General features: G+C 43.3%; 1 protein-coding gene and 1 long non-coding RNA gene across 3 annotated transcripts; one reads left to right on the top strand and one right to left on the bottom strand.

Moving 5' to 3' along the window:
• The first annotated feature begins 42,877 nt into the window (after positions 1-42,877).
• Positions 42,878-116,886, top strand: CACUL1 (CDK2 associated cullin domain 1). Of its 2 annotated transcripts, XR_008292308.1 has the most exons (10): positions 42,878-43,626; positions 69,192-69,318; positions 70,235-70,337; positions 92,557-92,652; positions 94,887-94,989; positions 100,701-100,790; positions 105,075-105,213; positions 111,483-111,526; positions 111,958-115,331; positions 116,073-116,886. XR_008292308.1 is itself a non-coding variant. In XM_015065877.3 (9 exons), the coding sequence occupies exons 1-9, from the start codon at positions 43,260-43,262 to the stop codon at positions 111,996-111,998; spliced, it is 1,110 nt and encodes a 369-aa protein (XP_014921363.2). In that variant the 5' UTR covers positions 42,878-43,259; the 3' UTR covers positions 111,999-116,886. The 2 variants fall into 2 exon arrangements, 1 of the variants encoding a protein (XP_014921363.2); XM_015065877.3 differs by having other exon boundaries at positions 111,958-116,886.
• Positions 113,636-129,845, bottom strand: LOC113600315 (uncharacterized). Its single transcript, XR_003421323.2, has 2 exons — positions 129,495-129,845; positions 113,636-126,967 (listed from the first exon to the last, which is right to left on the bottom strand). It is a non-coding gene; the product is annotated as an uncharacterized LOC113600315 (long non-coding RNA).
• Between the last annotated feature and the right edge of the window lie 14,334 nt (positions 129,846-144,179).

The following is a 144,179-nucleotide window of genomic DNA, read 5'->3' as shown; positions in this document are numbered from 1 at the left end:
ATGCATATTGGTGCTGGGCATGGTGGAGACAAGCCACCTTGCTGGCCTCGGCATTTTGGATGAGAAAACAGCCCCAGAGAAGTGAGAGAGGCTTGCCCTGTGTCTCCCTGCTGTTGGTGAACACCGATGCAGATGTTGGCTGATGCTGGGCTCCTTGTAGCTTTCAGTGGCACCTGTACATATCATCAGTGAGGCAAGCAAGGTGCCAGGCCGCGAACTTGGAGGACCCCTTACTCTTAAGCACCTGCATTTGTGCCCTCACTACCTTCTTGTTGCACTCTGGCCCAGGCCCCGCATCACAGCTTGCTAACCTCTGTTTCCAGGTATTCCCTGCCAGACCCTGCACTACTCATTTTTCATGTATTATTGCATTCAGTTCCCACCATCCTAGTGATATGGGTGTTATCGGTACTTTCATTTTTACTGACGAGGACAGTGGGGCTTAGAGAGAGAGTAACTTGACCAAAGTCATGAGGCTGGAAAGGCAGAGTTCGGTTGGAATCCCGGCTCCAGGCCCCATGCTCTGTTAGTAGAACCCCAGATTTCCCAGGGAGAGAAATGCTTGGATCCAGACATTATCGTCCCATGGGTTGCTTGCTCAGCCTGCAATGGCAGGGGTGGGGGTGGGGGTTCCCTGGAGAGGGGCTGGGGAAGGGAGAGAAAGCCAGGTGCCACATGGCTTGGGAACATGGCCTCGCATGTGTGAGTGGTGGTGGGGAGGGTGTGTGGCCACAGGAAGGAAGCAAGGAATCTCACTCTGTCCCCTCAGGTCAGCAGACCCTGCTGATGAAAACATGGCTGCTTTTACCTTTGCCTCTTGCAGCCTCCCAATCTTAAACACATAATTTCTTTGCATTTGTCTCTTTCTCTGAGTCTCTGGAGATGGAGCCTTTTTCTGGGGACGGAGGATAGGGTGGGCATGCTCAGGGGGGCTGGGGTTTGGGGCTCAGGCTGTGGCTAACTCCAAGCCTTGGAAGCTGATAGGAGGGCAGCTTCCTGGAGCATCGCCACAACCCCAGTGCAAGGAACATTTACTCTTTGGGGGAAGGAAAGCTGGGGACAGGGGGTAGGCTCTCTGCAAGGGCAGCAGGGATCTCTCGGGCCATGAACAGTGCTCTGAGGGAGCCAGCCCAGCCCCCTGCCCACAGTGAGCTGAGAACCAGAACAGCAGCTGATCTGAAAGACTGTGATCTATAATTTATACCCAGCTCCTTCCAGAAAGGACTGGCGGCTGTCTGCCAGGGGATTTGTAACTGTGGGTTTTGCTTTGATGAAGCTAAGGGGGTTTCAGGCGGTCCCTCAGGTTAGGTGGTACTGAATCTGCTGTGAAGCAGATTCCCATGTATTCACTTCTCTATCTTCACAGCACTGCTACAGAGTCAGAATAATTATCTCCATGTGACATATGGGGAAACTGAGACACACAGGGTGACATGACTTGCCCAAGGTCCCATACCTGGAGAAGGCAGGATTTTAATCCAAGTCTGCTTGATTTGGGCAGCATCCAAGATTATTCCCTAGGAGGCAGATGTTGATGTCATTTAAAATCTCTGGCTGAAATCTCTTTGGTGCCTACGGGCATTTTAGGCATGACCCAGCTCTGCATGTTACCCAGATGGTTCTAGCCACCCACTGAACTGTGGCCTATATTTCCCTGGGAACATTTCCACCCAAAACATGGGTCTTGGCTGGTCTGGAATAGAATGTCTTTTGTTATGTAGAGTAAAGAGTGAAGGGGGTGAGATTTGACATCTATGTACTTTGTACATGCAGACCTGGCCATAAGGAGATCTACTACCCACCTCTCCAATCAAAGAACTGAATTGTAGATGATGCGGTCCTTAAGAACATGACTCTGAAGTCAGATTGCCTGGTTCCAATGTTGGCTCTGCCACTGGGTGATGTATTTGTCAGCTTGGGCGGCCATGACAAAATACCATAGACTGGGTCGCTTAAACAAGAGATGTTTAAATATAAACATTTCTCAAGAGAAAAATGTATTTTCTCACAGTTCTGGAGGCTGGAAGTTCAAGATCAAGTGTTAGTTGGATTGATTTCTTCTGAGGCTCCTCTTTTTGGCTTGCAGATGGCCTCCTTCTTGCCATGTCTTCACATGGCCTCTCCTATGTGCACATCCCTCTGGTCCCTTCCTCTTCTTATAAGAACACCATTCCTATGGGATTGGGGCTCTACCTTTATAACTTCATTTCATGTGAGCTATTCCTTTAAAGACCTTATCTCTCAGTACAGTCACACTGGGGGTTAGGACTTCAACATATGTATTTTGGAGGAACAAAGTTCAACAGGTTTTTTGTTTTATTTTTTATTTTTTGAGAGAAAGAGAGAGTGAGAACAGTGGAGGAGGGGCAGAGAGAGAGAGAATCCCAAGCAGGCTGCACACTCCTCACTCCACACCCAGTGAGGAGTCTGATGAGGGGCTGTATCCCACAAACCATGAGATCATGATCTGAGCCAAAAATCAAGAGTCAGATGCTCAACCAACTGAGCCACCCAGATGCCCCTGGAGGAACACAGTTTAGGGCATCATATATGAATATAGTCAGGAGCCTCCCTAAGCCTCAGTTACATGAGGTTAATAAAAGTAACTATTCCATAGAGTTGTCGAGGGAGTTGAGGGAACACATGAGGACAACACGTGTCATATAGCAAGTGCTTCATGTACCCACTGCCACCACCATCACCTCCAGCATCACCACTGCCTTATCTGTGTCACTCTAAAGGGAGTTACGAGGAACCCAGGGGGCTGCTGGTTTCAGACCTGTAGGTCCTGCTTGTCGTTTTTGGCTCAAAATTGCAGCCACACAGAATCAGAGCTGCAAGGATCTTGACATATGATACCAGATGCCGATTCTACAAATGAAGAGACTGAGGCTAAGCTAGTGGCTCATCTAGGGTCAGAATACTGGTGCCCTGACCCCTGTTCTGCTGTTCCTATGGCTTTTTGAACCATTTCAGTGACCACAAGGGGCCAGAAAGATACGTTCCTTGCTGGAGCCACCATGAGGTATCTGAACTATTATTTTTTTCCCCTTCATGTTTTTTTTTTATGTTTATTTACTTAGAGAGAGAGAGTGCACACGTGCATGAGTTGGGGAGAGGCAGAGAGAGAAGGAGGGAGAGAGAGCACACAGGAGGGGCAGAGAGAGGGAGGGAGAGAGAGAGAGAGAGACAGAGAGAGAGAGAGACAGAGAGAGAGAGAGAGAGAGAGAGAGAGAGAGAGAATCTCAAGCAGGCTCCACACTATCAGCACAGAGCCCAACATGGGGCTCAATCTCATCAACCACAAGACCATGACCTGAGCTGAAATCAAGAGTCAGATGCTTAACCAACTGAACGACCCAGGTGCTCCTTCCCTTAATGTTTTAATGCCTGTTTTCCTCATGTCTGGACAGAGTGCCTGTTAAAAGTGAATGAATTAAAACCATTAATTACCAGCTCCCAACACATGGGTCCTCAGCCCAGCCCCTCTTCACAGACCCAGTGTCCCAGCTCCTGATGTGATGACATCAAACCCTTCCAAGGGCAGCCTAACATTTCCTTGCCTTATCCCATCCAGGCATCTGTGTCTCCCCAGGAATTTGGATGGAAGTATTAATAATCCACCAGGCTTCAGTCAGAAGGGCATGATGACTCACTTGTTTTGACAGTATAATATCTCTAGTTAAAAATAATGCAGATGCTAAAATCCAGAAGTCCCAACAAGGCCTGGCAGCTTGGTTGACTTCTGACCAAATGTCCACTCCTGCCATCTTCCTTCCAGCAGGACCCAACTGTGCTCAGGTCTGAGGTACCGTGTACTCAGTGGGAGTCAGCCTGGAGCCCAGCTCTCTCCTGTTTTGTGTTAGGGCTGGGCATGTGACCCAGTTCTGGCCAATGGGATTGGAGGGAAGTCTCCTGGGACTTTTTTAGATGGGAATCCCCTGCCTCCTAGTTTCAGGTCTTGGGATTCAGTTGTTTGGGAAGTGATGGCCGCAGCACCTCTCCTACAACCAGGAGGGTAAGGTCACAATAGGCGCTCAGAGGATGGGCCTGGAACCCAGGCAACACAGAGCTTTGAATCTGCCCCGGAACTGCCCACCTCCATCTTCTTAACTGAGGTGAAAACCTGTGTTGTTGTTGTTGTTTTATTTTTGAGAGAGAGAAAGCTCAATTAGAGGAGGGGCAGAGAGAGAGGGGACACAGAATCAGAAGTGGGCCCTGTGCTGACAGCGGAGAGCCCGATACAGGGCTCGAACTCACAAATCGTGAGATCGCGACATGAGCCGAAGTCGGATGCTTAACTAACTGAGTCACCCAGGTGCGCCAAACCTGTGTTTAATTAAGCCAGGGTTACTTGGGTGTTACTTACAGCCAAAGCCATCACAATGAAAGCCAAGTTGGTGGTGAAGCCCTTGGCCAGGTGCAGCTAAGGGAAGGTGTCTGTTTCTACTCAGGGACGGAAGAGATTGTAAGGACCCTGGATACACTTCTCAGTCCTGATGTCTCACCTTGTGACAGGTGGTCAGATAGTCCTCCCACACCACCCTCTTTCCTGTCCCCTTCATCCTATTCCCCTCCTCCGCCTTCATGCAACAGATCAGTGGGCACTGCCCTTCGAGGTGAGGGGGGGTCGTTCTACTCATTAGCTTCACACCAGCTGCCTCTTCCTTCCCACGGCCGTTTCTCCACCACCATCTCCTCAGCTCATTCTGGTTCTGGACTTCAATTTTACATGGAGGTCCAATGAGCAGCTACTGAAGTCTACACATGCTCCAGGCCATACATGCCCTCCACTGGATCCCTCCACTGACTGTCTGATATGGGCACTCAGGCTGAGCCTGGTGCTCACCATATTTTGCAGATGGGGAGGTGGAGCTAAGTGAGGCCAGGTGATGCCCCTAAGATGCTGCAGCCAGGTGTTACACCTCTTTCTGCTACTTTTTGCCTGTAAGATGGGGTGGGATTGGTAATATAGTGGAGTAGGTGAGGGTCCTAGCATGAGGGTGAGTGGATTCAGATGTGGCTGGGCAGGGGCATGGGCGCTTTCCAGAAGTGCGTTGGCCTGATGGCCTAAGGAATTTGCTGGGATGAGAAGTCACCTAAGGGAGAGATTTGGCAAGATCAGCTCCACCCAGGACTGGCAGTGGCACAGGGGAAGTGGTTGTTGGGACTGCACTGAGCCTGAGTGTAGTCTGGGGCCTTGGCGACCTATAGGGGACAGCATTGCAAGTAAGGGCTGTGAGATGTCAGGATGGCCACACTGCAGCTCGGGGGCCTGCAGGACCTGAGTGGGGAGAGAGGTGTCAGCATGGCCCAATGGCCTGCCAGTGCTGGAGAGAAACTAACACACATATGGGCAGGTCCAGTCCCCAGGTAGGACAGGTGTGTATGGGGGCTGTGTGACCCCAGACATTTGAGGGCTTTGCCTTGGAGGAAAGCTATAGACAGCCTCTCCTGCTGAGTTCCTTGCCCAGGGTACTATAGTCCAGGAGTTGGCATATCTGGCCCACCACCTGTTTTTGTGTGGCCTATGAAATAAGAACGGTTTTTACATTAAGTGGTTAAATTTTAAATATTTATGTAAGTACATATATAGTGAACTGTATAAATTTATATAAATACAATATACTCAATTTTGCTTCTTGGCCTACAAAGCCTAAACTATTTACTGTCTTGGACTTAGTAAAGTTTCCTGGCCTGTGGTGTGGTCTTTTTTTTCCAGAGTCCAGACTTGGGGGCACTTGGCTGCTGGTGGAGAGACTTGGCCTTGCCTGTATCTCAGCCCTGGGGATGCTGGCCTTCCTTGGTTTTAGGCACAGTGCACCAATATGCCCCCCTTCATTTTCCCTGAGGCCCCCCAAGTATAGAAGGGTAGGTCTGGGAGAGGGTGCCAAGCTCCAAGAATGAGCCCATGGCTCCACCTTCCCACCAAAGTCTTCCCAGGGCCGTCGGTGCTTCTGACAGCCACTCGTGCTGGGGGCAGGTGTGTTCCTGCCAACTGAGCAGCATCTTGCTGATAAAACCCAGTGATCTGCGTTTAACAACAACAAGGCCCTGCCATGTGTCTTTCCCCCGGGGCTGCCCATCTGTCGGCCCTGGGAGATACTCTTCGTGCAGCTGGAAGCTTCCCCACCATTGAATCAGGAGAGAGCTGAGGCCCCCAGAGCCAAGCCCAGCATACAGGCCAGCAAATCTCTGTGCTTAGTCTACGCCAGCTCCTGGCCACCTTCCAGGCTCTCCATGACATTGCCAGATGGTGGTTAACGAAGGGTGAAAAGCTCCTGGGGAAGGCCTGGGCACAGAGCAGTGTGGGAAGTCCAGCCAAACAGAAGGCACCCTGACCCTGGCCATGGGGAGGGCTCCAGGTGTGGCCTGCCTTGGGCCAACCAGCTTTTATTCCTGACCCCTTGCCAACTGCCTTTCCTTTTCTTTCCTTGTCACCGTCTCCAGGGACCTGCCAGTTGGATGCTTATACGTTGCGAAGGACAAGCAAAGGCAAGGTGTTAGTGGGTGCATGCGGTCTTACAGGCTCAGGCCAGCGTGTTCTGGGAGGGCAACTGCTCTGTGGCCTGCCTACCTGCAGATGTCCTAGCGGACTGAGCCCTTCCTTTTCCCTGGAGTGAAGGATTGGGCATCACACATCTGGGATCTCTGTGGTTCATCATGCATCCCGCCGAGCTACAGGCTGGTCTATTCAGGTGAAATAGTTTGACCTAACTATCAGAGCTGTGACTGATGTTCACTTCATCCCCTAATGTTCTCAAGCATCATTCTAGAGAGGCCAGTTCACTAGTTCTGTCCCCACCTGGGCCTCTGTCTTCTTCTCCCTTCTGGAACCCCCAGAGAGCCAAGTGGGTGAGGACAGATGGGAGAACAGGGCTGGGTCAGGACAGGTCCAGTTCCACATAATGGAGGGAATATTGTTATAAAATAATCCAAGCCAACTCCAGGATGCCTGTCTCCCTAGCGGGAGCATGTGGCATACTTCCTTCCCCTGGGTGTGAGGAGGGAATGTGGGACGGAGGAAGGAGGACACCGCAGGACATGGTGTGCTGTTGTGACAATGTGCCATGGTGCATCTGCCAGGAGGTTCTGGGCTATTTGTCGGTGGGAGCTGGAGAAAGCTGCGGTGCTGTGCACGATAAAGCAGGGGGTCTTTTTGAGGTTGCAGGGGAGCAGGTAATGAAGAAGACGCCCAAGCAGCCTGGTAGGCGCTGGCTGGTAAAATGGCTGAGGTTCTTGAGAGTAGGCATAGCCAAGATTTAATTTTAAGCTTGTTTTGCGGATCCATGTGCCCTTCCTCTTTCCAAATCACCAGTGCAAACTGCTGCCTTCTCAAGGCCCGGGGTGGGTCTGTGTCCCGTGGTTGGACAGGGTCATGTGAACACAAAGAACCAGCCAGGGAACACAGAGCAAAACCCAGGAGTTCAGAGGAGGCAAGGGAGGAGAACTGGAGGGGCCAAGGGCATGTAGCGCTTTGGGGAGGGGTGTGAGGGGAGGTCTGAGGCAATGTGGTCTGGATCGTAGGGTACAGAGAGACCCCAGGGGACACCTATCCACTCTAGAAAAGTGCATTGAGCCATGAGCCCAAGGTGGGTGGACGACAGCTCTGCTTGGCTGCACGTTGGCCCGTTTTCCTGGCAGGTTACCAGCCAGTCCCGGTGTCTACATCTCCCTGGCTTTTAAAGCAAAGATGGGAGTCTGCAGCCCAGGTGTCGGTCAGGGGGGCAGAGCTTTAAAAGGGCACCAGTCATCCCTTTGAGCAAGGGAAAGAGCTGGGCATTGGAATGTTTCTCTTATTCCGTTTATTTTGTCTCAGCGATGGGGAGTGAATGGAATTAAAAACCTAAAGAAGCTTAGAGCTTTAAGACAGTGGGGATAGGAATCTGGCTGTGTCAGCTCCAGCCCCAACCTGACCCAGGATCTCTGGGTCCTTGACCCAGAGGTGGAAATGGTTTTGGAGAAGGGCTTCCCCAGGCCTTCCCCTAGCCCTGCTTAGCCATGCTCAGGTGGAGGTGTGGTGGCAGGGAGGGACGCTGGCCCCAGAGGTTCTTACCTGCTGTGGGTTTGGTGTTTTCTGGCTGGTGAAGGTCTTGCTTGGCTAAAGAAGAGCTAGAGAAGGTGGAGCATGAAGCCCAGATGCGCCCTATTAGTTCTGGCTGGAGAGGGAGCCAGCCTGTTGGGGAGCCCAGAAGGCAGCAGTTTGTTGCCAGGCTCCCATCCGGGCCACTGGGGAGGCGGGCATTGGCACGAACCATGCCAAGTGAGGCATGGAGCAGGTTGCATTTTACAAAGAGGGCTGCACCAACAGGCACCCCACCCCACACTCTTCTTACAGTGTGACATTGACCTCCATCATGCAGGGAAGCAGGTGTTCCCTGAAACTGGGAAGATACTGGTGACTGCCTCCACCAATGAAGTGTGGTAAGTGACTTACAAGGCCAGGTCATAAAGGGTAACCTAGCTTCTGCTGGGACATGCACTTGTGGGGCCCTGAGCCCCCAGCTAAGAGGTTTTAGTTACACCAAAGACCCCACGCTGGAGAGAGCATGTGGCGAGACCATATAGAGATAGAGAGCAGCTCAAGAAGCCCACGCTGCCACAGTAACCCCGTGGAGCATCAGACCTGAGAGGGAGTGAGCCTTCAGGTGACCCCAGCCCCATCATTCATGTCTTCCCCACTGGATGCTGAATGGAGCACATGAACCCCCTGCTGAGCCCTGGTAACACTCCAGCTTCGTGGGCAAAAGAAACACGTTGCTGTTTTAAGCCACAGAGTTTTAGGCTGGTTGTTACGCAGCCACAACTGACTGATACAGGGGTGGAAGGAGGATATTACCACATATTAAGCGGCCATTTTGCCCAATATTTCACAGGCATGACTCATCTAATTCCTACAACAGAAAGGTAAACACCTCTACTGGCCCTTCTTTAGAGATGCAGACACTGGGAATCATAGAGATAACAGACGCTGGGAGTCATAGGCACTAAGTAGCTCCACCAGGAACACATGCCTGTGGGTGACAGGGTCAGGACTGGAACCCAGAGCTGACCTGGAGCCAATGCTGTTTCCCATGGTGACACCTCTCTGTTCTGGAATTCTTGCCCCAGCTCTGTTGTGAGCTGACTGACCAGCCTGGGACAAGCCCTGGCTCTCGTCTATGCCACAGCAGACTCCCCATCTTATACCTGTGGCCTTGCCCGACCTCTGCCTTTGGACACCTGAGGCTGGACCCTATGGACCTACAAACTTAGGCCTTTTGAGGCCAGTGGAGCTGGACACGTAGACACAATGAGGGCTGGCTCCCCAGCAACAGTGGCAACAAGAGAAAAGTGTGCTCTGGAGCACAGAGCTTTTTGTAAAGGAGCTGAGAAATATTCTCTTTCTTTAAAAAAAATTTTTTAACACATTCATTTTTGAGAGACAGAGAACACGAGTGGGGGAGGAGCAGAGAGAGAGAGAGAGGAAGACACAGAATCTGAAGTAGGCTCCAGGCTCTGAGCTGTCAGCACAGAGCCCAATGCAGGGCTTGAACCCATGAACCGCAAAATCATGACCTGAACCGAAGTCGTATACTGAGCCACCCAGGCGCCCCAGAAATATTCTCTTTCTATGCTTAGCATTTACCCTGTGCAGAGCACTGCTCCAAGGCTTTTTACGAGTAGTAACTTTTTAATCATCAGAGCAGTTCTATGAGGTGGGCACCTGGTTGTACAGATAAGGAAACTGAGACACAGGGAGGTTACTGAATTTGCCCAGAGTTACATGGCTCATGAAGGCTGGAACTGGTATTTGAACCTATCAGTTTGGCACAAGCATCCCATGTGGAGGGACATTAAAACAATTCTCTTCTCAGACTGGTCCAAGCAGATTCTACATTGCGTTTTCTTTCTTCTTCACATCCATATTCCTTGATCTGAATCTCTTGGAGAGAGAAAACAGGAAGACACAGGCTGGCACTATGAAGGGGAAATGGGGAGCTCTGGGCTTCTCTCTGCCCCCCAGAATGCATTCAGTCAAGTAGCCTGCTCCTGCACAATGTGGAGACAGAGGTCTGAAATGTCCCTGAAGAGATACTCCCATCTGAGCAGGCTCAGAGTCTCCGCAGTGCCTGTTGCCATGGCAAACAGCCATATAGAGAGCCAGGCAGATCATTCCAGAACCCCCACCCCACCGGTTACCCTCTGACCCAGCAAAGTGAATGGTCTGTGCTTTGAAGATGCTGCATCTCTAACAGGAATCTGAGCTCAACGTTTGGCCTCACCTTGGAGGCCATGTTCCTGCTTTGGACCCGGAAGTAGCTTTCCTCCCACCCCACTGTTCTGGGGGGAATAAAGATAGTGCAGTGTTTGGATGCTCACAACCCCTCAGCCTTAGAAAAGCACAGTTACTCTCCACACTGATGAGACTGAATCCTTGCATTTAAGCTGTCACCGAATGCTGATCTTGAGCTAGGCCTTGCATGTCCCCATATCAAACACTCAGGAGCGATTCACTAGTCAGTGACTGAGGTTGGGTTATTGTTTTGTTGGGTTAAGTAGAATATCTCCCCTTTTTGGGCTCCTGGGTGGATAGAATGAGGTACAGTATATCAAGCACTTAGCACAGCGCCTGGCCCCAGAGAGAGGCAAAATGCATGCTTATTCCTGTTCCTTTTTCTGTCCTGTCCCCCTGCTACCCAGTACATCATCTTCTGTCCTCTCTTTCCCTGGAAAGTACACCAGAAAGATGAAAGAAAGCCTAGAGGACTTCCTGGAGGTGATATTCCAATACCCAAAACAGGATGTATATATGTTCTAATAAAATAATGGCCCCTATTTTTACAGTATCTACTGTGTGCCATGCACCATCTATATGCTGTCTCACTTGATTCTTATTGCAATCGTTTGAGGTTTCATTATCCCTACTTTTCAGATGAGGAAACTCAGATGAGATGCAGAGAAATTAAGTAACTTACCCAAGACCACACAGGTTATTTGAACCTGGGAAGTCTGGTACCAGAGTGTGGGTATTTAACCCCCATGCAGTCCTTTTTTGTGTCATATTTGTGTTTGTATTTGCATCGGGACTCTTTCCAGCTGCCCTTCATACCCCTCTTCCTGCTCTGGCTCCTCTGAGCAGCTAGACATACCTCCCTGAGGGATGGGGAACCTCTTGCCTCTGTCCCCTTTTGGATTCTCTATGCCTTCAGTAAGGCAATGACCACTTGTTCAACCACTGGACTGCACCTTCCAGTCCACTGAATGACTATGGAAAGAGAAGGGAAACAAAGGAGACAAGCTCAAGTGTGAGACTGACTGGGGCCATAGCCATACTGGTTGGCAGGCTCATGAAAAAGGAAAAGGTCCCAGGAATGGGGCTAGAGTGGTCCTGGCAAGGCCAACTCAATGGTCACCATCCAGGGTCTAATGGCAAGCTCTGGGAAGTCTGGGAAGCAAGCTCCAGCTTTGAGAGACAGGGCTGGAAAATTCTGGCAGTGTTGGGTCTCCAACCTGAGCTCCCTCCAGACAGGGGAATCAGAGCTGGGCTCCCGGTCTGTGGGGCAACAAAGTGCTGGGCAGGGAAACTGAGGCAGGAACCTTATCCTCCATGTTGGGCCAGTCCAGGGGTCCACATGCAAGGTGTTGACTCCCAGTATGACCTGGCCATGCAACCTTAGGCCTGTGGGTAGTAGGACTCCATTCAAGCCCCACGGGATGGCATTACTAAGGCTGTTGAGACATTTGCTGCCTGTTAGGATGGTCCCAGACCTGAGTAGTGCTGGGTCTGCAAGTGGGCATGAGCATTCCAGCTCAAGGAGGTGGGAGGGAAAATCAGGTAAGTAGAGGTGAAGGTCGCACCTCTTAGCACCCCACCTCTCCTACCATAGGGTCCTGCATGCAGAGAGCTCAGAGTCCTCAGACCCTCAGAGTTTGCTCTCCAAGGGCCTTAGGATTGGTGTCACCTAGGGATTAGGAGGGAAGGACATGACAATCTGATTGTAGAATTTTATACTAAAGTGTTAATGACTACTTGTTTTTTTTAAGCGTCTGAGGACCTCACAGAGGCTTCTTCTTAGTGTGATGTGGGGGTGGTGGTGTCGACTAAGCTGGGGGGATGCCATATATGCCAGTAACCTGATTAAAGCCTACCTGTCTCCCCACACAGCCCCCTTCTCTGTTCTTTACAGATGTCCCAGGTCCTTGACTCTCCCCTTCTCACTCCCGTTTTGACCCCCCCCCCCCCGTGTTCTCATTCTTTCCTTTCCATCACTTAACCACAGTGAGAACCAGTCCCCCATCTTGTCTTTGGCACCCTGCCTGGGAAGCGACTTCTGGCATTTGCCCTCTGCCCCAAGGACCACTAGAGATGTCTCATCTCTGGTCCATGGTACCAATCAGCTGCATCCAACATGTCCAGCCTCCCCTGCTGGGCCTCTGTGGAGTAGAGGGACAGAGCAGGAAGTGATAAAGACCGTGGCGTCCTTTGGGAGTCAGGAAGACTCCCCTTTCTCCCAGCTGAGCCCTCCTTCTGAGGGAAAGGCAGAGGCCCTTCTTGGTAGTACAGAGTGAGCCCCACGGGTAGGCCACTCTGCTCCCTGAAGCCAGGAACCCGCATCATTTCCTTGGTGCTTGTCCTGGAGTCCTGGCAAATTCACACACTGTGCCCTGGCTTTCCCAAACAGAGAGGTCAGCCACAAAAAAAAAAAAAAAAAAGCCATGGGTGAGAGATCGGGGAGGCCATTCCTCTGGCTCCCACATATGGGTTTATTATTCCCAAACTGCAGCACTGGGGTCAGCCGTGCTGGCCTCTGCCTGCAGCTGTGGCCGCCTATCTCCACTCCAGCAGCCTCCTTCCACCTAATGACTGCTGGCCACCTGCACAGGGAGATAGATGGCTGCTGTCACCCCAGCAGGTGTGCAATGCAGAGACACAGACGGTGGGCCACAAGGGCAAAGGTGGCCGTTGCAGATGGGTTGGGAGCTGGTTTGGGGCTTCGGGAAGGACGGAGGCTCCAGATTGCAGCCTTTTGTGAAAGGCAGTCGCCATTCCGGCCTCCTTCCCTTTTTCCTCTTCCCCTCTGTCCTGGAAGCCTGCCACCTTTCCCTGTCAGGACCATCGGACTGGTGATGCCTGGGCACCATGGGCTGTCCCTGCCTCCAGGGATGAGAGGGGAGGCTTCCCGGTGTCATGTGACCCAAGTGCTGGCTCTGGACTTCTGTCTTTATCCTGATGTCATCATTATGGCCTCCACACTGGCTGTTACCAGGAGAGGAGGAGGAAGAGGAAGAGAAAGAAGGGGGGGGAGGAGGAGGAGGAAAAAGAAGAGGAGGAGGAGGAAAATGGGGGTGGGGTGGGAGTGGGAGGGGAAGGAGGAGGAAGAGGAAGAGGAGGAGGGGTCATTGATTCCCATGGGGCACTGTGGTGGGAGAAACTCCCTCTCACTGAGCTGTGGAACTTGAGTGACTTACCCGTTCAGCTTGTCTGGGACCAAGTGGGTTCCGGGGGGTGGGACTTTGAGTTTTAAAACTACGAAGTTCCTGGCAAGCTGAGATGAGTCAGGTACCCTGCGTGGAAAGCCATGGGTGGATGGGGCTGGAGGCAGTGCCCTGCTACCCTGGAAAGAAAGTGCCTGCTTTCCCTTCCCCCCCCCCCCCCCGACCCTCTCCAAGAATGCAGCTTTTTGGTCACCTGGCCATGTGAACTATGGCTTCCTGGAGGATGAGGTCTTGCTTTCATCTGCCTCCATACCTGGTGTGTCTCTGGCGAACTCCATTTTCCAAGAACTGGTGCACTGGGAACCTTGGCTGTGCCCTGAGAATGAGATTGGCCCGTTTCACTGGCACCTTCCCATCCCTGGGTGGTGGCCCAGAGCATGTCTCTGAGAGCCTAAGGTTCAAACCAGAGAAGCAGATGCATTGTCAAAGCCAAGGGTAAGGGTGGGAAGTGAGGGAGTCAAGAACTTCTGAGAACATGAGACAAAGCCAGGGTCAGGGCTGTGTTTGAGACTCCTGTTGATGACTGGTTTGTAAAAGTCACCGTCACATCCCCAAAACATCAGAGTGTCTATGGCAGAGGTGCCAGTACGAAGGGAAGGGAGGAGCTGGGTGAGTGACACCTCTGACCCTGACTTTGCAGAGGATGCAGCAGGGTGGCTGGGCTGGGCTCTGGGAGGTGGTCGGCTCAGGTGGCCTGACGTGGCCTTTGTCCCTAAGAATCAGCTTCCTGCACACCTGAAGCTGGAATGAAGATTTCCACCTCCCTGGCCTGGAACCCTTCTGCACTTGCCCTCTGCTGGCTGTTCTGGATGACTCAGCCCCTCTGCCCACCCCTGAATTAGCCTGCCTGGTCATTCCATCACAGGTAACATGGAGAAGAAAGCCCGAGACCTCAGGCGGAGATATTACCAGGCACACAAATGAGCTTCAACTTTAGTCATTTAAAAAACAAAAAAAACAAAAAAACAAAAACCAAAAGAGCGGATTTCCGGTTTGCCTCTGCAAAGAGGAAGTTTTCTTTAACTTCTCAAATCTTTCAGGCCCCGGTGCTGACTGTTCTTCCTCTTAGGCACCTGCAGCCTCAGCCCCGGCTGGAAGTGTCCCTTTATGCAGTCCGCACCAACCATGTTCAACTTCTTAATAGCTGATTCCAGCCAACCTTCTCCTCTCCCCATTTCCAACCCCAAGAATGTTGCAGAGATTAATTAGAAAGAAGCTATCTGCAAGAAGGCAACCGCATGACAAGTCTCTTGAGAATGGGGCCCCTGTCTAATTCAGCTACTCATTCTATAAATACATATTGAATGTGCCGGGCACTCTTCCAGGGAAGAGAGTAGAGCGGTTATGGGCACAAGGCTCTGGAGCAAGACTGCCTGGGTTCTTCCCTCGGCTCCACCAGTTACAAGTCGTATGACCTTGGACAAGTTAATTAACCTCCCCAAGTCCTAGGCGTAATAATATTACCTACCTCATCAGGTTTTAAGGATTAAAAGATATATACACATTTCTGAGAACAAGGGATGAAAACATATCTCTGCACAAAACTTGTACACAAATGTTCCTAACAGGCAAAAAGTAGAAACAACCTAAATGTCCATCAACCAATGAATGGATAGAATCTGGTACATCCGTACAGTAGATTATTCAATAAAAAGCAATGAAGTACTGACCCCTGCTCCAATGAGACTGAGCCTTGAGAACATTATGCTGAGGGACAGAAGCCAGTATTATATGGAAGCACCACATATTATATGATTCCATTTATATGAAATGTTCAGAAAAGGGAAGCCTATAGAGGCTGAGAGGAGATAAGCAGTTGCCTGGGCAGGAGGAGGAGGGGAGAATACAGAGTGATTGTTAGTGGGTACAGGGTTTTATTTTGGGGGTAATGGAAATGTTCTAAAACTGACCATGGTGATGGTTGCACAACTCTGTGAATATGCCAACAGCCACCGAATTGCATTTAAATGGGCGAATTGTATGGTATGTGAGTCACATCTCCATGAAGCTGTTTTTCAAATGTCTTTGAACAATGGCTGGCACATATTAAGCACTATGTATTAGCTAGTGTTATCTGGGGCTAGGAAAATAGGAATGAAAAAGATGAGCAGATTCTCTGCTCCATCCAGCTTGTGCTCCTAGAACTCACTTCTCTAGCTCATGCATTGTCAAACGCAGGGCTGGCACACAACCGACGTTTGCTATCATTAGCCTGTGTGTGCCCTGTAAAGTGTGGCCATCTTGCTTTCCGTGAAGGTGTGACTGCTTTTTTTTTTTTTTTAAGTTTGTTTCTTTATTTTGAGAGACAGAGAGAGAGAGCATCAGTGGGGTAGGGGCAGAGAGAGAGTGGGAGGGAGAATTCCAAGCAGGCTCCACGCTGACATAGCACAGAGCCTGTCATGGGGCTCAAACTCAGGAACCACAATCATCACCGCAACTGAAATCAAGAGTCAGATGCTTAACTGACTGAGCCACCCAGGCGCCCCGAGGGTGTGACTTTTGATGTCTGGCTAGCGCTATCTGCCCATCCCTTCTTGTCCCTTAACAAAGCTCACCCTCTCATGGACCACAGGACGGACCCACCGGTTCTGCTTCTGAATTTTCTCAACTCCTGACCTGGCTTTGTCCTCTTCTGTAAAGCAAGCGGGAACTCAGTGTTTCCTACAGCCTTTGCTATTCAACGTGCGGTTCCAGGACCAGCGGCCTCTGCAACACTATGAACTTGTAAGAAATGCACAAAATCCCGGGCACTGCCCCGGAACTACTGAACCAGAACCTGTGTTTTGACAGGATCCCCAAGTGATTCATTTATAAATTGAAAGGTTGAGAAGAAACCCTTAAGCCCCTTCCTGGCTGTAAAGCTTTAGGATTCTGTGGGAAGGCATCTAGTAACAACAGCCAGGATACATGGAGCCCTTACTCTGTGCCAGGGCCTCACACAAGTCCATCTCATTATCCACACAAGCTCAAAACTGGGGTAATCGTGATGCTATCTTCCAGGAGAGCGAGCTGAGGCTGCCTCAGAAAAGCTGGGCCTCTCCGCTCAGGTCACCTAGCTAATTGGGGACAGAGCTGGATCCCAAATCGGGTGGGCCTGACTTCAACCATGCCGCGTTGCCTCAGGGGTCCAGGCGATGCTTCAGAGAGGAGTTGACATTAGAATTTTACATTGCCAGATGATGAGGAGTTTGCCAGGCAGTGAGTGGGAGACAGACATTCCAGGGGAAAAAAAGAGTGAGGGCGGTGGTCCAGGGCTGGGAGAAAGTTTGGCAAGTCTAGAGAGTGGCCTGAAGTGTGGTTTTGATAAAATCAGTGATAATTTGGCAAGAGCTGGTTTCTGCTGCGCACAGCATGGGAGGAGGGGGAGATAGTCAGGTTACCTAAATTATCAGCAAGTTTAGATAAAAATCTAATGACATTTTAATGTGTTTTCTGAAGGTGCTATTTACTGAGGTGAAATGTATTATACTGAGCAAGCATATGTTATTCATTGTGCTAGAGAAAGATCATTCCTGTGGATTGAATTTGCCTTTTATAATTTACCTGGCATTACTTTAAAAAGGGTCAGCTTTGCCATAGCCATGTAAAGTATCTTGGGAGTTACGGACAGTTGGGAGTTATGGGAGTTACGAGTCTCTCCTCGGACAGAAGGACCATTACCAAAGAAATGTTATACTTGCTAGAATTCTTCCCGCGTTTGTCGATCCACACATGGTTCTGAAGTTGTCCTCAAGGGGTCTCCACATCACTGGGCAAAGCATCACAGAGTCATAGCAGTGAGGCCACAAGTCATGTCCTAAGATTGTAGCCATGGTGAAAACCCTCAAAATCAAATCTCAGGAGCATTCATTGGAATGGACATTTTTAAGCTCATCTTTAAAGTTCTTGTTAGAGTCTATGCCCCAGTGACAAATCATTTGGTAAAAACAAAAGAAAGAAAAGATAACACATTCTTCTCTTTAACTTGGATTTTCCTCTACTGAGGAAGTATCTAAATCAGTTAGGAAGTACTGAACTGCAAGGAACAGAAACCGCAAGGAAACATGGTCTAAATAGCAGAGATGTAGCAGGCGGCTCTGAGTTGGACAGCTCCAAGGGCTTGCTAAGAGACGGCTTCGCAATGATATCCTGGCCTTAGGCTCTTCCCTATACGTCTGTCTCAGAATATTGGTTTGTCCTCTTGTTGGCTTCCCTCACGATTCCAAGATGGTAACAGCAGTTCCAAAAATCTAGTAACATAAAAAAGGGAAGCATCACCTTATGGGTTTCTTTTAAAAAGGATTGAAGCCTTTCTAGAAAGCCCCTCACCAGACTTCTCACATTTCATTGGCCATAACTGTGTTATATGCTCTTTGCTATATCAATCACCAGCAAACTACAGTTGGCTGAGATCAGTGGATATTTGTCCCCTGGGGGTGCAGAGGAGCACTTGTCTGGGCTGGGCAAGGGTGAAGTCCTGAGAAAGAAAGAAAGAAAGAAAGAAAGAAAGAAAGAAAGCAAGCAAGCAAGCAAGCAAGCAAGCAAGCTCCACCAGTAGGAAAGAATACCAGAAGGCATGGTTTGGGGTAGGTAATCATTAGGATTTTCTATTAATTTCTTATTCATGGCAATGGAAAACTCTTGAAATTCTGAAATCAGGGGGTGTGATAGTCAATTATTGGTACAAAAGTGCTGTTTAACAACCACCACAGAATTCTGGATGCCTCAAAAAATAATCAACTGGGCTGCTGTCTCATCTGGACTGTGCTTGGCTGGGGTAGCTTCTCTGTATCTGACCCTCACCCTCCTCCTGTGGCCAGCAGACTAGGCATGTTCTTCTCATGGAGGTGGCAGGGGTATGAGAGCCCAAGCCCCAGTGAGTAAGCCTGTTCAAGCCTCTACTTACCTCCTGTCTGCTAATGCCCTATTGATCAAAGCAGGTCACAGGGCCAAGCTGGACCTCAAGGGGCTTGACCCATTTAGTGGGAGGTACTGCAGAATCAGACAGCTGAGGGCCTGGATACAGGAAGGGGACAAATGCAATCTGTTATAGGGGGGACAAAATAGTAAGTCAAAATAAAAACAAAATATTAAGTCAAAAAGAAAACAAAGCGTGACTTTAACAGTATTTTTGCTTTTAAACTGCACTTTAAAAATTCAAAGACCTTTTTTTTTTTCAGAACATAAAGGAATTTGGAGATGTTCAGGTGAATAGAAACATTAAAACATTGGGACCCTGGGTGGCTCAGTCGGTTAAGCATCCGACTCTTGATTTCAGCTCAGGTCATGATCTCACAGTTTGTGAGTTCCAGCCCTGCCTCTGGCTCTGCACTGACAGCCTGGAGCCTGCTTAGGATTCCCTCTCTCTCCCTGTCTCTCTGCCCCTCCCCTGCTTGCGCGCTCTCTCTCTCTCAAAATGAGTGAACTTTTAAAAAACATTAATAAGCTGTGTGTGTGTGTGTGTGTGTGTGTGTGTGTGTGTGTGTGTGTAGATTGCAAAGAGTTTCAAAAAGCAGATTTTTCTAGCTCTGAACACCACCGTATCTGTGGTTGTATTAACACCATATATCAGAGTATTCGTTTCCACCGGTAACTACTCTCATTGCCCCATCCTTCTCTTAAAAAGCAATACCTATGGTCTATACTGAGGAAATAAGTGAAGACCATATAAGTGAGAAAAAACAAAGCTTTTACTGAGAGCAGAAGCTCAAAAGCAGGCAGGGGAGTGGGGAAGCTTTATAGTGAGGGAAAAGGAGGATTTCAAGATTGTCCTGATGGGAGATTGTTGAGGAGGCTGGAGGTGGGTAACTGGAAATGGGACATTTTGTGTCATTGGTCCTGAGTTGGAAGCAGGGGCAAAAAATAGTGAAGCTGGCTGGCAGTGACAGTCCTAGCCTTTCTGATGGGACTGCTGCACAGGCAGTTGCTGCAGAGGTTCAGGTCAGAGTTCTATCAGCCACGGTCTGGCCATTGTCTATGTGTGTATTAGTTTTCTAGGACTGATGAGACAGAAAGCCCCAGGGGCTCCTCAGCATGGTGGAAAGAGCCCTTCACTCTGGACTCCAAACTTTTCTGTCCCCCTCCAGACATCAGTGCCACCAGCACCCCCAGGGACACACACAGCTCTCACCTCACCAACCTGGCCACAGGGGTACCTCCACGGTCCCAGAATAGAGTGTGTGCCTCATGCCATGCCTGCTTTACATCTGTCCATCCAGGTCAGGCTCAAGAGCCCCACCCCTGCACCTCCCCATAGCTTTTCCCCTCTTTTCCCCCAGACAGAATGAATTGTTCCTGCCTTTGGGTCACCCAAACGATTTGAGTGAATATTTATTAAGATGAGGATTGATCACCTTGTGTGAAAAGGCATTTGTTACCAGTTTGTCTCCTCCCCTATGCTGTGAATACGCTGAAGGAAAGCTTTCAGCTTTCTCTGTGCCTAGTAAAGGGCTTTGCAGAGAGAAGGCTTACAACAAAGTCTTTTTGGGAAGACAACTGTCTTTTTGGGGGAGAGAAAAGGGCATAGTTAGAGTTGACAGATAAAATGCAAGACAGTTAAATTTGAATTTCAGAGAAACAATAATTTTTTAAATATAAGTATGTTCCAAATATTGCCTTATAAGCAGATCCAGAAATAACGTATGAGACATACTTATACTAAAAAAAAAAAAAAAAAACAAACCCTACTCATTGTCTATCAGAAACACAAATTCAATTGTGCCTACTGCATTCTTGTTTGCTAAATATAGCAACCCAGACCACAGGGTAACGCCTAGTGAAACTGCAAAATGGTTTGACTCTGAGGCCAAGAGGAAATCTTCCCAGTCCACTCTTCCCTTCTCTGTGAGGCCAGAACTCTGCCCCTGGAGTTGACAAGGCTTTGCTGCTATTGTACCCACTGATAAAACCCCAAATGGCTGGTTCCTTCCCCAAAGATCAGAAACCAGGCTGCTCATTTCCGGGAAAATGCTTCGAAGATGCCTAGAGGAGAAGCAATGCGTGGAAATGGTAGTGGAAAGACAGGAGGAAGGAGCCTTAATGGTCCTTAATGGACAAGAAGTTAATTTTTTGAGCCATAGTCATTTCCTTCGTGTTGGAAAACAGGAGTTAATTGTGAATACAGATGAGGAAGTGCTTCTTTGCATGGGGAAGTCTTCTGTGATGAAGCATGGTATCCAGAGGAGCTCTGCGTGGTCACGAGAGAGGAAAAGACAGATGCTGGTCCTTGCTGTGCCCCGACTCTCCTTCTGGGCCCCACTTCATCCATAGAAATTGCGGGGAGGATGTGCGCAGCAGGTTGAGTGGTGACCCACAAAACCTGCCAGTGTGATCCTACTTGGCAAGGGGGTCTTTGCAGATGTAACTAAGGACTTTGAGATGAGAAGATCATCCTGAATTATCTGGGTAGGCCTCCAAATCCAGTGACAGATGTCCTGATAAAGAACACACAGAGGAGAAGAGAGACATACAGAGGAAAAGGCAAAGGCAGAGCCAGGTGACACGAACCCAGGAATGCTGACACCACCAGAAGGTAGGCAGAGTCACAGAGGATTCGCCCCGAGGCCTCCAGGGGCAGTGTGACCTTGATTTTGGACTCCTAGCCTCCAGAATTGTGAGAGACTAAGTGTGTGTTGTTTTAAGTCCTCAAGTTTGTGGTATTTGTTAAGATAGCTGCAGGAGTAGAGTCCTTAAAGCCCAGTGCCAGGCTGGGAGCGGGAGTTAAGGATGTCCCCCCAGGGGGCCACACACTGCCGCTAATATGAAGCCTCTCTTGGTTTCTTATGAGAAAATGGCCTACAATCCCACAGAGTTCCAATTTTATGTAAGACCAAGCCCTATTTACCAGATACTTTATACTAGCTACTCAGTTGTCATAAGCATTGAGTATAAGGCAATGTTTTAAATCGGGAGTAGTATGTGGAAAATCTCACTTGCACATTTTTAACATCAAATTTAATTAATGTGTATATGGGGAATCCAAAGAAACATGAGATTCTCCTCCTGTTTGTTTTTGACAAAGAACGTCGGTGGTCTCTAAGTAGGGGAGCTCAACACCATCCACTGAGTTGTAGGAAAAATAGTAGAACTTTAGGTCCAAAAAATAAGAAAGCAGTTTCCCAGTTTTCATATGTTGAAACCCTAACCCCGATGTGACTATATTTGGAGGTAAGGCCTTTAAAGAGGTGATTAAGGTTAAATGAGGTCATGACATGGGGTCATAATCTAACAGAATTGGTGGCCTTACAAGAAGAGAGAGAGGGGTGCCGGGTAGCTCAGTTGGGTGAGCATCCAGGTCATGATTTCCCGGTTCATGAGTTCGAGCCCCACCTCGGGATCACTGCTGTCATCAGCCTGTCAGCACAGAGCCCCCTTCAGATCCTATATCCCCCTCTTTGCCCCTCCTTCACTTGTACTCTCCACCCACCCCCCCAAAAAAAAGATAAAAAAAGAAAAAAAAGAAGATCAAGAGAGGGATCTCTCGTAAGCCCATATTGAGAAGGCGACCATGTGTAAGCCAGAAAGAGAGCTCTCACCAGAACCTGATCATGCTGGCACCCTGATGGCAGACTGCTGGCCTCTAGAACTTTAAGAAATAAATTTCTGTTGTTTAGGCCCCCAGTGCATGGTATTCTTACGGCAGTCTGAGGTGACTGATACAGGGATATGCTATCAAAAACATTTGGGGACCCCTGAAGTACATAATATCGTTCTTATATATTCCTTCTCTAATTCTTACCAAATTCTTTTCCTGGAAAGTGCAAATGGCTCAGAGAGGTTGACTGTGGCAGCAGCGATGGCTCCAATTTGTCCTTGCTTTCCTATGGGTGGTCTCCTCCTATACAGATTTTGGCCTTGGCTTTGTGACTTGCTTTGGCCAATACAACAATAGATATTATATCATAAGCAGAGGCTTGGAAATTGCTTGTGAGTTGTAGGTTGCTCCCTCTCTTACTGTGTGACCTTCTAGCACTTAGTGAACAAAGCTACCATAGTCTCGAGTGGCTGAGAGACCATGAGGAGAGTGACTACAGACATCCCCTCTGAGGCCTGGGGCCTGTGCGTGGGACCACCCTGGACCACCAAGCTCTAACCAGCTGGCCCTGAGTAGAACTTCCCAGACAACCCACAGAGTCATGAAAAAGTTGAAAGGTTTGTCATTGGAAGTCTCTAAGTTTTGGGGTGGTTTGTTACATGGCAGAAGCCAAGTGATACATGGGGTAGGCAGATTATAGGGTCTTTCACCCAGTTTAGATGAGTTGCAGCCCAAAATATGGATGGTCACCATATGAGATGATTTTCTTTTTCTTTTTTTAAATCTGTATTTATTTTTGAGAGAGAGACAGCATGTGAGCAGGGGAGGAGCAGAGAGAGAGAGAGAGAGACAGAATGCAAAGCAGGCTCCAGGCTCTGAGCTGTCAGCACAGATGTGGGGCTCGAACTCACGAACTGTGAGATCATGACCTGAGCTGAAGTGGGACGCTCAACCCACTGAACCACCCAGGCGCCCTGAGATGATTTTCAAAAGTCTTTCCAGCTTTGTTATTTGTCTTTGCACATATTAGCACATATCAGATGCTCAAAAACAGTTGTTGAGGGAAGAAGATGGGTCATAGCAAACACACATCAAACATTCCCTACATATGCTTACATGGATTATTTTGCTTAATCCTTCCCCCCAAATATGCAGTAGGTACTACGATTACCATGCCCATTTGAAGATGGAGAAACCAAGGCTTAGGGAGGTTAAGTAACTTGCCCAAGACCAGACAACTGAAGGCAGCCGAATTGGGATCTGATCTCCCGTATCTCTGCCTTCACAGTACCCACATAGGTCCTAAGCGACACCACAAATTCTAAACTGCCCATCCTTCTGTACTGGATGAATTCCGACGGAAGCTGGAAACAGAATTATGTTGTATTTGGTACAGACATCCTGCTTCTGCAGCCGTACAGTGGTGGATGGGGTCTGATCGTCTTAGTTCTCATGATGGTGCTTCTGTGGGCCTGGTGGCCTGTGCCTGATTGAGAAGAGGTCACCCATGGAGGTTGTTAGGAGTAAGTGACATACAGCACAGGAGCTAGCAGCTTCTGGTGCCACTACCTGGGAGGAGAGCCAGGGTGCCCTTGCAGCTCGGGCTCACTGAGAACTAAGTGATGCCAACTGCCTTCCCTGGGACCCAGGTGGTGCCCATTATGCAGAGATAGAGCCAACTCCGTGGAAGGTCAGTGCCAGGCAGAAAGAACAGCTTTCTCTACTGGAGGTCTGTGTGAGGCCTTCGGTCTGTCCATCCTCCTGCCTTCATTCTCGGACAGAAAACCACAGATTGAGTCACTCTGGTCAGAGCTGTGTACAAGCTGCTGGTGGGGGTGCTTGGGCTTTGTTAGAGGCAGTTTTCCCTTTGAGGGGAGAGGGTCTGGCAGCTTCTGGGCAAGGGCTATAAGAGTATAAGAGTGGTGAGAGTTTTACAAGAGGTTGTTCTTTTAGTCCTTAGAGGGGGTGCTTTCCTGGTTCCCTGTGCCTCTCCACCCCGTTATTCTCCATTATGGTAAACTGTTTACTGTGATTATTTTGTTTGCTTATTCACTTGCTTAAAAAATTTTTTTAATGTTTTATTTATTTTTGAGAGAGAGAGAGCGAGCAGGCCAGGAGCAGAGAGAGAGAGGGAGACACAGAATCTGAAGCAGGCTCCAAGCTCTGCGTTGTCAGCACAGAACCCTACGCAAGGCTTGAACTCATGAACTGTGAGATCATGAGCTGAGCCAAAGTTGGACGCTTAACCGACTGAGCCACCCAGGAGCCCCTTCACTTGCATTTTTCTCCTCTCTTCCCCATTGGACATGTATCTCCATGAAGGTAGAGACCTTGTCATTTTCTTTATGGCATCCCCAGCATAATGTCATGTACATTTAGTTGCACAATAAAAATGTGTTTAGTGAACTCCGCAAGGCAGACATTATTAATCTTACGTAATAAAACAGAAAACTAAAGGTCAGAATTGTTGGGTAACTTGCTTAAGATGACACAAGTAGTGAATCATGGGAACCAAATTCTAACCTGGGTTCTACTGACTTTGAAGCCTGTGAAGTTTCTCTAAAACACGAGGCAGGTACCACAGGTGGTAAGAGACGATAGTGCACAAATGCATTTAAATAATATTGAATCATGATGCAAAAGTCATTTCCTTTCCACTTATCCTTCAGTCCTGATTATCTCAAAAAAATTATTTTTTCTAAAAAAAAAAAGTAGGACTCAAGCTTAGAGCAAGACTGTCAGCATGAAGTTTGGCTGTGAGAGGCGGAAGGTTTGAAAAGATTGGATGAACGAGGTAAGGTATGTTTCTCTTTCATGTAAATGAAGCATAGGCAAATAGCCCAGAGTCGGAAAGGCAGTTCTGTGATAGTCAGGAACCCAGACGTCTTCCACTCTGTTGTTCTGGCGCCTTGGTCATGTAGAGTATACTTTATAACCCAAGATAGTTGCTGCAGCCCCAGCCATTGTGTCCACCTTCTAGCCATCGGGAGAAAGGGAAGATCCTGCCACTTTCATTAAGGGCCACTTCCCAGAAGTCATGTGTAACAGTTCACTTTATATTCCTTGGCCCACCGGAGAATTTTATTTCCACTGCTGTGTTAGGAGCCTGGCTTTCACAAGGTTCGTGGGCTCATTGCATTTGGCAGAGCCTGCAAGACTGGAAGCTTTGATCAGAAAATCAAGAAGTGCTCGAATGTGGGACGGGCTGTAAAGTAGGACTTGCCTTATGGCTCTGGGCCCAAGGCTGATGAGGACAGGGAGTCAGTCTGCATGGGGCTGTGCGAGGGAGGGCTGTGCGAGGCAATTTCCTTTCCTCCCCAGGGTGCGGGGTGGAGGGAGGGAGGGGATGCTCCTTTGTGTTGCTCCCCTCATTGTCCTACTGAACCCAATGAAGGGGAAGGGTTGCAAAAGAATCCCTTGTAGGGACTAGGGTGCCCGCAGGAGGGGGAGCCTGGCACTCCATCCTGATCAGATAGCTCTCAGGCCCTGGATATGCTGGTCTCCAGATGGGCCTCACTGAGCAGGGGAGGAGAGGGCTGGAAAGAGATGGAAGGGTGAAGGCGGACCCTACTGATGTATGCTCTGAACACCCACGTGTGTGAGTTTCTCAGGAGTCCAGGGGACATGGTGGGAGGTGGCTGCCACCGGGCAAAAGAACCCAAGCAGCAAGAGGCTGTGGGTATCAATGCCAGAGGGGGCAGCTTGAGGTGTGTGGTAGAGTGGAACCAGATTGCTCACTCGGGGAACTGGCGAGCAGAAGACACCTTGGAATCAGGAGAACTCCTGCCTGCACCCACACGTGCTAGTGTCTACAAGCCACCCCCAGGGAGGATCAGCCAGGCGAGTGGAGAGGACTGCAATGTGCCAGCCACACCAGGAGACCTCTGTCCTCTCCCCTGAGTTGCTGAGTCCCAGCCCCCAACCCCAGACAAGCTGGAGAAGGGAAGGATTTTCTCAAAGGCAAAGCAAGCCTCCCCTTCACTCCTGAGTATGAGGAGGAGGGAAAAGCAGACTGCCTTGTCCTCACTCTAGTCCCTAGACCCCGAGCCCAGTTGTGATGGGGAAGAGGTGACCTTGGAATCAGACAGGAAATTAGCATGCTAAACCAGACTGGGCTGTTTTAATAAGCTCTGCAATATGCCCAAGATCCTGGGGAAGGGTACTCCACAGAGGCTGATTGATTCTTTTACTCACTGTACGTACTTACCACCCATTGACATTGTGCTAGCCACTGTCAGATGCATAGGTCCCTGCACTTGTCCAGTGGCGAGGGAGACAGATGATGGAAAATAAACTCACGCTCCCGGGGTGGGCTACAGAGGACTGGGAAGGAGATGGAGGGAGGTAGTTACCTTTCTGAGGAGGCGATCTTGAGCAAGGGCTCAAATGAGCAAGGGAGGGGCTTGTGGGACTGTGGGGGCTAAGATCAGAGTTTTCTCCCGATTTCCTACTGGAGGAGGCCTAGCCAGCCTGCTGGGGTCGCCCCGTGCGCCATGCATGTCAAAGCTGGTGATGATTAGGATCTCAGATTCCCAAATCCAACCCTGGGATTTTGATCCGGTTGTATGGGAGATGGGCCAGAACCTTTCCAAAGGTTTATCTGATTCTGATCATCTCAAGGTCTGAGAACCAGACAGCTCAATGATCCCATTTGCTACTCACCATGCACCTGCTGACTTGAAAAGGGAGCTGGAACCATTAAGAATTGAGAGCTTTCACTATGTATCAGGAATGCTGCTAAGCACTTTGCATTATCTTTAATATGTATATATGTATAATATTTGCGAGACCACTGAAGTAGGTACTATTATTCTACCCATTTTGTAGATGAGGAAACCGAGGCTCAGAGATGTTAAGTCACTTGCTTGAGATCACAAGATGGCATGTGGGAGTGCGAGGTTCTGACCCTGGCATGAAACTATGGCTGTGCCTTCACCCTTCAGAGATGAGGTAAACACTCACCATGACAGCAACCAGCCACACAAGGCAGAAATTTCAAGTGACACATAGGAGTGGACCAAGCACAGCTTAAGATTTCGGAGGTGACAAAGAAGGCAGTGAGGTCTTGGGGCACCTGGGTGACTCAGTTGTTTAAGCTGCCGACTTTGGCTCAGGTCATGATCTCACGGTATGTGAGTTCGAGCCCCACGTCGGGCTCTGGGCTGACAGCTCAGAGCCTGGAGCCTGCTTCCGTTTCTGTGTCTCACTCTCTCTCTGCCTCTCCCCTGTTCGAGCTCTCTTTCTGTCTCTCTGTCTCTCTCTCTCAAAAAAAAATGAATAAACACTAAAAAAATTTAAAGAAGGCACTGAGGTCTGGATATTGAGGAATAAGGGCTTGGGCAGTCTCCAGTGGGGGGCTAAGGCTTGGGAAGGAGGAACAAGCAGAAAGCGGTGCCTGCAATGCAGAGCGTGGACAGTCACCCAGAGAGAAGCAGAGATCAGAGAACACATGGGCCCTGGATGGGAAAGTGGAGACAGTACTGGCCTCGGTTCCTTATGGCAACTTGGACCTTCATCCTAGAGCAGAGGGTGATAAATGGAGCCTGGGGGCTAGAGTTTGCCTGGAAACAAATCTCAAGCAGTGGAAAACTAGAGGTTTCATGGTCAGCATATCTAAAAATAGTAACTCAGTGCAAAACTGAAATAGAAAAAGTTGTCTACCTGCGTCTCTGTGACTTTCCCACTGACTGGCACTCAGGAACCTGTGTCCCTCTGCCCTCCTCCCTTGCCGTGCCTCCCATTGTTTGCATGATGCTTGGATGTACTTTTTCTGTCTCCAGAATCCAGGAGATCTCAGTAGCCTCATGATAAATGCTTCTGTTGCTTCAGATAGTTGAGTGGTTTTTGATCCCTGCAATCAACATATCCCTGTCTAGAACAGAAATGATGAACCTGATGTCTGGTACAGGCCAGTTGAGATACGGGTGTGGGATCATGCAGGGCGACCTCTGCTAGGAAGCTGGAAATTAAGAGATGGAATCTGAGCATATTGAAGATAATGCCAGCTGCTGTGACAGATAAACCCTGAGACCTTAGTGGCTTAGCACAGTAGTTTATTGCTTGTTGACACCATGGTGTGTGCATGTTCCTGATCAGACAACCTTTATCCGGGAACCTGGATCCCTCCATGTTGTGGCTCCTCCCTCCCATAATACTTCCCCTGTGCTCACCCATGACTGTGCTGAGCCTGAGGGGAAGCACCCCTGCCCAGATGTGACAAAGATCCCTTCTACTCACTTGCCACTGAAGAGAATGAGTAGTCACTCACATGATCTCACCAAAATGCAAGGGGGCTGATGCTCTAGCAAACAGTATGGCAGTTCCTCAAAAAGTTAAACGTAGAGGGGTGCCTGGGTGGCTCAGTTGGTTAAGCTTCTGACTCTTGGTTTCAGCTAAGGTCATGATCTACTGGTTCATTAGTTTGAGCCCTGTGTCGGGCTCTGCATTGACAGTACAGAGCCTGCTTGAGATTCTCTCTCTCTCTCTCTCTCTCTCTCTCTCTCTCTCCTCTCTCTCTTCCCCTCATGCATTCTCTCTCTCTCAAAAAATAAAAATAAAAAAATAATTAAATTGAAAAGTTAAACATAGAATTACCAAATGACCCAACAATTCTACCCCTAGGTATGTACCCAAAAGAACTGAAAACAGATGTTGAGATAAATACGTGTGCATGAGTGTTCTCAGCATTATTATTCACAAAAGCCAAAAAATGGAAACAGCCCAAATGTCCATCAGCAGATGAATGGATAAGCAAATTGTACGGATATCCACACAGTAGAATATTCAGTCACAAAAAGGAATGAAGTGTTGTTACGTGCTGCAACATGGGTGAACCCAGAAAACTTACGCTAGGTGAAAGAAGGCAAATGCAAAAGGTCACATAATGAACAATTTCTTTTTTTATAAGACATATCCAGAATAGGTAAATCTATGTTTGTTTTGTTTTGTTCTTTTTTTTTTTTTTTTTTTTTTTTGCGAGAGAGTTGTGGGGAGGGGCAGAGGGAGAGAGACAGAAAGAGACTGAGAATCTTAAGCAGGCTCTACACTCAGCATGGAGCCCGACAGGGCACTGGAACCCACCATCCTGGGATCAGGACCTGAACCAAAATTAAGAGTCGGATGCCCAACTGACTGAGCCACCCAGGCACCCCAGAATAGGTAAATCTATAGAGATAGAAAGCAAATTGGTGGTTACCAGAGGTTGAGGAGAGGGAAGAATGGGTAGTTATTGCTTAATAAGTATGGGATTTTCTTTGGGGATGATTAAATGTTTTGGAACTTGATATAGGGGTTGGCTGCACAACATTGTGAATGTATGAAGTGATGCTGAATGGTACATTCCAAAATGTTAATTTTATGTTATGTGAATTTCACGTCAGTAAAAAAAAATGCAAGGGGGCTGGGAAGTGTCATCCCTGGTAGGGCAGCGGCTGCTTCCTAGGGATAACTCCACACTCCTGAAGGGGGTCATGTGTCCTTGGTGACCAGCTAAGCATCTGTGTGCATCTTTCTTCATCCTTCCTCCAGAGCACACTTATCTCCTCCCCAAGGGGAGATAATCCAAAGACCTCCCAGGACACTGTATCCAGCTTAAAGCTGAGGATGTCCTGTCCTCTGTTGATTTCAGACGTGGCTTCCCTTGCTCTGGTGACATACAAACTAGAAGGACAAGTTATCTGAATCCCTCACCTTCACGCCCAACACCCAGAGGTAGAGCAGAAACAGCACGACTACAATACAAACTTGTGTTCTGAAAGGGGAAGACAGGCAGACAGAGCAGCCGCTGGCCCCTGACAATTGTGAGCTCTGGCTGGGCAGGCACCGAGGAGGTGGGACCATGGGTGGAGAATTTCCCTTGTTAGACCCCATTCTAATTTCTGGGAGGAGCTCCCTGGCCCATTGTTCTTTATGGCCCTGACTCCATCCTCTGGGAGATTTTGCCTTGATCATTATCTCCTGGGCCACATCTAAAATGAATGTTGGAGAGTTTGCTCTACTTAGCGACTGTGCAGCTTGCACAAGCTGACTTCCTGCCTGTGCAATCTCAGGGCCCCAAGGGTTGTTTAATGCTTGAACAGTCAAAATATTTGCTAGTTTGGGTTTGTCATTTCTTTGGCAATAAAACACCTAAAAATGGGAGGCTTCTTACTAGACACAAAAAAGTGCATTGTGTATGATTTTAGTTATATGATATTCAAGAACAAGCAAAATGAACCCATGATGCCCCTTGTTTTTGATCGGAATCCATGTACAAGAAGACTCAGAGAGGCTAATTGGCTTGCCTAAAGTCACACAGCCACTTCGAGCAGAGGCAGCGCTAGAACACAGGTCTCCAAATTTACAGCCCAGAAAGCTTGGCTTGGCTCTCACAGGGAGTGAACAGACACAACAGTTTCCAAATGTGGATTTTTCTTTTGGTACTTTTAATTAGCATATATGAAATACACTGCCAATCTAATTTAATTATAATTAGGTAACCAGAAGGCTGATTATGTTGTAAATTTAGATTAAAGAGCTGTTGTTTTCAATTAGGTTTGATTGTAAAGTGCTTTGACACTCTTCTTGGCCTCACGGAAAGTTCATTATATAACTTCCCAGTTTCTCACTTGGATTTTGCCCACAGGTCTGGGGTGGTAGTAACTGAACTAAAGTTCCCAGGACACCCCCAGTCTGGTGCAGATTTGGACCTGGTACCTACCCATTGGTGGCAAGGGCTGCCAGATGCTACTGGGCTGTTGGATCAGGGTACTTTCAGCTGCCTGTAATAAAGAATCCAACTGGAAAAGCCCAAACCTCAAGGGGATTTAAAGTCACACACAATAAGACACGCAGGTATGCAGGCCTGGGGTTTGTTAATTTGCTTTCAAAACATCCTTAAGGACTCAACTCCTTAAGGATTTCATCTCCCTGCTCTACCAACTTAAACATGTTGGCTTCTGTTCTCAACCTTGTTGCTAGATGCTTATGGGATGGTTGCTGCAGCCCCAAGCTTTCTTATGCCCCCAGAGGGGGACATTCCTTCCTTGTGTCCCTTGAGCCTCCAGCAGACTTCTCATGGCTCCTTGGTCAGGACTGCAGCACAGACCCATTCCTAAGTCACCATCCCTCACGAGTCACCATGATTGACTTGAGCAAATCAAGTAGAGTCTTTCTAGGAGCCCATGATGGCCTGATACCCACCAGCAAATTAGGAGAGGCCGTGGGGAAGGGCAGTGGCTGTTGGCTAGGCTACCAAAGGTCCTTGCCTGAGGCCAGTGTGGCCACACCCTGCAGAAATGGCTAAGTTCAGCTCCGGTTCTTGACTCTCCAGCAGATACCTGCTCTCTCTATTCCTCGGGGCTAAGCTTTGGCATTGTTTGTAGATGGTGTTGGCCATATAAGGCATGGCTAAGCAAGAACAAGGATGAAAAAGAGAAGACATTTTAGAAGATCACGCAAGCCAACTAGAAGATGAGACAGAAGTGCACATAGCTGTGGGAGTGGCTAAACCACCCCAGTTGTCTCTGGGGAATATCGGGAGCTGTGCCTTGGAAAGAGGGTATCAGAGAGAATGGGTTTGACCCTCAGCACCTCAGGTAATGTTCCCAGCAGTCCTCTGAAGTATTATCTGACCCAGACTCAACTGTTCTCCCACACCAGGCTGCCTGGAGAAGTGACCATCCTCTTGCTGGCAGATCACCTGAGGCTCTGAATTCCCTCTGCTGCCATGCATGGCCCACCTATGGACAGTGGAGTGTGGTGGACATGTAGGTAGGTCCTGAGGTCAGACTCCTCATGCTCACACTCCAGCTCCTTTCACCTCCAACCCTGGGAGTTTCTTCAAGCTCTCTTAGCCTCAGCTTCTTCATCTGTAAAAACTCTACTTTATGGGGTTCTTGTGAGGATTGAATGAGATAATCCATAGAAAATTCTTAGCACAGAGTCTAGCAGATAGTCAACAGGCAATGGATATTTGCTATTTTTCTCACTACCATCTGTAATTCATGGTATTCTGGGCCAAGTGGAAGAGCTGGCTAATGCTCTGGCCATCACGACCCCCAAAATCCTTTTCAGCATTGGTTTGAAGGGTAGCTCTGAGCACAGAGCAGAAAAAGCAGCCCATGCTGGAAGCAAAAAGCCCCTGGTATGGACCTGGCACATAGTAGGTACACAATAACTATTAGTCACCCTCCCTGCCTTAAAATTATACAATCAGCTCAATGGCCTTCCTATTCTCTCCTGTCAAGCCTTTGAAGTGATGCTTAAACTGTCACCTTGGAGACAATGTGCTCCAGGAGACAGGTTTCCATTTTGAATCTCTGATGACTACACAGGCCGCCTCCATTTTTTAAAAAAACATCTTCAAAATGTTGGGGCAACTGAATGCCTGAAAGTTGAACAATGGATCCCCATAGTAATGACATTGCACTCTCAGAAAGCTAAATATATTATAAAGTCCTTGATCATAATTGTCCTTTTTGACAGTCCTTAACAGTGTTTTGTTACCTTTTGAGATGAATTTTGTTCTTTTATTTTGCAATTAAACACATGAGTAACTGGCTGAAGTCCAGTGAATGGCCGAAAGAGATTAGAGTCTCTGCAGCACTTGTAATGGTTTCCATCTGTGTCCAAACAGGATTAACTTTACAGCTTTTTAAAAATCACTGGTATCAGTTCATCCAGTTTTCCATTCTCCCATTTTTATGAAACAATAAGGCAAAAACATGCAATTTTCAAAAACATATACTGTTGACCACATAATAAAAGGGAGCCTCCAAAACTGACCTGTTGGCTGGCAGGATGCATCACTGTTTCAAAGCTGGAAATGTTTGGGTTTAGAGGATGAAGGGCAATTTGGGGTGTGAAGTATGAAAGTGCTGATTAACGTGTGAAAAAAAATGGAGTTGAGACCCATTTATATCTGCCCCTTCTTAAATATGACAAGATAGATACTAACTCCTACCAGATGACCAATGTGGCCTCTAAAAGGTCCTGGCTTCTGCCCATGGCTAAGCCACTGAGAATGCTGGCCTCATGATCATGAAGTATCTTGGTCCAACCACCTGGAATGCCAGTGAGCATTGCCCAGATTGACTGGCCATGAAGAACCAGGTGTTTCGTGCTCACTGCTGCCAACCACAGACATGCCCATGGCACCTGCTGGTGCTGGCTGATGGCGAAGGGCCAGTCCTCAATTTCAACCACAGGAGGGGCCTCACTTGCAGGCCACAGCTGAACTGTGTTGGGCCCAGGTGTTGCCTTCCCCTAAGACTCCATTGGGATTGGACGCACTGGATCTTTCAAAGCTGTGTCATCACTCAACATGCAAACAATGACTTTTAATAAACTTCTGAATTCTCATCTCCAGAGTTCTCTGTAACTTTCTCCCCTGACACAGTCCTTCACCCCACTCCTCTTACACAACCCTTTCACTGCTGCATGATCAGCACATTCTTTCATGTATTTTTCCTTCAAATTTTTCCTCCAAGTCTTTGCTTTAACCCAAACTTAGCTGTTGTCTGAGCACAGCATCTTTGTGGCCTGTCTAGGAGACACATGTTTCTCATACCCTGAGGTATTTCTCTGATAGGGAGGTGGTGTTGGCATCCTCCTTGTTCCTTCCCTCCCCCTTGTAAGCTCCAATGAGGCATACACCATTGGAGTTTCCCACCCCATCCTCACAGAGCAACCATCTCCTGGTTATTAGCACCCCTCACTTTTGTTTCTGGATGACCTTTATCTCTACATCAATTCCTGCCATCATTCCCTTGAGGGAAACTTCAACATGCATGTGGGTGGTCCTTCCAGTCCTCTGAACTCTTCCATCCCTGGCTCTCCCATCAGGCCCAATTCTAATATTTGCAGCAGGAGCACAAATGGAGGCTCATCTGTATGTCCCAGTATTTAAATGTTACACATCCAGCTAACCAACTGTTAAATAACACATATCCTATTTCCTTTCCTTGATACAAAAAAAGGTACATGTAAAGTTATGGTAAAATATCAAGGATGATTGAATTGAACTACTTTTGTATATGTCTGCGCACTCTTTCCACGAGCCTATTATTTGGGTAAGTAATGAAATAAAGTCATACATAATTCATAAATTATATTTATTCCCTAAAAGTTAATTTTCTTGCCTTCATTTAAGTAAATTACTAATTATGTTGTTATAATCAAGACTTTCACATAATTTGTGTTCTATTGAGAGTAATGACTAATTAGACAACCTTCTGGGGACATTGTGGTTGTTAGGGTGTTTTTCATCGATTTCAAAGTGGAGAAACTATGTTTGGCTGAGGTTGAAGCAGCTGGGACTTGTCAATTAAATTCTTAAAGTAATACTTGGATTGGAAGGGAACCATGAGTTTCATATATCACATTCATATCATGATAGATCATGAGTTTAACATACAACATTTTGATGGGGTTAGGTTGTATATTATCAATTATATATCACATTATCACAGAAAATGGCATAAAATATATTAATTTCATTACATAAATTGCTAATCATCAATATCACAAATTTTTATTGTCTCTCGAAAGAAATATCAAGATCGATACAGTATTTTAAAGTGTTTTCCTTCCAAATTCTTCAATGTTGACAACAACAACATGTTATTAATTTGTTAAAATTTTTCTCCAGATTACATTTTAAGATGTAATGGCCCAAAATAGTCTCTATAGAAATTAGTTTGGGGAAATGTTGTATGAATTTCCTTCATAGTCATACAAAGTTTTTGTTTCCTTTAAAAATAAAAAAAAAATGTTTTAAAAAATGAAGTAGACAAACTTAACTCTGGTTTTCTTTTGTCAGCCACAGTTCATACCAAATAGCTGTGGGATAGTGCAAGTACCCTTTCTTCTAAAGACTACACTCAGATCTGAGAATCTTCTATTGTCTCACTTAACTCTTCAAGTGCATCTCATCTATCTTGTCTAAATTATATCAAATTGCTTTAACACAGCAAGTAACTCCAAGACCGTGAATTAGAACATGAAAATGGACAGCTCGCACAAGTGGGAAATGTTACTTTGTTATGCAAGAATCTATTGCAAGTGGAAAGGATTTCAGAAGTTAATTAATTTGTCTTCCCTTTCAGTTAAGTGTTTCTGTCATTCAAATGTTCTCTGCATTTTGATATATCTCTGTCTCATGTGTAGGTGGTGGACACCACCCAAAAGCCTTCATGGCATCCAGGAGAGGTCACTTGTTTTGAGGACAGGGGGTACAGAGAATGTTTGCCAACTCAAACATTCTACCTTTGGGTTATGACCTATCCTGCTGGTTTCTTAATTAAAGACAGACATCCTTGTAATAGCTCTTCGACTTCATGGAGACTTCTCATTCATAAACAACTTTACCTTCTCTCTAGCCATCTGCCCCATCTGTCTTTATTTTCTTACCCAGCTTGGAGTCCGTAGCTGATTCGTCATTTCCATTGCTCACCCAACTCTCCTTCCATTGCATGCATCTGATAAAACCCCAGCTATGGATGACCATGATCGTCTATCTAGGTCTGTGTCAGAGTGGCTGAGTTATCCTTAAAACCTTTCCTTCTCTCACTTTCCCGATTTAATGCATCGAGTCCTGTCCAGCCTAACTCCAAAATCAATCTGCAGTCCACCACCTGTTTCTACGCCCACTGCCATCCCCCTAGTCCAAGCTATCATCATCTCTTGCCCTAAGTATTGGTCTCTTTTTTTTTTTTTTTTTACTCTTTCCTTTCCTAAAGGCCACTCACCTCAGGGCAGTTAGACATCCTTATAAAAACGTAAAGCATACCACAGTACTTCCTCACTCCTTTTCCATTCAAGCAGATACACAATCCTCAACAGGACTTATAAGGACTTGTATAACCGGGATATTTCCTACCTTTCCTCCAGGGATATTCCATATCCCTTTTCCTCTCCTTCACTCTACATGAGTCTCATTACTTTCTTTGGATTCCTAGATTATGTCAAACACCTTTTCCCCTGCTGAATCTTCTGCCCAGAGTGTTCTCTCCCTAAATTGCTGATGGATGAACTTCTACCTTTCTCTCAATTTAGCAGAAATATGCTTTTTCAGAAAAATCCTCCTTGGTCACCCAAAGTAAAATACTTTTCTGTTGTGCCCTCTCACGGCATCTAGTATTTTCCTTCATGATGCCTTGTCATGCTTTGGCTTATGTGGTTAATTGTTTAATACTTGGCAGTGCAGTGGAATGGAAATACGAGAGGCAGAAACTCTTTTTGCCTGTTTACTCTCCGAGCCCCAGCATGTGCCTGGATACAGATACACTTGTGAGTGACTGAGTGAAAGGGATCGGCCTGCAATAAGGTGCTGATAGGAAGAACTTTTTTTCTACAGTCTCCTTCAGCCTAAAGTCATTTCCTTCAGCTTCTAAATTCACCACAGGGAGAATCTGCATCATTATCTGCTTCCCTGCTAGGATGGAATTTAGCATTCAGATGTTAAGATGTAAAAGGAAGGAACAAAATCCAACATGGAAAGAAATTTCGAATAAAGAATACTCCCCCGAGTGGCTACACATCTTCACGTCAGCAGCAATCTCTGTGCAACGAATAAGGCTTGAGTTATTTATATGTCTCTAATCCTCTTGCCTTCTAATCAAGATCATTCCAGTAGCTTTGCATTTAGACTTCCAATTGCATTATACTTTTACAAGTCACTTCTCTGTCAAATGCTGTATTGATCCATTATAATCTCCTAGGATAAAAAAAAGTATTCATTCGGAGTGACTGGGTGGCTCAGTCAGTTAAGCATCAGGTCATGATCTCAAGGCTCGGGAGTTCGAGCCCAGTGTTGGGCTCTGTGCTGACAGCTCAGAGCCTGGAACCTGTTTCAGATTCTGTGTTCCTCTCTCGCTCTGCCCTTCCCCCACTCATGCTCTGTCTCTCGCTTTCAAGAATAAACATTAAAAAAAAATTAAAACAAGACACAAAAAACAAAGTATTCATTCTTCTTTATCCTAATATAGTTTATCTCTATCAAAGTAATGTTTTTAAGTTTTCCATGCTAATGCCTTCATGAAATAGTAAGTTTGAAATAAAACAGCAATTAAATCATTTATATGTTGTATGTTGTCTACAACATCTTCTCTGATTCAATTAGTTCTTACTTGACTGTTAGAAGATGCATGTACAGTCTGTGGATTTTTTCACATAACTTTTCTTGTCTTCTTTCCTTTTCTTGTTCACCTCTGAGCAATGTCATCCTTTACTAACAATGCAAGAACTAAGATAAAAAGATGTAAAAATGGCAATAATAAACTTTGCTTTCTCTTAGGGAAGAATGTATCTCACCATATAGATCATGTTTTAAGAGCTGATGAAAGGGAAAAGAACTGTTGATATGAATAAGCTTTCAGGTAGACTTCAGCTAGTCATGCATTTATGCATTCAAAAATATTGAACAATCACAACGAACTATTCCATGGGAAAGGTGACATGAAGTACTTAAAGACTGCGCCCACCCCCTCCAAGTTTTAACTATGTATTTTTTAGTTCTTTTTAAAAATTTTTAAAGGTTTATTTAGTCGAAAGAAAAAGGGAGAAAGAGAGAGAGAGAGAGAGCAGGGGAGGGGCAGAGAGTGAGAGGGAGACACAGAATCCGAAGCAGGCTCCAGGCTCTGAGCTGTCAGCACAGAGCCTGATGCAGGGCTCGAACTCATGGACTACAAGATCATGACCTGAGCTGCAGTCAGATGCTTAACCTACTGAGCCACCCAGGTGCCCCAAGTTTTAACTATTTTAGACAATTAGCCATATATTTATCTAATCCGTATATACGCAATTTTGCATAAATATATTGATTAGGTAGGTGCTAATGAAGGGGAGGGAGTGGAGAGTTTGTGATGAAGTTATGTAACGGATAGGCTCGAGATTAGGTACTTGTGCCTTTAAGGGGCACTGTTGCATAGCCAGCACTTATTTAAACCTCCCAACTCGACCCCAGGTTTTGTTCTTGTATCTATTCCTCACTTTTCAGCCGATGTACTGAAGGAGAAGCTGATACCACTCTGGGCTCCAGGGGTGGGCCTTATTTGCCAGGAATAAATCCATACCCTTTCCAGTAAATGGCTCTGGAATATGTGTAAATGTCATGTGAATCAGTTCAGGAACGAGCCAATGAGGCACTGAGAGGATGTTTGCCGAGGGCTTCTGGGGAAGGACCTGCTTGCTTATAATAGACAGCTATCAGAAGTTACGGCCACCTTCTTCTTGCCATTGGTGTCCATGTATACGAGGCCTGGGGCTGTGACAGCCATTATGCCAGCAGCCTGAGGATGAAGCTTGTGAAAGAGGAGATCAGGACAAGGAGCACGACAGAGAACAGAGCTGGAGCCGGTGCTGAACCACACCTCACTTTGCCCTGCTTAGACTTTGTCAGTTTGTTAGCCAATGAATAGCCTTCGTTTTTATGCAATTTTTACTGAGATTTGTGTTTCTGGGAGCCAAAATGAACATTTAGTGTATAGAATTCCAATTTATACTTTCTTCATGTTGTTTTGTTTTTTTTTTTAAAACTTGCAGGTTCGGAATTTTTTTCTGATTATAAAAATAATACACGCTCATTGTAGAGAATAGAAAACATTGAAGGTTAAAAGAAGATTAAATCCATCCATAAGCCTGTTATCCCTAGATAACTGCTATTAGTATTTTGAATTAGTCTTCTCTTTATGTGTACAAACTTATGATGCAGGCTGGCGGGTCCAAGGACCCAGAGCAGGTCCCACAAGACCAGCCAAGAGTGTCCCTGGCTTTGCACTGGATGGAATCAGATGCAAGCTGAGTGGAAGTAAGAGCAGAGTTTGTTGAGGACATAGAGAGACAGCAGATACAGACACGGCATCTAGGAGACCCAGAAAGGAAAAGGAACATGAACCTCATCTTTGCTCAGGGGTCTGGAGTTTTTACTGAGGGTGGTGGTCTGGTGTACATGTCCCATCAGGCATCCAAGAACCTGTTTGAACAAGGACGAGTGCTCAGGTGTCCTCTAGTGACTTATGCCCTGGAGCCAGGGGCTTCGTGTCAAGGTGTTTGGAGTCAGTGGTCTTGGAGAATGTTCATGATGGCCCCGCTCAATCACTCTTCAGATATTATCTATTGTGTTGGAAGGATCCAAAGAAATCATCAACTCCTTGACCTTCACATGGAGAACATACATCAAAGCATGTGTAAGGCAGGGGTGCAGGTTCTAGCAAGAATAGAAACAGGAAAAGGAGCAAAGGAAAAAAATACATATATATACGTTTATCCTGATTTAATGAAACTCATAGCATAGTGGGAAATAGAAACAAACAAGCCAACCTAAAGATCAAACAAATAGATTGATACCTGGAACTATGGAAGGTTGTAGTAATTATTAACCTGGGTTATAACTCTCCAGTGTCAGGTCAGTGGTTGCTAGTAATGCTATTCCCTATCTCCATATCCTAGAACAAATCATCTAAGATTTTAAGTTAATAACTATTAAAATATAGGCTTTTAAGTGTAATATAATGATGTCTCAGAATATCCATAAAAAAAACCCAGTTGTCAACATGTCCATTTGGTTTCTCTTTGGTAGATGGTGTTTCTTTTTCTTTTTCTTTTTTAACATTCACTTATTTTTCAAGAGAGAAAAAGAGAGCGTGTAGGAGCTAACACGGGAATGGGGGGGAGGGGCAGAGAGAGAATCCCAAGCAGGCTCTGTGCTGTCAGTGCAGAGCCTGATGTATGGCTCAATCTCACGAACTTGTGAGATCATGACTGGAGCTGAAACCAAGAGTTGGATGCTTAACCAACTGAGTCAGCCAGGAGCCCCAGGTGGTGTTTCTTCTTCTTTTTTAATTAAAAAAAAATTTTAATGATTATTTTGAGAGGAAGATAGAGAGGGAGAGAGGGAGAGAGAGAACGAGTCAGGGAGGAGCAGAGAGGGAGAGAGAGAACCCCAAGCCAAAATCAAGAGTCAGACACTTAACCAACTGAGCCACCCGGCCCCTGTTTCTTCTTATTTATATGGCAAGTTGCACCCTGTCAGTGATTGCTTTGGCCCAATCACCATTATAGTTTTCCATAATGGTGTATTTAATTGCAGCTAAAATGAATGTCTTATATCGGCCATTTTGGCAGTACGCACATGAAGAGTTCAGTGGCCACCAGTATGCTGGTAGGGCCTTGATAGAATGGAAGTTACATTGCTAAGGGAGTACCAATACCTTAAGTTCTAAATGTTTTCCAATTTCCGTTATGGTTTTCTCACCTGTGAGTTGATTGGAACAGTAGAAGCCTGAGGGTTTACCAGCTGTCTGGTTATTGATTTCTAATTTAACTACATACTGGTTGAGAAGTTGTTGCTGTGATACCGATCCTTAGACATTGTAGAGAGACTTGCTTTATGACCTAGTACGTTCAATTTTTGTCAACTTTCTACATATTCTTGTTTATATTTTGTAGTTGTTGAGTGCATTGTTCTACATGTATTCATTAAATCAAGCTTGCTAATTGTGTTATTCAGATCTTCTGATTCCTTAAAGATTTTTTTTTGTCCCCTTGATCTATGCATTAGTTTCCAGTGGTGCAGTAACAAATTATCACAGTGTGGTAAACAACAGAAATGTATTCTCTTACAGTTCTGAAAGCTAGAAGTCTAAAATCAAGGCACTGGCAGGGCAGAATTCTCTGGAAGCTTTAGAGAATCCATTGTTTGCCTCCTCCAGATTTGGGTGGCTGTTGACATGTAAGTGGGAATGTGGCTCCATTACTCCAGTCTCTGCTTGTGTGGTCACATTACCTCCTGTCTGTTTTCTCTTCTCACATCTCCCTCTGTCCTTCTCTTAGGACGACACTGGTCATTGGTGTCATGGCCTACCTGACCAATCCAGAAAGATCTCATCTCAAGAACTTTAATTACATCTGTAAAGACCCTGTTTCCAAATAAAGTAAGGTTTCAGGGATTAGGACATGGATGTATCTTTTTTGGGGGCTACTATTCAACCCATTAAAATCTATTAGAGAGAGATGGAAAAATCAGCTACTATGATGATAGAATTCTCTTTCTTCTTGTACTTTTGTCAACTTTAGCTTCACATATTTTGTATATTGGAGATATATTTATGAGATATACATATTAGAGATATATTTATGATTTGTATCTTCCTTGTATATTGAATATTTTATTATGTGGAGACCTCTCTTTATCTCCAGTCACACATACCCACCCACCTAGAAAGTCTATTGATGAAAAACTACCAGTTGCTATTTGTCTGAAAAAGATGATTTGTTTTCCCTTTTCCATCGTCTTTTTTGCTAGGCATAGAATTCTAAGGTTACATTTTTTCCCCACCCTTAGGGTTTCACTCAATTATCTTTTACTTAAAAAAATATTTCCAGGGTGCTTCGGTGGCTCAGTTGGTTAAGCCTCTGACTCTTGATTTTGGTTCAGGTCATGATCTAACAGTTAGATCAAGCTTCCCCCAACCTCCACCCTCCACCACCCATCTCTGGTTCTGCTTTGACAGTATGGAGCCTGCTTGGGATTCTCTCTCTGCCCCTTGCCCGTACATGTGTCCTCTCTCTCAAAACAAATAAACTAAAAAAGAAGTATTCCCCAAACTTCCCAGGGCCAGATAATTAGCATAGTTCTAGGCCCAGGCAATTAAAAACATGCACTGCTTCAAAAACTATATGCCATTAATTCATATGTGAGAACACTGTCTGATTAAATCATTAAGTGATTGGTAAACAGTTCCATTAAGTATAGTACAGAATATATGGAAAAACATACGTAGAGGAGCCGAAATAAACGTGGACATTGAAGAACATCCGAGACAATGATTTCTCACTGGCTGAAGGGATTCTTTACACTAACTTCGTATCTGTGGAAATAAAGATTATCTGCTAGTTTAGTGTAGTAACGGTGTTTTCTCGACTTTATCACAAGTGGCTAGAATGTGCTCCACAATAAACAATTATAACATATATTCTCATATAATATACTGCTATTGCTATAATTGGAGAACGCAGAGGAATTAAAGAAATTATAATAGAGCTACATAACCTCTCCCCCTTGCCCCTCTGAACTCTCCCATATAATCTCAAATTTGTAGACAGATTTGTTAAACACTACAAAAAGCTTTGCATTTAATAATTTAAAATTCCTGGGGTGCCTGGGTGGCTCAGTTGGTTAAACGTGGGACATTGACTCAGGTCATGATCTCATGGCTCGGGAGTTCGAGCCCTGCGACCGGCTCTGTGCTGACAGCTCAGAGCCTGGATCCTGCCTCACATTCTGTGTCTTCTGCTCTCTCTGCCCCTCCCCACTCCTGCTCGCTGTCTCTCAAAATTAAATAAACATTAAAAAAAATAAAAATTTAAAATTCCTGGCCTCAGTGCATGGAGAAGTTAAGACACTTAAAAAGAAGAATCCATGAAGAGCTCACTCGCATTCTTTTTTAAGCCACCTTGCTACGTTTCGGTTTTTATTCTTGGTTTTGAAGGTTTCCGCAGTGTGGGCTGAGGCCCACGAGCAGACTCATCAAGGGCCACCCAGGATAGTCCCACCCATTTGCAACTTGCGAACCAGGGCCTCTCGTGGCTCCCTAGCTCTGTCGTCAACCAAAGGCCGGGGCTATGAAGCTCTGCGCGGTGCGGCGGCCCATTTAATCCGGAGGGCGTACGAAAAACACCACTGAAGCGGGGGCCCGGACCATAGCGAACGCCGAACGGTTTTGGGCGCATCTTCAAGGGCCAGCCAGATTCCGGTCGTCCCGGTAACCAGACAAAGAACGCGCTTGCGCAAACTCCTTGTCACGTGGGGCTGGGTCGGGGGCGGGACCGACGGCTGCTCCTTCGGACCCGCGGCCCCTCCCCTCTCAGCGCCGAGGCCAGCCGAGGCGGGGCAAACCTCTGCCCTTTTGCGTGGGGGTGACTCACAGCTCCTGCCCCTTTTCACTTTGGTCTCTCTTGGCTCGTTCCTCGCACCACGTGCCCTCCTGGCCGCGCCCCCAGCTGCCCTTTCCAACTGCCTGTTGGAAGTTGCTGTAAAATGTCGTGAGGGGCGCTGCCGCTTTACGGCTGCCTCTCCCAGGCTAGAGCCCGGGAGCGCCCACCGCCGTCAGCCCTGTCTCGAAGAGTCTGCTCGGCTGAGACGGAGAGACCCGGCGCGCCGCTCCCCTCCCTACCGCGCCCGTGCCGGCCGCCGGCGATGTGAGCTCGAGGTGGCTGCGGTGCCCCCTGGCCCGGGGTTGAGACGGGCGGCAGGTGCCTGTGAGGCGGGAGGGTGCTGGGGGCCTGCAGGATGGAGGAAAGCATGGAAGAGGAGGAGTGGGGCAGCTACGTGGCGATGATGGACGACCAGAACCACAACAACTGGGAGGCCGCGGTGGACGGCTTCCGGCAGCCCCCGCCACCGCCGCCACCCCCCTCGTCGATCCCAGCCCCTGCGCGAGAGCCGCCAGGGGGGCAGCTGCTGGCGGTGCCCGCGGCCTCGGTGGACAGGAAAGGCCCCAAGGAGGGGCTCTCGATGGGGCCACCGCCACCGCCGGAGGCCAATGGGGTGATCATGATGTTGAAGAGCTGCGACACGGCCGCCGCCGTGGCCAAGGCGGCCCCCGCCCCCACTCCCAGCTCCACCATCAACATCAACACCTCCACCTCCAAGTTCTGTGAGTCCAGCCTCTTCCCTGCAGCCTTGGCTTTTCTCCTCCCCACCCGGACACCGAATCCACCCTTCTCGGCCAGCCCCGCTTCCTTTGTTTCAGGCCTGGGTCTCTCCTCCCCTCCCCGCCTCCCTCCCCCCTCGTTCGGTGTCTGCGGCCAGCGCCTTAGCGGCCCTGGCTTCTTGTGTTACCTGGCCTAGAGAAGCAGCCTGGTGCGCCCACAGCCCCAAGTTCTCCTGCAAATGCGATCCTCATCAGGGCAGGCTATCTCTCAACATTAAGAAGCCCTTTTCTTCTCCGTTGCCCCTGAAAAGTTTCGCCCTCAAACGTGAGGGGAAAATTAGGCCGTCTGAGTTTCGTTAAAGGATTCTTCTTTTTTTTTTTTTTTTCTTTTTTGTAGTCAGAGAGAAATCTGGCAAGTTGTGTTCTTGTGCTTTTAGCTCGTCTGCGTTCGACAAGTCAGGAATTAGAAAGCTGACCAATAGTTACACCTCGTTCTTTCCCTTCACTAGCGTGCACTTTCTACGTCCTGATAGAGAACTGTAGTTGTTTTTTAGAATGACACCAATGCGGTGGGAGCGACATCCGTTTTGAAGCTAATAATGTATGAAATTACTTGTCAAAGCGTACACTCATAAGAATAAGCCACTTAGCATGTGTACAAGATAACGTTGAACTTTATGTTAGTGGTCCGCGTTAATGCTCAATTGCAGGCGGAAAGATTTAAGACCAAAATCTGTTTTGTAATCTGAAACTGACCCTAAATCGACCCTAAACGTAATTTCTATAGCTAGGAAAAAAGAGTGCTTTTGCTTTGAGTGGGGTGGTTTTTTTTTTTTTTTTTTTGGAGGTGGTGGTAGTGGTGAAAAGTGACCATGGCAGCCAGATTTTTCCCTCCTATTAATAACTGCAAGTTTTAAATGACATCTGGTAAAGCAACTGGAGATTTCATTTCTAGTTACTAATTTTATCAAGCAGTACCAGTAATTGTCCAGTTAGCTGTGTAGAGAAAATATCTGCCTTGATTCAAATATATATTTAACAACCTTATGCTTTTATTTTTTTGGTGGGAACAGCCCATAATCTAATTTATTTGCCCTCAAGATACAGCTTTGGTCAAAGACATTCATATGTAGGTATGGTTGGTAAGATTTGGATATGATTTTTTTTTTTTTTTTTTGTATCATGTGTATGTGAGAATAATGTATAGTTTGTGTATTGAAGTCTAGTAGTGAAACCAGGCTTTGGACAGTGTGGCCTAGTGACTTATCTAAATGCTGCAGGATCTTGTTTTAGTGCTTAAACAGTTCATTTGAGAGTTCAGAAAACATCCAGTCAAGAGCAGAAACCAATGAAATTAGGAACAAAAGAAACACTTGCTAAACCAAAAGATCGTTCTTTGAAGATCGATAAGCTAGATAGACCTCTGGTAAGACTGATCAAGTAAAATACATGAAAATATAATTAAGTGAAAAAAATGGGAAGTAACTACAAGCATGAGATTTCAGAAAAGAATTTTATGAATTCCTGTAGGTTAATATGATGAAAAGTATCAATTATTAGAAAAATACATATTGAAAGTTGGTATCAGAAGAAATGGATAGCTTGAACTAATAAATATTTAACAAAGTGGAAGGGTAAAGACCTCCCCTTTCAAAAACTGGACTGAGATAAATGAGTTGCATTGGACTCTTAAATAACAATTCCTTTTTACAAGTTCTAGAAACGAAATAAAAAGATGCCTAGTTTGTTTTATAAGGTTAGTGAAATCTTGATTTTAAAACTAGATAAGGACAATATGAGAAAATTATAGACCTGTTTCAGTTATTAGCATAGATGTGAAAATCCTACACATCAAATCAAACAATGTGTTAAAAGAATCCTGATCTATGGAGTTTAAGAATGTAAATATGACTCAACATCTATTTACTGTTAATATAATTTATCTCATTAAATAGACTAAAGGAGGAAAATCATGATTATCTTGATACCATAAAAGCATTTGATAAGATCTAATAGCTATGTGATAAAAAACTCTTCCCACGATTGGGATATGAGATAACTAGGTCGAGGTCATTACCAAAAACCTACAGCAAATAATAATACTTAGTAGAGAAATTTTAGATTCATTCACTTTAAGATAAGTAACAAGTTAAGGATGCCCTTTATCACTATTATTGTTTAACATTCTAAGAAAAGTCCTGGCTAACACTACAAAGGGAAAAAATAAGTGTAAGGATAGGAAGGGAAGCAATAAAACCCATTATTTGCAGATGACATCACTTACCTAGAAGAACCATTAGAATTAAGAGAAACTATTAGAACTCGTAAGAGTTTAGCAAGGTTCCTGGAATCGAACCATAGGGCACCTGAGTAGCTCAGTCGGTTCAGTGTCCAACTTCAGCTCAGGTCATGATCTCACAGCTCGTGAGTTCAAGCCCTGCATCAGGCTGTGTGCTGACAGCTCAGAGCCTGGTGCCTGCTTCAGATTCTGTGTCTTCCCCTCTCTCTCTACCCCTCCCCCGCTCACACTCTGCTTCTGTCTCAAAAATAAACAAACATTACAAAAAATAGGATCAAACCATAAAAATTAATAACACTCACTAGCAATAAACAGCTGGTATAGGGAATCAGAAGTAAATATCATATACAATAAAAGCAACAAAACTGTAAAGTCTGTAGAAAACTTTAAAACTTGAATAAGGAACCAGAAGAGAATCTAAATAAATCTTTCCATGCTCTTGAGATATGTTTGTTTATTATTATGAGGGTCAGTTTTCTCCATTTTAATCTATAAATTCGATTAAACTGCCATCAGAATTCCAGTTGGTTTGTCTAACAAACTCAGTAACCTAGATCTAAAACTCATATGGCAGATAGAATAAAGTTTACGAATAGCTAAAGCAGTCTTAAAGATTTGTTTTTGGTGGGGTTTGCCTTATTGGAAATTAAGATACTATTTCAAGGCTGTAGTAATAAAAACTGTAGTGTAAGTGCACAAACGGAAAAATAGACTTGGGAACAAATTAGATAGTGGAGACTTACCCATATGTGTTCAGGAGCTTAAGAGAAATCACTGGAGAAAGGAGTCCTATTAGGAAGAGTGGCTCAGTATATGGAGAAAAAAACAAACCCTATAGCACAGGCAGAATGGGTTATGGATAAATTAAAAAGACCTAGATGTGAGAGGAGAAATTATAAAATTAATGGAAGACATTGTTGAAGTTCTTTTCTTAGGGACCAGGGACTCCTAATGCTTCAAAAATATGAAGGTGAAAAAGGAGTGATTTTGATTATATAAAAATTAAAGATTTTCATTCAGTGAAAGATGAAAGCTTGAGAGAAGGTATTTGTAGTGCCCAGTATTGATAAGGGATTGATATATAGACTAGACAAGGAACTACACATCCCTAAGAAGAGGGCAGCAACCTTTGTAGAAAAATAGGCAAAGGATATTAATAGATAGCTTATGGAATAGCAAATCTTAACATGGATAGAAAGAGATGTTTGGAATTAAGTAATCAAGAGACATTCAAATTGAAAGAGTAATAGTATCTTTTCCCACCTCTTAAGTTGGCAAAAAGTAGAAAGTGAGATGGCACTAAGTGTGGGTATGGATACAGGATTTGCTGGTTGCACTGACAGTGTAGTGGACCAGTGCGGTGTTGAGATGCCCAGAGTCTCTGTGGACCAGATAATGGAAGATAGCTGGAGTGTTGATGAAGCCCTGAGCTGTGACAGTGAAGGTGTGTTTCTGGACTGTAAGATGAAAACAGCTTCTGGCGGTGTGTATTTGGAATAGATAAAAAGCAAGCATTTGTTAGCTTGATAGATGCATACTAGGTGCCAGGGATTGTGTTGATCTGCCCCAGTAGAGACCATATCTGGAACAGCAACTACAACTGGAGTCACCACTTGATGATTTACTATAATCCACAGTCATTCTCCAAGATTCAGGTTCTCTGCACTGACCCAATAGGTTAGTGAAATAGAATGTCGTAACAGTTACCATCCCTGTGTCTTCTACGTCTTTGAAGTTGGTTCTGTCCTCTCGTTTCCACAGACGTGTGCTCTTGCTTTGGGTTTATTTTGTTAGAAAGGGGTACATCTAGGGGATTTTATTTGGCCCTTCTTATGCTCATAACCCTTACTACATAGTGTAGGGAGCCTTTAACTGTGTGTTCAAGAACTGGGGAAAATACAGGGTGGGTCTGTGGATTCACTGGGCCCACTGAGATGGATGGAAGCCAGAACACTCTTTCTCAATGTGACATCACAGCTCCTGATCTGACTGGTTTACCATAGTGACGTTCTGGTCCCTTAGGGTTAATATGGGCTTAGAGCCGGCGTTAAATAACCCCCTCAAAAGCCTGAGTGATTCTGTTTCCCACATGCACTGTGTCCTTGATGAAAAACTTCATGTTCTATTTGGAAAAGGCTAGGAGAATGACTTTATGTGCTTGATGGAATTTTGTAGGGTCCTTCCTCAGTGGAACCCATTATCTCCTTTTTTCCAGGCGCTCTGTGTCTTTGAACAAGTTCAGCCTGCGTATTAGGTGATATGCCATAACTCTTCCATTGTGGCCACTTAAGTCAAGCCTCAGTTTGATATATCTAGAGTTTTTTTGTTTTCATTTTCCTTTTTTCTTCTCGTCAAGTAATACATTAGTATACTCCACATCTGTTTTTCTTATGGACACTATGGTTAGCCACCACCAGAGATCCAAGCCATTCTGATAACGGGTCTGGCCCTCCTGCCTGTTATAATAACCAGGCCTACTTTATATCTGACGGTTAAGTGCTTCTACTTGTCCTTTATCACCTTGGAAATCCCACTATCCCATTGAAATCAGGGAGCTCCTTTTAGTGGCAGTATTACCCATCATTAGCCCAGAACTAAAAAGGACAGCCACCACAGCAGTTTTCAAGGAAATCCGTGTATCCTTCACCAGTGTATTTCTTAATTCCTTGATGAAGGGTCTTGGAGGACATTTAAGAGAGAGAGAGGTAGAGAGAGTTGAATATGATAAAAACACTCAAACAGTCTTGTCTTCATAAGTCTAGATTCATTCTTCTGCATACTAAGGAAATTTCTGGTGTTCCAAACTCACCTTCCCTCCCTCGTCCTCTTCATTCTCCTATTCTTCCTCTTTCTCCTCTTTGTCTATTTCCTTCTTTCTCATACACCTTTTCTCCTTCCTTCTCCATTTATATTCAGTAAATTGTACCCAGTTGAGGCATAACGTTTTATCTAGGATTTGAGCCAGCTAGAAGCTAGCCTATTGCTACGAATGCTGGCAGAAGTCAGGAAACTCCTGGATCAGAGAAAGAAATGTTATTCAAGGCACCACAAATAGGGTGAGAATCAGCATATTTGCATAGGTTCCCCTTACCCCCCAAGCCTCCAGAGACAAGCACAGTATGGCCAAGATGGATGCTCCCTCATTGGGCTTGTGTTGCAGCTGAAGAATATTGAACTTGGGGAATCTACTGCTTTTATAGAAAGCAGTAAGCAAGCTTCTTTGTTCAGGGGAAGATAATACCTCACCTTTCAAGGTTACCAGCTGTAGAGTGGCTCAGGTTCAAGAGCAGTTGGTCTGGGTCTTGCAGTCTTAGCACACTCAGCAAGACATGTAGGAGTGCAAGAAGCCCAAGGAAGACTACCTCTCCAGAGGTAACCATGACTGCAGTTGAGAACATTTTCATCATTTAAATACTTTTTATGCCTCTTTGCTTTCAGTTCCCCACACCCTAGCCCCACTGCTTTCTGTTACTAGGTTTTCATGTAAATGGTATCATATAATCTGTATTATTTCATGCTTGGTTTCTTTCCTTCACCCCGTATTTGAGATTCATTCATATTCTTGCATGTTACTGAGTTTAGGGCTGAGTTCTATTTTGGCTGGGATACTACAAATTGTGTATCTGTTCATCTGTTGGTGATCATTTGGGTTGTCTCCAATTTGGGTTATTATGAATAAAGCTGTTATGAACCATCATGTGGATTTTGTGTAAATATAGGTTTGCTTTCTTCCTTTTTTTTTTTTTTTATGCTTATTTGTTTATTTTGAGAGAGTGTGCATGTGCACAGGTAGGGCAGCAGCAGAGAGAAAGGGAGAGAGAGAATCCCAAGCAGGCTCCACACACCAGTGCAGAGCCCAATACGGAGCTTGAACCCACAAACTGTGAGATCATGACCTGAGCCAAAATTAAGAGTTGGACACCCAACTGACTGAGCCACCCAGGAGCCCCTAGACATAGGTTTTCATAAATATATCTGTAAATGGAATTGCTTGGTCATACATTAGTTATATGTTTAACTTTATGAGAAACTGCCAACCTGTTTTTTCAGAATGGCTGTATCATTGTGCATTCCCATTAGGAATGTTATTGCATTTGCTGCACATACTTATTTATACTAAGTATGCTTCACATTCTTGGAATTGTAAGGTTTTTTTTTTGGTTTTGTATTTTGTTTTAATTTTAGCCTTTTTAGAGGGAGAGTAGTAATATCTCATTGTGGTTTTGTTTTGCATTTCTCTTTTACACACGCCATTGGCTTTTCATGTGCTTATTGCCCTTTAATGTACTTTTGTTTGTGAGAATCTTTGTGTTTCTTGGGTTGTCTTAAGAATTCAGCATTAATTTTAGATACATATTTTATGAGATAATATGTATTATGAGTGCTATCTCTCTGGTTTGTCTTTTTATTCTTGACCATGTCCTGCAAAGAACAGATGTATTAAGTTTTGATGAAGTATAACATCAGTTTTTTTCCTACAGCTTGTACTGTTTTTTTTTTTTTTTTTTAATCTTAAGAAACATTTGCTTACCTCATAATCAGGGAGATTTTTTTTCCTATATTTTATTTTAGAAATTTTGTAGTTTTAGCTTTTATGTTTAGATCTGTGATCTAAGTTATGAGTTGATACCAGTGTGTAGTAAGAGATAAGGATTGAAGTTCTTTTTTTTGAATGGATATCCAGTTGTTTCAGCACCATTTATTTAAAAGATTATCCTGTTTTTACTGACTTACTTTGGCGACTTGTTGAAAAATAGCTGACCATGTATTTGTGGGTCTAAATTCCATTAATCTGTTGTTGGGTGTATCATATCTAGGATTGTTAAATCTTGCTGAATTGGTTGGTTGATCATTATGGAACTCTGTCTTTATCTTACTCTGAAGGATGCTTTTCTTGTTAGCTGTTCAGTTTTTTTTTTTTTTTCTTCAGAATTACTGTTAACACAATGTATCTTTTCCTATTATTTTATTGTAATCTGTATGTATTTAAAGTGCATTTCTTGTATACAGCATGTGGTTTTGTTTTGCTTTTTAAAATCTAGTCTAACAACCTCTGCCTTTTAATTGGAACATTTAGACCATTTACACTTAATGTAATTAATGACATGGTAGGGTTTAAATCTACCATCTTCCAATTTATTTTCTCTTTGTCTCCTCTGTTCTTTTGTTTTTCTTAAATTTCCTCTTTACCTGTCTTTTCATTAATTATTTTTTATGATTCATTGTTTGTCTCCAGTTTGGCTTATTAGCATGCCTTTTTTTTTTTTTTTTATATTTTAGTAAATTTAGTATTTACGGTATGAAAACTAAACTTATCACAGTGTACCTTCAAGTATTAGACCACTTCACATATAGTATAATAATCATATCAGTATACTTCGTTTCTTCTTCCTGCCCTTTATGCTGTGTTGCCACTGCTATAATCTTCTACATATAACGTGTCAAATATAGAGTTGCTAACTCAGCTTAAAACAAACATTTATCTTGAAAAAAAATTGAGGTGAAATTTATGTAACATAATACTCACCATTTTAAAGTGAACCATTCAGTGGCATCTAGTGCATTCACAGTGTAGTGCAACTTTCTCTTTATCTGGTTCCAGAACATTTTCATCACCCTAAAATAACGTGTCTTACCTGTTAAGCAGTTACTCCCCATTCCTCCCTCCCATCAGCCTCTGGCATCCATCAACCTGCTTTCTGTCTCTATGGGTACACCTATTCTGGATATTTCATATGAATGGAATCATAATATATGAAACTTGTCTTAAATAATCAAAAATTGGAAAGTATTTTATATTTACTTAGTTATTGTTTCTATTACTCTTTATTCCTTTGCTTGGACCCAAGTTTTCACCACTTTTCTTCTGCCTTGAGAATTTCCATTAACATTTCTTATCGTGCAGTCCTTTTGGCCTTGAATTTATTCAGCTTTCGTTTGTCTGCACAAGTAGTTTACCTTTATTTTCTTTTTAAAATTTTCTTTTTTCTTTTTTAATTTTATTTTTTTCAATTTACATCCAAATTAGCGTATAGTACCACAGTGATTTCAGGAGTAGATTCCTTAATGCCCGTTACCCATTTAGCCCATCCCGCCTCCTACCACCCCTGCAGTAAGCCTCTGTTTGTTCTCCATATTTAAGAGTCCCTCATGTTTTGTCCCCCTCCCTGTTTTTATGTTATTTTTGCTTCCCTTCCCTTATGTTCATCTGTTCTGTGTCTTAAAGACCTCATATGAGTGAAGTCATAGGTTTGTCTTTCTCTGACTAATTTCGCTTAGCATAATACCCTCTAGTTCCATCCATGTAGTTGCAAATGGCAAGGTTTCATTCTTTTTGATTGCCAAGTAATACTCCATATATACTCCAGATGTATATAAAGAAGTATATACATCTTCTTTATCCATTCATCCATCGATGGACATTTGGGCCCTTTCCATACTTTGGCTATTGTTGATAGTGCTGCTATAAACATGGGGGTACACGTGTCCCTTCGAAACAGCATACCTGTATCCCTTGGATAAATACCTAGTAGTGCAATTGCTGGGTCGTAGGGTAGTTCTGTTTTTAATTTTTTGAGGAACCTCCATACTGTTTTCCAGAGTGGCTGCACCAGCTTGCGTTCCCACCAGTAGTGCAAAAGGGTTCCTTTTTCTCTGCATCCTTGCCAACACCTGTTTTTTCCTGAATTGTTAATTTTAGCCATTCTGACGGGTGTGAGGTGGTATCTCATTGTGGTTTTGATTTGTATTTCCCTGATGGTGAGTGATGTTGAGCATTTTTTCATGTGTCAGTTGGCCATCTGGATGTCTTCTTTGGAGAAGTGTCTATTCATGTCTTTTGCCCATTTCTTCACTGGATTATTTGTTTTTTGGGTGTTGAGTTGATAAGTTCTTTATAGATTTTAGATACTAACCCTTTATCTGATATGTTGTTTGCAAATATCTTCTCCCATTCTGTCGGTTTCCTTTTAGCTTTGCTGATTGTTTCCTTCATTGTGCAGAAGCTTTTTATTTTGATGAGTTCCCAATAGTTCATTTTTGCTTTTGTTTCCCTTGGCTCCAGAGGTGTGTTAAGTAAGAAGTTGCTGCGGCCAAGATCAAAAAGGTTTTTGCCTGCTTTCTCCTCAAGGATTTTGATGGCTTCCTGTCTTACATTTAGGTCTTTCATTCATTTTGAGTTTATTTTTGTGTATGGTGTAAGAAAGTAGGTCCAGGTTCATTCTTCTGCATGTTGCTGTCCAGTTTTCCCAGTACCACTTGCTGAAGAAACTGTCTTTATTCCATTGCATATTCTTTCCTGCTTTGTCAAAGATTAGTTGGCCATATGTTTGTGGGGGTCCATTTCTGCATTCTCTTTTCTGTTCCATTGATTTGAGTGTCTGTTTTTGTGCCAACTTTACCTTTATTTTCTAAGGATATTTTTGTTGGATATAGAATTCTAGATGGGCAATTTGTGTTTTGTTGTGTTTTTCTTTGTCAACACTTTAAAGATGTTTTTCCTTGTCTTCTGGCCTGCCTTGTTTCTTATTTAATAAATGTCTGTATAGTCTTATCTTTGTTACTCTCTCTAACGTGTCTTTTTTTTTCTGGTTGCTCTTAGGATTTTCATTTATGCCTTAAGTTTTCAGCAGTTTAGTTGTTACATTCCTTGGGGTAGGGTTTTCTTTATGTTTATTCTTTTTATTCATTGAGATTCTTGGATTTGTAGGGTTTTAGAATTTGTCAAATTTGGGGTGCCTGGATGGCTCAGTTAGTTAAGCGTTCGACTTTGGCTCAGGTCATGATCTTATAGTTCGTGGATTTGAGCCCCACACCCTGCTTTGGGCTCTGTGCTGACAGCTCAGAGCCTGGAGCCTGCATCGGATTCTGTGTCTCCCTCTCTCTCTGCCCCTCATCTGCTCATGCTCTTTCTCTGTCTCTCAAAAGTAAATAAACATTAAAAAAAAAAAGAAAGAATTTGTCAAATTTGGAACATTATCGTTCATTTTATATGTATATGTGAATATATATACGTATTTAGATTTACCATTCCCCGTCAGTTACACATATTGTTAGACCACTTGTTATTGTGCCCTGAATCACCGAGATTCTGATCATTATCTTTTTTCATTTTTTTTTTCCCCTCCCTGTGCCTCAGTTCAGATAGTTTCCATTGCTACGTCTTCCTTGGTATCTGATCTGCTGTTAATCCTGCTTTTATTCAGCAGGAGATCGAGCTGTTTATAATGTAGGCCATCATTGAGTCCAGGTTTGAGCCAGTTAACGGAGCAAACTGTAATAACCATATCTAGTTGCTTGAGGTAGTGCAATAAATAATCTTTAGTGAGTATATTCCTTTTGATAACTTAAGTGTTATCTGAAGTTATGTTCCCTTCTACTCAGTACCCATAGAATCTGATCCCATGTGTATTCTCTAGGTTTTTGTTAACATAAAGTATTTTCTTTTTTTTAATTTTTAAATATTTAAAATTTTTTTTAATGTTTATTTTATTTTTGAGAGAGAGCATGAGTGGGGGAGGAGCAGAGAGAAAGGGAAACAGAATCTGAAGTAGGTTCCAGGCTCTGAGCTGTCAACACAGAGCCCGACTTGTGGCTTGAACCCACAAACCGTGAGGTCATGACCTGAGCTGAAGTTGGAGACTTAACCGACTGAGCCACCCAGGTGCCCCAATGTTTGTTTTTGAGAGAGAGACAGAGTGTGAGCGGGCAAGGGGTACAGAGAGAGGGAGACACAGAATCTGAAGCAGGCTCCAGACTTCGAGGTGTCAGCACAGAGCCCAACGTAGGGCTCGAACTTACGAACCACGAGATCATGACCTGAGCTGAAGTTGGATGCTTAACTGACTGAGCCACCCAGGCACCCCTCCAACATAAGATATTAATGTCTTTGGACATCTTAGAGTCTTCCAAGAGTCTGTAGTGTTTTTTGGAATGTAAGCTGACTCCCATTGGTTTATATTTAGTACTTGTTCCCCTGGAGAATCTGATTTAGTTGGAGGTTTAGGGACAGCTTGTAGGTAAGGCATGTGGAGATCTGCATTCCCTTGTAGGTTTCAGGTAATGTCATGACAGAGTCTTTAGTTAGGTAAAGACTAGCCTCATATTGTGGAGGACGGGTACTTCTTAGGCAGGGAAGGCTCAGTGACTTTTGTGAGGTCAGAGTTCCCAGATTGATCAGAGTCCACCAGACTGGTTCCATTTCAAGTCTCACAGTTTCACAGTCAGTACCCTTTCACTTAAGAGATTTATCTAAGCTTTAAATTATTTTTGTATGGTTACTGTGTGTAACTTGCAGGATCATTCTATTTCTGATTTTTTAGCTATGTCAACCCTGTGCCTGTAAGAATTAAGAGATTCTTTTATGACAGTCACGGATGCTCTTTGGTCTTTGTTCATTGAGCTAATAATTTTCTTAAAGTTTTCACCTGTTACCAGAATCAGTTTACTCCACAGTCTGTGTTTCTCATTTCCATCATAACTGCCAGAACAGTCTGCCATGTCGTTTCCTCAAGAACTTTATTCTGGGTATCCATAGGTGATAATTTAACTCTTTACTGATGCCTGACAGGTCCTGTTGTATTATGTTATCTGATGTTGGCACGGTCATCCTTGTCTAAATCCACCTAGATCGCAGGGGTGTCTGGGTGGCTCAGTTGGTTGAGTGTCTGACTCGGTTTTATCTCAGGTCATGATCTCGTGGCCCATGAGTTCGAGCCCCATGTCAGACTCTGTGTTGCCCGCGCAGAGCCTGCTTGGGATTCTCTTTGTCTCCTTCTGTCTCTGCCGCTCCCCAGCTCACGTACTCTTTCTCCCTCCCTCCCTCCCTCCCTCCCTCTCTCTCTCTCTCAAAAGAAATAAACTTAAAAACAAAAAAAATCCAACTAGATGGGAAAACCAGAGCCAGCTTCCTGGCTTATGAGAGTGTGTCCTTAACTACTCCAATACCAAATACTTTATCATTTATAGTTCAGTGCAAGCAATCACTAGGTATCCAAAGCAAGAAGAGATTTAATACTGGAATTAGGTCCTTGAAAAATTGTTGAAGAGGTTGGAGGTATAGAAGCCAGTGAGGCTGCTCCACTCGAGCTGAGGGCAGGCTCCTGCTGGTGCTGCGACACCACTATGCTTACGTCATCACACCTGCCTCCCTCATCCCTGAAGCTGGTCACCAGACCCTGGAACTTGGAGTTGGGATGCCACAAATTCTAACGTCTCTTGACTTGCCAGAATCACCGGCAGCAATAATACATCCTTTGTCTCACTTTGGCCTTCCAGATTTCACTCAGATGTGTCTCATTGGTGGAATCCGATTTGGGAAGTGTAATTATTTAGTTCAGCTTTACATTCTACATTGGTTAGCTTTCTGTGATAATAACTCCCCACATCTCAGGAGCTTATGGAACAGCGCAGGTTTATTCTTGCTCATGTTACATTTGTGGCTGGCAGTTGGCTGTGGCTTTTCACATGTCCTCTCATTTGCAAGAGCAGCTCTTTTCTGGGTCCTGTCACTCTTGGCAGAGGCAAACAGGAAAGTGGACAGAAGCACTAAATGGCTTTTAAAGCTTTTGCTCAGATGTAGCACGTCACATCTGCTCATATTGCAAATATATTAAATAGAGTGGAATGAATGGTTCCCTGTTGCAAAGTATTGGGGATGGAGGCAGGTGGGACTGGGGTTTGAGGGTAAAAGGCAGTGAGGGGATAAAGACGGATAAAGACAGGGACAGTGGGGGGGATCTTGCCTTGACTGACAATACTGTGCAGTGGTCTCAGGAAAGTGATTAACCTAGTGCACCAAATGTTTCTCTTCAGGTAAACAAAAGTTTCACGGTATTTTAAATTGAACTCCGTGAAATCACTCTGTTTTTTTTTTTTAAATTAATGATTAAAAATGTGTTAAAATGGACTTTTGAATTGGATGAAAAGTGTTAACTGATTTTAGTAAATCCTACCCTTTGCATCTGCCAGTTTCCAGATTGGTTGATCCTTTGGCAAGCGTATCAGTTAATACATTCAGGTCTTTTTTTTTTTTTTTTTAATTTTTTTTTCAATGTTTATTTATTTTTGGGACAGAGAGAGACAGAGTATGAACGGGGGAGGGGCAGAGAGAGAGGGAGACACAGAATCGGAAACAGGCTCCAGGCTCTGAGCCATCAGCCCAGAGCCCGACGCGGGGCTCGAACTCCCGGACCGCGAGATCGTGACCTGGCTGAAGTCGGACGCTCAACCGACTGCGCCACCCAGGCGCCCCCATTCAGGTCTTAAAATATGCTCGGTTTATAGCATCTGTGGTCGTTACTGGGTATTTTCTTACCTTTCAGTTTAGTGGAGTTGTGCCGCAGTAAGTGGCACTATGATATTGATTGATTGGCCGGATTTTAGGATCTCATTGGGAGTCTTGTCTTGCCATTTTTGACATGTATTGCATAAAGTGACACTGATGAAACCTTAAGGGAAAGTCATTGTAATGTTTATATAAGGCCCAGTCCCAAATCCCTAAAGGAAATGAATGCTGCTTACTTCCTCTTTATTATTTTTTTAATGTTTATTTATTTTGAGAGAGAGAGGGAGGGAGGAGGGAGGGAGAGAGGGAGAACAAACACAAAAACAGGGGAGGGACAGAGAATCCCAAGCAGGCTCCACACTGTAAGCACAGAGCCCAATGTGGGGCTCGATCTCATGAACTGTGAGATCATGACCTGAGCTGAAACCAAGAGTTGGGACGCTTAACAGATTGAGCTGCCCAGGTGCCGTGCTTACTTCCTCTTTAAACTGTAACTCTGTAAGCTGTAGACTGTATGTAATCACATGGTAAACTGTTAAATACCATATAAAAATTATTATTGATAGCCTTTTGTAACATGTCTTGGCAGGAGAAACTGGCTTTCCGTTTTTCTTTCTACTTTTGTAGTCATTAGTCTATTAACCTCTATGGGTAGAGTTATATATAGGTCCATACTTTGTAGTTGCAGTTGTTCTGACCAGACATCTGAATGGCATTTTATTCATCAAATATTTATTTAGGGTCTTCTGTATGCCAGGGTAATACTTTAGTCTCTGTTGATGAGATAGAGGTTAGTGTGGAAGATGATGACAGATAATTATGATACGTTATGAGTAAATGCTATAGTAAAGTTATATAAGTGCATGGTAGCATAGAGGAAAAAGAGAATCTTTATGAAAACCAATAAAAGTTTGTCAGGTGGGTTGAGGAGGCAAGATTGGGCTCAAAGAGACTTCCTTTGCAGAGGGAGCAGCCTGTGCTTAAGACCCAGAGTTGAAATTGTTGGAACACAGGGTTTGAGGAGGGAGTGGTACGAATTAAACCTAAATGGATAGAAAGGTGTGCAGATGTGAGGGGCTTGCCATGTTAAAGATAGGATTTTCTCCTGTAGGAATAGGAGCCACAGAGGGTATTAAGGGAGTCAACTTGGCAAAATTTGTCTTAGCATGTTAATTTAGATTAGAAAGGAGAGAATGGAGGCCTTGAGACTAGCTAGGGGGTTGTAATTTGTTGTAGTCTAGACAAGAAATGATGATGTGAATGAATAAAGCATTGGAAGAGATCATTTTTCAGATTTTAGAAATATTTGGGGACTAGAGTCTATAAAATTTGGTGGTGAAGGAGGGAGGATATAGATGTGGGAAGAGTATAGGTAGGTAGAGGTGTGTGTGTGTGTGTTTCTGTGTGTGTGTGTCTTTTTTAAGGTCTATGGAATAGTCACGTAGAAAGGTCTAGTGCACAGTTGGTAAAATCTGAGCTTTCTCATTCCGTGTGCCTTAGAATATTGGAAGTCCTGAAATACTGAAACAAAAATTTCTTTCCAGTACATTGTTTTTCTGAGCATTTGAGATTCACCAAACTCATTGGCCTTAATACAAAACAACACAAAACTTTGTTTTTATTAAGATACAGGTTTATCATTTAAAAACTTAAACTATATGAAAACCTATGTAATGAAAATCAGTGGTTCCCTCCTCTTCCACTTTCCATTCCTAACCCTCCAACTCAGAGTCAACTTTTTGTTCATTTAGCTGTTTCTTCTAGTATTTATCTACATACTTCAGTTGTTATTGTTTAATTTTTCACTTTTATATGATCTGTTGGCTTCCTGTTATTAATATGAGGTTTTAGTTCTCTTATACTTCTACCTACCTTACCCCCTCAATTCTTTTAATACCACAATTTTTGGATCAATTAATAAGCCATCTTTACATTATGATTATGGCCAGGAATGCATTCGGATTACATTTTCCTACACATAGATCTTCGTTATTAGTTGCTTTGTTTACACTTACATAATGTGTCAAACTTATTTTTAAAACTCTTCAGTGGCTTCATCAGATTCACCATGTATCTGTCACTGGTATTTTAAAAATGTTCCATTAATCAGTATTTTCTTGTCTGCTTGTGAAACTGTTAATCTTGTTTCTATTTATTCTTTAGGGCCACTGCCCAGTTGCTACTCAGGGGCTTCCCAGATAGTGTTTTCCGCTGTGTGTGTGTGTGTGTGTGTGTGTGTGTGTGTGTGTGTATGTGTAGAACTTATCTTCTAGTAGCTTCCTGAGAAAATGTGTATATATAATAAAGTTTTGTCTTTCCATGTCTAAAACTTCTGCTTTCACACTTGATTGATGTTTTGACTGGGTATAGAATTATTAACTGAAAATAACTTTTCCTTGGAATTTATAGCGTTGCTTCATTGACTTTAAGCTTTCAGTATTACACTGGAGACTTCGGGTGCCATTTTAATCCTTGTTCTTTTGAACTAACCAAACTCCACACCCGAAAAACAAATAATTCAGTGAAGAAATAGGCAGAAGACATGAATAGACACTTTTCTAAAGAAGACATCCAGATGGCCAACAGGCACATGAAAAGATGCTCAATGTCACTCCTCATCAGGGAAATACAAATCAAAACCACGCTGAGATCCCACTCACTCTGGTCAGAGTGGCTAAAATGAACAAATCAGGAGACTATAGATGCTAGAGAGGATGTGGAGAAATGGGAACCCTCTTGCACTACTGGTGGGAATGCAAACTGGTGCAGCCGCTCTGGAAAACAGTGTGGAGGTTCCTCAAAAAATTAATAGATCTACTCTATGACCCAGCAATAGCACTGCTAGGAATTTACCCAAGGGATACAGGAGTGCTGATGCAGAGGGGCACTCGTACCCCATGTTTATAGCAGCACTTTCGACAATAGCCAAATTATGGAAAGAGCCAAAATGTCCATCAACTGACGAATGGATAAAGAAGATGTGGTTTATATATACAATGGAATACTCCTTGGCAATGCAAAAGAATGAAATCTGGCCATTTGTAGCAATGTGGATGGAACTGGAGAGTGTTATGCTAAGTGAAATAAGTCAGGCAGAGAAAGACAGATACCAGATGTTTTCACTCATATGTGGATCCTGAGAAACTCAACAGAAGACCAGGGGGGAGGAGAAGGGGGGTAAAAAGTTACAGAGAGGGAAGGAGGCAAACCATAAGAGACTCTTAAATGCTGAGAATAAACTGAGGGTTGATGGGGGGTGGGGGGGGGAAATGGGTGATGGGCATTGAGGAGGGCACCTGTTGGGATGAGCACTGGGTGTTGTACGGAAACCAGTTTGACAGTAAATTTCATTAAAACAAAATAATAATAATTGTTCTTTTGTATGTGACCTTTTTTCCCCTTGAGAAAATTTCTGGGATGTTTTCTTATTTTAATGTGTCAATATTTTTTTCCCTTTATGTTTTTTCTATTCTTTTTTTTTTCTGGAATTATTGGTAGTTATATGTTAAATTTCCTGTTTTTGTCTTCTGTTAACTACTTTTGCCATATTTAATCTCTTCCTCAATGTTTTGGGAGAATTTCTTGATATTTTCTTCTGTTGGTTTTTTTTTTTTTTTTTTAATTTTTTTTTCAACGTTTATTTATTTTTGGGACAGAGAGAGACAGATCATGAACGGGGGAGGGGCAGAGAGAGAGGGAGACACAGAATCGGAAACAGGCTCCAGGCTCTGAGCCATCAGCCCAGAGCCCGACGCGGGGCTCGAACTCCCGGACCGCGAGATCGTGACCTGGCTGAAGTTGGACGCTTAACCGACTGCGCCACCCAGGCGCCCCAAGTTGTTTTTTTTTTAACAGTTGCTGTATTTTTACATTAAGATCATTTGGATTGCTTCTTTTTCATGGCAGTCTTTAGTTTTTATTTTACATCTCCAAGGATAGTAATTATATGGGTTTTTTAAAGTTTTTAAAAAGTTCTCATATCTTTCTTTTTATCTTTTCAATTTTTGTTTTGATTTCTCATGTCAACTTTCTGCAGATATTGGTGATCTGTAGTAGTCTGTTCATACTTAAAACTGAAAAAGGCTAATTGTGGTAGTTGTGTGTTTACAAGGGACCTTACCAAGTATAAGTGTTGGCCTTCATTTTAGGCTATTTAGATGCAGAGCTGCTATTTTGTTGGAGGACTGCCACATATTAGTATGTGAATATCTTTTCTCTGGCACTGTTGAGTTTCTCTAGAGGGAGGATCTTCATTCTGGGAGAATGGTGGGGGAGGGGTAAGTGGAACAGGAAGTAAAGTACATTTTTCCTGGTCCATGGCATTCCCTAACTTACGAAAAGGAGCAGGATTAGATGTTTGAGCATTTCTTATGTTGACTTTTTAATCTTTTTATTTATTTTTTATTTTAGAGCGAGCAAGTGGGGGTGAGGGGTAGAGGGAGAAAGTGAGAAAGAGAGAGCGAGATGGAGAATCTCAAGCAGGCTCCACAGTCAGTACAGAGCCTGATGCGGGGCTCAATCCCATGACCTTGGGATTATAACCTGAGCTGAAATCAAGAGTTGGATGCTCAACCAACTGAGCCATCCAGATGCCCCTCTTCTGTTGACTTTTGGCTTTTACTTAAATCAGCCCTGTGCTTTGTGCACACGTTTGTGCAGGTACCCCTTACCTCCTTAATGTATCTATGTCTCAGAGTCCCAGGCTTTTATCTTTCAGTTTTTGCACAGAATAACCCTTCTGTAGACATGCAACCAATCTTCCTTCCTTCCCACTGCCCATTCTCTGCTTCTAACCCATACTCCTTGTATCTTGTCTTCGAGCCCTGAACTTCTCAGGGTCCTGCAGGGCAAAATTAGCTCACTTTTTGATGCTTGCACCTCAGCACACACTGCCTTATGCTACTACTTCAAAGTTAAACTTACCTGGTCTTAATGTCACGGAGAGATTGGCTTAAGTCTTTGAGGAAATCAGCAGACTTCTAAAACTATGGCAGACTTGCACTTGGCATGGTTTACACCTGTGTATTCAGTTGAACAGATACTTTCTATATGAATATTAAGAGATTTGGGATTAGTTGGAATTAGAGCTATAATGATAGCCCTTGACCTTTTCACATATACTGTTATAACATGTTCGTTTTAGGATGTGTGTCACAGTCTCAAGTGTGATGTTGTAATTGTACAATAATGTGTAGTAATTCTTCTAGAGGTATGTAGATTTCATTGTTGCTGTTTGGCTGCTGTAGCTGGTTTTCTGATCAAGTAGTGATGAAGGATATTTCATTACATTTTGTCAAATTGAGAAATGTGTGGATTTTTAAGCAGTAAAACAATAATGAAGTGTTTTTCCTATACAAGTTTTACAGTGTTTTTAGGAAAGAAACATGTTATTTTAACCAAGGCAAAGCAGGTTATGTATTTAGTTTCATATAGTTAGTATGTAAAAAGTCTTTTGTGAATTCTGTTTGGGGAGGATAGGATAGGATGGGGTGGGAAGCACAGAACCTTTAAACAATATTAATAAGGACTTACAGAAATAAAAATAAGATAGTAGTGTTAATTTAATTGTTTATGTGAATGTAACTTCATTTTTACATGGAATGATTTCTTAATGATCACAGGAGATATTTTATATTGTCCATAGTATTTAATTGAATGAAACCACAAACTCTAAGTCTTAGAAACTTCCTAAACAAATACCTGAAGCATGGAACTTTTAAAAGGTTTTTGCCTGCTTTTTTTTTTAATGCTTATTTATTTATTTTTGAGAGAGAGAGAGAGAGAGAGAGAGAGAGAGAGAGAACACGCATGTGAGGGGCAGAGAGAGAGGGAGACAGAGAATCCGAAGCAGATTCCATGTTGTCAGGGCAAAGCCTGATGCAGGACTTGAACCCATGAACTGTGAGATCATGACCTGAGCCACAGTTGGACACTCACCCTACTGAGCCACCCAGGTACCCCAGGTTTTTGCCTACTTAAGAAACAGTTGCTTCATTAGGACTTAACATTAACAGTTGCTTCATTAGGACTTAACATTAGCTGCCCTCCTCTATTGGCAAATCAGAATATACCTAACTTGTAGGGGTTTTTTTCTCCTAAGGGAAAGGATATTTAAAGTATTTGGTAACCCCTGTTACTATTTTTTTTTTTAAACCAGCTAGTTCTCTTATGAACAGCTAAGTATTAACGATCTCTTGTGTCAGTATCAAGTTATTTTCCTTTTGAGAGAAATAATTGGAAATTTCTTTTTTTTAGTTAACACCCCATTTATTTATTAGAATACATTACTTTGTTCTGCTTCAGAGTCTCCTGTTTTATTCTATTCCTTTTCTTCATTCCCACGGACTTTCCCCCAATCCCCAGGCTTTGTTCTTGGCCTTCAGCTTCTCTCTGTCCATTACTTGAAAGTGTTCAGTCATCCCGTTGTGCTGGAGAGAGTAGAGCATTCTACTGTTCTAATGTTTTGGACAACACAGGTTTACTGGATTGTTACTGATGATGGATGGGCAGGCAGACTATGGCAATAAGAAGTCATACTTTTTTTCCCAAGATCACATACACTAGCCAGAGTTAAATAGAAAACCCAGAGCTTTTTGCCCTAGTCCATTCTGTCACCTTATCTAGTTGTCATTAATTATAGTTAAGAAGTCATTGCATTTGAGACATAATTTGGCCTATTAAATTTGGCTTAATCATTTAATTTGTAATTGCCTTTGTTGTATTTTTTTTTTTTAAGTTTGTTTATTTTTGAGGGTGAGACAGAGACAGAGCATTGGGCGGGGGCGGGGGGGGGGGCAGGGAGGGGATTGGGGCAGAGGCAGAGAGAAAGGGAGACACAGAATCCGAAACAGGCTGCAGGCTCTGAGCTGTCAGCACAGAGCCCGTCACGGGGCTTGAACTCACGAACTGTGAGATGGTGACCTGAGCCGAAGTCTGATGCTTAACCCACTGAGTCCTCCGGGTGCCCTGCCCTGCCTTTGCTGTATTCTTCAGGAGTCAATTCTGAATGAAAGCAGTGTTCTTGGTGGGAAGAAAAGAGACATAGAGGAATATATAAAGTTAAGGAATTTTTGATATGAAAACAGCTCCTAGCTGTTGTTTCACCATTCTTCTTTGATACATTTACACCTTTATTTGACTCTACAAGTTGTTCAGAATACACCTGTGACCCTGGCTGTCCTGAGCTGCTGGAGTAGCATTAGGCTGTGGGTCTCATTCAGACTTGAGCAGGTGTAAGAATCACCTGGGGTGCTTGGTAAACAGATCCCTGTATTGTGAATCATTCCCCGCTCCTCTCCAAGTTTCTGATTCAGTAGTTTTGGGCTAGGGCCTGGCAGTTGGCATTTACAACAAGTTTAGATGATACTGACACTGTTCTGAGTATCACGCTTGGAGAACCACTAATATAAGGTAATGAAAGGTCTTGCAGTAGACCAAGTATAAATTAATAATGCCTGATATAATTTCTGAATATATCTTCCCCTTCCTTACAAACAAATAACAAAGAAATTCAAAAGGAATAGTAGAACTTAACCTGGTTTGCTTTAGTCTGTGTGAAATAAAATATGCTTTAAAGTTTAATTCCAGAACAACCACTAAGTGGTATGCCATCAACTGTTTTTATAGTAAGCATTTATTTTGGTTTTCGGTAAATTAATTCACGTGTTAGTACTTGTCATGTGCTAGGCACTCTTTGGCGGGAGTTGGGGCTGTAGTAGTAAATTCCTCCTCCAGGGGGCGAGTGTCTAGTTTGAGGGAGATGGACAGTATGTAATATGTCAAGTTTTGATGAATTACTTGGATAAATAAGTATGAGAATTGAACATATGTATTCCTGCCTGGTGTGAATTATATATCTCTAATAGTTTCTTATTTATTAATAACCTGCTAATATTCCCAAACCTTAGATTTCAACTATTCCATGTGTTTTAGACTTTATTTCACTTTATTTTAGTAAAGATCAACTAAGCAACTTTCTCAGTAGGACTTAGACTGCATGAACTTGCTATCTAATAAATACGTGTTTCTAGGTTTAAGTCTTGTGGCATGATGTTTTGAGGCTAACACTAGGGATTTTACATTTTTTGAACTGTACTGTCTCTAGAGAGCACTGCATTCTTCAGTTCATTGAAATGCTCATTGTTCTGATTTTTATACTAGGCCTGCTTTACTCATTTATATTACCTGGGCCTTGTTGGGTTTTGAGTTTTAATACCTTTAAACTGCTTAAAAAGTAGTGCATTATTTTCAAGCTGGAAAACACAACCTAGATAAAATTTAGAAATTTAATGGTAATTTTTGTTCAGTGTCCATGCTTTATATTTCTTTCGGTCAGTCTGAACTTCTTTGTGGACAAAGTTGAGAGTGATTGACTACGTTTCTCTAACAAGAGGATCTAGTTTTAAAATTCAAGGCTACATACTGCACACATACAAACACATGCTTTGTATGTATGTGTATATATTTTTTTAAATCAGGGATTAGGTTGAGATTAGCAAGGAAATAATAGATACCTTGAAGTTTCTTGGATTGTCATTTTAAGTGTTGATTGCAGATTGGCATGAAAAACCTTCCTAATCTTTGGCTAAGAGTTTACACCAACATGTGCTCATTCTTCATTCTACCTCTGGTTCTCTTGATGCTTGTCTGTATTCTGTTCTTTTGCTACCATGGTGAAGATCAGCTGGTTTCCTAGAAGAAAGTGATGTTAGCTAGTGTCTTAATCCATTCAGCTGTGACAACAATATCAGAGACTGCATGGCTTATAAATCACAGAAACTTATTTCTCACGGTTCTGAAGGCTGGGAAGTCCAAGATGAAGGCACTGGTGAATTCAGTCTGGCAAGGGCCTGCTTCCTGGTTCCTGTAGACTGTCTTCTTGCTGGCGACTTCTGTTGCATAAGGAGTGAGGAATGTCTCTGGGGTGCTAATTCCATTTGTGAGGGCCTCACTCCCATGACCTAATTACCTCCCAGAGGCCCTTCCCAGTACCATCACATTGGAGGTTAGGATTTCACCATATGAATTTTGGGGGAAGAAACACAGATAGTCTGTAATAGCCAGCATTTAATAAAGGTCAGCCAAATTGGCTACTTATTTATTTATTTTCCAAGCAAAATATATGTAGAAATAGACGTATATTATATTTATAGATGGAAATGTAAAGTGGAAATAGATACGGCTTTTTTTGATGTGGAAATAGGCTTTAAGATTTTCTTCTGTGATCATGCCTTTTTCATTTTGGTTTTAAAGTCTCTTTTCAAAGATACTTAAAAGCAGAACATAAAAAAAAAAAAAAAAATGCCACATGAAAGATACCTGAGAGGCATCAGCAATTACTGCTTCTGTAGTGGGACTCCATTCTGTACTTACAGCCACAGGATTTTACATTTTAGATTCTTTTTTCTCCTTTGTATCCTTGACTTGGTGATTTGCTGAAGTGTAAAGCCTGTGGTTGAGAAGTAGGAGTGCTTTCCAGTTGCGAGCAGAGGTGGAGATCATCGAACTCAGCAGTTGGGGTGCCATGGGATGATTATGTTAATTCTTGGCTTCTGTACTTGAAGTTTTCTTTCTGAGCATGTCACTTACCTTCGTTAAGCCTCACCTTTTGGTGTAGAGTGGGTATGTGATCTGGTTTAGGTGATATAGGAGATTCAGTAAACTAGAACCACATAGAAGAGAAAATCGCTTTCGATTCATCTCTGACAGTGGCCTTTGTGTTTGTGGACAGAGTAAACGGGTGGGGCACCAAAAATTTCTGCTGTATTCTCAGATATGCTGAGCTTCTCTTACATCCATTCTCATCTCAGTACACAGCAACCCCATCCTTTGGTGCTCAGGCCAGAAACTTTGGAGTCATTCTGAACCCTTCTGTCATATCTCACATCTAGACTGTCAGCAAACCTGGTTGGCTCAATCTGTAAAATATGTACAAAGTCCGACCTCTCTCACCCTCACTGCTACCACCTGGTTCAACCTCCATCATCTCACGGCCTCCTCACTTTGCTTACTCCCAACATAGCAGCTGGATGACCCATAGAAAACCCAAGTCAGAACACATCACTTCTCCATCCAAAACTCTCCAGATGTCCCCATCTTACTTAGAGTAAAAGCCAGTCTTTAAAATGTCCTCTAAGGCCCTCTGTGATCTGGCTTCGTCCATCCTTTTGTGTGTGTCTGTGTGTCTGTGTGTGCGTGCATATACAGTTCCTTTTGGTTTTAGCCTTTGATGTAGCCAAAACTTTTCTTTCTTCATTCCCTTCAGTGCAGGAATTCATTGGTCAAGATTTTCATTCCATCTTTACTACCCCATCCTGCTTGATTTTTGGTTTGTTTTTTTACATTTTCACACGGTAAATTTACTTATTGTATACATTTCTGTTGGTTTTGACAACTGCCTGGAGTGGCGTATCCACCCAGACGATTCTACACAAAACAGTTTGTTCTCCCATGTTACCCTTTGTAGACAGTCCTCCCCACCCTCCGGCCCCTGGCAACCACTAGTCTGTTTTGCTTTTTATAGTTTGACTTCACTGGCATCTTATATAAATGAGAATCTTATAATAGCCATTTTGGTCTGAGTCTCGACTGGCAAAATGCATTTAAGATTATTCCATGTCGTATGAATGTGTTCTTTAGAATAAATATAAGCAAGAGGGGTGCCTGAGTGGCTCAGTCAGTTGTGCATCTGACTCTTGATTTCAGCTCAGGTCATGATCTCAAGGTCGTGGGATTGAGCCCTACATTGGGCTCCACTCTGAGCATGGGGCCTGCTTGGGATTCTCTCTCTGCCTCTCTGCTCCTCCCCTGCTCACACATGTGCATGCACGCTTGCTCGCTCTCTCGCTCTCTCTCTCTCTAAAGATAAATAAATGAACATTTTTTAAAAAGAATAAATTTAAGCAAGAAAAAGTGAATTCATTTAAAGAAAATACTGAGCAACAATGACAGGTGGTACATACATATGAGAGACCTCTTGAAGCTGAATTTGGAAATCAGTAGGTAAAGGCTTTCTTTATCTGGTACTTCTGACAGTAATTAGCCATGTACTCTTAGGGAAGTCAACTCTTTGCTTCCCACTTGCTGGTAAAATGAGTAGTAAAATACTTGATGTAGTAGTTGTTACCTTCTGCCTCTTGAGATGGCGGTGGTTCTATAAGACTCAGGGTATTTTAGGTTCTTTGGATAGCTCCTTTTTCCAGCGGGCGGGGGCAGAGTAGCTCTTTTTAACGTTGGCGTTTCATTGGTGTGAATCCCCTGTCACCCTGGATTTCAAAGTTGTTAGGACCAGCTGTTGTAAAAACTTTATGAAACCTTTAGTGAAGGAAGGAGAGCCAGACAGTAGGAATGAGGTCAGCCTCAATGTAAGTCTCCAGTTCGTTGATGTTTTTCTGTTGGGCTTATCAAGTGTAAGTTGGTAGAGTCTGAGTCCGCGCCTTAGTAATGTCCAGGAAGTGCTGGTGGTGCAAAAATGCCTGCGAGTTTCTAGCAACCTCTTTTGTCAGTGTAGCATTTGGACTTATAATATGGGGATAGTCCTATGTTACGTGAATTTTCTCGGGGGTGTCGCTGAAGATTGATTGTTGAGGCTCATAATTTTCCAGAACTTTGTTGTGGTTCATGGATAGGCTGCCTTGTCACATCACTGGCAACATGTATTTGAGGGTGACGTGTGTTTGAAAATGCTCCACTGATAACAGATACGAAAACTGGAAAATGAAACCAAAGATACTTGCTTGTTTTGTTTTTATTTTTGAAGATGGATTCATGGTCATTCCTTTTTAAATCGTAATTAATGGCTTCTTTAAAATCCCTGGCAAAGTTGCTGTTTCCTTGTTTTTGAAATGGGATAATAATTGAGTTGTATTTAGGTGATTGAATGTCAAAGAAATTAGAATAAGTGAAAGGAATTTGCGAGCACAAAATTGCTTTGATTTGTGTTTACATGTGGTATGTAGTAATATTTATTTTACTTTCTACTTTTAGTAATGAATGTTATAACTATTGAAGATTATAAGAGCACTTACTGGCCAAAATTGGATGGTGCCATAGATCAGCTTTTAACCCAGAGTCCTGGTGACTATATCCCCATATCCTATGAACAGATATACAGGTAAGTCAAGATTTCATTTGCCTGGGTTTGAGAGGGTATGTTGAGATTCATGACACCTTGAATTACGGCAGTAGGTATGCATATAATACATGTATGGTGAGGTTCTATAGGTGATTTGTATATTCCACACTTGGTGGTTGGAGGTTTGATTTTATACTTTCTGCTTCAGAATGGCTTTTGAATCAAGGTAGAGTTAACCTCAACTCGATTAGACTTCCTCCCACCTCAGCCTGCTACCCCCACTATACATAATGAAGAAACTTTGGAGGTCAGTGAAAAAGACACGAATGACCAGTATCTGGTGCAAAAATAATGTATTTTTTGTTTCACAGGGAGACCCTTGCTCGATCTGTTGATGTTTATTGACACACAATTCTGTCTTTGGTTATTTTGTTCCCCGGGTCCTGGTAAATGGAAACAGCAAATTAGTGAGGACCTGGGGTAGGACATGAGATCAGCCCTGTCACAGAGGAGGAAGCGACAGTTGTGTTGTTCGACACAAGTGATGCACAAAGAGATTACATTGCAAACCTTTTGTGAGTTAGAAACTTGGTGCTAATTATCACTCTCTCTCCCTTATTTTGATACTCATTGAAATGAGAGAGTGAGTTGAGAAGCTAGTTTGTAAGTAGTTATAGTCAGATTCTCAGATTATCACCTGATACTAGATTATTTACTACTGGCAAAATGTGTAATGCATTACTCTGAAGGATTTGCAGCTGGTGGTAGTATCTCTTTCATCTGAGCACTGATTGGGGCAAGGTAAACTTCTATTTAAAAGTTGTGATTGGTCAGTTTTTTAGGTCTGAATCGATTATTTGACCAGTGTCCGTATATCCAAAGTATGCATTCATCTTAGGTTGAATGAAGTTCTTTGTTGTTAACTTGGTTTTTCTGTTTTGGTTTTCCCCCACAGTTGTGTGTATAAATGTGTCTGCCAGCAGCATTCAGAACAGATGTACAGTGATCTGATTAAAAAGATAACTAATCACCTAGAGAGAGTCTCGAAGGAGCTGCAGGTAAAGAACTGATCATACTGATCTTTGCTTCCTTGGGATTTTTGGACTGGTTGAAAGTAGTCTCTATGATATATATTTGGAGGCTTGTTAATTTGATTAAGGTATAAATTTATTAATATTTCCTAGATGAGTATTGACCAAATTACCTAACCTTTAGAGTAATTTGTTAGAAAATTAGATATAAATTGTGGAACTTGTTAGATTGAATATACTTCAGACTTTAACAGATTCCATTTATTATGTCAGTGTTGCTTTTATTTAAAACTTGATTGTTTCTGCTAACCTTAGTATTTGATGACTTTTATAATATAAATGTAGGTATATTTTAATTTTTTAACTGTAACTTTTTTGATATTATCTTTGAGGATTGGTGATGGCCTGCTAGTTTCTAATATTTGCTAATATAAACAAGTGAAGTCACATTTTGTTGATAAACCCTCTGTGGATGAACATCATCCCAGCTGTAAAATTTGGGTAGGGCAGGTTGCAGAAAGTATTCTGTTGAAGGAAGCACTTGGCCTCTGATCCCTGTCCCTCCCTGCCTTAGTAAAGTTTCCAGTGCTTGAAGGTCAGGGACTATCTTTATGCCAGGGCCAGATCATATTTTAGGTCTGGTGCAGAAGTGACATGTATAGAAAAGTCACTCAGCAATAGATGTCCAGGATCCATACCACACTTAGGAAGTGCTCCAGCAATTCTGGAATATCCACAGTTTCTAGCATGCTTTGGCCTTGGATATTGTTCCTCACTTGCCTTCTGGTCTGAGGTATCTTGGTCTTGTTTACTGCAAACAGTTGCCCTAAGTAGCTTTTATTTATTTATTTTTTGATTGCAGCCAGAGCTATGTTTATCATGGCCAAATACATAGTTTTCCTGTTGTTAGAGTGTAAATTGTTCTCTTAATCTTTTTGCCACCAAATATGAAATATTTACTCATTTAACAAACAAATTTATATATTAAAAAAAATTTTTTTTAAGTTTTATTTATTTTGAGAGAGAGCAGGCCGGGGAGGGGCAGAGAGAGAGAGGGAGAGAGAGACTCCCAAGCAGGCTCCACACCATCATCATGGAGCCCAACATGGGGCTCGAACTCAAACTGAGATCATGACCTGAACTGAAACCCAGAGTAGGACACTTAACCGACTGAGCCACCCAGGTGCCCCTAACAAAAAAGTTTGGTACCTAAGCATTATAAGTTGTGGATGAAACCCAGGATCTGTGCATGATAGCTTTGAGTTACTTGCTTACAAATTCTTGATTCTACGCTTGCCCTTACTTCTCACATCCAGTTTACTACCAGATCTTGTTTGCTTCCTATTTCTCTCTTGGCTCCTGTCCACTTCTCTTCACTAGCCACTACCAACCCAGGCACTGAAACACTCATCTAAGCTGGTTACTCTGTCTTCACATCTCTAGTCTTCACATCTCTTGCTTTTTTCTTCATTTCAGAGTGACTGTTTCTAAAGCATAAAGTTCAAACTTTTTCATATGACTTAGGAAACCTTTCATTATTTGATTTTGCTTATTTCTGTAGCCTGATATGTTATGTCTCTGCTCCTGTGTATTGAACTTACTTCAGTTCCTTGAACAGTTCATGTACTCTTCTTGGCTTTTGCCGTGTTAACTCGATGGCCTGGAAAATTCTTCCTTTTTCTCTGCCCTCTTATTTTTTTGGCTGGCGTGATCTTACTTTGGCTGCAGCTTGGACATCATTTGATTTGGGAAACAGTCTCTGATACTTTGTTCCCCCAAGTCTGGGCCCCTCACCTGTGCCTTTGCAACACCTAGTATATTATTGTAGTTCATTCTGCGTATTATAACTTCTTGTTTAGCTGTGCCTTTCCCTCCACCTTCCCCCAATATTATTTTCTGGGAAGGCAGAGGAACATGTCTGCTTTCTTTGTTATTGTGTCTTTAGCACGTAGCCCAGTATCTGATATATCCTAGATGTTTTTATTGTGTTGTCAGTACCTAGTCTAGTATCTGATACATACTAGGCATTACATGCCTATCGAATGCAATGTATATCAAATGTTTACTAATAAATAATTTACTGCTTGTTGAATAACCTTTTTCTAGTAGAAATCTGAATGTAATCATGTTTTTTAACATCAAGCATTAGGTGGTTTTGGGGTTCAGGAGTACCAGAGCTTTTATTAGAACAGCAAAGAACTCAGTATCCTCAAAAAGGATGATTTTATTAACACTGTTTTGCTGTTATTGAAATAATACTAATTAATCTTCTAAAAGAAAAAAAAGCAAACCATTTCAGTTCAATTATCAGGGCAAGATATGCTACTTGTCCTATTTATATCTATGAAATGTGGGTTGAAAATGTTATTATGTGTATTACACTTGGGCCCTGACTTCACATGTAGATCATTAATTTGACCAATAGAACTCTGATTTGCTAAATTCATTTGTTAAATTGGAGCTTCTGCTTGAGTAGATTTTTCTTGTATTCAATCTTATTAAGCACTGTAAGACGTTTTTTCATTCTTACAGTTACAGTGTTATATTTTTAAAGTTAGAGGGCACAATAGTATTGTATTATCAAGCTCAATCAAATTGGTAGTTTTGGAAGGTCACTTGGTTACATCTTTGCCGTGTGTTTGCTTGACCAATTATCAATAATATGAAGGTAACCTGTTACTTGCCTAGGCTGTGCTGCCTGGGGTACCAGTCGGTACTCTGGAGTCACTAAGGTTTAGAGACTAAGTTTCTGAGGTTTTGGAGAATGGTCCCTGTCAGTGTGCCTAGAGCTCCCTCATTCTTTATCATGAATGTCTGATTGTCCATTAACCTTACTTTATTGATGGACCGTCATTTATTTAACTGATTTTTGATTGATGAATGTTTGATTGCTTCCAGTCTTTGGGTGTTACTAACAGTGCTGCAGTGTTTACTACGTCCGTCCGTATTGCAGTTCACCAAAGTCGTACCAACGTACCGTCTAACCAGTTACGTATAGATCGGAGTGCCTGTTTTCCCCCACCCTTCCTTACTAATCCAGCATATTAGAAGACTAAATTTTCACTTTAGGTAATGAGGTAATTTTTATTAAAAACGAAAACATAAGAGCAGTATCTTTTTTGATGTTAGTATTTTGGAAACCACATTGATAAATGTAAAGGTAATATATAAAACCAAGGGAATGTAGTTGATTTTTAGAATCAGTACATGTTCTACTTAAGAGTTCAGCAATATGGCCTATAAAAATATTTTACTTCAGAATGATAGCTTTTGTAAGATTCTAAAGTCTAACCATTATTAAATAGCCCGGTGAAGTGGGTAAAAACATGGGGACCTGCGTTTTGGTCTCAACTCTGCCACTCAGTAGTTGTGTGCCTCTTGACTAAACATGCTGGTATCTTGTAAATTTTCTCAACATTGAAATGAAGTGGCTTTACTGAAATATCTGGTTGCATTAAGCAAAGTAATAAGGTATTTTGTCTACTGCTTCCTGCTTGGCAAATGCTTCTTCGTTGTTTTCCCAGGCTCAAGCTTGTTAGTGTCCACCTGTGTGGAATGTTCTGGACTCCTTGCGCTCCCCTCAAAGCAAAACAGACCATTGGAATTTTTCCTTCTGGATACTTACAACACCTTGGCAATGACAACCCTGTTAGAGCAGTTGTTGTGTTATATTGTTTCTGCGTCCATGTTTGGCCATCTCGCAGGTCCTCCTATGAGGGCACAGACTCTGTTGTGTTTGTCTTTTTATCCGTCATGTCTGGCACACTCCCAACACAGCAACTAAATTTGACCTATCCTATGGAAAGAGTAGCCTAATTAGGTACATACTATCACTAATCTCTAGATGTTTAGGCATGTTATAAATGTATTCAGTGTTCAGTTGATTCTGTTTATTGATTTATTCATTGTTACAAATACGTGGCATAAGTTTTCATGTGGAACAGAACAAGACTATATGCCAGGCTCCATGAGCCAGAAAAGTTTAATTTGGGTGGAACGTTTTGTTTGCAACTCTGATTTTAGAAATGAAATACTGTTAAAATTTGCTAAAACAAAAGTGGGATGAGTTGCATTTGGCACATAATCAGAAATGTAGTGCTGGTGTTGATAAATCCATGAGTTAGACCTTCAGGGCATGGGCCTTTATCTTTCAAGGACATCTTAAAATAGCTGCAGGTTTGTATGGTTTATGTGTCAGAGTGACTTATTTATCTCCATCATAAGTCATATCCTGTTGGGGAGACTGAAGGGTATATGAAATAATCTTCCATATTGCGCAGTTATTGACTTAAAAACTAGAGACTACTGTTTTCAGAGATTCCAAAAGATTTTAATTAGTTAAACCTAAATGTTTCTATGTTAACTGTGTACTCTAACGTGTTGACTCTTAAAAAAAAAATCGGGGCACCTGGGTGGCTCAGTTGGTTGAGCATCGACTCTTGATTTTGGCTCAAGTCATGATCCCAGGGTCATCGGATTGAGCTCTGTGTCTGGCTGCACGCGGAGTGTGGAACCTGCTTAAGATTCTCTCCTCCTTGGACCCTCTCCCCTGCTCACACTCACTCTTAAAAAAAGGAAATCCTTGTTCTTTTATTTTGGAAACAATGACTTTTCTACCACTTAAGTAACTTTAAAAGGCTTTTTTGTTATTTAGTTTATTAAGTTTCAAAAATCACTTAAATAGCTAACCCTACTCAGTATTCTGCTTACATTATACTACACAGCATGTATATCTATACTTTTTTACCTACTACTAGATTGTTTGAGCTGTGATAGTGTTTTGCGTTAGGTTTTTTTTTTTTCTTCCAAGTTTTTATTTATATTCCAGTTAGTTAATATATAGTGTAATACTAGTTTCATGAGTAGAATTTAGTGATTCATCACTTACATGTAACACTCAGTGATCATCACAACAAATGACCTCCTTAATACCCATCATCCATTTAGCCCATCCCCCTGCCCACTCCCTCTGCCTCAGGTTTTTTTAAAGCCATTCTGCTCCCTTGCATTTAACTCCTCTCTTCTTTAAATAAATTCTCTATTAATATATTTTCCTTTTTCTGTATCTCCAAAGCCTCAAATGTGAATTTCTAATTCTGATTTTTTAATATACCAGTGAATGGAAATAGGTAACAGGTTTATTAGTTTAGTGAACGATATTCTGGTTAGTTGTGGAAAATTCTGTTGAAACTCTTAGCAGTCCCCATACTTTTGGTGAGGGCTCAGACCAGGTTCTCCAAATGTCTGTTGACCATTTCAACTGGGATTTCTTCTTGTGGATACCTCATATTCGTGTCTAAATCTAAATTCCTCTTCACCCAAATAATTTTCACTCTCAGACTTGAGCTTTCATGTTCATCTTTGACTCCTTTTTTCTCCTTCACCCCTTGTTTCCAGGTGATTGTCAAGGTTGATAGAACACTATCATTTCCCTTGCTTCTGTCATCTTTCAGTCTAATTGCTGTTGTTCTTCTCCATGTCAGTATTGGCTCATGTCTGCAGCATTCTCCCAATTGGTTTTTCTATACTCTTTGGTTAAGTAATCTTCTGAAAACACTAATATGATGGGCACACTTTCTGTTCAGAAACCTTAGACTCCCTATTGCCTTTCTCAGTCACAGTCAATTTTTTGGTTAGTATAAAAAACTGAGCTGGTTGATTGGTTATGGGGGTTCCTAGTGGGAAACCTGATGTAGCCAGTGCCTTCCATCCAAGTATATAAGGTAGTCTGTTAGGTATAACAGCAGATAAATGATTGATAAGGCTAGATAATTTGGACCAACGCTTTACTGATTACAATGTAAAAAACGGACAAGGTTGCTAATAAAAAGTGTAAGGAATTATAGGATCACAATCGGAGAGAAGGAAACCCAGAGAGGGGAGTCTAGCACCTGAGCCATTTCTCCACTAGGGGCCCCTGTTTATTCTGGAAAAGAAAGCTAATTGGCCGAGGATTTAATAGAGTTTTGATGGGCTTGTGGGGGTAGGGTGATAAAAATTGGGAGATTAGAGTCCATCAAACGTGAAGGATCACATCCCAACAGTAGCAAAAATAGTAAGTTACCGACTGTTGTAACTGGAGCCTGATTCCTGACTGCATTAAGGTGGTGTGGATTTGCTAGTGCCTCTAGTTGCTTACCAGAAGCAAAAGTAAATTGTCTCTGAGAAAGATAACATTATCTGAGGCATCAGATGGTTCTCTGATTTTTCATAAACAGTATCTGGCACTCCATGAGAAATAATTAGTCATATTAGGAGGTGAGCATAAAAGTAAAAGAAATGGTAAAATCCATTTCTGGACAAGAATTGAGAGAATCCATCATCAGTAGTCTCTCACCTTAAAGAAGTAATGAAGAGTGTTGTTCAGATAGAAAGAATATGTTCCTAGATGAAAACTTGGAGAATCAGGTAGAAATGAAGAACAACAGAAGATAAATATGTGAGTGTAGAATAATAATAATGATAATGTCTTATAGAGTGTAAAAATCTACATAATCAAAACACATGACAATTACATATAAGGTGGAAGGGAGTACCTGGGTGTAAAATGTTCTAAGGCCCTTGCATTGTGTAGAAAGAGGTAAAATACTAAGTTAGACTGATAACAAGGATGCAGTCTGTAATTTTAGGGTAACCACTAAAAGAATGGTAAAAGAAAGTATAATTAACAGGTAATAGAGGAAGAGAATGGAATAACTTAAAAATAATCAAGGAAATCAAGAAAGGATTAAAAAAAAAGGACAGAGAACAGATGGAACACATAGAAAACAAATAGTAAGGTAATAAATTTAAACTTCAGCATATCAAGCAAGGGCCACCTGGAGGCTCGGTCGGTTAAGCATCCGATTCTTGGTTTTGGCTCAGGTTATGACCTCACCGTTTGGGAGTTTGAGCCCGATGTTGGGCCCTGTGCTGCCAGGGTGGAGCCTGCTTTGGATTTTCTCTCTCCCTCTCTCTGCCCCTGCCCTATTTGTGCTCCCCCTCAAAATAAATGAACTTAAAAAAATTTTTTTTAATTAAAAAAATCATTTAAAAATAAACTTCTGTGTATCAATTATTATGTGAAATGTTAAGACTACCATATTTAAAAAAGTAAGCAGATTATCAAACTGAATGCAATTCTGCAACCTTATGAAATGCTGCTAATATGAGGCAGCATATTTAGCATAATTTTAGACAGAAGGATTGAAAATAAATGATGGAAAAAGGTATACCATACAAACATAAGCCTGAAAGAAAGATGATATAGCTACATTGATATCATAAAAAGTAGACTCAGAGCAAGAGGTATTATTGTATATAAAGAGAACTTGTTTTAGGTTTATTTATTTTTGAGAGAGAGAGTGCACGCGTGCAAGTTGGGGAGGGATAGAAAGAGGGAGAGAGAATCCCAAGGAGGCTCTGTGCTACCAGCATAGAGCCCGATGCAGGGCTTGAACCCACGAACCGTGCAATCATGACCTGAGCTGAAATAAAGAGTCGGACACTTAACTGACTGAGCCATCCAGTTGCCCTTAAAGAGAACTTTTTATAATAAAAAGTTCCAGTTCCAGGAAGGTATGTAATATTTCTAAAATGTGTATGCACCCAATAACATAACCCCTAAAAGGATAAACAGACAAATCCATAATCAGAGTGAGAAGTTAACACATCAGTGATGTTAGCAGCATTTATCTCAAGAAATTAGAAAAAGAATACAGATGAAACCCAGAGAAAGAATTAAGTCACAATCTTTGCTAGTAGACCGTTGAAATGATCAGAAGTATTCAGGAAACTGTGGTACAAAACAGAGTAAGAAAAGTGCCATGACAGACTAACAGTGTGATAGTCACAGCCAAATGGAGGAGTAGAGAGGAGGCAGCATTAAAAATGATACATCATGAAGAATGGGTAGATGTTTGGGAAGGGAGCATTTTTGGGCTAAGAAAGCTTCATAAGCAAAGGCAGTTTCTGGGGAGGTTTGGGTAGCAAAGAGAGGTCCTGTGAAGATAGATGTGGTGTTTGAGGGAAACTGGGAGGAGACCAGGCTGAAAAAAGGCAGATTGGAACCAAACTGTAGAAGCCCTTACGTACCAGGAGTTGCATCTTAGATCAATGTAGAATACCAAAGATTATATAAATATAAATTGGTTGCAGTAGATCAGGTGAACTACAGGTCCACAGTTCCTTATCTGAAATACTAAAATCCAAAAAAAAGCTTTGAAAGTGTATTTTTCTTTTTGTAAATTTGGTGTCAAAACTCATGTAGTAAAACTTGATTTAAACTCGTGAGGAACTTGGTGGGAACATTTACATATTTTTTTTCTCAGAGATATCCGTGTGTTACGAATTTCTCCCAAAAGATCAGTGTGTTGATATTCCCAATCTCTACTGCATATTCCCAATCTCTACACATAATATATTGTGTAGATACCATGATACCTTCTGAATCTGAAAAGTTCTGAATTAATGGCACACCTCTAGCCCCAGGAATCTTGGACAAGAAATTGTGGACTTGTTGGTAAGGAGAAGGGAGAAAGCAGCATCTAGAATGTGTTGCAGGGATCAGAGAAACAGAATAGCTAAAACCATGACCAGTTGGAAGAGAGGCAGGGTGAGTGGATTGAGAGATCGATATGGTTTCCATAGAGATGTTGGCAGTTGCTATAGGGGACTTGAGAGATAGGGAAGGAAGATAATGGTTTGAGAACATTCAGGTCTGCAAACATTGAGTGTCCATGTGTGAGCAAATGTGCTAGATGCTAAGGCTGCAGGGATAATTAAGATGCAGGTTTATTCTTTAGTACTGTTTAGGGGAAAGGTGTAATGATCATTTTAATATATTAGAATGTGATGAGTAATAGGATAGAGGTAGGAAATGAGTCACAAGTCTTGCTAATTTTCCCCCGTGTAAAGTGTCTCAGATTGATCCCATGCCATGTCCCTAGTTTAGGTCCTCATTGGGACTTGGCTGAAAAATAGAAAAAGATTTCTAATTTGTATCTTGGCCATGCAGCTTGCCTTAGTCCGTTTTGTTTATTTTTCAGACTTATCAGCTATTTTCTTAACCTTTTGACTCCCTATTTACCTAAAGAGCAAAGACCATACTCCTTAACAATTAGGATTTCAAGGCTCTTCACACTGTGAACTCAGCAAGATAGTGTAACATTATTTTGCTATTAAAATTTAAATGGGCTGTGTGTTTTCATCCTTATGTGTTTTCTCATTTGGTTTCTTTTGCCACTATGAACAATGACCCTTGAACAATGGCGGGGGGGCTGGTGCCCTATGCAGTTGAAAATCTGAATGTAACTTTTCACTTCCCCCAAACTAACCACTAGTAGCCTATTGTTGACTGGAAGTCTTACTGATAACATAAGCAGTTGATTAACACATATTTTGTATATTATATGTGTTATATATTGTATTCTTACAATAAAGTGAGCTAGAGAAAAAATGTCAAGAAAATCATAAGAGAAAATATATTTACAGTACTGTACCGTATGGAAAAAATCCGTGAATAAGTGGACCCATGCAATTCAAACCCGTGTTGTTTGAGGATCATCTCCCCCCTTTCTGGAAAGGGGCGTTCTACTTGTCTGTTAGGGTTTGCTGAGCTTTTAATTTTAACTCCATTGTCCCCAAGAGGCTTAATTAATCACTTTCTCTTCTTTGCTTCTGTAGCATTTTATTTGTATTGCTACTGTCGTCCTTAGTTGAGCACTTTGACGTCTATTTAGTTACCAAGGAGGATGCCATCTGTGCAGCCTGTGAGCTCCTTGAGGGCAAGAATCCTGACGTACTAGCATTGGTTTCTTTTGGCCTGTTGTAGTCTTGAGCTCAGTTAAATACTTATTAGATAAATATTCTAGTCATAATGCCATTAATCAAATGTTTGCATTTCTCTTACTTATGGGATGCATGGTAGGAGTATATGTCTCTATCTCATAGAAGTTAAAGTTAGACTTAGCTAAGTGACTTGCTTTGGCCTATGAATTGTGAAAGAAAGTGAAGTGTGTATGGTGAAGTGTGTACCCAAAGATCTGAAGCCCTTAAGATCAGCTGTCCGATTTTCTGAATTTCCCTGTGCTTGCTAAGTGTTTCAGATGGTGGAGGCTTTCTTATCCCGGGTCCCTGGGTAAGTATGACATGGAACAGACTTTCAAGATGGGCCTGTAGCCTGAGGAAGAAAACTTTGCTATGTATTTTTTTCCCAGTTTGAACTCATTGAAAAAGTGTACAAACTTGGTTTTAGTGTAGTCATGAAGCGATGCAACCATCACTGCTAATTTATTTATTTGTTTGTTTGTTTATGTTTATTTGTTTCTGAGACAGAGACAGAGCATGAGTGGGGGAGGGGCAGAGAGAGAGAGGGAGACACAGAATTCGAAGCGGGCTGCAGGCTCTGAGCTGGCAGCACAGAGCCCGACGCAGGGGTCGAACTCACAAACTGAGATCATGACCTGACCCGAAGCCGGTCGCTCAACCGACTGAGCCACCCAGGTGCCCCACATCACTGCTAATTTAAAGAACATTGTAGGTACCCTAGCAAGAAAACCGCTAGTCACCGGCAGTACTTTCCCACCCTCCTCTTCTCTCAGCCACTGGCAACCACTAATCTGCTTTAAGGTTCATTCCTGTTTATATCATGATTAATACTTCATTTCTTTTTATGGCTGAATAACATTGCATTGTATGGTTATAGTACATTTTATTTTTATTTTTTTTTAAGCTTATTTTATTTTGAGAGAGAGACAGAGTGTGCACAAGTGGGGGGTGGGCAGAGAGAGAGGGAGAGAATCCCAAGCTGACTCCACGCTATCAGCATAGAGCCCAACTTGGGGATCAAACCCACAAACCATGAGATCACGACCTGAGCCAAAATCCAGAGTCAAACACTCAAACCGACTGAGCCACCCAGGCACCCCTATAGTACATTTTATTTATCCAGACTTTGTTATTTTAAGTCACTGAGATAAGTATTTGAGTTGACAGTATTTAGAATATCCTGTTTGCCCCAACATTTGGATAATTGAATTTAATGGATAGAACATTCTATACTCTTAAAACTGTCTTAAATGACACTTCCATACTTTGATTATTTTTGTGTACATCTGAATCCAGAATCCATTAGGGCAATCATGAGGCATTTTTACCCATGTAATGTTGATAAATTTATTGTATACATTAATGCACTTTATTCTTTTGAGAGTATATTTTCACTTTCACAACAACTATTGATGTTTTGATCTATTAGCTTTATAGCCAGTAACCTGTTCACAAGTGTGTTCCTTCCAGCAGTTGGTCAGTGATCTGGAGCTTGCGCTGTACATCGTGTACATGAATATTGTGTTTAAACAGACTTGGTTCTCAGGCCAGGACAATAACATTGACGTGTTAGGAATGGTACCGGTAATACTAACCTGAGTTCAGGGTTCTGAGGAGGAGAGGCCACAGAAACAGACATGGGGAAGAAAGATGTTGCAGTTTTTATTCCCCAGTAGGGCTAAATTTGGAACGGTTAGATGAGTATTTGTCAAGTAATTGTGTTTAAACCATTTATTTTACTAAGATTGGAGTAGTTTTAATGTCTCGTGAGCTGAATATATCTTGGTTGAGGTCAATATAATTTAACTCTAGACCTATTTGTAATAATGGAAATTAATAGAAACTAAACCATAATTAGTCAACATTACTTAACTTTGTGTCGCTCTTCAGAGACACCAGATTACAAATAAAGCTTTACTGCCAAACCGCCAACAAACTGAGCCAAATTGTCTTGGTGTTTGAAGTCAGAGCAAGGGTTGCTTTGCTGTTTGTGTTTTGTCCAGTGGGTGGCAGCATAACTCAACTGGTTGTCTTGGTGGCCAATTTGAAATTTTACGTATTTTTTAGAGGCTAGAAGTTCTGTACTCTGTTTAACTACAGAGTGTGTTTTGAAAAAAACTTTCATCCCCCGAATATGCTATTTAATCCTTACTGAGTATGATATTTTTTAAACTTTCTGTTAATGTTTATTTATTTTTTAGAGAGACAGAGTGCAAGCGGGGGAGGGAGAAGGAGGGAGACACAGAATCCGAAGCAGGCTCCAGGCTCTGAGCTGTCAGCACAGAGCCCAACATGAGGCTCGAACTCACCAACCGCAAGATCATGACCTGAGCTAAGTTGGATGCTTAATCGACTGAGCCACCCAGGAGCCCCAGGATGATTTTAGATAATAAGAAAATTGCCTATTGTCTCTACATAGATTTCAAGTAAAATAATTATCATTGCCAACTGGTAGGCAGCTCTTCATATGTGTATTTCACTGAATTTGTTTTGAAAAAGTTATTTTGAGATCTATTTTTTTATCCAAACTGAAACTTAAAGCACTTGTTATAGCAAAGTTGTTCTTGTCTCACTGAATTTGCTAGTGAGATACTTCAACCCTCTACAGACCATAATTCTAATAAGTTCACTGTCAGTTTTTCAAGATAAGGACTGTGTTTTCTTTTTATATGCCCTCATGGGGCTTAACATAGTGTCAGACTCAGAGAGAGATCCAATAAAATACTTGTTGATAAAAAGCATGTGCTTGCTTTACAGCTGAGATTACTAGAACCATCTACTTGTTACTTAAAACAGCATCCTGAAGATGGAATTTGTGATTAGCAAGAGAGTCAAATCACTCCAGTAATGAATAGATGTTTGTAGTTATTTATGATCACAGTGTATACAGAGTACAAATATGAGTTGTATTCTTTTTATTTATTTTTTAAATATTCATTTATTTATTTTGAGAGAGAGAAAATGAGGGAGGGGCAGAGAGAGAATCCCAAGCAGGCTAATGTGGGGCTCGATCTCACAAACCGTAAGGTCATGAACTGAGCGAAAGTCGAGAGTCCCCAGTTATATTCTTTTTAAAATAAACTTTTTGTTTTGAGACAGAGTCATGTATTTAAATTGGAAAAGATAAGGGAAAAAGTTTTCTTTAAAAAATAAGCAAATAGGGATAAGTGGTAATTTTTGTTAAGTATTAAAAGAGGTGAGGTGTGTAGAAAGTGAGAAGTCATCCTAGTCCATCTGACTTCTTTAGATATTTTCCTGTATTAAGTCATCCTTGAACCTTTTGTAACTGTCATGTCAGCTAGCTTAGTCACTGTTAATGTGGGTAAGCTATAGGAATCAGGGTCATAGAGGCTGGACTTTTAATTCAGTTTACTCTCAAAGACCCAGTGGAAACTTACATAAAGGAACTGGAATGGGGTGCTTGGGTGGTTCATTTGGATGAGGATTCGACTCTTGATTTCAGCGCAGGTCATGATTTCCCGGTTCCTGGGATTGAGCCTCGCATTTGGCTCTGGGCTTCAGCACAGAGCCTACTTGGGATTCTCTTTCTCTCCCTCTCTGTCTGCCCCTCCCTGACTCACTCTCTGTCAAAATAAATAAATAAACTTAAAAAAAAAGGAACTGGAGAATAGGTGTGGACTATCCTTGTGTTGGGGCTCACAGGGATTCTGAACTGTTAGTTATACGTGGCCTTTAATGATTTGTTACCGTTTCTGTTGTTTTCTTACCAGCCTTTGTGACTGCCATCACTGATGGAGAAACTGTTCATGTGTCCATCCTTTCCTTAGACGAGCTGGTCACTTTTTATTTTTATTATTTTTAAAAGATTTTATTTTTGGGAGGCACCTGGTGGCTCTGTCAGTTAAGCATCTGGCTCTTGATTTTGGCTCAGGTCATGATCTCACCATTCATGGGTTCGAGCCTGTGTCAGGCTCCATGCTGACCGTGGAAACTGCTTGGGATTCTCTTTCTCTCCCTCTCTGTTTCTGTCCCTCCCCTGCGTGCGACCTACATGCTTGCCCTCTCTCAAAATAAATAAACTTTAAAAAATATATATATACCTGATTTTTTTTTTTTTAAGTAATCTCTACCTTCAACGTGGGGCTAAAACTCACGACCCCAAGACCAAGAGTCATTTGCTCTACCAATTGAGCCAGGCAGGCACTACGGAGCTGGTCACTCTTTAGAATTCATTTCACCTAGCTGGACAGTGCAGCTGTAAAATACAGAGACCTCAGATCCCTGATGAGTTTGGAAAACTGATTATGTATTTTAACTAGTTTTTTTGTTATCATGAGGGTGGGACTGATGTTTTCTAGCACCTTTCTGCATTCTGAGTGGATGTGGAACTTCCATTACATTTTAATAACTTTATAATCACAACAGTGATTTGACAACAGTCAAGAAGCTGTTACATTTAAAATAAAAATTTAGGTAGAGTTTATCACTAATGTTAAAATGTTAGTGTATCATTTTTTACTAATTTGACTATAGTTTGCAGCTAAATTGTTGCTGTTGTCATGCAGTAAATGCCTTGTGTTGCATGGGTGATTACTGCTCAACCCTCTCTTGAATCCTCTGGGCTTCCTTCCCATAAAACTGCTTTTCCTTCACAGTGGTCTACGCTTGACTTTTCTAAATATTTAGTGGCCGCTGACCAGCTGTTTAAAGAATCCCCTGAAATTCTCAGTAAAAATATACACTTCTGGAGGGGCACCTGGGTGGCTCAGTCGGTTAAGGGTCCGACCTCAGGTCAGGTCATGATCTCACAGTTCGAGCCCCACGTCAGGCTCTGTGCTCACAGTGCAGAGCCTGGAGCTTGCTTTGAGTCCTGTGTCTCCCTCTCTCTCTGCCCCTTCCCCGCTCATGCTTTGTCTGTCTGTCTTTCTCTCTCTCTCTCAAAATAAATAAATATTTTAAAAATATATATCTATACACTTCTGGAAAGTTTCGGAGTTAGGACTTTGGAGTGTGGCTCAGGAATCTGCATCATTAACAAGCCCTTCGGGTGATGGTGGAGAACAACATTCTTTGAGATCCGCTGGCCTGGAAAAGTGCACCACTGTTGCTGAACCTGGTCTCTCTTAAGCAAGGAGTGGTGTCATCTTGTTTAAATAGAAGACTGTGTTATGGCTGAAGCCACTCAACACATTTGCACCACTGAAGTTCTAGTCTGGGTTAGAGAAGTATCCATGCAGACCGGATAATATAAACAGTAAAGCATAGTTTAAGTGTCTCATGAAGAGGGACAGGTAAAATAGACAATGGTGTGTCCAGATGGTCATTATGTGGTAGAAATGTATTTGACCTAGGAGATGTTGCTGTATAGCTGAGTGATAAAAGCAGATTAGAAAATAATGTAATTCCATGTTTGTTAAAACATGCACACACATACAAGAACAGATGGAAATGTTAATGGTAGTTATCTACCAATGTTGGTATTGGTGGTATTTCTGTAATTGCGTTTTTAATCTTTTAAAATTTTAGTAAACATGTATTACTTCTGTAAAGATACATGTTAGTAGCCTTATGTGTTTTAGACTCTTCTCTCCCATCCTTTCTTCTTCCCTATTTCATTTTAACATGCAAAAGTCATTTCTTTATTTGAAGACAATGTTATTATGAACATAAAAGCACATATTCTTTTTTTTTTAGGTTAATTTTTTATTTATTTTGAGAGAGAAGGGGAAAGAGAGAGAATCCCAAGCAGGCTCTGCACTATTAGCACAGAGCTTGATGTGGGGCTTGAACTCATGAACTGTGAGACATGACCTGAGCTGAAATCCTGAGTTGGTTGCCTAACTGACTGCAACACCCAGGTGCCCCAAAGCACATATTCTAAAAATTTTTTTCATGTTTCATTTTGGTGGGATGGGGTTGGGGCAGAGGCAGAAGAGGAGGGATATAAATAGGAAATTGTGGAACTTGTTTGTATCTTACATTTGTGTCCATTTTGATAGCCACTAGCCATGTGCATCTCTTCAAATGAAAATGGAATAAAAACTCAGTTCCTTAGTTTCATTAAATACATTTCAAGTGCTCAGTAGCCCTACATGGCTAGTGCAGGTATAGGACTTTTCCATCATCGCAGAAAGTCCTGTTGGCAGTACTGACCTCGATCGTAAGTATTTTTAAGTCTATTGTCTAGTAAAATTCTTGAAATAAATCATGTTGCTATAAAATTAATATACATCCCTTTAGAATAACTGACCATACTTTTTTAATCTAGCTTTCAAAACTAAAGATAAACTTTTGTTTTCCTTCCCTTCTATGAAGGCTTGGTATGGTATGTCAAATCCAGCTCTTCCCTCCTTGCTCTAAGGAATATTCTTAATGAATAATATATATATATTATTTATATATATTATTTATATGTTTATATATATTATATATAAATATATATATTATTATATATGTATAATATAATATACATATATATGTATAATACAATATTATACATATATATTATATGTATAATATAATATACATATATATGTATAATACAATATTATATATATATATTATATGTATAATATAATATTATATGTATGTGTATGTATATATGTATATATACATACATGTGTGTATATATATAAAATGGTAGTGATTCTTAGCAGGTTAGGTCTTCAAAACTAGGTGCTGCTAAAGTTCTTTTGGTTCCTATACCATAATCCATAAGACTATCATCTAGTTCTTTTTTTTTTAACTTAAAAATTTTTTAAAAAGTGCTGTCTATAAAATAACATCTATTTGAAGTTATTAATTGCAACATCACGGTAACAAAAGATTGAAAACAAGCTGTCAATATGGAGATTAACTAGTACATTCAGATATTGTACTTAGAACAGGTTTCTTAAAGTGTGGTTTGGAACTTACTAGTTTCCCTGAAATCCTTTCAGGGGGTCTGCAAAATTGAAACTGTCTCTAGTACTACTAAGATGTTTTTTCCCCTTTTCTGTGTTGATACTTGTTTTCGTGGTGCACAAACAGTGGTGCAAACTGTTGGTGCCTTCGCACAAATCTTCACTTTCACATGCTGCAGTAGAAAACGAAAGCATTTCACTTAAGAATATCCTAGACGAAGCAGTGAAAATTATTAACTTTATGGTAACTTTGGGTACTTTAAAAAATATCCTGGGGGCGCCTGGGTGGCTCAGTCGGTGAAGCGTCCGACTTCCGGCTGAGGTCATGACCTTGTAATTCGTGGGTTTGAGCCCCACGTCAGGCTCTGTGCTGACAGCTGGAGCCTGCTTCAGATTCTGTGTCTCCCTCTGTCTATGCCCCTCCTGTGCTTGTGCTTGCCCTCTCTCTTTCAAAAATAAATAAACGTTAAAAAATTAAAAAAAAAAAAATACTCTGTGCGGGGCACCTGGCTGGTTCGGTTGGAAGAACATGTCACTCTTGATCTTGGGGTTGGGAGTTTGAGCCCTATGTTGGGTGTAGAGATTACTAAAAACAAAAAAAATAAACTTAAAAAATCCTGTGTGAAGAAATGGGAAACTACATACCAAAGTACAGTGATTGTTTTAAGAAAAAGCACTTGTGTGTGGTTGTTTAAATTTTGAGCTAAACTAGCTGGGTTTTGTTTTCCTGTAGACACTATTTTTATTTGAAAGAATGACGACAAACTGTGGTTGTTTAGACTTTGGTATATTCGACATTTTCTCAAATCAAGTGTGTCACTTCAAGGAAAGCAACTGACAGTATTTGTTGGCAATGATAAAATTTGAGCTTTGAAGTAAAAATTAGAATTTTGGAAAACCCGCATGGTCTACCACCATGACCTTGATAGCTTTCTAGGACTTTTAAAAAGACTCTTCTGATGAGATAGGTGGTGATAGTAACAAATGTAATTTTTTCTTTTTCATGTATAGTGAAACGTGTCAACGTGTCGAAGATCTGCATAACTCAGTCAGTATTTTATAAATGACCAATTTATGTTGATATAAAATGTATGTGGTAAAAGATCCATTCATAGTACAAGATAGGCCAGTGGGTTTTAATGTAATAGAGTACAAAGAATTGATGATAGTTTCAGCTTTCCTGTTGCAACTAACCTTTAAGAAACTACCACTTGTCGAGTTTCAAAGAAAAGTATCCACAATTAACTGAAAAGGATATTAAAAATGCCTTCCTTATCTGCCTACATATCTGTGTGAGGCTAGATTTTCTTCATTTACTTCAACCAAAACAACATACCATGACTGATTACATACCACAGCAGGTATGAGAATCTAGCAGTTAAGCTAGATTCTGTTAAGCCAGGTGCTAAAGAGGCTTGCAAAAATGTAAAAACAGTGTCATTTTTCTTACCTTTTTTGGGAAAATAGTTATTTACATACAACTAGTTTGTAATCTAAAGTATATACTATAACATTAAAGTGTTAAAATGAAATAACTTTATTATTGTCATTTTGGAATAAATATGAATACATATTTTTAAAACCAAGGTTTAGTTTCTAGTATGGTAATTATTGATAGATACAATCCATATGATACAAGCTTTTTGGAAGCTTTAATAATTTTTAGGAGTGTCAAGTGTTTCTGAGACCAAAACGTTTGAGAGCCACTAGAATAAAAGTCTGCAAGATAATGTTGTTAGGAAAGGTACAGATTGTTTTGGTTTTATATTAGCATTTGGGTGGAAAGGGATATAAATGGGATAGTTATTTTCTTGTATGTATGTAAAATTCTTCTGGAAGGATATAAAGGAATTAAGTGTTGGTTGGTCCAGCGAGGAAGGAGTAAAGGTAAACTCTTTACTTCCTTTTGAATGCATTTGAATTTTAAACCAGATGAATGTATTACCCATTTAAAAACAGAAGAGATTGAAACATTCCTACCAGCTGTGTTATGAATTTCAGGGAATCTAGGTCTGTTATGAAAAGTTGGAGCAAGTTTGGAGCAATGGTCATTTTTCTGGCACCTTGCTTTTTCTTGTTTTTCTTTTCTTTTTTTTTAGAAGAAAAATGAACCTTGCTTATTTTAGGGATAAAAAATTGCACTTAATGTCCAAGCCAAATACATTCATATTGAAATGATGTAAATCAAACAGGTAGCAATTTCCCCAGTGGGGCCCACGGTATACTGAACTTAAGTTTTAAGGAGGAACAATCTGTTATTTTTTTTAATAGCAGTTATTTCTAGTTCCTAGTAAAGAGATTGGATTTATTTTAGAAGACTGTTATAATTTATAGTCCTGTCATTTAAAAGGTTTTGAATAAGTGCTGCATGAAATGTGGAACTAAAAAAGCTAAGTAAATGTTCTGACATTTGATTTAGTACAAAAAGTGCTTTTTAATACTCATAACCTTTGAGGCTTTGGGAATTCTTGAAAAGAATAACTAAGGAATTCAATTTTATTTATTCTGTCTGCTATTAAGTGTGCCTTTTGATCAGTGTTCATACTTTTAACTTCTGAATAGATAAAGTGTCCTTTTATGAAAAGGGAAAATTATTTTAATGCAAAAACTCTGCAGATTTTCTTTTTCTCATATAATACTTCTAAAATTTATTTCTTTGGATGCTGAAATATCATTTCCAGAGCTCTTTGCAGCAGTTTAGAAAAAGATATTACATGTGATTCTGTCCATTAGTTATAGTTAAAAGTATGCTTATAATGTGGAACCATTTCCCCCAACTTCTTTAGTTAACAAAAGACTGCCTTTCATAATGTTAATAGGTTTTTCTGAAGTATTAGACAAATAGGTGGTTAACTCTGAAAGTTTACTTATCCTCACTAGTTGCATATGCATTTGTAATGTTTGACATTTTTCAAAGCATATTCATATTGTTTTCTTTGATTGTTGGCATATCTTAGAAGTAGCACAATTAGTATTCTTCCTATTTCATATTTATGGAAATTGAAATTCAGAAGGCTAAATGAATTGCCTAAGGTCATACAGTCTTGTCAGATAATAAAAAAGCAGTTTAGATTAAAACAAGGCTAGATTAGATTAGATTTAAATACATTTAGAGAAATTTAGATTTAAGGAAGACTGTCCTTGCAAAAATGCATTTATCTCTGCGTGCTGTGTTCCAGGTTCTGTGGTCAGCTGCGGAGGCATAAAGAAAAGACACAGGTCTTGCCCTCCGGGGACTTGAAGTTTAGTGGCAAAGACCAGCTAGCGGGAGAAGTGAAGAAGAGGGATGGTGCCCTGTTGGACGGCCTATATCTCAGATAGTTTTGAGAAAGGGACACAAATCTTGAAGGGTGAATAGAAGTTAGCCCAGGGTGAGTCTCATCAGGGCCTAGTGACAGAGACGTTCAGGAAGAGGGGTCAAGGAGGTCTCAAACAGCACACCGACGTTGTTTGGGAACCGTTTAGGAGTGCCTTGTGAGTGCTGTGCCGGGCCGTGTACAAGAAGGAGCAAGATGTGAAGCAGAGAGGCAGATGGTGTGCCCTGAATTGTTCTAAAGGTTACAGGGTGCCAAACAAGGAGGGTGGATACATGGAAGGACTCAGATTGACCAGGGTTTGAGTCCTAGTTCTTGGGCTCACTGGCTGTGGGGGTGTAGACAAGTGACTCCTTCTGAGCCCTTAGTTGCTTCATACATAGAATGGACGTAGCATTCAATTTGCAGGTAATTAGGAGGACCAAGAAAAATAAATGTGAAAAAAGGACCTAGTTTGTGCCAACCCTCTATTCAATAATGAGAGATGAATTAGAAGTAAGGACAGTTCACTACACATACTCTAACGTCTAAGTAGAACTGAAAAAAGTATAAATTAAGTCTTATTTTAAAAATAGTATTAGAACATTGGGACATTTCTAAAACAGTATAGCTGAAATGGTTTTATAATTTCATTGCTTAAATTTAGCACTTAGGAATCTTTTCAGCATAGCATTTCCTTATACCTTGTTTGAAAGCAAGACCTTCTGTGCAGGTTATGGTTGTCAGGTAGTGAGACTTCGCCGGGTTGGAACCACCTGTTTGCATGGCAGGTTGTGCCATGCCCATCCCCCTAACTCTCTAGCTCTGGAATGAATTCGTAGCTGGGAGACCTGGGTCTATCCTATTTACTCTCTAATTTTAGACAAATGACTTGCCCATTTGTGCGTTTCTTCAATATTAAAATGGCACCTAATTAATTTACCTTTAGAGAATAAAATGCAACGGTAGATGGATGTACTTTCATAAAACACAGTGCCTTAGTCTGCTTGGGCTGCCGTAACAAAATACCGCAGACTCTGGTTGGTTTAAACAACAGAAATTTATTTCTCACTGTTCTCGAGGCTGGGGAGTCCAAGATTAATGTAGCCTCTGATTTGGTTTCTGATGAGAGCTCTTTTTCTGGCTTGTAGACAGCTATGGGCTTGCTGGGTGCTCACATGGCCTTTCCTCTGAGTGTGTTGGTGGGGGATAGATAGGTGGAAGAGGGAGATAGAAAGAGAGAGGGAGGAAGGTTGAGCCCCCTGGTATCTTTTCTCATGACACTAATCCTAAAGGATCAGGGCTCCACTCTTATGACCTCATTTAGCCTTAATTGCTTCCTTATTCCAAATATAGGCACAGTAGTTCAGGCTTCAACACAGGAATTTGGGGAGGGGGACACATAATTCAGTCCATAACCTGCAGTAAAATTGGAAGTGTTTCTTTCGATGGCTTTATGACCTGGTATTTTGGTAACAATGAGTTAAAAGCCAGGCATGTATTATGTTTATTTTGTTGCTCTCCAGAGCTGCAGATGTATATGAACCATTTAAGTCTCTGCTTTCTAACTAATTGGTTAGCTATAGAAGTGGTATAGAACTCGGAATATTACTGTGCCTAAGGTAATTATAAAAATTCAGCAAACTTTTTTTTTTTAATTTTATTTATTTATTTTGAGAGAGAGAGGGCAGAGAGAGAATCCCAAGCAGGCTCTGCACTGTCAGCATGGATCCTGATGTGGGGCTCCAGCTCACCAAGTGTGAGATCATGATCTGAGCTGAAACCAAAAGAGTTGGACGTTTAGCCAGCTAAGCCACCCAAGCGCCCCCAACAGCCATTCTCATAGTGTATTAAGCCTGTGCCATTTCCTTGAGTTGTTTTTTTTTTTTTTTTTTTTCCTTATTCTAGGTCCAAATACAGCCTGGTTCCTATCAGAAATGTACACATAGTTTAGTGATAATTTTAAAAATCATTTATCTTAATAAATACAACTTGTGAATTCAACTTTTTACTCATTAACCGAGCAAGCCTTTTAGCTAGCATGGTAAAGTTACACAGTTTTTAAAGACAGCAAAACCAAACTTCAGTTTTGCGTAGCAGATTTTGAAACAAAGATAGAAGTCTAAACTAAACTTCAGGATATACACCTTCTCCTTTTCTTTATTGGGAATTTCATTATGAATTTTGACTTGGACTTCTGAGTGTATTTGCATTTTAGATTTGTATTGGAAGGTCTTTATACTTGGTTTCCCATAATGATCACATTTATGTTCTTTCTCACAGGCCAGCCCTCCAGATCTCTATATTGAAAGATTTAATATAGCCCTTGGACAATATATGGGAGCATTGCAGAGCATTGTGCCTCTTTTCATATATATGGTAAGTTAGAGCTGTTTTCCCTTTCCAAAGTATCTCAGTTTATTGGCCTAAATACAGATAGATACAGAATTAAGCATGTTCTCTTTCTCTTTTACTACATATTATGTTAGAAATGGAAATTAATCTACCTCAGTAATGTTTGATTGTGTTGACATAGACTTGTTTACCCTTTTACTGTTTAAAAACTCCATAAATAACATTGCTGAATAGACAATTAGGCATTAATAATCAGCAGTCACTGTGTTAGCATTTATTTTATTTCTGCCATATGGAAGATCCTGTGCTTGGGAAATAAAGATATATAAGAAAGATTTCTTGTCCTCGGAAAGTAGAGAGTTAAGCAATATATTTAAAAACATGATGTGTGATAATGTCAAGTCACGCCATAAAAAAAGTAGAATAATAAAATTTTCTTCCACTATGATCTCTTTCATTTGGAGAATTATGCCATGAATATAGTTTGTAGTCTGTTGACTTTGTTGATTTGCCTCCCTCTCTCTCCTAAATATATAAAGCCATAGAATTTTTTTTTTTAATCTTTATTTATTTTAGAGAGAGAGAGTGTGCAAGTGGGGAAGGGGCAGAGAGAGAGAAGGAGACACAGAATCTGAAGCAGGCTCCAGGCTCTTAGCTGTCAGCACAGAGCCCGATATGGGGTTGGAACCCACGAACCGTGAGATCATGACCTGAGCCGAAGTCGGACAGTCAACCGGCTAAGCCACCCAGGTGCCCAAGCCACAGAACCCTGATGTTGGTGTTCTTACTGAAGGCAGGGGCCCTTAAGAACCATTTTTGCAATTCCTCTTTGTTTTTTAGATTAGGAAATGGGATGTTTGGGTTGATCTGTATTCTGTAGCATAAAGATTGCTATCTGTGAAATACTAATCTCCAAAATGATTTATTCTCCATAAAATATACTTTGCTGAAAAAACAAAACAGAACACTGAGAGAAATCTGTATTATCAGCAAGGGACTATTACTTAAATAACTTGTGGGAGATACTTAACAGTAGAAAAGTAAGCAGTTAAAGGTAATAAGATGTATGTACATTTAGAGAGAAATCTCCAGATACATTAGGTAAAAAAAAGCAACATGCAAAGCAGTATGTAATATTTCTTTATAGCAAGTGTTTTCTCTTTATTATGGAAAGTAAAGCATATTCTTATATATGCAAGCAGCATTTTAGAAAGAATATACAAAAGTTTCCACAGTAGAATGGGGCCTTTGGGAATGCGACAGAGGGTCTGTTGTGCGAGACTTATTTTTGTTGCATGGTTTTATTTTGTCACCATGTACGTATTATTATGATTTTTATAATCTTCTAAGAATTAAGAGAATCAGAGAGCAACTTGCTAATGTTCTTCCTTGTATTTCCCACATCTGTCCATGGAGTTGACATTTAAATATGAACAAGTTCAATCTTGTTTGACTTGCCAGTCGTTCTCATCAGGATGCTTTTGGCTACAAAAAAACAGGAACACCTGATTCAAAGTGATTTAAGCAAATTAGGAAAAGTATTAATCCCTTGGAATAAAACTCTGCAAATAAGGCTATCTCTAGGGTTGGTTGAATCCATGGTTCAGTAGTGTTACCAAGGATTCAGGTTCTTTTTTGTCTCTTCACTGTACACAGCATCTGTTTCATCTTATTCTCACGGTCGTAAAGTGACTATAAGATGCTTGGCACCAAAGCCTAGGTTTCCCTCAGTCTGATTGTTCTATGTTGGGTCATGTGTCTGCCTTTGAATCAAAAACCATTCCTAAGAAATGCCACAGGTGAATAACTTAGACTAATGATTACAATGGATTGTATGTTGGGGAGTCAACCAGTGCCTGCTCAGCCTAGATCATTGGTAAAGGGGGTACCATTCCCTAGTGTTTCCTGTTGTTGCCTTTCAATGATGGAGTGTTTCTAAAGGGCATGTTATGTGCCTCTCCCTCAGTGTGGTCCATGTGTCTCTATATCTGTTTAGTTAATGTTGAGTATCTTCCCGTGTTCTTTTGGAGTGTGTGTGTGGTTCATAGCATTTTATCTTTATGTACTTTAACCCCTTGCCAGAAAGACATATAACTAATAGTAGCAGGGCTTTTGTTTTCTGATACTGGGGTTTAATGTTTTAATTGATGCCCTTATAAATTGTTTCCTAAAATAATTTATTTTTTAGTGCTTCAGTTCATTAGACAGATCATTTCCCCCTAATCGATACACTAAACATAATGTATTTTCTCTTTCAGAATAAGTTTTACATCGAAACCAAGCTTAACAGAGACCTAAAAGATGACCTTATAAAGCTGTTTACGGAACATGTTGCAGAAAAGCACATTTACAGCCTAATGCGTAAGTGTTTTCAACTTATAGGGATGAGTTAACACTAACAAGGTTTTTTTTTGTTTGTTTTTAAGTTTATTTATTTTGAGAGAGAGCGAGAGCATGAGCAAGGGAGGAGCATAGCGAGAGGAGAAAGAGGATCCCAAGCAGGCTTTGTGCTGTTGGTGCAAAGCCCAACGCAGGGCTCGACCTCATGAACTGACCTCACAAACTGTGAGATCACCATCCGAGCTGAAATCAAGAGTCGTACTCCTAACTGACTGAGCCACCTAGGCACCCCAGTGATCTTTTTGATTTTTGATTAGAGAGCATCGGCATATAAAGCCCAGTGTTGACATCTTCTGAATCATAGCAAGAAGTGTTGGAAGTTCAGTTCTGTAGAGAGAGACCCAAAGGAATTGAAAATGTGATTTGAAGCCCCCTGGAGAGCTGGGGGCACTTAGCCAGGTTATTGGGCAGTGAGTGCCTTTATTATCTGGCCTGACACTTCCTCTTCCCCCGCATCCCTCCGCCAACAATGGGGGAAGTTAACCCCTAACTTTGTTACGGGTAATTCTAGAAGGAGCACAATACTGTATCTTTGAAATGGAAGCACAGAATCCTCTCTGATTTTTTTACCCTTTGGTATAAAAATCTCTTCTCAAAAAAAAAAAAAAAAAACCTCTAGTCTGGCTCTGTCACTTATTAACTATATGTTAGGCAAGCTTCTCAGCTTCTGGTCCTGAGTTTTTCTTCTATTAGTTGGGACTTGTAAAATGTTTACTGTAATGGCAACATAGTTAGCAAGTAAGCAGATCAAAGTGCCAAGTTCAGTTAGTTTTTCTCTCCCCCTATTCCCTGGCCCCCTGCCCCATCCCAGTAGGTGGCATCTTATCCTACCTTTCCTGAAAGAGTATACCTCTCTACGTGGAGTTTAGGAAGTCCCTACAACCTAATGTCTCAGCATCTTTTAAAAGCTCCTATTTTATGCAGTATATTATTGAAGTCGTTTTTTAGAATTTGGCAGATATTTGGATTTGTAGTATGTATTTTTTGCTTTCCTAATAGTCATAAATAGTCTGTACCACAGCAAACTTTTATTAGTATTTACAGAAGAATTATTCTAAGCTTGACCATAAACTCTTTCTAATTTTTGAGTTTAAATTAAGAGAAGGAACTGTTAAACATTGGGCTGGTTTATTTTAGAAAAGCAGAATTTTCAAATAATATGCTAGATGAAGATAATATTTGTTTCATTATTATGTTCCCAACAAATTCTAGAATCAGAATAGAGACTGATATCTTGGGAGTACGACTTTTGAAAAAACTGGACATATGTTTATAAACATCTTTAAACGTAATCTCATGAGATATTGCAGCTGTTACAACCACTTAAATATTATCTCTGATGTTGACATTGTCTTTGCCTTCATTGTAAATTAGAACAGAGTATTTTGAAGCCTTTCCTTTTAAAATTCTTTGAGAAACGCTGCCATTTGGTAGAAAAGCTTATTTGATTACTCTGTATGTTTTTATATTTGTCATTAATTTGGAAATCAATTTTATTAGGCAAAAACAAAGAAAATATTCAAAGAGAATATAGTAGCCCAGATCTGGTGAGACAACTCTGTCTTCAGTCCATGTAAGCCTTCCATAAATTCATGATATTTTATAAGATCAGACCACATAAAGACATAAAATCCGGAAAAAAATGAATTTTTTTTTCCTTTTAAACCTTCAATTAATTTGTACTTTATTTTTCAAAAAAAAGTAATTATCATCTTGTTTATTATAGAATCTGATTTTCAACCAAAATTATATTTAAAGGTAGACAGGCTTTTCTTTTCCAAGTAAACTGTAAAGTTCCTTAAGCTTTTGTAAATTGGATAAACCTGAGCTTATCAGTTATCTGTTGAGCAGTTACCAGGCATTGTGCTTAGAGTAAGGGATTCACACAGTGATCACTGGCCTAGTTTGGGCTCTGTAACAACAAGAGACACTCTAAGTGTTTAATAATGTTATGTTTAAAAAAAAAGATTTTTTAAAAATAAACACACATATAGTGCTTACTATGTAGTAGGACCTATTCTAGGTACTTTAGGACAGTCATTACCTCCATTTTACAGATGGAGAAAATGAGGCATAGAAAGGCTAATATTAATTAAATCAGAAGAACACAGCTATTAAGAATTGATTTCTTGGCCCTAGTTGACATTTTCCTATACTTATCCCCTCCAGCAAAAACAGCTACACTCCATGTGTATAATTTTCTGAATTCTGATCAGTAATTTCCTTTTTGTGGCTTTAGATACATTTGAAAATGCTAGTGTTTATTATGACCATGTAACATATCACCTCAACACATAATCTTTTATAAAGTCATTTATTTTGCTCACATCTGCAATTTGGGCAGGGCTTTGCAGGGCACTTTATCTCTTTTGTACTCAGCATCAGCTGATGCGACTCACCCAGGGGTCGGGGACTTTGAAGATGGGTCACTCATATGACTGGCAAGTTGTGGTGGCTGTAGTTTTCTCTCTTGTGTTCCCTCTAAGAGTGAGTGTCCCAAGATCTAGGAAATGGGAACTGCCAGTTTCTTAAGTCCTGGGCCTAGAAACTGGCACAGTGTCACTTTTGCTGTCTTCTGTTGAGCAGGCAGTTATAGAACCCAGATTCCAGGGGACTGGACAGGGACACCTCTCAGTGGGAGACCTGTTGAAACAATTTAGGGGCCATGTTTTACAGCAGAGCAAAATGAACACCCTCTCTGCTAATGAATAATTGGTATTCGAATGCCCTGGTTTTTAAAAATTTGTGTATTATTTTTTAAAAGCAGGCTTTTTTTTTTTAAGTTTATTTTGAGAGAGAGAGACAGACAGACAGAGATAGGAGGGGTTGAGAGAGAGGGAGAGAGAGAATCCCAAGCAGGCCTGTCTGCCCTGCCAGTGTGGAGCCGGATATAGGACTCACACCCACAAACCACGAGATCATGACCTGAGCTGAACCAGGTGTCCCTTTAATGCCCTAATGATCACCTCGGTGTCCCTTTAATGCCCTATTTTAACAATTGTTTCATGAATGAAGATAGTGACTTCTCATTGCAAATAAAGGTAGTTTTTTTTTTTAACTTTTATTTTTTTTGTAATGTCTATTTATTTTTGAGAGAGAGAACATGAGCCGGGGAGGAACAGAGAGAGAGAGAGGGAGACACAGAATCTGAGGCAGGCTCCAAGCTCTGAGCTGTCAGCACAGAGCCCGATGTGGGGCTTGAACTTGTGAAGCACGAGATCATGACCTGAGCTGAAGTTGGACACTCAAGTGACTGAGCCACCTGGGCACCCCAAAAAATATTTTTAATTTCAGTTTTGATTTTAAGAATTACTTCTCATATTAAAAGAGGAGAGAAGCCCTGGGGTCAGCTTGTAGCTCTGAGGAATAATTGGATGAGTGGAGGAGCTTCGTTCTGGTTCCAGGTCAACTGTTAAGCTGTGTGACTCTCAGGATGGCACTTAATCTCTCTGGACTTTAATATCATAGACTGTAAAGAAAGAGGTGAGAGCATTAGAAGTTCACTAAAGCCCAATTCTAGTTTCCATCAGTGGGATTGTTGGAGAATCCTTGTTTTGTCTTTTTAACTATATAATTTGGGGGGGGGGGGGACTGTTAACTAAGGGTTTAGTTAACAGTGGCTTTAGTACTAGTTAGTACTTTATTAGTACCTGTTACATGTAAGATCTGTATTTCAACGGTGGCATGGTGAATTAGAATGCAAATTTAGAGTGAAACATAGGTTCTCAGCCCTCTTCTGCTGCCTGCTAGCTCTGTGACTTTGGATGCATTTTTCATTGTGTTTTATATTGTTTTGTTTTTAGCCTCTTTTTCCCTATCTGTTAAAAAAAAAAAAAGGTGATAATTAAGCTTGTGAGAAAGTAAATTGTAAGTAAAGTTTATGAGAAACCTGTAAAGTACCTAGCACCTGTTAAATACTCAAGAAATATTTTCTTCCCAGTCTCAAGCTGCTGCCTCCCCAGATTCTCTTCCTTTTTCTTAAAAGAAGAGATCAACTACAAGTCTTCTAAACACTGATCTCCTAAAAATAATTTAGGTGGAGAGGATTTTAGTGAACTGTTAACACCTTCTCAACTTTGTAATTGTTTGTTATTGAATATAATTCTTTTCATTTAATTCACCCCAAATTAATTTTTATATATTTTATGTATAATTTAATTTGTGAATGTATCATTTCTTCATTTGTAAATGTATATATTTGATTACATAATTAACATGTGAATGAACATGAAGATTTAGTGGGATCAAGATTTACGAAGGCCAAAATGATTGGTCAAAAGGTAGGAAATGATTTGAGATAGAGTCTGCATGTGGGACATGTGTTGAAATTAGAGATAACCTTGAGTTGAAGAGACTCCTAGGGTCTAAAATTTAGAATTGCAATTTTTAGGGGCACCTGGGTGATCAGTCGGTTAAGCATCCAGCTTTGGCTGAGGTCATGATCTCACAGTTCGTGTGTTTGAGCCCTGTATCGAGTTCTCTGCTGTCACCGCAGAGCCCGCTTCGGGTCCTATGTCTTTGTCTCTCTCTGCCCCTCCCTGCTCGAGCTCTCCCTCTCTCTCAAATATAAATAATTATTAAAAAAATAAAAATAAATAATAAAAAAATAATTGCATTCTAAAACATTTTCTGCAGTGCTTTTGTCATCCTTAAAATGTATCTATCTGTGCCATTCAGAGTTAGCAGCTCTCTCCTGACCATAGAAGCAGAAGGATCACCTTGAACAGCATACCTCTTACTGTCATCACATAAGTTCAGATGTAACTCGCATTGCGTGTTTGAAAACTATAAAATCATTGCTGGCCAAGTGAGGTGGTGTTTTCATTTTTGAAAAGGCATAGCTTATATATGACTTTACAAGCTTGGCTTAGAGTAAAATTACGCCAAGTTTTATGGGTTTGGGGGTAGTCAATTGTAGGTCTTTGAGAGATAAATTAAAAATTAACTTCTGAGTCAGTGGTGTCTGTTGTATCTACGAAATGATGGAATGTGTTGATATCTGTTAGTGATGTTATTTAGAGGAATTATTTCTATTTATTTAAAAATGTTTTAATAAAATTTTCATTGGAGAAGATAACCTAAAAGAAAACTGACTCTCTTGTCACTGTCGGTCAGAGTCCTGTGGTTGTGAGAGTCAGGAAAGTGAGGATGAGCCAGGCAGTGTCTTGTCTTTACTTTTAGTAAGAAAAAAGTACATGTGGTTGTAGCATTTGGAAAAGTGACTTTCTGACTGATTGCATTTCCTAAAATTACGAGTGAAGTATCCAGGAGCCTCAAATATGGCGATTTGGGGAAAGAGAAATGATTCAAGGGGGTTAGAGACCATTTTATTTTCCAAATGTAAACCTCCTGACTCATGAACTTAGTGGGAGGTACTCTCAGCTCACTTGCTAAGTACCGTGAATACTATTGCTTTTGGAAAGCTTATTTTCAGAACCTCCATGAATTGAATAATCTCCCTTAGTGTTTTAACAGACCTGCACGTGTTTACTTATTAGATTGAGCTCTAGTGCATTGGATTTTTAAAACTCTTTGGAGTATAAACTTGGTTTGTCCTCTGAGGCTGTTCTTTTCTTGTGCTCGTTTGCTCTTTAGTCTTTGGGAAAAATAGTAACAGAAACCTTGACAATAAGTGTTCTATCATTTTTATAACCCATTTTCTCTTCTTTCAGCTTTACTCTTAGAAGCCCAGTCAACACCATTTCAGGTCACACCTTCAACTATGGCAAATATTGTGAAAGGCCTATACACTCTCAGACCAGGTAAATAGTGGTCATTTCTTTTGGGGTTGGGCTTGTTTATCTGTTTATGGTAGCTCCAGCTTATCCAAGAGGACAGTGTTTGTCTATCTGTTTCTTGAGGCTTAATGGTATTTGGATTTGTTATAGCAAAAAAAACCAGAAAACACTGAGTAGATACTACACTCATCATTATGAAATGTAAACTCAGGACTCGCTTGAAATTCTTTCCACACTATTGAAAACCAACTCGGTTAGGAAATACAAGGAATGAATTTGTAGCAGACGTTTTGGATGAAATTGAATCTCACTCATATCCAGTATTAATCTCTTTTTTTGTTATGGAGTTTCTCCTTTGCTTGTACCCCACACTGCAAGTATATGTAGACATACACACCCACAACTTCATGTTCTCAGGCCTATTTTATAAATTGCAAGGAATCTAGAAGTGTTGGTAAATGTAGAGTCATTTCATAAGTATATTGTGAGGAGAGAGAGAGTCAGAATAGCAGAACCAAAAATCAGAGATCACTGTATTCAAAGGCCTGGCTTGTAAATTGTCTTAATGTATCTATCTTAGAATTAAAAAAAAAAAAAACACCATTATGAGGGGCGCCTGGTTGACTCAGTCGGTTGAGCGTCCGACTTCGGCTCAGTCATGATCTCCCGGTTTGTGGGTTCAAGCCCTGCGTCAGGCTCTGTGCGGACAGCTCAGAGCCTGGAGCCTGCCTCAGATTGTGTCTCTCCCCCTCTCTCTGCCCCTCCCATGCTTATGCCCTGTCTTTCTCTGTCTCTCAATAATAAATAAATGTAAAAAAAAAAATTTTTTTTTTTAAATTATGAATATAAAGGAACCCCAAGATGTTTTTGTATTTATCTTCCTATTTATAAGCCAGAACCTCAATCTTGTCATACAGTTGTCCAGCGAATTACAAAATGCCTTTAGTAAGATTGCAAAAGCTCTCAGGGTAGGGGCACCTGGGTGGCTCAGTCAGTTAAGTGTTCGACTTCGGCTCAGGTCATGATCTTGAGGTTTGTGGGTTTGAGACCCACGTTGGGCTCTGTGCTGACAGCCTAGAGCCTGGAGCCTGCTTCGGATTCTGTCCCGTCCCCCCCACCCCCCACCCCTCCCCTGCTCTCGCTCTTTCTCTCTCTCTCTCTCAAAAATAAATAAATATTAAAACAAAAAAAAAAGATCTCAGGGTAGAACATTGTTCTACAATCTAGAAACCTTAAGGGATACTTTTTTTGACAGTGCTTTTTTGTGGAATTCTTTATGTCATTTAAGGATTGAATGAAATAAAACATGATCTAAAGAGCTTAACATGGTACCTGATAATAAGCATGGCTGATATTAGCTGTTTTGATTACTCTTCAGTTGGGTCCAGTGGTTATTTTATTTTCATTAATTGATGGCTTGATTGTTTGCTTAATTAATTTGAAAGACATGTGAGAATTTAGCTTGCTGAAATGGAAACCAATTAAAAACTGTGGTACCAGTAGTAGACTGTGATGTCAGAAATACCTTCTTTCCCAGGTTACTTTGTAAATGATGAGTGTCTGCTAGAATATTCAGATGTAATGTTACTTAAATTTGGATCAGGCCTTGCTCTATTCTTGATAACTGTAAACAAGTTATTCTTATAAAGTAATTAATTACTTACATAAAGTAGCAAAAATATTTTATTACATATGTCCAGTAAACTGATGTTTTCTAGTTTCTCAGAATTTTGTATTCATTTTATTGAATGATGAAAATGGCTTATGAAGTTTTCTTTTAGTGCTATAGGTTATGAATTTTTTTTTTCTTTAATTTTGGAAGGCATCCAAATGCAGTATGACAAATTTCTAAATTCTGCCTCCCAAGTAGGCAGCTTTATCAGCTCTGGCTTTTATCATCTATAGCAAAATTGCATAATAAAACTAATCACTAAGGGTAGGAAAACTTACAGATATGTATTTATCCAAATGCTGTTTTATCCATGTTCGAGCTCTTATAATAGGATTCATACTACTTGTGAGGAGAATTTTGTATTTGAGAGTTGTCCTTTTGAAAAGGCGAATTTTATCACAGACTAACCGTTTGCTGCCCTAGGCATTTTCTGAGATACTATTAAACATATTTTGACATTTACCTGTCTTGCCAGTGCCTGTTGTGCTCCTGGTTTGTTAAAGTAGTTTTAGTCACTGGACAGATTAAGGTTAAAATACTTTAAAAGTTGAATTTTAAATGTGGAAGTTTCTTTCATTGCAGTGGTTCTCAAGCACTGATCTTTGTATAATGAGAGTCACCCAAGAAAGTTTTTTAAACTAATTCCTAGACCCTAATCCTTGGAGATTCTTATGACTATTACAATTTTTGGTGTGTTTCCATCTGATCTTTAGAAGCTTAGTTGAGACACAGTGCCAGCTGTCCCAGCCGGCCCTTCTTCATTTAATACACACACTTTTCTTTGATTCCTTCATCTTGTATTTTAATGATTGCCCGGAGTTCCTGAAAATGGCATATCGGTCTGACTCCTGCCATCTCTGACTGATGGCTAGCGGCTCTCCCAGGCACCGTGTGGAGACCGTAAAGCCATATTTGAGTTGAGCTAACAGGAGGGACACTATTGAGAACATTTTTGCCATGAGTTTATACAGTGCGTGAGCGGCTTGGCCCTGGTGGTGTTTTTGTGGTATTTGTTTTTGTTGTTGTTGTTGTTTTGTTCTGGTCGTGTTTAACTTACTGTCCTCCTGTTGGGCATTTTTTACTTACCAGTGGCCCAGCATTACACAGCATTAAACATATTTGTTTGCTTGTGTTTGTTTCAGATATAGAATTATTTACTCAAATTACAATTTTTAAAGCGAGCTCACTGGATTAAATACAGCATTGACATTTTATGGTTTTTGATATGTACATCCAAGATGTTTTCCAAAAGGGAAAATTTGAAAGGACAAGATTAAAAGAATCTAAAAGGGATAACAGTGTTAAATTGAGACCACCAGCAGGGTAGGGGAATGCTAGTTTTAGCATGCCCTTGGTACAGGTGGATTTTAGTTGTATTTAGCGTTCACAAAATAAGAGGAAGAGAGTGTTTATTTTAGCTTGAGTTTTTTGAATATTAACAAGGCTGTCATTGTGTTTATTTTTTTCTTGCAAATTATAAGTCTGGTATATTATTAGTCCTGTCTTTCATTCATTTATTTGGTCTTACTGATTTATAAAAATGTTTTATAAATAAGGATACTGATTCACCTTTGTCATGTCTGATGCAAATGTTTGCCTTTTCTGTTTTGATAGATGAACGCTTATTTTTCTATACAGTATTCTCTTTATCTTTTATCTCTTTCTTAATAATTTGATACCCGTGTTAATTCTCTTTTCTTTCAATACTGCATACATTTAATTTGCTATAATTTAGTTTGGGCCAAAATAGGTTTTTATTTCAAAAGTACTTACTCTAGTTATCTTCAGCCTACTTCCTAAATGTTTAGACCTCTCTCCCCCATTTTTGTGATACTTTTTGTATGCTTCCTTATTACCTGTACTATTCTCTATTCTTGGGCCAGTATGTATGTATGTGTGTATGTACATATGTGGTGTGCTTGTTTAATTTTTTTTTGGTATTGAAGCATAGGTGGCATGCAACGTTATGTCGGTTTCAGGTATAGAACATTGGTTCGACACTTCCGTCTGTACATTACTCAGTGCTCACCACCATCAGCGTAGCTGCCATCTGTCACCAATCATTGTTACGATATTTTTTACTATGTTTTCTGTGCTGTACTTTCATCTCTGTGACTTTGTTAGTATAACTGGAAATGTATAGTTTTTAAATCCCCTGTATGTGTTTTGCTCATACCTCTGTGCATCTCCCATCTGGACCACTGCTCTAAGAGTCTGTTTTGCTTGCTTGTTTGTTTGTTTGTTTGTTTTGTTTAATTAATGCTTATAGGGGTTAGTATTTCCACCAAACCCTCGCTTTTAAGTCCCTTCCACTTGGAATTCTTTGCCTGTCTCACTCATTTTTCCCCCATATTAATTACAATTTTTGATAGGTCCATTCACAGATTCTCTAGAGATTTTCATTAAATTTTGTTAAGACAGCAAAATGGAAAAATAACTGCTTTCTTTGACTATAAATTCATTTTAGAAAGGAAATTTAACCTGTTTGTATATTTTTTATCAGAATAGGATTACACTAATTTTCCCCCCATTTTGAGTTTGGTTTAATATATATTCTTTCTTTGAACAGAAGAAAACTTTACATTTTTCATTTAACTTGTCTGATTTCCTTAATGAATCTTTTCCTTTCCTCACAGAGTGGGTTCAGATGGCTCCAACTCTGTTTTCTAAATTTATTCCAAACATTCTCCCTCCGGCGGTGGAGTCTGAACTTTCTGAATATGCTGCTGAAGATCAGAAACTTCAAAGAGAACTTATACAGAATGGTTTTACGAGGCAAGTTTTTTTCCCCCCTTTTGACAAAATATGTCCATTTCCTTAGGCCAGTTTGGCTTGGCAGGGGAGGGAGGCCAGAGTTCTTAGAGTGGGAAATAACTGCTGAATGGTCAAGGTGACACTGCGGGGAGAGGCCGTTGGCTCCCTGTCTGTGCACAGAGATGGGACAGCTGGGGTCTGATTCCATGGAACCGCCTGTCACTAAAAATGGATTTGAAGACAGGATTTCTCAGTGGGTGAGTAGTTAGACTGGGAAGCCTCTGAGTGCTCTTCTAGTTTTGATCCTCTACGTTAGTTCTCAACACCTGGGAAAACAGAGAAATTTTATGTTTAGTTACAAGGTACTTTAGTTACAAGGTACAAGCAAATGACTTCGTTTTACGACTAAATCAGTAAAGAGGCTTTTAGATTCTGTTTTTCATATTTTCACTTTTGTCCTAGATTCTACTTGTTTCTTCTTAAAAATTGGAGTATATATTTACATGTGTCCAGAAAATTTGCCTTCCTTGGTTTTGATACATACACTTGGCTAATTTTTCTAAAATTTGCCGTTCAATATCGTAGCTATATCCCAGAAAGTCTTGCAAAAGTGCATTTTTTCAACTGAAATAGATTATACTATGGGAAAATACCCTGTTGTGTCACCAAATCATTGAAAGGTGCAGTCAGGCCTTATATTTTCATAATCCCTACTCTCAGCACTCTTACATACCTTCTCTTGTTTCAATTCCTGACATTAAAGGAAGAAAGTTACGGAAAGTTAGGCATAGTTGTGAACACAATGGCAGGTTGAATATTGATTCACTTTATCTAAGGCTAGGCTGGGGATGGACCTTGTCTTTCACTGGTTCTGAAGCCAAGCTAAGTTTTGGAACACCAGTCTTGACCAAGATCACTGTTACTGTCTCTAGTCTCAGCACAGGTTAGGAAAGAAAGTAGAAAGTCTGTTCTTTGTAGCCTCACGGGTTGGTATTTATTCCCTTTTTGCCCTTGTGCTATCTATATTCATGTGGTAATGAGGGCACTGAGTAATCCACTGATCATTTGCCCCCTTGCTGGCAGCTCACACAGGAAAGGCCCATGGAAGCTGTGTAGATAGGTCTGGTAATCTTGACTTTCTTGGATCAAGTTAAGGGAAGGCCATAGGAATGCTGGAATGTTAGGCTAATTGTTCTCCCTGATGTCCAGTGGCCAGGTGTTTCCTGACATTAATTGCAGTATTTCTAATAACGGTATTATTTTCATACACAGAATGAAGCCGTTTAATGGCATAGCATTTTACTTAGTCATATTTGAAGAGCTGTTCTATTCATACGGTTCAAAAGTCAAGATGATATAAAAAGCATACATTGAGAAGTTTTGCTCCTTCTTGTCTTCCAATCTGTTCCTACCTCGTTAGGTGACCATTTTATGAGCTGCTGATGATTCCTTTCGGTGTGCCTTTTAATATACCGATGCAAGCAGACACGATATGTGTTCTCATTTTTATTCCTTTCTTACACATTCTGTTGTGTAGCTAGAACTTGTTTAGCCACTCCCCTGTGGATGGCAACTTGAATTATTTCCAGTCTTGCTGTCACACATGTGCTACAATGAATACCCTTGTACGTGCATAATTTTGTACCTGTTGCAGGTGGATCTGGAGAGTAAATTCCCGTCAGTGGGATTGCTGAGCCGAAAATAAAAGGCAGGTGTAATTTTGATCAGTATCACCAGTTTTCCCTTCACAGGGGATTGTGCAGTTTTGCATATCCACCAGCAAATTTTGAAAGTACCTCTTCTTTATGGTCTTGCCGGTAGAGTGTGTCGTTACACTTTTGGATTTTCTCTGGTCTGGCAGGTGAAAAATAATTACTCAGAGTTGGTTTCATTTGCATTTCTCTTACGAGTGAGGCTGAGAATATGAACATGTTGTATTTCTTTTTTGGTAAACTGCCTGCTTATGACCTCTGCTTACTTTTCTGTTTGTTAGTCTTTTCTTCTTGAATTCTAGGGGCTCTCTGTGTGGTGCAGAGATGGTTTGCCCAAGATAAGAGCGTTAGTTTTCTCAGTTTGTCTATGACTTTACTCATGGTGGCTTTTTTGTTTTAAGTCATGCAGCAGTTTTTTATTTTTGTGTGATTATCAGGTTTTTTCTTTATGGCGTATGGGTTTTGAATCGCAGTTGAAAGTTTTTTCTTAAATGTTTTTAAGGGAATGGAAAATAATCTGAGTATACCTTTTATGGTTTTCTTTAATTTAGGCTTACCATAATAGTGAAGTCTTTATGCTTTTATTCATGTTTTTATTTGAATGTTTGCTTTTAATTTTAGAGGTGAGTTTATTGATGCCTTTAAAAACTAAACAGCCTTCTGAAAACCTTTATTTCTGTGAAGCACTGTGTGAAGATAGCTCTTGTGGATTTCTCTGAACACCTTGAATTCACCTTCCAGAACAGTGTCTGGAACTATGTAAACACATCAGATATTTTCCTAAGCCTGATTTTGGAACTGGAAGAAGAGGACAGGGTGCAGGACTGCTTAGTGTGCAGCAGCTCTTAAAATTTGCTCGGGATGAAAGAGGAACTGACTCCATAAATAGCCTAGTGTGACGTTGCCTTTGTACGTGAAGGACTAACACGGCGCTGCTCTGCCAAGGCCAAGTGGGTTGTAGTCGGGAAAGGTCCCTTGGATTTTTGGTGTGTATTAGAATTTTTGTTTCTCTCAGTGGAATTCTTTCATACAACTTCTGCCTGAAATTTAAATGTTAGTATTTCAAGAGGTGATATGATTAAAATGTTTTATTTTACAAACCAGATTGGGCCCCTTCTGGAATTAAATTAACTTCTGCATTACTGTGAGGACTAAAGTCTGCCTCACAGGTTATGCTGAAGGGTGCTTTGCACAGAGTAGGCTCTGTCTAAGCTGACATTCTTGGACTCACTCCACTCCACTGCTGAGCCGCCCCGCCCCCCCCACGGAAAGGTGTGCGCACATGATGTACTCAACAGCTGAGAGAAAGGCTGCCCGTGCTGCCGTGAATCTCTTGTATGTGGGTCTTCTGCAGTCTGCCCTGCCAGACCTGATGCCTTCTTTGTTCATTATCTGGCTAGGATTGTTTTGGGAGAAATGATGTCCATCGATGCAAAAAACCTTGAGAATATAGTACAGACTGTCTGACCAGAATTCTGTTGCTGGCTGTCCTGATTGAGCAGTCATTTTATGATTTATGTCTAACCAGTTACACGATTCCTGCTGAGCTTCACAATTTCTTCATTTAAGATCGTGTTCCATTTACGTGGCGTAGTCCTGAATAGGCATCACACAGCTTCGATGTGGATGGCACAGAGTGTCTTTGAAATGAGGTGTGGGTGTTGTCAAATATATCCTCGATTGCAGTTAATGGGCATTTCTCATCGGAGCTGGAGTTCATGTGCAGCATCTTTATGTACATGGAAATACACGTAACTAGACTTAACATATGAGAGCAGAATTTTGTCTTTATCTGTTACCTGCATGATTAAATTGATTATTGGAGGGTGGCGGAGGGCAGGTTGGTATCAAAGATGACATTATGTAATCTTGTTTGGGAACTTCTAACATGAGTGCCCTTAGACGGAACGTTCTCTTTCAAACCAGACTATGGGTCTCTTCAGAGCTTGTGCCGAATAGCTTTTAAAGGTAGGTATCTTGCAGAGTACTTGTTACTTGGAATTCTGCAACAAAAATAGAACCTTGCAGGGATCTTGTTGATCTTTTAGTTAAGAGTGTCACTCTAGAATTGGCACTTTTTTGTTTAGTAGCAGGGGTCTGGTTTTGAGGGCAGCCATAGCTTGCCAGACTTGGGGCATTAGATAATATCTTTGGCCACGTACACAGCCTCTCGCATATATCACATTCACATATCACATTCACATCCCTTTGTGCCTTCTGTTGTTTGCACATCTGTTTTATTCTCCTCTTATTTTTACGTGTTCAGCTTTTATTTAACCCTTTGGGAGTGGGAATGAAGGTTGTGTATACAAGTTGAGGCTCTGGATATAAAATCCTGTGTCTTCGTTTTTGATCAGCATTAACCTACTTGCTTCAGAATATTTGGTGAATGCTTAACTGTGATGATACAGCTGGCTTTGGCCAGGGGTAGTGTTAACAGCAGAGGTGTTAAGAAAGTGGCATTAGGGCAGATTTGTTGAGGGTTCTTTAGGCTGCCTAAGGCTCGTTGATGCTAGTTCATGCTATGTGTGCTGCATGTTTTTCTCTACATGCCCAGCCTAGAGAAAAAACCTTCAGAGGCCATTTGGTATCTTCTCTTCCTGCTGGTGATCGAGACTCCTCGCCTTGTCCAGCAAGAGGTTTCTGTCCTGGTCTTGAGCACAGCCAGGGAAGGAGAGTGGGAAACTCTGCTAATCTAGAAGATCACTCAAAAGCATGAAATAATTACTTGAGCTAGCATTTTCATAATCCATCTGTAGAGGCCATTTATGAATTATTCACTGATTTGTTAATTCAGCAGATATTTATTTTCTGCCCATGTGCTAGACACTATTCTAAGTATTGGGTAGAAATGAGACCCAGTTTTTATGGAGCTTGTGCTCTAATGTTGGGAGATAAATAACGAACATGTATGCAAATTATTTCACATAATAAAACATGCTGTGAACAAACCGAGACAGCATGGGATAAAGAGTGAGTGACCAGAGCACGTGTGAAGGGCTGGTCCAGCCAACTTGAACATGAAACGCCTTCCAAGGAGGAGACATTCCAGTGAGGACCTGGGTGGTAAGGAGACAGCCACGTGGCTAACTAGCGGGAAGAGTGCTGCAGGCAGAGACAAAGGAAAGTACCAAAGTGCTGGCGTGTCCCAGCGCAGAAGGAAAGCCAGCATGGCTGGAGTGTAGTGAACAGAGGTAGAAGATGAGGGTAGGGAGGTAGGCAAGAGCCATGTCTCACAGGACTGGGAAAATGAGTTTGAATTGATTTTTAACTGTGATGGAAAGCCACTGAAGGGCTTTAATCAGAGGCATGAAATAATCTTACTTATGCTTTTATGTAAGATGGCTCTGGCTGTGGTCTGGACTAATAATAAGACTCTTGCAGCTGTGTTCGGGGAGAGATGATGGTGGCTTGAATTGGGAGTGGAGCCATGAAGATGATGGGGAGTGGTTGAGTTTGGATTATGTTTTGCGACAGTAGGCTCCAGAGCAAGAGAAAGAAAGAAATCAAGAATGAGCCAGGGTTTTGATCTGAGTAATTGGGCGGATGGTGGTGCCATTTATTGAGGAAGACTGAAGAAGGAGTGGGGGTGGCGTGGAGTCAGACTGCAATTCTGGCCATCCTGAACTGCCAGCAGTCCTGACTCACCCAGTTAGCTGGACCTCCTATCTGCAGCATAGGGAAGGAATCAGAGCTGGAGACAAACCTGGGAGTCATTGGTATATGGATAGTATTTCAAGTCTTTGCACTGGTATGTATGATCACCATCCTGGCCTACGGAGAATATATACATGGGAAAGAAAAAGCGGCCAAGAACTATGCTGGGTGGAGCCAGAAGTGTTTAAGGAAGGAAAAGATGGGACAAGGTATATGCTGCTAAGTGACCAAGCAAGGAAAAGCTAGCAAATTGGTTGTTATTACTCATTATAGTTATTTGTCTGGGTTATAGTCTGAGAAACTGGAGAGACAAAGGTAGGATTTACGGGTAGCATTAGGACCTAATCAGAATCTCTTATCTGTAAAGTGGAACTAGAATCTTCTCTAGGTGTCTAAGATGGAACTGGTTAATATTTATGAAGGCTCATGTTCTTCCACTTGTAGGAAGAGTATTCATGTACACTAAGATTCTGAGATTTTTCTAAAGCCTTAAGCAGTTTTTGGTTTTATAATAAGGCTTTTTTGGGGGGAAGACTTTGAATTATCCTCTATTTCATATTTGAAATGTGCCCTAGTATATGGCGGTCGCTGTGGGTGTTGGTAGCAGAACCCAGGTTTATCTTCAAACACATTTTTAGTCTGAACCTATTTCTAGAACCCAGTGTAAGCCATTTTTCTAGATAATCCTTCCTTCATTTAATAGCGTTTTATATTTAAAAGACAACACCTTTTAGCTAAGAATATTCAGGTTATAAATGACTGTACTGCTGTTTAAGTTCAATGCCTATTTTAAGATAGGTTGTTAGAATTGAAATACTTGCTTTCCTTGTATTACCAGTTATGTCAATTCACTTCTCCCATTTGGATGTATGAAGATGTCTGTGTAATCTGGTTGATTCCCTCTTCTTTTCTTATCCCCAGAGGTGACCAGTCCCGGAAAAGAGCTGGGGATGAGTTGGCTTATAGTAAGTAATGATGTTCCTTACCATTTCTGATGGTTCTATTATGTAAGGCAGCTGCTGGTGGTGACCGTATGGTGAGTGTAATCGTGTCCACAGTGCTCTTGATGGTGGTCTCACAAGGCTGTCCGTGTGATCAAATTCACGCTGTTTTGCAAGCTGTGACGGCTCCAAAGTCCAGTTGGGGGCGGTGGTTCTCAAGCAGCTGTCAAGAGCCTCTTGGATTCTTTAGTCTCTGCTAGAGTGTGATAGTGATCCAGTCTCCTTTCTGACGATGTAGCCTCCTTTCACTTCGCTCACTTTTTTTTTTTTTTAATCTCCTTTTGAGGGATCGGGAGGGGGTGAGAACCAAGTATTAAATAAACAGATTCTTACCATTATCAAATGCCGTCTGCTGTTCATACCTTTTCCTGTCGCAATGTTTTTTGTTTTTCCAGACAGCTCATCAGCGTGTGCAAGTTCCAGAGGGTACAGATAGTGAATGTATTGAATGTACTTTCCTTCCCGAAAAGAGGACACACTGGAGCTGCAGAGACTGTATTGGGAGCACAGCGGGGGTCCTGCAGACACTCAGGAGCTCTGTCACAAAGTTGTTCTTGGAAGAGGATGTTGGACTTCTTACTTTGGTTTGTAATTTTAAAAAACAAATAACTAACAAAAACAAAAAACAGTCAGTTGCTGCTAGACTTGGGGATGATTTTGAAATGGGACAATCTTTTAATGAGTTTATCTACAGATTCCGTGAGGAACAGGCGTCTTGAAAAGCGACCATTGCTAAGGGAAATCCAGCAGCGACCGTCAGCAGCTTCCTCCAAAAGTATAAGAGCAGAAGAATTTTTTTTTTTTTTTTTTAAAGCACTTGTTTTGTTCATTTGTGGATGTGGCACTTCAGCACATTGGCTTTTACACATCGAGATCTCTTTTGCTTTGAAATCGAGCAGATCATTACAATACAGTGTTTTTTACCCATAACTAAAACAAACCCCGTTTAAAAGAGTTGGTCTTTGTTTAGCGTTAGAAAGTCTTGTTCAAGGAAAATGCTAATAACTCTGCTTCTGCTATAACATCTCCCCTCACCAGTTCACAACTGTTTTCTACTCTGTGCCTTGAGCTTTGTGCACTTTGCAACTCCGTGACCAGTTGTTCGACTCCCGGATGCTTTCTGAAAAAGCTTGTGGTGTCACAGACTAACCCACTGAGGTGGCAGGTGTGACTTTAGCAGGATACTAATAAGTAAGTGGGAAGATAGAAACACGTTGCTCATTGGTCAGATTCCCCCCTGCCTCACCTGTGGCATATTCATGCTGATGTTGGGGACCAACTCTTACAGAACACATCCATTCCCTCCATCACTTCCATGATCTCACCAGCTGCTGTAGCGTTGGCATGATGCTAGCGTAGGATGGGCTGTCCTCTAGCACCAAAACTCCCTTTTTTAGGACAGTGGAGACTTATCAGAGGGTGACAGCTAGTTACTAGGATACTCCGGGGAGCAGATATGGTTATTAAATCCAGATATAATCAGTGGGGTGGCATTCCTGATCCATTTCATTTTAAATGGGTGAGACAGGTACTTCAAAAAAAATGTCTGCAGTCTGCATCTTTTGTAGCATTATATTCGAGTATAACAGAGAAGTAACACTGCTCTTTTGAAGCTTCGTTCCAGCTGTGACACAGCTCTTTTTTTTTTTTTTTTTTTTTTTTTCTCTACACCCACAGTGCTATTTAGTTTCTTATAAAAGACTCTAAAGCTTATTCTAGTCGTTTGGGTAAGGCAAAGAAAAATAGATGTGGCAGGTGAAAATACTTTTCTCCTCAATTTTGCTTGAATCTAAATCGAGCATATGCTTGACTGTATTTGGCCACGTGACACTAATATTTAGCTCTTCGGAGAACTTGGGGCAAAACCAGATGGATCAGGGATACTGCCACGCTTCCGATTGTCAGGTTTTTCGTAGAGTGGCCTCTGCCAATTCACTCTGTCCTTTTTTGTGGAACAGGCTGGGTGGGAGAGTTAGAAGTGTGACAGTAGGAGCAAGTAAGTGCTCTAGTAGAAGTCCTCTATTTGTAAAACTACTATTCCGAGAAGTAAACGTAAAAGTTGGCAGATTTATCTTTTAAGTACTTCTCAACCAGAGCTGGATTTTGTGGAGGACTTTGAATTGGACTCATTTTTAACCCTGTGAGCATCTTGGGTTGTATTGATACACACCGAATTACTGGAAGAATATATACAGGTTCTCACTGTGCCCTATACAGTTTGATTCGCTACCCCAGTAGCATTCTGGTATCGGGGAAGAACTCCACTCTATCATCAAGTCCAAAGTTTACTTTCTCAATGGAACGCTTGCTGCAGGCTTATAAATAACACCTGCAACTAAAATCTCCCCTGAGTGGTTTCAGGAATATTTCTGAAAGGAATAAAATTGGGATGCTTCTTTAAAATGTGGGATGAATTCTTCATTATCCTAATAATGTACCCAAATGCTTTTTCTGGGAGAGTGTTTCTTTGGCTAACAGGGGAACTTCTCTACAAAAGCATTGTATTATGATGTGAATTGGTGTTAAAATCTTTGGATGCTTTTGCATTATTAAGTTAATGGAGAAACATTTTATGTTGTCTTCTTATTATATATGTGTTAACAAAAAGTGGACAAAGTTTGCAAAATTCAGCTTCTCTAAATATTTGCACAGTGACTGCAGCTAGCTATGGGCCAGGGCGTGGTACTGCGAGGCCATGAGTGGAAGGCCCTATAGAAAGAAGATACACGTTCTCCTAGTGCATGTGACGTGGTTGTTACCTGTTGGCCCCTTGAGGTACATTGCAGTATGGAAAGCCTATTTCTTCGTTTTTGAGTAGAAATTGACCTTGCTTCTTTAATTGGGTTTCCTACCAGAATTCTTAGTTTGCAACACGAGGGGAAATCAGAGTTGCCCTCCGTTTTGTATTGACAAAGCACCGTTTACCAGAAAGTGTTTTCTTCTCATGTTTACTTGTATTCTTCTTTGCCAGTACAGTATCTAGTTTCTCCACCCCAGTTGAATCCTGGTTTTTGTGGGGCCCAAATCATTGAGGACAGAAAACTGTCCACCGATTGTCTTGTTAATTGGCACGTAGTTGCTTCGGCAAGCCTGACCGCCAAGCATGTGCAGCCTGAAACCAGGCTCTCCAAAAGAAAGCAGTTCAGTCACCTCAAAGTAATGCCATGTCCAAGTCATTGGTAATTGTAATTGAGAGACGGTACTTACTTTCAGAGTTGGCTTCATGCTTCAGTAACAGTGTCATCTCCTGTTCCCCGTTGTCACAGCTGCACCCTAACCCGACAGGATCTACTTGTTTTCTGTGGAGCAGAAAGCAAAACCTGGTATAGCGCCTCTGAACAGTTCTTAGGTAGAGTTAGAAGAAACGCAAACCTGGAGGCAGGAGTTGGGCATTGGTCAGGTTTGTGGGAAAGTCACTTTTTTTTTCCGTGTCCCTTTTACAAATTTGAGGCAGTTCCTCTCTCCCTTTCTTTGAGGCGTGGGGTGAACACTGACCTGTGAGTGAGATCGCAGGGGAACAGGTGCCCGTGGCCGTTCGTGCTGCGTGTGCGTCTCGAGTGCGCCAGCCCCGTAAAGCTGCCACTTCCCCCGCTATAAATGCCACGCTTTCTGTCAGGTTGCAGATTTGCACACGTGAAGAATTCCTCAGGAAGAGTTTGCACATGCATCGCCTCGCAATATTCTGTACTGACCGAACAAGGGATTTGAAAGTTTTTCAGCACAAAAGGAGAACTTCAGAGTGGTGGTCTGTGCACCCGTTCTAGCAAAGGTAATGGTGATCTAGTAAACACGATCGGTTTCTGCAGTTATAAAGTGAGCAGGGGCACTTGTATCATAGTATTTAAATAAGCCTGTTTAATCTCCAGAGTAGCCCTTCCAGATTTTATCTTCTTTTCTTATCGAGACTAGTTATATTTTCGTCTATGTTTTCTCTGTTTTAGGGCAGTTAATATTTTCCACGGTAATTACAGAGGCATTGCCCTTGAGCTACAATTCAGTTGTTTAGTAAGCAGTTATTATTAAAATAACTGAACCTTGTTTTATGAATAGACACTAATCTGAGATAGTAAAAAAATTTTAAAAAGCTGCATTAGGTATCCAGTCAGTTTGGATGTTTTGAGTTGATTTTTTTATGGTGTCTCATTGCGCTTCAGAGTATTATGTTTACTTTACCCCGGGTCTAGGCCTCTTAAGGACTTTAAAATTTAAGATCAGAATGTGAATCCCTTGACTAGCATAGGTTTATAGGACCTTTTCAGTTGTGATTGCAGTTTTCAATAAGCTTGCCTAAGATGAAGTTCATGTTTATCAGAAGTTAAGACAGGAGTTATAGGAGTTCTTGGAGAAATGGCTTTCTTGTTACTTTCATTACCTTGTTGCAATTTGCCCCAGTTTCTGGCCACCAGAATCGATGAAAGGACCCCTGTTCTTTTTCAAGGGTAGTGATTCCTGTTTTGTCCCCACTGGTGATTAACTAAGTCACTGACGCTTTCCCTCCTCCCCTGGCCAGGACCCTATTTTGAACTTCTTTCCAGAGCCGAGTGGCACAAGTCCATACACTGATTCTGCTGACGGTGGTGGTGTGGCTGTGGGAGAATTAGAATCCTCATCAGAGGTACATTCTTGACCTCAGTACATACTGTACCCCTGCTGGTGGGAAATTTATCTTCATTTCTGGTTGGATTGCATTGTTTAGAAAAATGTTAATGGTTTATAATTCTAGGAAATTTATAGAGTGGCTCTGGGGTAAATTTTGTGGTTTGAAAAAAAATTTTTTGTATTGATTTTAACATGTCATTTCAATGTGGTGACGATGTACTAAATGCAATAGGACTGTGGATATTCTCTTAGAAGGGTATGTTTTGTTAAACAGATGGCAATTTAATTGCTCTCATTAGCCCTGTTTGTCAATATTACAGCCATGCAATTCAGGAGAAATTAATTCAGATGTGACGTTGTGGGGAACTGTGGCTGGAAACAGGAATGTTTGTGAATAAATGGGAGTCAAAGACAGACAAGAGGCTCTTGCCAGCCACCTGCACAGCCAGAGCAAGGAGGAAGCAATGAAGTCTAATCCCTGGTGGTGCTTCTTTGTTGGAAAGCATGGCGGAGCTTAGAACAGGGTGTTCTGTACATCAGTTCTTCTGTTAATCTAAGAATAACAAAATTGTGAATGAAACTCTTTTTGATTGGGGATTAAAGCCACTGACTTTGGCTCTGACCTTTAACTCTGGATGGATTTGGAATCACTCCTTCTGTATTAGGGTGTATAACCGTCACTCTAAAACATTGTGGTTAATGAAATAAATCTTGTACAGATGTCCTTGGCTTGTTATGTTGATACTTGGTTCATTGGAACTTTGTTATGGCACAGAACATAGGATTTTGCTTATGGTGTATTCACAATTCCCTCTTAAACGATAAGCACACTCAGCACATGTCTGTTCTGTCGTGGATAATCAGTGGCATGGTGAGTGTCCATCTTGACCTCTGTACCAGCGATAAAAGAAACGGGGTGTGTGTATTTATATACATTTAGTACATAGTCTGCATACATATGTAGTATCTATACCTATGTACATATATGTGTCCTTTTCTTCTTTAAACACTGGCACATTGTAGACCTTTAATCAGAACTTTTGACTTGTGGTTGTTTGCACTGATGACACCGTGCTTTAAAAAAATAACCCCCCTGTGTTTTCTTGCTGTGGTATTAGCATTATCCCCTAGGGTGTTGTGCTCCCTCTTGCCAGTTTTAGTTCCTCTCACTTTCTCTATACAAGTGTACTTCCTAACAGTGTGCTCAGAATGCCGGTTTTCAACTTTCGTCCTCCACTTGTTTAAAACCCAAGCTGTGTTGTAGTGACACCCACTCTTAGATTACCATACCCAGCGGGGTTCTGTGACTGTCTTTTCTTTTTCTCTGCATTTAAGTCACCTGACCCTTGCCTTCTTCAGCTTTTTCTTTTTTTTTCCCCAGCCAGGTAGGGAGTTGTTTAAATCCTCTCCCCTCTCTTATAGCAGATATTGTTTTTTACGGAGTATAAAACTTTTCTACTAGAGTCAGTTCTTTATGTGTGCCTATGTGTGTTTATTTCCTCTCTTGGCATGTGTCTTTAACAATCTAGAATTCCAGAACATTTTGCATTTCAAAGAACGTGTTTTGGTAGAAGGACTATCCTACATGTAATCTGAGAGCAAATGTTTGTCTCAGCTTAATGGAGTTGTGTGTTCTTGGGTAAGGTTATTTTTCTGAACTTCAGTGTCCCCATTGGGGAGGCCCATTTCCCTCCCCAAATTACTCATGATGGAGAGCCTCTGCATAGTGCAATGGGCTTAATTGGCCAGAAGGATATAACAGTTTTAAATTCAGTTACGCCCCTAAGTGACTAATAATATACCTCAAAATATGTATTTTTAAAAATGGCCATAAGTACAAAGAGAAATACATTAATCTACCAATATAATAGGTGTTTTAAACATACCTCCCTCATGAGTTAATAGATCATGAAGAAGACAAAAATCATAATGATGAAGGGCATAGAAGATTTAAATAGCACAGCTAATAAATTAGACCTGATGGAGATATCTAAAATCACCTTGCACCTTCCAATAAGACAATAAGCATTTTTTGCAAATTAAATCTAACATTGTATTTAAAGTATAACAAATGATGACCACAATGGATTTACCTGAGGCAGCAAGTTGGTTAATATTAGAAGATCAATCAGTGTAACTCATCTGTTAACAGATTAACATATGATCAGATTGTGAAAATCCAAAGAGTCTGCAAGGCAGATGAGAAGACTTAAGAGTTCATCAGGTTCACTGGAACAAAATCAACATGTGAATGTCAATTACATTTCCATGCATCAAGCAACAATCTATAACGTCTTAAGATTTTAATTTTAATTAAGAAAATTTACAGTAGGAACAAAACAGTATAAAGTATAGAAGAATAAATCTTAAGAGCTATATAAGCCTTTTAATGAGAAAACGATGATGGAAAAAACCCCCAACACCTTGATTGATCTAAATAAATGGGAGATATGGATAAGAAGATCATGTAGGTCGCAGCTCTTTGTTCAAATTGATTAGTAAATTAATGCAATCCCAACAAAAAATCCCAATGGTTTTCACTGTGGTACTTGACAAGCTGATCCCATAATGTGAATGCAAGAGCAAAGGGCCAAGGACATTCAAAACATTACTAAAAAACAATGAAGTGTGAAGGGAACTAGCACTACCAGATTTAAAAGCTTACTCTAAAATGAAAAACAAAACCAGAAGCCATTTACCCAGACATCTGAAGAAACAACAACAAAAAACTTACATCAAATGTAGTCATTAAAACAATGCGGGATTGGTACAGAGATTACAAGTGGAGGAACAGACAAGGTTGAACAGCTCAGAAACTGACCCACTTAGTACGGGAACTTAATTTTTAAAAGGAGGTCAGTGCAGACCAGTCGGGTGGGGGGGGGGGGGGCGGAGCGGAGAATGGATTATTTAATAAACAGTGCTTGAATAACTTTTCACAAAGGAAAAAAGTGAGTTGGACCCCCCCCCCCCACCTTGCACCAGCTGCAAAAGCAATCCCAGGCGTATTCAAGATTCACTTAAGAAAGTTAAAACTATGAAACTTTTAGAAGACAATAAATACAGAAGGATATTGTTATGGGGCACCTGGGTGGCTCATTCAGTTAAACATCCAACTCTTGGTTTCGGCTCAGTCATGATCTCCCAGTTTGTGAGTTCGAGCCCCACCTTGGGATCTGCGCTGACATTGCAGAGCCTGTTTTGGATTCTCTCTCTCCCTGTCTTTTGCCCCTCCCCAGCTTGGTCTCTCTTTTTCTCTCTCAAAAATAAATAAACTTAAAAAAAGAAAAGGATATTTTTACGACTTTGGGGAAGGGCAGGATTTTGTAAACAAAAGAGGAAGTGCAAACCATTGAAAGATGAATAATTTGGCTATAAAGTTCAGAAACTGGAAAAACTTAGTACATTGTTTAGGGTAGGGATTCATGAGTAGTAAAACTAAAGAAAACACAGATTAACATCTAAGATCATAGTTTCTTGGGGGTGGGGTGGAAGGAAAGCAGAGAGGAACACAGGCTGATAAACCCTTGATAGAGGTTGATAGAGGGGCGTTTTGACCGTTGTAAATAGATCAGTTCTTGAGTTAACATGTATATTCGGTGCAAAGCCAATCCAAATGCCAAAGAGTATTTATTTTTAATACAAATTAAAAATTCACATGGAAGTATAAACAGATGATAATAGGATCTTCATTGAAAGGGGAGAAAAAAGGGAACTTGCTCTACCAAAAAAATTGTTTTTAAGTGCAATTAAATTTTTACACTCATATAAAAATAGACAAAGTCAATGGAAAAGAGTTTAAAAAATAGACTCCAATGCTTTTAAGAATTTAGAGTACTCTAAAGGTGGCTTCTTAAAATAATTCTGACCATGATGGATTATTCAGTAAAAGGTGCTGGTTTAAGTAGAGAAAATTAAATTTATTCCCATCATACCATTCACCAAAAGAAATTCCATTTGGACTAAAAATTTTAAAAGGGTAAGTTACAAAAACTTGAAGACAATATAGTTAGTATTTGGGAGGATTGGAGAAGTTTCTTCTAAGGATGTAAGCAATAGCATGAAACATTGCTGTCCAAACCAGTCACCTGTGTGCACGTAGAACACCACCCCCAGCATGTGTATATAGACCTGTATATTTTTAAATTAATGTTTATGTACTATACTAAGACACATAGGCAAAAAAAAAAAAGAAAAGAAATAGAAAAAGTGAAAATGTTTTAAAATATCTTTTGTGTGTATTGTAAAAAAATACCTTTTGCTCTTTCTAAAAATTTTTTTTCTTTTAGAGCTATATGATTAAAAAATGCTTCATTTTTCAAACTTCTAATTTTAACATTTTGTGATAAAAAATAATTTCTGGTTTTAAGGTAAGTTTATTTTAATGCTGGGTTTTAATGGCTATTGTAGCTGAAAAAGCCACTTGATTAAGATCGGAGTATCCAAATGACTGCTTACTGAAAAACAATGCTCATTTTCAATTCCATCTACTAGTCTTAAAAAGTGTTTGTTGAAATCTTTATAATAAATTTCCATCTTTCTCACTGTCAGTAACTTGTTCTTGCTCAATTGCAAGTGTGGCATTTTTATTGTTGGTATATATTTAAAAAAAAAAAAAAAAAAAAAACGGGCTCAAAACCTACTGAAACTCCTGTTTGGATTTCATATCCCAAGCTTTCAGTGTGCACTTATGAGAGTTTATAGGTGACAGTTTTTGGTAACACATTTTGGTAAAGTTGAAGTATATCTGACCATTTTGAAAGTGCTTTTAACATGAATTCTTTTGGAAAAAATAGCTACTTAATGTTAGAATGTCATCTTTACCTTGAAGGATCAGATAAAGTGGTTGTTTTTTTTTAATACCTTCCACATTCCATATTACAGACAGGCACTGGTCCATAATAAAGTATTGCAAGGGTGCCCTTATGTCAGATAACATCCATGAGACCACTCGCTCGGTGGGGACATACAAAATAAGTATTCTGCAAGATGGCGCCATTGTCAATGGCTGCACTTTGTGGAGCTCAAACTGCTTCTTGAAGCACGTACCTCACGTTTTCTGCGTGCTACCTGGCCACTTACATAGACACTGTGTTAATGAAGTTTGGGCAAAGCTTCTTTACTCTTTTTTTTTTTTTATTTTTAAAAAATGTTTATTTATTTTTGAGAGAGGAGACAGAGCACAAGCAGGGGAGGGGCAGAGAGAGAGGGAGACACAGAATCGGAAGCAGGCTCCAGGCTCCAAGCTGTCAGCACAGAGCCCAACTCGAGGCTCGAACCCACGAACTGCGAGATCATGACCTGAGCCGAAATTGGACGCTCAAGCGACTGAGCCACCCAGACGCCCCTCTTCTTTACTTTTAAAAACATAATTGGCTCCTGATTTCTTCCTGCACCTCTGTGGATCATCTTGTTTACTTCAGAGGCCACTAGCTTAAATATTAAGGGAGGTGAATTACCTCACAGAAATTGCAAGATTGGGCAGTTCCAGGATCAGTAAATGTGGCAGCTCATGGATGTCATCAAGGACCCAGGTTCCTTCCGGCTTTCTGCTCTGCCAGCCTCCATATGTGAGCTTCGTTCTGGAATTGCTTCCTGCAGGGTTTTGGCTCGCACAGTTGCCAGACATGAGGCCAACCACTTGAGAAGAAGACCTTGTTTCCCAGCCTTTTTTTTTTTTTTTTAAGAGCAAAGAAACTTGCTCATGAGCCCACCTGCATGGTTCCTCTCACTTTTCACTAGGGAAGTTGGGGTACATAAACATGCCCAAACTAATAACCGGGAAAGAGATTGGGACCACCTTGGCAGACTTAAATAAGTCTCACCTCTTGGGGCTTCGGTTGGGTTCACCTTCCCACTGGCCTCAAGAGGAGGATGTGCTAGAACTGAGCCATGTCTCTGTTAGGAAGACGGAAGAGAAAATGGCTGTTGGCAACTATCGGTTTGCTTGAATCTACCGCACGGGGGAATGACTACTGCTAGTTAGGAGCCTCAGGGAGATGCCAAAAACAACCCCTCTGATTCTACATCAGCTTTGTTTTCCACACATGTACACAAAAACCAACTCTTACCAATTCTCATTCAGAATGAACTGATGTACTCTTGTTTGAAAGTCATGGTAGTCCAGGTCTAGAATCCATAAACAACAAGGATATAGGCACACCCCTGACTGGAATAGCCAGGGAACTGTAAAGAACCCAAAGCTGGGAAGAGCTTGAGCTACGTGAACACAGGCCCAAGAAAACCCAAGTCCCTGGCTGGGAAAATTTCTCTCTTGGGTATGACTAGTTTCACCTATAACAAAATAAGACCATGTTGTTGAGCTAGTGCTTGGTAAACACATCCTCTGTCAATGAAAAAAGATGGCTCAAATAGCATAAGAGAGGGAAAGGAAATAGATGTGAACTAAGCACCTACTTTATGGTAGTGGCTGCTGTTTACTGGCCGTCTGCCTGTGTGGCAGGTGCTGTATGCAAATTTTAAGAGCATTTGAGCAAGGCAATTAGTGCTACTCTACTGAAGTGTAGGCAGCTTCTAGCCTGGTCCTCGGTGATCCCCGCCTCCTGGTATTCATTCACCCTTGAGAGTGAGCTGGACCTAATGACTCTTCTCATGAATACAGCAAAAGTGATGGGTGTCACTTCTGTAATTAGATTACAGAAGACTGACATCCCCCTTACCGGTGTGTACTCTGGCTCTTCTTACTTGCTTACTTGAATGTAAAGGCCCACCTGGCAAGGAACTGAGTGTAGCATGGGGCCAACAGCCAGCAAGGAACTGAGACCTTCAGTACCAGCCCATGAGGCACTGAATTCTACCAACAGCTGCTGAGCGAACTTAGAAGTGGATCTTGCCCCACTTGAACACAACGAGGATTTCTGCCCTGGCCGACACCTTGATCATAGCCTTGTGAGAGATGGTGAGCCAAAGAACTTAGCCAAGCTGTGCCCAGATTCCTGCTCCAAGGAAACTATGAGGTAATATATACATGGTGTTTTGAGCCACTACATTTTGGAGTAATTTGTTACAGAGCAATAGATAACAATTATGAGATAGTCAAGATGTCAGAGATTTAAAAACTCGTCCAAAGTTACATAGCAGCAGCAGATTTGAGCCTTCATCTGCCAGGATGCTTTTGTCTCTACCACCTGATCATCCTGACAGCCTCTGGTGGAGGTAAGCTCTGTCCCAGTGTAATTCTTAAGACCCACTAATCATACCTCCCTAGCCGAAGCTGTTCAACCATGTCTATAATAACCTTAGGAGAGAACCTTCTCCACTGAGGTTCCATGACAGAAGCCCTAGAGAAAATGGTTTGAACAGTTTTGTTTTGTTTTTTTCACTTTTCCCAAGGCTGGTACATGGCTTCTAGATAGATGCACAGAGAGAAGTTCCATATACTGGGTGCCTTTAGGACATAAGGGGTTAATTCTCTCAGAAACCCTGGTTGAGAAGGGCTAGTGGGGAGAGAGAAGCAGAGCAGAAGAAAATCATGAGGTGTGCTCTGGGGAGAAAAATGCCCTGAGTGTCCCCTGGAAGAGATTTTCCTCATGAAGCAGCCTCAAAAGCTACTAGTGAAGCCAGGAACTACACACACACACACACACACACACACACACACACACACACACACACACACACACACACACGAGTTCTCTAGGGCCAGTGCTCAAGGCCAGTCTGTGGCTCTCCTCTGGTGATAATAGGGTGAGGCCTTAGCTGGATGGGGTACTTGAGTCCCACTTGGCACTGTTTCCTGCATTTTCCAGGGGCATCCGGAGGTGGGAGGAGCCACAGGAAAGGCCTGTCCTCAGGCAGCACTATCTGTTGGCATGAAGTCCAATGGAGCTCTTGGGAAGCGAGAGATTTCAGGTAGTGTTTTTCAGCCACATGGGCTCTTTTATGGACTGTCATGTCCCTATGCCTGAAAACACCTCTTGGAATACTGCTTGAGTACGTTATTCTCCCCCAGCTATTTGTTCATGTGTCATCTGATATCCTGTACCCCTTTAGGTATCCTGTACCCCCCGATAGGATGTACCGAGGAGGATACTTCACCTCTGTGGTATTTTCTCCAAAATCCATAACCTCAGTCTACACACAAGAAAATGTCCGACACATCCAAAGTGAGGGACTTTCTACGGGACACCTGACTGCTCCCTCGTCAGAGGTGTCAAGGTCGTGAAAAATGAGGAAAGACCAAAATCTGCCTCGGATTAAGGTGACTGTGGAGACAGGGAGACTTAAGTGCAGTGTGGGATCCTGGGATTGAGAAAAGATATTTGTGGAAAAGCTGGGGAAGTTGGAATAAACTTCGTGGCTTAGTTAATAGCGCTGTACCAGTGATGATTCCCTAGTTTTGATGAACGTACCAAACGTAAGGTTTTAACACTCAGGGATAACGGGGGAAGAATTTATAGAAACCCTCTGCACTATCTTCACAACTCTTCCATAAATCTAAAACTGTTTCCCAAAAGAGTTTTTGAAAAATTCCATGGGTTTCTCACAGTTATAAAGTGGTGTGAAATAAGAGTCCTCAAGGAATCTGAGCTTCTAATTCCTCTTTCAGAAGCCATACAGGGAGCCACGATAATTCCAATGTGCACGTGGCTGTTGGGTCTCGTGGCTGATCGCCAAGCTCTGTCATAAAAAAAATCCGTGTTGAGATGACATAAGTGTTTATCTTCAAATCTGAGAGTCTGAGCTTAACAAGCTGTGTTTTATTCCTACTGTCCTCTTGCTGGTGTTGACAGTACATTTTTGGCTTTCCAATCAGGGATTGGAGAATCGGATGGACATTGGTATTACCAGCCTAGCTTTAGGTAAAATGACATCGTAACCCATCAACCCATCAGAGGCAGCTTCGAAAGAAGGGCAGTTGAAGTCCATGGCACTTGGGTCTCCTGTAACTGGGAGGTCTTCCCCAGGCACTCGGGGGGCCCCTCCCTCCTGGGTTGCTTGTACCCTCTGCTCTCAGGCTTTCCAAGGATAGTCTGGGTCTAGTGGGTACCCACCAGTTCCCAAGACCTGGAATTCTCAAGCTGATTGAAAATCCTGCTGAATCAAGCTAATCCAAGGTGGCAGTGTGAAGTGTGACCCATCGGGGCCTGGAGACACGGCAGGGTGGGGGAGTGGCCATGAGACTCAGGCCAGGGGAGCAAGTGGCAGAGCTGGGATGTAGACCAGAACCTCTGAGAGGCAGTGTGGTGCAGTTGAAAGAACATACGCTTCAGACTCAGAGATGCTTTGGGTCAGCTAGCTCCTGGTGTATGGGCTGTGTGTCCCTGTGCAGGTACTTCAGCTCTCTGAGCCTCAGTTTCTCCTGCTATGAAGCCAGAGTGGCCAGGCTTTCACTGTCCCGTGGTTCAGGTGCTTCTCATCCTTTAGTGAGAATAACAACCGCCACCATGGTTACACTCCCACTGTTCTGTCACCGAGTGTTGGCTGTGTGCCTGGCACTGTGCAAGGCACTCTGTCCACTATCTCAATGACGCTCATTTTCCAGTGACAAAGCCGGAGCCCACGGATGTGAAGTGTCCAAGGTCACCCGCTGGTGACCTAGTAACCAGTCCTTAATGATCGCACACTGTCGGGTGGATGTAAGGGCTACAAGATGTAACCAGAACACAGCCTGGCAAGGGCTGGTGCCCAGGAAGTGCTCACTTTGCTTCCTTGGGGTGGCCCCAGGTGTCTGGATAGCAGAGGACAGTGTCCACGGGGCACGAACTCAGCCTCTTGTCATTGATGCTCAGCCCTCAGCCTGCGGGCTGTCTCGTGTCAGCAGCATTCTCTGCTGGGCAGTGCCTGCCAAGCTCCGGGTGGCTGCTCGGCCTGCAAACAGAGCCCCATCTGAGCCCATCTGAGCCCCAGCCTCAGGGAAGACCAGACTTTCGGGACACATAGAAGAAGAGGTGCCCAATAGGTCTGTCAAGAGTCCGCTCTCAACGGAGCCAAAGACACCCCGAGTTAAAATGACTGCCCTGCCAGCCCAACCAGAAATCACAATCGAGTGGCTAATTATTGCTTGCTGGTTGGAGGGAGAGGGATCTAAGCCTGGGTCAAACATACTCAGAGGAGACTGAGCCCTGTTGCAGGGAGAGCTCAGCTTAGAATCTGGATCAGACTGGGAATTTTGGCTCCATCATTAATTGACTTGGAAAGTCACTGAACCACTCTGACCTCCAGTCTCCTCATCTATAAAACAAAAAAATTGGCCCATGGTGGTGAACATCGTTGTTTGGGTCTTCTGACCGTCCTTTTCTCTTCTTCATATAGTTTTGTTTGGGGAATTACTCCTCCTCTTCACTACAGTCTCGGGGGCACTGCTGGGGGAGCTGTTCCTCCTCCGTTAGTGCTGGGTGGGCAGGTAACCTGAGTTATCAGGCTTCCTTCCCTGGAGCTGGGATGGCATATGGGGCAATCTGAAGTCTGAAAAGGGCAGGAGTCAGCCCTTCCCCAGAATGGACACGCCAGGGACTGGGTGGGGTTCCTGTCACTGAGATCCCTGGCCCTGCCAGGTGTGGGGGCTCCAAAGCCTGGCTCTCCGCACTGTTCCCAACTGGTGACCACCGTCCCTTTGTCCACCACGGCCTTACCACTGCCTTAGAGGGTCATGGCCAGTGACTGGTGTTTGCAGCCCAAGTGCCCTGGCCAAGACCCCCAGAAGATCTCTTGGGCGGGATCCCTTCTCCATAGCAGGGACTTTGTTATCCACTTTGGAGCTCTTCTGAGACAATGTGCGGGGCAGAAAAATTAATATATTTAAAATATGGAGACGATGATTTCTTCCTCCTCTGCATTTTCCCTCTGGAAAGAAAAGGGAGATGTCACCGTGGATCCAGAGTGGAGTAACCAGGTGTGCGGTCCCTGGGAGCCCCCGTCCTTGAGCGCTCCCTGCGGGGAAATCAAGGTGTCCGCTCACCCCAGCCCTCCGTCAGGCGCAGCCAAGCCTCTGGTCACGTGAGCGATGCCCTTGCGTGGCTGCTGGGACGTCTCTCAACGCCCCGGTCACCACGGCTTAACAAACCGCAAAACACTTCCAGCTCTTCTCTCCTCCTGCTATTTGTAAATCGCGTTTGCCCCAGTGCCCGACAGAGTGAAAAATGCATTTCTAATCTTCAGGCAGCAGTGAGTGTATTTCTGCCACCGTGGGAGCTGGCGGGGAGGACCCTGCCACCCGGGGCCCTGGTCCTCAGCACTGGGTCTCTGGGGCATCGAGGGAACTGGTGACCTTCTGGGACAGTGGGAGCCAGGTCAGCCTGGAGGGAGGGGGTGACCCTTGGGCACCTTTTGGGGACACAGTGGAATCTAACAGTTGGGGGGGGCAGGGGCGAGGGCGGCCCCCTCATTACCCTCCCTGTGATATCTGGAAAGTGCACTATGAGAACTGCAGGCCTCAGTTTCTGTCTCTAAATGAGGTCATTTGGGAAGAACGGCGCCACGGAGTGAGTCCTCCTTGTTCCAAGCACTGTGCCAGGCATTGTCACTCTTGTGTCGTGTGTCCTCACTCGGCCCTGTGAGGCGGGCACCGTTGTTAGCCACCCCATTTTCCACGTGAGGTTCAGTCCTGGGGCCCAAGCAGGGCTGTCTGAGTCCAGAGGGACTTTTGCTACACTGTGGTCCCAGGGAGCCAGCTGGCGACAAATCCAGGTCTCCCCCTCCCCCACCCAGGGCCATCGCCTCTCCAACAACGCTCCATCCATGCACCTGTGCCTGGCACGGTGGCTCCTGGGGGGGCACCTACTTGGGGGAGGGGTGGTGTTGCAGGGCTGCGTGGAGCCTCGGGTGTGTACCCTGCCACCTGGTGAGGCTGATGTGTGAGAGCTGGTGCTGTGTTTGCCGTCGTGGGGTTTTCTCCCTGACTTCGGGTACAGGGTGCTAGTTGGCAGCTCGGTTCTTTGGAAGCAGGCAGATCCCAGCGCTGCCACTTAGAGCCGTGTGGCTGTGGCCTGCATTTCCCCCACCGTCTCAGGGGGGCTTGTACTGGAGGTGGGGCTAGTGAAGGTCCCTGGAAAACGAGAGCGGCTCTGATCACAATGAGTGTGAATGACTTCTTTCCTTTAAGGAACACCATTATCACATGCCAGAGAATGACAGCAGAACCATCATACTGTCTAGTCAAAGCCCACTATTCACATTGCCTTTTAACTTTTCTTTGGGCTAAAATTAGATGCCTGTTTCTTTTAACTCAATAAACAGCCACTGAGCGGCCCCCACGGATTGGATTAGGTGGTCTCCATGGTAATCCAACACATCTACACATCTTATTAGATTCATACCTAGACTGCAGTCCCAGAATGGAAGTCCTTGGGTAAAAACAGTAGCTTTCAATCACTGAGTGTACCTGTTGTCAGGCTGTGAGCTAAGCACTTTGTATACGCAATGGCATTTAATCCCCAATATAGTTCTATGAGGGAACCAATAACATTTTCAGCTTCGGAGAAATTCAGTAACTGATCTGTAGTCCCTCAGCTACCACAGGCTAGAGCTCTGGTCCAACTTGGGTCTGTCCCCAAAGGCTGTGCTTCTGGTCCTGGGCCATAGTGAAGACCCCGGAGCGGGAATGGGGCTCTGAGCCACCTCAGCATTTCAGGACACTTAATAGGAACCGATCGTTTACCCACAAAATGCTGCTCGGGCTGGCTCACTCTGCAGCTGAAATGCTGTTAACTCTTCATGGCCAACATGGGAGTCTAATTTCAGTCGAATTGGCCCTGATGGGCAGTGAAAGATGTGATTGATGAGATAGGGTGAGTTCGCCCTTAACTGCACTGTGGGCAGGCAGCCTGGAGCCTGATGGGGCTGGGAACCTTAGGTCTGGGAGCTCCTGTTTCGCCCTCCTCCCCCTGGTCTGCTCAGAAACAGGGAGGGATGAGAGTGGGCAGCAGGGAACCAGAAAGGTCCTGAAAGGCAGATACAACTGAGCAACCTGCACCAACAGCTCGAGTCCGCCAACAGCTACCCCAGGAAGTGGGAACTCTCCCTATTCCTGGTTTCCAGACGAGGAGCTGAGGCTCAGAGAGGTACCCAGGTGGCAGAGCCGAGATGGCCAGACCCAAATCAGGCTGGCAGACCAGTCACTGTGCATCACCCCAAAGACCCCACTGGGCTGAGTCTGCCTGCCTGGCTTGCTTCTACCTCACCGGCTAGAAGAGCTGCCAGATCCCGGGTCCCCTCATGTGCAGCTGGGATCCATCTTGCTGCAAAAGCCCAAAGCCTTACGTCTACTTGCCCCCCGCGACACATTGAGGTCTGGCACCACCCGTCTCCCTCCCTCCCCCCCCCGCCATCTCAGCAGTGGCGGCATGGGTTGCAGGCCTTCTCCCGACATTACCTGGCAAAGGGTCCTTGGCCAACCTGCTGCCCGTCGGTCTTGTCACTGGCAAGAAGAGGGGGGTCCTGAGCTTCGGTGTGCGGGGCTAGCAGCCGGGAGGCTTGTTACTCCCCTAACCTCCACCCCACTAGGATTCTAATTCTATAGGTCTGGACCAGGGCCCAGACACGTGCATTTCGGCCTCAAACTCCAGGGGCCTTGGATGCACGTGGGGCCCACCACAGAGGGGAAGGGGACACACACTCGATCCGGTCTAAGGTGTGAATTTCTATGTGGTCTGACAGTTAATTCTTAGTCACCTTTCCACTTTTCTCATCCAGGGCTAAAATTAGAATCCCAAATTTAGTTGACCTTTTCATTCACCTGTCACCATGCTCTGAGCACCCATTCTGGTGCCACGACCTGGGGTGGGGGTGCTGACAGGGACACACCGTGGCCCTGTCCCCCTGCTGTAGTTTCTCTTAACAGAGCCCTTGGCAACAGCTAGAAGGAGCCGAACACTCCAAATGGGGGCCCAGCATGCTGGGTCTGTGGGTCCTGTTTTCTGGAGTTCGTGATGCTTTTCTCCCCGAGCAAAGCCCCTGAGGGGCTTGGCGGGGGCTCCCTCCTCTCCTGGAAACCCTGTGAGCCCGGTTGTAGCTCAGCGAGCACATAGCACATTCCGCTGGCCGCTCGGCCCCTGGAAGCCTGTTGCCTGACGGCCCAGTTAGGGTGGTGTGACAATCCAGCTAGCTGGGGAGACGATGGGATCGGGGGGCGCTCCAGATTGGAGTTCCCCAGAGCCCTCTGCAGTCGAGGGCTTTATTAATATAGATTAATGGGCATAAACAAGATTCTTGATTCCCTCAAATAAATGGATTTTGAATGGTTACTCTGGCAACCAAGCCTGGCTCCATTCATTATCCAGCGGAAGGAGATTGAGCTTGTAGAATCTCCATTCTTGTCCTTATATTTCACAATGTCTGAGTCTGGGGTGGGGAGAGCAGGGGTGGCGTGAGGAGGGGTGTCATTCGAGGGGCTTCACTGCCTCTCAGTATGAGGCCGGGCCCTGGGGGAAATAGGGCAGGTCTTGTGTGGACTCTTGGGCCTCTGAGTCCTGGGCCAGTGGACCCATCCCCAGGGGCCAGGAGCGCTGGCGGCTGTGGTTCTGACATTCAAGGACACGTGGAGCTTGTCTGTGGAGCACTGATTCAGGACGCATCCTGCCAAGAGGATTCTTGGCCACCTGGCACCGAGGGAGGGCTCCAGCTGGGAGTCAGGGTTCTCTTTGCAGAGAGTCTCCCGGTGCTACCCTCCACCTCCCTACTCTTGGGGCCTCCTATTGTGAGGCTCTCCAGAGGCAAGAAGGGCAGGAGCTGGGGAATACAGACTGCACTCTGCAGATTGGCCGGGCAGGATCCCGGGAGCACTGGGAAGGGGACCTCCGGCAAGCGGAGCCGGGTCGGCACCAGGCCACACTCCCAGACGCTCAGAGTTCTCTCTGCAGACACAACACTGACCCGGCGTGGGCAGTGAGACCAGACTGATGCCGGAGGCCCGGCAGGTGGAAATCAGCCTTCCAGGGGCAGGTAGACTTCTCACCCTCACCCTAGCAGCCCCCCTTTCTTGAGCGCTCCTTAATGCTCTGACTCTGCCTGCACGATCTTTTTCTGCCTCCCGGGAGTCACGTGAGGCCCAGAGAGGTTAGGTGCCGGTGCGAGGTGGCACAGCCGGCAGGCACGGCACAAACCGGTATGGTCTGGCTCCACGACCCACACCCATTCGTTCGTCGTTCATCCAGCAGTTCTTTGTTGAGAGTGTTTTGTTGAGCTACGTCCTGAAATCTGCGAGGGCCCTAGAGCTCCTGAGCATGTGTCTGGGACTCCAGGGTCAGTCCCGTCCCACCCCTCTGACCCGGGGCCCCGGGGCCCCGGGGAGGTTGACGGGGTCCCTCTGTCAGTGTCATGCACCCGCCGTGCAGAGGCTTATGGGACACGGCGGATGGATGGTCTCCAGAAGCCTCCCCTCAGGCTCCGATGGGGAAATGGCAAGGGAAGAGCCAGCCACCTCCCCGGCCGCCCTCTGAGGCAGGCCTTCACACAGTCAGGAGAGCCCGCAGAGGCAGGGCTGGCCCGGGCAGAGGAGGGCGGATGGGCTTCTCGCCTGTCCTGGTGGAGATTCCAAGTCTCTCCCAGGCAGTATTTGGGCTCAGCGAGTGTGGCTCTTAAGGGCTCTCGTGGTCTCAGACTGGCTCTTGCCGGACCCTCCCCAGGACAGCCTCTCCCCTTGCCCAGCGAGCAAGGAGCTGCAGAAATGCCTGAGCTGCGAGGCCCTGCAGGGCAGCCAGCAGATTGTTGTGTGGACTCCTGCCCCTCCTTCCCTCCGCCCTTCCTTCCATCCCTCCTTCCGTTCACCCTCTCCCCCATTTTCTCCCTCCCTCCCCCCTTCCTGCCCTTTCTTTAACTTGACCATCTTTTCAGGAATTCTGCATGAAGTGCCTCACACCCTCTACCTCATTAAGCGGGGCAGCGGCTCATACTGAGCACGGTTTAAATTTGGCTTCTCGAGGGGCGCCTGGGTGGCTTGGTCGGTTAAGCGTCCGACTTCGGCTCAGGTCATGATCTTACCGTCCGTGAGTTCGAGCCCCGCGTCGGGCTCTGTGCTGACAGCTCAGAGCCTGGAGCCTGTTTCAGGTTCTGTGTCTCTCTCTCTCTCTCTCTCTCTCTGCCCCTCCCCTGTTCATGCTCTGTCTCTCTCTGTCTCAAAAATAAATAAAAACGTTAAAAAAAAAATTTAAATTTGGCTTCTCGATTCCCAGCTGCCATTCAGAACAGAAATGATTACAGACCAGAGGACCAGGTGCCCTGAGGGCAGTGCTGTTCGACACAGCAGCCACTGGGCACATGTAGCTCTTCAATTAAAATTAGGGGTGCCTGGGTGGCTCAGTCGGGGGAGCATCCGCGACTCCCAATTTCGGCTCAGGTCATGACCCCAGGGTCGTGGGATCGAGTCCCCCCCAACCCCCGTCGGGCTCTGTGCTGACAGCATGGAGCCTGCTTGGGATCCTCTCTCTTCCTCTGCCCCTCCAAAACTTAATTGAAACATTCAGTTCCTCAGTTGCACTGGCCGCATTTCGAGCAGTCGATAGCCACGCGTGGCGGCTCGGTGGCTTCCACCCTTGCGGGAAGGTCTCTTGGGCGGCGCGGCTGTGACTGCCGGGTGGAGAAGACGACGGAGGGCCTGGGGGCCGAGGGAAGCCGAGGGTGCCAAGCTTCAGGGGACGGGAGGCCGGTGGCCCAGGCGTGGCTGCCGAGCCTCGGCGTGTGCGTGGAGCCGTGGGGCTTTTGAGGCCAGGCGGGCCCACGGGAGCCGCCTACCTCCCGGGGTTGTTGGGAGGATCACAGGTGCCAGCACGTGTCACCCACCTCTCGGCACCTCTCCCCGTGCCTTCCGGGGCTGGGCGCCCGTGAGGGCAAGAGTGCCCCTCTCTTCTCTTTCTCTTCCTCTAGAACACCTGTGCCCAGAATTGCCTCACCTTTCCCTTTGCTCCCTGACAACCAACCACGTTAATTAGCTTCATTGCGTATTAACCGTATGCAACCCTAAGCACCTATGAGCGTGTATTCGAATTCATCGCCCTCGGGACCCTCCCCTCCACCTTGCTTGGACATCTCTTCCCTGCAGGTCAGAGGCCGTGTCCTCATTCCCTCCCACAGCTGCGTGGTATTGCAGTGCATCGAGGTATTTGGCTAGCCCCTCATCCACAAACATTTGGGTTGCTTCCAAGCTTTGCCTAATATACACAGGCTGCAATGAAAATCCCGCATCTCTGCCACTTGGGCCCTGAACGAGCTTATCTCTAGGATTGATTTCCAAAAGTGGGATCGCTGAATAAAATAGCACGTGCGTTTAAATTCTGGCTTGCTCTTGCCAACTCGCCCCCCTTAGGAGGGATAACTGTCAATGTAGACTCCTGCTGGTGTAGCTGACGCAGCCTGTCTTCCCACGGCCCCACCTACAGGGGGCGCTACTAGTGTCAAGATTATTCTCAGATAGGCAAACTATGGTCTCCCAGTACAGTGAAATTTGTATTTTTCTACCATTGATTGGTCCGAGCATCCTGCCACGTGTTCAGGAGCATTTATGTTCGCTTCATTCAATCAGCATTGCCTTCTTCCTAATAATGGACCAAGGCCCTCTTTTTTTCTCCTTATTTGGAAAAAAAATTTAAAAAATAGGGGACAGTACAGAGAACAATTAGATCAAAGCTCTAGAGCAGTGCAGTCCAACAGAACTTTAAGGGGAGATGGGAATGTTCTAGACCTGCACCCTCCAATATGGTAGCCTCCAGCTGTGTGTGTCTGTTGAGGCCCTGAAATGGGGTTGGTGCAACTGAAGAACTGAATTTTAAATTTGATTTCATTTTAGTGGATTTACACTTAACTCTTAATAGCCACGTGTGGCTCTTGGCTACTATACTGGGCATCGCAGCTTTAGAAGCATTAATTACTGATAACTGGACACTCTCATGCTCCTGGAGACTGAGCCATTCTCAGTATTTCAAGATCCTGCTGGGCACAATTTGTTTGTATCCAGTAAGGCTGCACAGGCTGAGGTCACATCAGTGCAATGACTTTGGACAGAATGTCGGGAGGGCAATAGAGTCTGTAACCTGGATTTGAATCTAGGTCCCGCTGCTTCCTAGCTGTGTAGCCTTGAACATATTACTTGGCCTCTCTGAGAAGCCTAATCTGTGAATTGGCGGGCCGTGGGGAGTATTATTAGCATCAGCTTTTAAGTGTTTGAAGATTAAAAGAGATAATTTGGTGAAGTGCACTTGAACTCTGGCAGGAGCCAGGCCCACAGGAGGCAGACACACTTCTCCAGGTTCGTCCTCACGACAGCTCAGTTCACGAGAACCAAGAAGAGTCCCGGAGCTCCAGACACCTGATAGATACTTTCGTACTTGTTCTTACCCACAACCCTAAGCATAGCTACTGTCCTTGACTCCACTTGGCAGGTAGGCCCAAAGGGAAATCGACACAGAGAGGTTAAGTGACTTGCCTCAGGTCACACAGCCAGGAAGATGTGGCAGGCCTGGGCTTCAAACTCAGGTCTGGTTGACTCCTGAGACTGCTCCACCAACCGCCATGCGGAAGAGTCTGTAGTCGAGGGGCTGCTTCGAAATATATCCTCAAAGGCAGCGGCTCTCAAATTGTAGTCCCTGGACCAGCAGAATCAGCATCATGTCAAAAGGTGTTAGAAATGCAAATTCTTGGGGTGCCTGGGTGGCTCAGTTGGTTGATTTTGGCTTAGGTCATGATCTCATGGTTCGTGGGTTCGAGCCCCGTGTCAGGCTCTGCACTGACACCATGGAGCCTGCTTGGGAGTCTCTCTCTCTCTCTCTCTCTCTCTCTCTCTCTCTGTTTCTCTTTCTCCTCTCTGCCCCTTCCCCACTGTCTCTCTCTCTCTCTCAAAATAAATAAATAAACTTAAAACAAAAGAAATGCAAATTATTGGGCTTCACCTAGAACAACAGAATCAGAAACGCTGGGGAAGGGCCAGCAGCCTGTGTTTTAAGAAGCCTCCCGGGTGATTCTTGGGCACTAGAGCCTGAGACACATAGCTTGTGGGGCCTTCAGAATATTGGTCTTGAGTTCCACTGGGGTCCACAGCTTCTGCTGTCTCTACTGGCCCCATACAACTCCCTCCCCAACCCAGCGTCTCCCTCTTGCCCCCTGACTCCCCTCTGATCCATGTGGCTACAGGGCCCCCCCTCCAGACCTGCTTACAGACATGAGAGAAGGCAGAGAGGTGGGTGGTCAGTGAGGGCTGGCCCTGCCTCTGTCCCCTTTGCTGCTGGCCCAGCTCCTGGTTGGGGACCACAAACTGCGGTCTGCAGGGCTGGCTTTTCAGACTGTTATCTGCCCGGGAATTAGTCCCGTGGAGGGCGACGTGGACAGGGATGCTACTGCTTGGTCATTTGCAAAAGGAGGTGTCTCACTGGCTGATGGCTCAGTGTGACTGACTGTCAGCCTCCAATGACAGAAATCAGTCCCTGGTGAGAACCCCTGCCACAGCTTGGAGCTCCCTGACCCTCAGGAGAACAGAAGGTGAGAGGGCAGATGGAGAAACACAGGTCCTAGACGGGCTGTGCAGGTGACAGTGCAGTCACTCAGGCCTTGGTTGGTCATCAGCATTGTCTGGGGAGCTCATAAACCAGGAGCCCAGACCTCACCCCAGGCTAAGAACTCAGACCTTCTGAGACCGACACCTGGGTGCTGGTTGTTTATAAAACCTCAGATGATTTGTTTTTCCCTTCCAGCTTTGTTGAGATCCAACTGACATATAACACTGTGTCCGTTTAAGGTGTGCAGGGTGATGATGTGATCCACCTATATATCGTGAAGTGATGACCACGATAAGGCTAGTTAACACACCCGTCACCCCAGTTACTACTTTTTGTTGTAGTGGCGAGAACATTTAGGATCTACTCTTGTAGCAACTTACAAGTATACAATGGTCACCATGCTGTGCACTAGATTCCTGGAATCTACCCATCTTATGGCTGGAAGTTTGTAGCCTTTGATTAACATCTCCTTCTTGTCCCCACCCCCCAGCCCCTGGCACCCATCAATCTACACCCTGGGTTTCTATGAGCTCGGCTTTCTTGGGTTCCACATCTTAGTATCATACAATATTTGTATTTCTCTGTCCAACTTATTTTACTTAGTATAATGCCTTCCAGGTCCATCCGTGTTGTAGCAAATGGCAGGATTTCCTGCTTTTTTATAGATGTCTGTATCTATACAGATTTGATATATAGATCTATAGATCTCTGTATAGATCTATGGATCTATACAGATCTATACATTTTCTTTAGCCTTTGATCCACTGATGGATACTTAGTTTGTTCTCATGTCTTGGCTATTGTGAATAATGCCACAACGAACATGGGGATGCAGATAACTTTTTAAGAGAGTGATTTCATGGGGCGTCGGGGTGGTTCGGTCGGTTGAGCGTCCGACTTCAGCTCAGGTCATGATCTCACATTTTGTCTGTGCTGCCAGCTCAGAGCCTGGAGCCTGCTTCGGATTCTGTGTCTCCCTCTCTCTCTGTCCCTCCCCTGCTTGTGCGTTATCTCTCTCTCTCTCTCTCTCTCTCTCAAAAATAAGCATTAAAAAAAATTAAAAAAAAAAAAAAGAGAGAGTGATTTCATGATTCTAATGTGTAGCCAAGGCTGGAAACCATTGCTGTAAATGAGCACTTCTCAAATTTAAAAAGCAGCTGGAATATCCTGGAGATTCTTTTTTTTTTTTAAGTTTATTTACTTATTTAGAGAGAGAGAGAGAGAGCGAGCAAAGGAGCGAGCACAAGCTGGGGAGGGGGAGAGACAGAATCCCAAGCAGACTCCATACCATCAGCGCAGAGCCCGATGTGGGGCTCAAACTCGCAAACTGTGAGATCGTGACCTGAGCTGAGCTCAAGAGATGGATGCTTAACTGTGCCACCCAGGCCCCCCACCCCCACCCCGGGAGACCCTATTTGAAATGCAGATCCTGATTCAGTGAGTCTGGACTGGGGCCCCAGAATCTGTATGCTGAGAAAACTCACTCATCAGTTTGCCAAATGACCAACTGGTCTTCACAATCAGATTTCCTATTTGATTGATAAATACAATATATGGTAGCTTATTAAAGGCAAGTTCATTTTTGCTGAGGATGTTTCATCAGCGGAAAGTCCATTACCAGCGTTTCATTAGAGAAGTTTAGCACTTATGCTAATTTTCCGCGTAAGATATTTTTAATTCATTTGCATGATTTGATATTTGGCCAACTGATTCTCGGTGCATGGGCCGTTTCCGTGTCCACAAAAAAAGTCTTTGGCCAGCCCTGGGGAGAGAAACCACACAGGTAGGTCTTTGGGTGAGCCCCTGACTGTCCCAGAACAACACCCCCCAATTTATCAGGCATGGCCTTCACTTCTTTTACATTTGGGGAATCTGCTGCTAAATGTGTTCGAAAGCTACATCTTTAAAAAAAATTTTTTTTAATGTTTATTTAATTTTGAGAGAGAGAGAGAGTGTGAGCAGAGGAGGGGCAGAGGAGAGAGGGAGGCACAGAATCCGAAGCAGGCTCCAGGCTCTGAGCTGCCAGCCCAGAGCCTGATGTGGGGCTGGAACTCACCCCGCAGGGGTGGGGGCTGGGAGGAGTCTGGACCCAGCACCCTCGCTCTCCTAGTCCCCTAGCAGCATGACTGTCTCCCTCCATGTCAGTGCCGAGAAAGGGTCCAAAGCCACTTCTTGAGACCCACTGAGGCATCAGGAGGCCAGAGAATAGCTAGATGCCTGTGCCTGCCCTTCCTCTGCTGCCTTTTTCCCAAAGCAGGAGGATCTTCCAAAGCGGCAGTGATGCAGCAAAGCCGCAATAAGGCCGAGCAGAGAATCACTGACCCCTGTGAGGCTGGGCTGCCCCACCTCCGCCTGGCGGAAGCCTGGGTAGCTGGGGAGGGCTGGGCTGGGCTCAAACACCCACCGGAAACCAGGAGGAGATCAGATCCTGCGGCCTTCAAGGGGCACCTGAGGGTCCCCGGTGTTATTGTGACCTGGTGGGGAGGGTACCTGGCCCCAGGATCAGCCCATCAGAGAGTGGGGGAGCCGGCCACACCTTTAGGAAGCCCTCTGGTCCGGGCCTCTGCTTCCGGCCAGTAGGTCACTTTCGTGTCCCTTGCCGAGACGAGGCAGCTGAGCCCTAGAAGTTAGTCTGGATTGGAGGGAGGCGGGTCTGAATCTGGTCTCCTGCCTTCTTGTCTGGGGTGGAGGGCTGAGGCTGGGCTAGTGTTCCCAGGTGTCCTTCACCTCTTGCCATTCCTTCCTTCCCCTGGTCTCCAGTGGACAGTGAGGAACAGGCAGGACAGAGTAAGCGTCAAAGGTTAAAAAACCCAGCAAACTGGCATGGAAAAGACCGGGAGCCTTCTGTGGGGGTTTTGGGGACAGAGCAGCTGCTGGGGCATTGGTGCTGGGCCTGTACCCCAGTGGCTGAGCTCTGACCCACAGGGTTGGAAGTTTCCTCAAGATTGTGACCCCCAGGGGTGCGTGGGTGGCTCAGTCGGTTAAGTGTCCGACTTCAGCTCAGGTCATGATCTCACAGTCTATGGGTTCGAGTCCCGCATCGGGCTCTGTGCTGCCAGCTCAGAGCCTGGAGCCCATTTCAGATTCTGTGTCTCCCTCTCTCTCTGCTCCTCCCCAACTTGTGCTCTGTCTCTCTCTGTCTCTCAAACATAAATAAATGTAAAGTTAAAAATGTTTAAAAAAAAATAAAAAAGATTGTGACTCCCAGCCTCCTCCTGGGGAGGGGACAGGGCCAGGCACGGTGCCAGTACAGCTGCAGGAGGCCGGAACTTCTCTGGCAGGTGCTCCATCTGGGCACAAAGACTCAAATGGGTGTATAAAGACCCACACCAGGCAAGTCTGCCCCATGCCCTGTGTCCTCGGAGAGCTGACCGGTGTGGGGACCCCTCCCTCCTGTGACCACTGACCCAATCAAAGCATTAGATGCAGGTGACATCAGAGCATCATCCAATGGAGGTGCTACTCATTCCCACCCCAGTGAGATGCTCATGACCCTAACTTGGGACCTTCTCCACCCGTCCAGGCTCTTACCACATCACCCTTGAGAACAGGTGCATGCCGTGTACAAAGCCCACCACGACCCCCTTACCAAGCAATTTCCTTAAGCTCTCTGTATCTCCTCTCCTATCTGTGGAGGGGATAGTATTAGGTCCCATCGCACATTGACAGATTGAGGATTCAGTGAGATGGTCTGTGTCAAAGGTTCAGAACGATGCCTGGCACACAGGAGCTGTTCAGGGAGCCGTTCTGTGCCATCATGCTGTCTTTGGGAATGGCGAGGGAGGGGTGCCCAGAGGCCGCCCTGGGGAGGAGAGGGGTCGGGGGCTGCTGTCTCAGCTATATCCTGAGGACCGAGGGGCTGCACTGGAGGGGGAGGGAGCACAGTGTCCAGCATGGGGCCAGCCCTGACCAGTCTTGGGGCTCCACTCTGGAGGCTTCAGGATCTTTGTTCCCAGCCCAAGCCAGGTGCGGCAGGCACCAAGGGTTTAAAAGTGGGTGGGCTAGGGGCACCTGGGTGGCTCAGTCAGTTGAGCATCTGACTTTGGCTCAGGTCAAGATCTTGCAGTTTGTGAGTTCGAGCCCTGCATCGGGGGCTCAGAGCCTGGAGCCTGTTTCAGATTCTGTGTCTCCCTCTCTCTGCCCCTTTCCCACTCATGCTCTGTCTCTCTCTCTCTGCCTCTCAAAAATGAAAAAAATGTTAAATAAAAAAAAATTTTTTTAAGTGGGTGGGCTGGAGGGTCAGTGGTCCTGCCTTGGCATCCTGCCGGCTTGTATCAACAGCCCTGATATCGGGAGCTGGGCCTCTCATGCCCTCTAATTAGAAGTGGGATTTTTCTATTTCTGGGCGGCCTGTGCTACAGAAGAGGCAGCTGCAGCGGGTGGTGGGGGAGGGGAGTGGCGCTGCGAGCAGCCAGCCTGGGTGGTGGTGGGGGGCAGCACACTTTCCCAGCCCTAATTTCAAAAATCGAGCTGAAAAACAGTCAGACCTCCCTTGTGACTCAGCGCCATTATCCCTAATCACGTTGGGAACGCACTAACTTCTGCCTGGCAAGTTCCTATGGCAGCGCCTCCAGAAGGATCCAGTGTTGAGGGGAGGGGGAGAGACAGGGGTTCGCAGCAGCACCGCTTGCTCCGGAGCAACCAGAGAAGGAGGCTCCTGCCCTGGGAAGGGGGCCCTGGAGAGGAGTTCTGGTCCTGGGGGCTTGGGGGGGAGGTGCTGGAACATTCAGCAGGTGCCCTCACTTCTCTGCCCAGCGCTGTGGGGGTGGTGGGCTCTGTGGTGTGGGCTGGTCCTCCCGGCTGGATCCAGTCCTGGTCTCACCTCAGCAGGCTCAAGATACTGCTCTCGGGGAGTCCCTGCTCCAAGGCAGGAGGCATTGCTTTGACACACAAAAAGCCTCCATTTCAGGAATATTCAGTATAAGCTGAATGTAGGCATTAAAAATGATGAGGGAGCCCTTACAGGGAAGGACCCTAAAAGATACACTATTCAGTGGAAAAGGCAGTTTATAAAATGGGTGTATGGTCTTAGCCTGCTCAGGCTGCCATCACAGAACCCCATGGGCGGGGAGGGCTTAAACCACATTTATTTTCCCACAGTTCTGGAGGCTGCGATTCCCAGATCAAGGTGCTGGCCAGGATGGTTCCCGTGAAGATTGTTCCTGGCTTGTGAAGGGCTGACCACTGCTTTGTCCTCACGTGGCCTTTCCTGGGCAAGCATTTTGGGATGGAGAGACAGGACTTCCAGGTGTTTCTTCTTATAAGGGCACCAATCCGGTCAGAGCAGCATCCCCCCAGGGGCTCATTTGACCTTAATTTCCTCTTTAGAGACCCGGTCTCTGGTCTCCGGTCTCCGAGCACAGCCACACTGAGGGCCAGGAATTCAGCACGTGACTTTCGAGGGACGGGTGCAAACATCCGGTCCACAATGAGGAGCAGGACCCTGGGCTCCAACCAGCGTCTCGGTCGACACGTGGCGTCACTTGGGTGGAGCGACGTGACTTCTCTGAGGGTCCTCCGTTTCCCCACCGGTACTCTTGGGGAGATTGTACCTCTGCCTCCCACCTTCTGGAACTGTTACGAAGATGAAGATGGCCGTGAAACCAAGAGAGAGCCTTGTAAGCAGTCAGAGACCCCGAAATGAGAGGTGGTCTTATGAGAAAGGATTGCTCGGAGCCCTGGGGGACCCGCACCCGTCAGGCTCCCCTGCGGTAGGGAGGGGGCGTTGACAGGGTCACCCAGTGCTCTTCAGGTGCAGCACAAACCCAGGTGCGTGAAGCCTGGGTTGACCCCCTCGGTGGGTGGGTGGGGGGAGAGGTGGGGAGGGAAAGAAGGTGGGAGAAGGTGGGAGGTTGCCAGGGCGACAGGGCAGCTGGAGTAGGCCCCACCGTGCTCCAGCCAGAGAAATCAGCTATTTTCTGGACTTTCTGAATTATCAGGACAAGAAGGGAGTTTGACTTCTCTGCTGGTAGGTAGCTGATTAAAGCCTTTAAAACACTAGCACACCAAACCTAAACGACACCCACCCAAATTGGCCCGCAGCCCAGCAGTTCCTGACCTCGGATGTCAGAGCTGCTGCTGAGATGGGTGGGGTCAGGCTTGGAAAGGACGAAGGAGCTGAAGACAGAGGGGGCTGGGGTGCCCCCGGGGTCTAGAGGGCAGAGGCCTGCGGTAGCTGCTAAAAGTCCTCCAGTGCATGGGACAGCCCCCCCAACAAAGAAATAACTGACCCCAAACGTCAGTAGTGCTGAGGCTGAGAAAGCCTGATACATGTTGGGGTGCGTGATTCTCATTCGGAGCTGTTCTGTGCATTGTGGGATACACACACACACATGCGTGTGCACATGCACTCTTAACTCAGAGCTGGGCAATAGGGGATTATCCCTCAAAACCATCCTAGCCACAGTAGGAGAGAAGCACAGCCTAAATCATGGTCATTATCATGGTGACAAGATTACTGGGAGATTGTATCTAAAATGTTCTATCCCAAATATGATCAGCCGGGTTCTTCAAGAGGGAAAGCAGCTCATTTCACGCATTTGGAAAGCTTCCCATTTGGAACCCAGTTCTCTCCCCATCCCATCCCCCTAGAATGACACTCAGAGCGGGGAGGGTGTAAAGGCAGGTGCGCAGTCCCTGCGGTCTCGGGCTTAGAGTCCTTAACAGCTTCCAGGGCTACTTCTCCATGAACCAGCAATCTCAGGAGTGTGTCTGCCATTTATTATTTGATTAGTCTCTCCAAGGGCATCTTAATTTGTTCTTCCCAGGCACGTACTCTAGCCAGACGGTTTGAGAAATTACGTCTCTGGGTCTGCTATAATAAGGCAATTATTCTAACAGCATCCCACACCATGGCAATAAGTCCTGAGCTTGGTCATGGCCTTAATTTCCATCTGGGATGAGAATGCACGGAAATTTTGAGAAGTCATAGCTTTCAGAAGGCCAGTGTACAGAGGGAAAACTCAGATGGGGCAGTGCTTGTGGGGTGATGTTTATTCCCTTGGCCAGCTCATGTTCTTTGGAGACCTGGGAATAGGGTGTGGGAAGTACATGGGCTTTGGAATACAAAGATTAGAGCTGGGATCCCAGTTCTGCTCTAAGTGTGTGGTTTTGGGAAAATTATTTAACTTCTCTGGGCCTCAGCTTTCTCATCTATAAAATGGGTGTGTGTCCCAGGGTCCCTGGCTGTTAACTGGCCGTTCAACATCTCTTTTCCATCCTTCGGTAACAGCTTCTCGATTTTCTTTTTTAAAAAATGTTTATTTATTTTTGAGAGAGAGAGAGAGAGAGAGAGATAGGGCCTGAGCAGGGAAGGGGCAGAGAGAGAGGGAGACAGAATTTGAAGCAGGCTCCAGACTCCACGCTTCAGCACAGAGCCCGAAGCAGGGCTTGAACCCACAGACCATGAGATCATGACCTGAGCTGAAGCCGGACGCTCAACTGACTGAGACACCCAGGTGCCCTAGTTCCTTGATTTTCTTTTGGACAATTACCATCCCCACCATGTGCAAGATCAGAGGGGCGTGAACCAGGGTGTCCTGTCCTCCCCCGCCCCCCCCCCCCCCGCCAGAGTGATCATGTGACCGAAGTGGGCCAATCAAAGCACCTTTAGGTAGGGACACCCTCAGAATGACAGGTGCTCCTCAACTGGCAGCCAAGCCCCGATAAGACCACTGAGAGGGTCCCACTGCTCTTTAGACCCCTGGATGTGCCCGGGTCGCAGGCCCTCTTCTGATCCTGTTTCTCTAGCTTTCTTGTCACTTCCATGAGGTAACCAGTCTCCTTCCGATAGATTCCTTCCTGCTTGCCTTCTCTGAGGTCAGTTTCTCTTGCTTGTGACCAGAGAGCCCTACGCCAGCCTCAGGTTTGTTGGGAGATGGGAGAGTGGCAATCTCCCAGTAAAATTAAGCGTCTGCTTCAGATCCTGGTGTACATGGTCCCTCAGGCGATGGGCTCTCTCCCGGTCTCTGCTCCGGAGAGCAGAATTTATTGACGTGGAGGAGATAAGCTGAGACGAGCATCCAGCATGAGGCGGGCGGGGAGCGGGTTATCCACCTGCTTTGAGGACTCTCCACGTCACTGCCTTGGTTTGTCTGTTCTTCTCGGATCCTATTCTCACGCCCTTCTTCCTCCCTTCGGACTCCTCAAGAAAGCTCAGGGAGGGGACCCTGGGTCCTGAGGTATCTGTCGCTTCCTCCAGCTCTGGAAGGGGGGCAGCGGGCTGGGGGGGTTGCGGCCAGTCCACCTCCCCCCTCTAGGCTGCTGAGCCTGCCCGCCTGCCCCACAACCACCCTGGGGAGAGACTCCAGGCCAGGAGCAGAAGCTGTGCGGATTTAAAATCTCATATGCCGAGAGGAGCTGCCTGAACCCCATCAATTTGCCTAAACCTCGGGAGAGGCAGGATATGCTGGGCCCCTCTGGGCAGCAATCATCGGATCCACATGTGACAGCAAGAAACAAATGGTCATTGCCTTGCGTTAAATGTGCAAAACCACTTCAGAATCACTCATGTCCATTTCTTGAAAACAAAAATTTATTTTGTGAGAAGTGAAATACGACCGTAAAGGAAGTACAAA

This window comes from Acinonyx jubatus, chromosome D2 (genome assembly GCF_027475565.1).
Source record: "Acinonyx jubatus isolate Ajub_Pintada_27869175 chromosome D2, VMU_Ajub_asm_v1.0, whole genome shotgun sequence".
NCBI classification, from domain to species: domain Eukaryota; kingdom Metazoa; phylum Chordata; class Mammalia; order Carnivora; family Felidae; genus Acinonyx; species Acinonyx jubatus.
Note: the sequence above shows the minus strand (reverse complement) of the source record. Positions and strands in the feature narration are given on the sequence as shown.

Bases quoted from the DNA above. Each gene is read 5' to 3' on its own strand.
- CACUL1 (XM_015065877.3), top strand. From the start codon at position 43,260: ATGGAGGAAAGCATGGAAGAGGAGGAGTGGGGCAGCTACGTGGCGATG. The intron at 43,627-69,191 runs GTGAGTCCAGCC...TTCTACTTTTAG, and splicing joins CACCTCCACCTCCAAGTTCT to TAATGAATGTTATAACTATT. The intron at 105,214-111,482 runs GCAAGTTTTTTT...TCTTATCCCCAG, and splicing joins ATACAGAATGGTTTTACGAG to AGGTGACCAGTCCCGGAAAA.